Source organism: Callionymus lyra, chromosome 16 (assembly GCF_982586985.1).
Source record: "Callionymus lyra chromosome 16, fCalLyr1.hap1.1, whole genome shotgun sequence".
NCBI classification, from domain to species: domain Eukaryota; kingdom Metazoa; phylum Chordata; class Actinopteri; order Syngnathiformes; family Callionymidae; genus Callionymus; species Callionymus lyra.
In genome coordinates, this window is record NC_141833.1 from 1,924,208 (window position 1) to 2,042,363 (window position 118,156).

The window sequence follows — 118,156 nt, forward strand, 5'->3', positions numbered from 1 at the left end:
GTCAATTAAGAATCAAGCAAAGAGAAAACCAGCAGGGGGCAGCACAGCTCACACAACACCAAAGATCAGAAATTGAGAGAAGAAGAGAAAACAGGAACTAGATATCAACAAACGTAGACACGTGCAAGCAGTCAATGACACACTTGTTTTAGATGAGCAGTATTAGCAACACAAAACAACAAAAGTTACACTCAATGTGACCAATTGTGAGTTGATCAATTGACAATGTGAAATAGGAAGAGAGGATGGTCAAGATAATGGGGTCAAAAGGTCATTAATACATGCAGAAACAAAGGATGTCAACAATCAATGTTAATTGTGTTATTGTTATTGAACACAGCAGAAGAAGGAGAAATGTGAGTTGGTTTGTTTTTCTTCTTAAACCAATTATACCACTAATTAACTGTATATATTCATATATACCTCAATTAAGATACAGGATTAATAGTAAAAGTCAACAAAGAATGTTACTTAATAAAGAGAAAAGATAATTATATCAAACCCAATAGTGAATAGAATTCAAGATGACGTAAGAATGTGTGTGCGTCTAGAGAACACATGAATACAATGGGAGGGTCGGTGAGGAAAAGAAAGAAGTCTCAAAAGTTCAACCTCCAAGCGAAACCACTCCCACCAACAAGGAAACTGTCTTTCGGAGCTCATTCGAACTTGCAACAGCTGAAGAGACAAGTCTGCCAAGAAGCAGTGTTCTTATCAGCAAGATATAGTGTCCAAAGACACGAACCTGGACTCTCAGCTGAGTCACAAAAAAGTCAGAGATCTCACACAAATTAATGCTAATTTTTAGTACCGCAGCGAGAAAAAATATTCAAAAGATAAAAATATACAGACACAGACAATTTAAACAAACAATATGTCATGACAATACGACGACAACAGTATTTTACCGAAACAGGTCAGAGAGACACATTATGCTACGTGGAACGAGACTCTTACCAGCCTGTCGGGTCTAAAGTGTTGAAGTCATAATGGCAGGAGCCCCTCGACCGCTCAATTAGCTTCCAAACACCCTGGATAGGAGACCCTCAACTCATCCATCTATTTCAACCCCCGTCGAACTAACTAAACTAATCACCAATGAGACTTTGTCCATCACCGTGATTGTTCGGAAAAATTAACTAGCCCTAACTATACTGCCAAATTTTTGTGGAGCCCCTCAACACCGAACACAATGAGATCTAACTGGCCTACACACCCACAGCTGGCAGAGTCTTCAGACCAGGATATTGGGAGAGACCCCACCAAATCACCACATATCCCCAAATTACTGATAGCTACTTGGCTTACTGAAAAAGTACGTCTACCATAATCACCCATTGGGCAAGCATCCTAACTAGTTTAAGAATCTGGAAAAACATCAGATGCCCTGTAGAGGGAGCCAGCTACACTCCACCCCTACTCTGAATTCCCAAGGGTTACCAGGTCGTGTAACCGTCTCCTCTGCCTATCAATTCAACTTGAATTCTAATCAACGTTTTTTTCCTTTTTTCAACGATGCTTCTTCTTCCCGGGACACGATAATGTCGTTTACACTAAAAACAACAACAAACAACAACTGACCATGCAATACCCCAAAAAACCAGCATCATCTTGAGAAAGCAATATTGAAAATTATAATCTAAATTTGTGACAGAACCAGAGACTTACGTTTATTCTTCCAGGCAACCAAAACTAATATCAAATATATATGTAATCTTTCCTAACCAAAAATATAAATTTAATTTTAGATTATAGATTATAAAATCTATGTAGAAAATAAGATCTTTCTCACCTGATTCTTGAAGTAAGGTATAGTTGCCGCGCGGCCTTGTTGCCTGGAGAACAATCAGCTCAGAGTTCGTCTCGGAATCGAAAAGGCCTTCAAACCACTAGTCCACGCCAAGGATCACGGCCACCAAGTTGTTGGGGATTTGTTTGTTCCGTTGAACCGACCCCTCCCCAGCCTTGTACGTGTTGGTGGAATGAAGGACAGACACATGGATGAGTTTAAGAAAAATGCTCGTTTAGTGAATTATGCAAAAGTCAGAGACAAACTTACGTGAACACGGGCGCTAGCAAGCAGAGAGATCTATCGCAGACGTCTTCGAATGCCAGAAAGCAAAGATCACGCAAAATGGTGGATCTTTATAGTAGAATATTCAGGTTAACACATCTAGTCAAATGTGAATGTAGTATTGGTCAGTAACTCTAAACACTTGATTCTAAGATGGCCATCGCACGTGATCGTAGTGGAAACTTACCGAAGGTTTGTTGTTGTCTCGAGAGAGAGTTTGTTCCCAGCAACTTACTGGACTGTTGTGTCTTTCAGTGTGAGTTCTCAAACAGGTTCACACTGAATTCCTGGAATCTGGGATTGTTTAATCTTTCTGTGTGTGTGAGGCTTTCTGACCTCGGCCTTGTGTTGCAGTCAGTGAATGCAATGCAAGAAAAGGATTATTTAATATGAATTAAATATGAAAGATTATCAGTTAATCAAGTGACTATTTGAAATGTGTGTTGAATCTAGATGATTGATTACAGTAAAGTTGTCATTTACTTACAAAACAATAAGAATGAGCAGCTGCACATGGACTAATTATGTTCTTCACTTGCTAAATAAACTCTTATCTTGCTGTGACGCTGCCATGCGAGACAACTCTTTCAGGGAATCACAACGACTTGACAGAGACTTCCAGAGGTGGTTCATCTCTTTCTCAAGAATCTTTCACTTCCTGCCGTCTCCTTACTGCCATAACAACGTCGAATCCTCTTTGTACGAAAGTCAACAGAACCTGGAAAACATTGTATTAATGAAGTCGTATGATTCCGATCATTTGAAGTGTAAAATCTATTGAAAGAGACTCTTCAGTCTGGTACCTACCACCTTGATCGGCACGACCAAGTGTTTCCAACAACAGAAGCCAGAAAACCTTGGACATAAGCGTCAGCATGTCAGTGCGTCCTGCCACAGAAATGTATTCATCATAATTACCAAACATGACTATTTTAATGACCAAAGTGTGTATGATGTAACCATCTCACCTGCTTTTGACATGTGTTGACCCCTTCCACCTCCGATGGTTAGTCCAGCACCTGATATGCAGCACTCCAGCTCACCTAGAAAATAACATGGAATTGCATTTTAGATTATTTCCATGATGGGATGTGCTGTAGTTTTACAAGTTTGTTTTCACTATGTTACAAATATTACTCACTTACTTCACATTTGAAATCATTTGGCAGGAACCACAGAGAGAAAGGTTTCATGTCAAACAGGTCTGGAGTTCTGGGCAGTTCTTGCAGGTCACTTCCATGCAAAAACAAAACAAAAACATACAAGTGCTCCCTTTTAAATATAATAAATCAATAAATACAAGCAAGTATACTTGATCATGCATTCAGAGATAAGCTCTCCATGTTTCCTTCATCCATTGTTTGGATATTAATAAAATAAATCGCCTACCATTACCTACCAATATAGCGAACTTTTTATTGGAATATAAATTTATTTTCGTCCTTTCAAAATTACAAACAAAATAAGTGTGTGAGTTGCATTATAATTTAAAAAGCTAAGTTTTAGCCAACTAGCTCTCGTGTTAACGCACCACAGAAAGTTACATTACACGCAATGAAACATTATTTCTGAGTCGACTTAAAGCAATAATTACATCTTACCTCAATAGACGAGTGACGCGCACCTGGTTCCGTCAAGTTACTGCACAAATGTGAGGACAAAATGCTATAGATCTTTGTCAACAAGTGTGACGTCAACATCCGGAGAATTGGAGGAAGTTGCGTGTGCGCAAGTTTGAAAACTTTTTACCAGACGCTGAAACTACAGAACTTAACTCGGTCTTTATACTGACTCCTTTAAGAAACATCTTAAGACGTTTCTATTTGTTCAGGCTTTTACTTGATTTTCTGGAACTCCTGTGTTGTTCTCAGTATTATCTTGATCTTTAAAGTTTATAATTTTTTGAGTATTGTTTTGATTGTTTAAGCGCTTTGTGACCCTGGTCTAGAAAAGCGCTATATAAATAAATATTACTTGCTTACTTACTCATACAATCACACATCTACAATTGTATTCAATGGCGCTTTTAAACAAATAAGCACAATATCTAATATTATTCCTGTGGTGTGACGGGTCTACATTCCGTGCACGATCAGATTCTACGTCTGAATTGTGTAAAAAAATAAGGTCAAATACAGATTAAATGCGCATTTTTCAAGTTAAATAAACAAGGAACATTTATTAGCAACTGGATCATTACTTTGTCAATGTGTGTTTTTCTAAACTCCCGTTTATTAGTCTGTGTGACGTCACCTCTGCAGGATCGCGATTACTGTTGACAAACGTCACACAGATCGCTCATAATCGCAGCTAAATAAAAAGAAAACATATGTCCATTAACGCAATCTCAATGAAAGATTCTATTTTTATAGAAAAGCGCACCGGATTATAAAGAGGATCAAGCAAAATAGCACATCCTGACATTATTTTACTCATTCACAGGACTTACTCTTTTACAGGACCTTTTAAGCATGTATTAATCCGCGAGAGCCTCTTGACTTCCGAAATGCGTGAACAATCCAAGCTTCAAGAAATACAAATGAAGCATTTTTTACCGATTTATGGTCACCGTGTACAACCTCAAAGTGGTTCGAGGTCGTTAAGCACAATCGGGGGTAGAATCGCACTGTTGACATTAAACATTTCAAGTGCGCTTCATAGTTTTAGAATTACGGTAGCCAAATGACAACAGCGACACGTCACGTCACGTTACCATGGCAACTAAGAGTTGAGTGACGCGTCAAATGTTACCCGGGTCGTTTGAATCCGACGTCGGGGAGTGCTCTGTATATTACTGGGTGACCCGGGTAGGCTAAAACCGACGTTTTCGTCCCCCCTATAACGTCACCCTAGTGATGCCTGGGGAAATTGCACGGCGTCGGATGGTATGACGCCACGGTTGTGAGGACGTGTTGTGTATCCATACATTAGAAAAAGTGAAACAAAGCTGACGAGGTTCAACGACCGACAAACGAGCAAGCTTCTTGATCGACAACCACACTTTCTGGTCGGAGGGTACAGGGACTCTGTCAGTCTTTGTGTGTGTATGTTTTAAAGCGCCTTTCTAGACCAGGGTCATGAAGCGCTTTAATATTAAAAAACAATACACAGTTAAAGTACTTACTTTGAAAGGCCAAGACACATAAAGAGGGGTCCAAGAAAATCAGGGAAAAGCCTGCACGACTAAAAAGGTCTTAAGATGCTTCTTGAAGAAGTCAGTTGACTTTATCAAACGTAGACGATCGTTCCAAAGCTTAGGAGCAACAGCCTGGAAGGATTTTTTTCCTCTGGTCCGGAAGCTTGTGCACGAAACCATCAGCAGATTATGATTCACAGACTTAAGAACCCAAGCTGGGGTGTAAGATCAGATCACTGATGTAAGGTGGAGCCTGACCGTGAATATCTCTGAAAGTAAGAACTATGAGTTGTGGGCATACTCAACCCAAACCAGTTCTCGGGACCAGGTCCTTGGGTTCTGTGAGGCCATGATGTGAAGAGCGGTCTCCAACTCCTGATTTAGGCGTTCCAATTGGGTGTTGGTCTGGGGGTGCAAGCCAGATGAGAGGCGTATGGTGGCACCAAGCAGGATGCAGAATTCCTTCCGGAAGTGCGAGATGAATTGTGGATCTCGGTTTGAGACAATGTCACTGGGGAAGCTGTGAATCTTGAAAATGTCCTTAATCAACTGTTTCCTTGGCTGAGGGGAGTTTTGCCAGGGGTATGAAGTTGACCATCTTTAAAAATATGTCAGCAAGAGTTAACACAACAGTGTTACCATCAGTTGGGGGAAGTCCTGTGATGAAGTCCATAGAGATGTGGGACCAGTACAGGCATTGACAAAAACAGTAATATCTTTAATCATCTGTGGACACAAAAAACGTTATTGTAAAACAAACATGGTTTTCTTAATACCTGGATGTCAAACAGTCTTGTTTGTGTGAGCCCAATGTATCACTTCCCTCCGGATTTCCTGAACCACAAACAGAGAAGCCCCCTTAAGCCAAAACTCGAGGGCCACCTATACAGCCAGCAGTTCGCAATCACCAACATCATACTCCTGTTCGGGGGATGAGAGTTTCTTGGAAAGGAAGGCTCAAGGGTGTAGTTTACCACCCCTGGGGCAGATTTGTAAAAGGAACCGATCCGACCCCAATATCTGAAGCGTTTACCTTGACAACGAACTGCTGGCTGGGATCCGGGGGAATGATGACGGGTCATAGGTGAAGCTTCTCTTGAGGCACCTGAATGCGTTCTCACACTCAGGGCTCCAGGCAAAGGGTCTCTGGGGAGACAGTTTATGTAATGGAGAGGAAATAGTACTATAATTCCTGATAAATATAAATTGGCAACCCAAGGAACCTCTGCACCTACTTGCGGGTGGTGGGGGTGGCCCAATCAGCCACTGCAGAGACCTTTTACCCCTACTTTGTTTTATGCATACATTTCGAATAGAATATATATTTTATTAAGCATTTATATCTTTAATGTCATTCTTGCTAGTTTCGAATTTGAATGTTCTTATTCTGGTATCAAACTTTTTTGTAACACAAAATATTTGAATTAATTTTGATAACTATCAACATTAGAGATGCTTTAAGATAAAGATGTGTAGATTTTTTGTTTGTGCAGTTTATTTTAATTTTATTTTGCATACATGGTGTCAGTGGTTAACTTGGTTTATGACAAAACAACTCTCATGAGAAAACAATTCAATTTATTAACAAAACAAGCACACTTTATTTACAAATGCCAAATTGCAAAATTTGAACAGAGAGACAACTCACCTACTCACGAGCATCTAAAATACATTCAGCACTCACTCTCAGGTCCACCTGATCACAACACTCTCTCATAAACATTTGGATATCCTCCATGTTGTCAAAGACAAACATGAAATGATCCCTGGCCACCAAGTTGTCATCTTCAACGTTCTTGTTGGGCAGAACTGTCACAGCATCTTCCTGATCCCATTCCTCCATGCCATCGAAGGTGGGAAACCTCACCTTTCCTTGGAAAGCACCTGGGTGATCATCAATCCACTGTACAGCCCGGAAGATATCCTGTGCAGTTTTGGAGTGATCCTACAGCACAGTAAACACATACAAATTATTATCACCCCAATAGACCCTTCAATGGAGAACCTGTCCATTAGCTGCACACACCACCACTTGCGAATATACATCATCTCACTCTGAAACACATATTAAATTTTAATTTTCTAAGAAGGTAAAGTTTTGCTTTCCAAAACATGACTTTGTTAACTAAACTTACTTTGAAAACGTGAAATGGATGGCCGGTGCAAATGCAGAGAGCGTACTGTTGAATTAAATTGATGTTTAGAGAATGGATGAGAAAAAATATGTCAACATTTACAGTTGCTTAAAATTACTCTGTCAACCATGCCAATTATTTGCCTATGTTAAAGTCACTGCCAGTTGTCTCCCTTCATGGTCCAACATTAAGCCACGAGGCAATTTTTCTCGGGAAAAAACACAAACATAAAAATGTTAGATTTCTATACACCACCACCTACGATGCAGTTCCCTGGTGGAGGGTACCTTCATTGGTAGTAGAGGGGCCTATGTTTCGTGTCATGTGCGGACCCTGGGAACCCCACAAAGACATCTATAAACTTTGCTGTGTAGTCACACACAGCTTGGAATTGTATAGAATAGAAAAGCTTCCTGTTCAGGTTTATCAGTCTGCGTCCTTTGTTGGTTGCGTCACCCGGACATTGCAGCTATCAATGCTACAAACAACGTTAATGAAGGCAGCTGTCCCAGCCAAACGGGCAAAACCAGCACCCACCAGTGGCAGATCCATTTTCTGATGGGAGACAGATAACATGGGAGAGGAGGGAGAGAACTTTTCCAATTATTTTGTGGCTCGGGGGTGCTGATAGCTCTGGCCACCACGCGGTAAGAGGTCCCGGTGGCTAGCTAAACCAAAACATGAAGGCCCTTAATGACAGGTCCCCAGCCATGGTCACTCGTCTTGCCGAGGGGCATTAAAAGATGCCCAGGAGATGCAGAATTCTGGATGCAGGTTACTGTCGTCGTTCAAGTATAGTGCCAGTAGTGGCACTGTGGCATTTATTTTGCACTACTGCCTTGGGTTTAGAGGCTGTTGGTGGAAAAAAGTAAATCTTTTTATAAAATTATCTTAAATTAATTATCTTAATGTGTTTTATTTTGCATTGAACTTTAAATGACTGAAGCAAGCTATAAAATGCAGTTGTTCATTAATAAATAAGTCATGATCGGTATCTACTTTGAGATTATTCTGTCAATTTATTTTAATTCTTGTACTGTCATAATGATGATCAGTCAAAATATAGAAAATGTTGTCTTATAATTATGCTTTACTTGTAGGGGAGTAGTTATACGTTACTGTATGGTTAGTTTTTAACATTGATACCTTCACTGCTGTAGACCTAGAAGTTGTTTTCTCCTGATACCTGTTATGATCATTTTTTCATGTTTAGCATAACCAAAGTCTATAAAGACTATTTACAATACATTAACTTGTTGTCTTTCTGGGGTCCAATTGACCCAATCCGTTTCCTTCCTCCATTCTTCTATCCATGACCATTTTTTTCCTTCACTTTGTCCTTACTCCTTCCTTCTTCGTTTAGGCAATTGACCTGTTCCCTTCCCTTTCCCTTCCTACCTTAACAGGAGGGTTAAGAATGACTTGTATAACTGAAGCACATACAGTTTATCGGCAAAGAACACAGTTTATCAGGTTGAAAAAAAACATATAAATAAGCAAATACACACAGGTACGTTTTCAGCCAGGAGGATGAGGATGACACGTAAATTTTCCCGCGAATATATTTCTTTTTTCATAGTTCCACAAAACTAGCTCCCTCTTAAGGTCTAATAAATGTTTATAAGGTCCAACATGATGGTTGTACTGTCCCCGGTCTCTAACATACAATGCATTGCCTTCATGAGTCCTTATTAACAGCAAAAATGAACACACTGTATCGACGAAGATTAGCTCTTAAATGCTACGTTAAGTTAACATTTCTAAACAGAACAACAAGTCAAACGTTTCCTGAACTGTATGACGGTTAAAGTAATGCCTGCTAAGTGAAACCTACCGACAATGCCTTTAAGACCAACTTTTGGAAAGAATAGAACACATGAAGCCGCTCCGTTCATAAGATCCGTTTCAGACGCCCCCTGATGACGTCATCAAAACAGACACGGCACATCTTTGAGAAGTTCTCAACGATCACCAGCAGGTGGTTGTAAAACGCCAATGTCATTTAAGCATTGAGGACAGAACACTCCCCGTCTGAAACCTGGGGGTTTCACTACTTGAAATGATGACTAAACATGCAATTTCTTAGTTATCCGGAGAAATCAGCAAAACTATCTGATTGACAGGTCTGATGTACATGTTTGGTCCATTCTTTTTGATAACTTTCACTTGCACTTTTCGTACTCTTCCATCCTTGCCGGGGTACACATCTGTGATAATGCCAATGGGCCAGTCGCTCCTCTTGCATTGATCATCTCTGAGAAGCACTACACTGTCTTTCCTTAGATTTGGCTGGTCAGATATCCATTTTCTGCGAATCTGCAATGTTGAGAGATACTGCTGACGCCATCTTCGCCAGAATGTGTCGGACAAACTTTGAACTCCATTGCTGTTTGAATAAGTCTCTGTTCCCAAAGTCCCCAATTGGAGCAGGGCAAGGGCCAGCTTTCTGGGTCAGCAGCGATGCGGGCGTGAGAATGAAGGGATCTGCTGGATCTGTAGAGACTGGTACCAGAGGACGGTTGTTCACAATGGCGGTAACCTCTGCCAGAAAGGTTGTTAGCACCTCATGTGTCAGCTTGGAAGACACCATTTGAAGCAGCATAGAATCTAGAATACGCCGTGTGATGCCAATCATTCTTTCCCATACTCCTCCCATGTGAGATGAGTGTGGCGTGTTGAAAGTCCACATACATCCTTGTTCCGAAAGGAAATGTTGGACAGGCTTTTCATCAACGTTTGAGGGAATTTTCAAGTCTTTGGAGGCTCCGATGAAATGAGTTCCCCTGTCGGAACGTATCTGCTTCACGGGTCCTCGGATGGCCAGAAATCTTCTGAATGCATTTATGAAGCTTGAAGAGTCGAGGGATTCAATGACTTCAATATGAATAGCTCTGATGCATAAACAGGTGAAGATAACTGCCCATCGTTTACTCTCAGCGTGTCCTCCTCTTGTGCGTCGTGCTGACACTGACCAAGGCCCAAACACATCCATGCCAACATTTGTAAATGGTGGTTCCATGCTGAGATTTTCTTGGGGAAGGTTTGACATTTGTTGAATTTCGCACTTCCCTCTAAGTTTTCGACAAGTGACACACTGAAATATCAACTTGCTCACACATCTCTTTCCTCCAACGATCCAAAATCCTGCTGATCGGATTGCCCCTTCTGTGAAGTGTCGTCCTTGATGATGTGTTTGCTCATGAAAGTGACGAACTAGGAGAAGAGCTACATGGTTACGACTTGGTAAGATTAGTGGTCTCTTTTCATCGGGTCCCAAGTCTGCTTCGGAAAGGCGACCTCCTATTCTCAACAACCCATCTGTGTCGATGAATGGATCTAGAGACCAAAGTGAACTGGTCTTGGGAATTTTAGTTCTGGATGCTAGGCATTTAATTTCCTCGTCATACGCTTCCTGTTGCACAGTCTTGATGATGACTGACTTACTTTGCCTGAGAGCCTCGACCATTGGTGGGAAATGACAATGGTGCCATCCTTTGCACAAACTGCTAGCCTTGTCCTTCTTGTCTTTAAAACACTGTGCAATATGAATCAGGGCTCCAACTGCTCTCATGAGGGAACGCCACTGCGAGAAGCGAGTGAAACGCAGAGACCCAAGGTGTTCGAGTACTTTGGTTGAGAATGTTGCCACAAGGGGTCGGATTTCAGGATCTTGACCAGGCTCCATAATTTCAAATGTTTCTAGAGCTTGGACGATTTTTTTCTGGGTGTGACAAGAACTTTGGTCCTGTGAACCATATTGTGTCTTTCAGATGGTCAGCTGCAATTGCACGTGTTGCAATGTCTGCTGGATTGTGTTTAGTATGCACATAGCGCCATTGACTTGGTGATGTGCTCCGTCGGATTCTCTGAACGCGGTTACTGACATAGACGTAGAATCTTCTTTTCTCATTGTTAATATAGCCAAGCACAACCTTGCTGTCAGTGTAATAGGTGACTGCATTGAATAGAATGTCAATTTCAGAGATAATTACCTAGGAGAGGTTCACTGCCATAACTGCTGCGCATAGCTCCAACCTTGGGATGGTGTGCTCTGGACGTGGCGCGAGCCTGGCTTTGCCTGAGACCAAACCAACATGGATCTTTCCTTCCTCATTAATGGGTTTCAAATAAGCAACTGCAGCTATTGCTTTCTCCGAAGCATCTGAGAAGACGCAGAGCTCTGTGTGTTTTGCTGCAGATAACGATGCAGATGTGTAGGGTCTGGGGATGCTTAAGTTCTGTAGCTCATGCAAAGAATATCCCATGGCTTCTCCTTCTCCGCAGGCAAGGGGGCATCCCATTCTGATGTGTCTGTGGTCAGCTCTCGAAGAAGGGCTTTCCCTTGAATTGTCACAGGGGACACAAAACCAAGAGGATCATACAGAGAGTTCACTGTTGAAAGAACTCCTCTACGTGTAAATGGTTTCCTCTCATTTTGGACATGATAGGTGAAACTGTCGGAGTTTAAGTCCCAATGTAAGCCTAGGCTTCGTTGCATGGGCAGAGTTTCTGAGGCAAGGTCGAGATCTTTTAAGTCAGTGGCATGGTCTTCACACGGAAAGGCATCCATCACATCTTTACTGTTTGATGCAAGCTTGTGTAGCCGAAGGTTAGAACCAGCCAACATGTCCTGTGTCCTCTTAAGTAAGCTAATGGCAGCCTCTGGTGTTGGAAGAGATTTCAGTCCATCATCCACATAGAAATCACGGACCACAAATTGCCTCGTATCCTCTCCATATTCATCCTTGCCTTTCTCTGCTGCACGCCTGAGACAGTAGATAGCTACTGCAGGGGAGGGGCTATTACCAAAGACATGGACATTCATGCGGAACTCTACAATTTCTTTGTTGGGGTCATTGTCTTCAAACCATAGGAACCTGAGAAAGTTTCTATCTTCAGGCCGTACAAGGAAGCAGTGGAACATTTGCTGTATGTCCACAGTAAATGCTATTGGCTCTTTCCTGAATCGAAGTAGAACCCCTATCAGTGTGTTGTTAAGGTCTGGACCCGTCAACAATACTTGGTTCAGAGAGAGGCCTTTGTGCTGCGCACTAGAGTCAAAGACGACTCTTATCTGAGAGGGCTTCTTAGGGTGATAGACACCAAAACAGGGCAAGTACCAATGCTCTTCATCAGGTTGTAGTGGAGGACCCTTGTGAACTCTGATGATGTCTCTCCCTAATAAGAGCATAATAGTGGCTTGGGGATCGAGCAAAGGGATATGTTTTGTGATGTGTTTCAGGTGGGAGTGGTTTAATGCTACATCAGGTGTTGGTATTTCTGAACGGTTATCTGGTACCTCATTGCATTCAATCAGTGTTGGCAAAGAGAGTGCAACACTGCCATCTATGGACTCGACAATGAATCCATGAGCTCGTCTGCCTGCCGTTTTCACTGTTCCTGCACACGTTTTCAGAGAATATGGAGTGGGGCAGTCTGAGATGTTAAATAGATCAAAAAACTCTGAGCGTGCAATAGATCTGTTGCTTTGATCATCCAGTATGGTGTACATTCTGACTGCAGCCTCAGGATGACCAGCTGGGTATACCTTGGTGCATGTAGTAGAAACTGCAGGATCCTCTTGATCACAGTCTCTCTCCCCGCCGTTCTCTGAAAGAGGGGTTTGTGGTTGTTGCAACCATGGTGCAGGGTCGTAGTGTAGTAGAGAAACGTGTGTCACGCTGCTACACTCTGTGCAATTAATTTGTTCTTTACAGTTCTTTGCCAAGTGTACAGCACTGCAGCACCTATAGCAAATACCCTTTTTCTTTAAGAACTCTTTCCTTTCTTCGATTGGTTTCGCTCTGTGTTCACGGCATTTCTGTAGAGGGTGGGGCTTATTGTGCAGAGGGCAATGTTTTGCTAGATCCTCTGTAGTAGTGAATATGTGTGATCCAGTTGGGTTTGGTGGCGATTCGGCTGAAACTCTTGTTTTAAGCACAGCAACAGATCTTTGGCCATCAATCCTGTTCATATTTCTTTGGTAGTAAGGGGTTTCATTACTTATCACTGGTGTGAAGCCAGGGTCGTTTCGCATTTTAGCCTGTTGACACACAAAGTCTACGAGGAAACCAAATGGTGGATAAGGGATCCTATACTCCTCTTTGTATTTGAATCCTAATGTTAACCATTTCTCTTGTAAGTAAAATGGCAGTTTTTGTATTACAGGACTAACACCGCGAGATGTGTCAAGGTAACTTAAGCCGACTAAGTCTCCATATTCTTTAGCAGCTTGAATTTCCATAAGTAAGTCTCCCAGTTCTCTCAGTTTACGGACCTCTTTATTCTGGATTTTGGAGAAACTTCCCAAACTTTTAAACAAGGAGCTTTCTACAACCTCTGGTGCACCATAATACTCGTTCAGCCGGTTCCACACTACTTTGAGACCACGTTCAGGGTGATTCACATGAACAGTTCTTATTTGTTTGGCATGCTCAGGTGACTCTTTTCCCAACCACTTGACAAGAAGGTCAAGCTCTTCACAAGCCGAGAGGTCAAGTCCTTTGGTGACATTTATGAACGATGCTCTCCAGGCTCTATAGTTTTCGGGGTGGTCGTTAAAGTGTGTGAGTCCTGTAGATACAAGTTCTCGACGAGCAATGAATCTCACAAGGTCAGAAACATCTCTATTTTCATCTATCTGGGGAGATGATGGCTCATTGTTGTTGTGGGGGACACCTAGTGGTGTGTGATAGAACATATTGCTTGGAACAGCATCACCATAATTGTGTCTTGGCTTTTGCTCTGTGTAAAAAGGGTTTTCAATTCTGTATATGGAGTCTCTGTTGGTCATTACTTGAGGCAGGAGAGGTTCTTTGATGTCCTTATTATTGGTTGAGTTTTCCGTTTGAATGTAATCTTGATGAAGATGTAAGTTATCTTTTGCAGTAGCGATTACATGAGAGGCAGTGGGAGGTGATGTGTTTACGTATTGGGCTGTTACATATTCACTTGTGCGTGTTCTTGGATCACAAGTTTCAACTGGAACATGGCTGTGAGTATCACTGTCACCATCTTGAAATATTGCTGCTTCCCACACCTCTGCTTTTGCTGTTGCAACGGCAGCCTTTTTCTCAATACGCAGCCTGTCCAAAGACGCTTCTAAGCGGGCTTCTAATTCTGCGTTTTGTAGTTTCAAGTCACTTTCTTTTAATGCAAATGATGCTTCAGCTTTGGCTGCTTCAGCTTCTGCCCGAGCTTGTGCAGCAGCTACTCTGCTGGCTGATGAACATTTAGAATGCCGAGATGGGCAGGAAGTATTTGATCGAGTCCTTAGTGAACCATGTGATGATTTTTCAGACATTATTTCGTACAGTGAAATACTTCCTTACTTATTGAACTGTGTTTGGTTTCGTCGTTCAGTCCTCCAAAGGTTGCAGGTCCAGTGTAGGGATGTCGTTTTACTGTACTGTCCACGGTCTCTAACGCCTTGCTAGAGTCGACAGTCAGATTAAACTCCGCACCAAGGACGACGTGACAAGAGGGTTGAAGATGTACTCACTTTACTGAGGTCAATGGATTTGGGTAAAACTGAAACATACAATGCATTGCCTTCATGAGTCCTTATTAACAGCAAAAATGAACACACTGTATCGACGAAGATTAGCTCTTAAATGCTACGTTAAGTTAACATTTCTAAACAGAACAACAAGTCAAACGTTTCCTGAACTGTATGACGGTTAAAGTAATGCCTGCCAAGGGAAACCTACAATGCCTTTAAGACCAACTTTTGGAAAGAATAGAACACATGAAGCCGCTCCGTTCATAAGATCCGTTTCAGACGCCCCCTGATGACGTCATCAAAACAGACACGGCACATCTTTGAGCAGTTCTCAACGATCACCAGCAGGTGGTGGTAAAACGCCAATGTCATTTAAGCATTGAGGACAGAACAATGGTCACCTACTTCGGTATGAGGGTTTCTTTCTTTGTCCAAAGAATAAATCAAGTGTTTTGGAGAGTGTTTGATGAAAGAATCAAAGACGTGACCATGTTGATGCTTCAAGTGTTTAATGATCAGAAGAAGTCAGAGCAGCTAACAGAGACATTTCAGCAGCTAAACACAGGACATAATATCACGTGTCACATCTGGAATGGAATGCTTTATAGAAACCATCAACCGTCACCAAAAGATTTTAGAAGGAATCTAGTCCAAGAATTTCTGCTCATGAAAAACAGAAGAATTTGGAGCTACATATAAACCATTTTCTATTGAGGTGCTGTTTTTTTGGGGAACATGGCAGTCAATTCCGCCATCAAACTGTAAAAAAAAACACACAATGATAAAATCAAACATAGAAGTTTCATTTTTAACCAGATTTAATCAGTGATAATCTTGGACCTGTCTGTGAACTCCTTACCTCTTAACTTTTCCTACGGCATCCTTTATCTTAACAATCTCCTTCTTTGCGTCTTCAACATTGAAGTTTGACAGCTGTAGAAACAAAGCAGCAAAGTAAGTGGAATGTTAATGAAGAGACTTCAGCTTTTTCACTTAAGAGATGAGGAACTCACTTTCTTCTTCAGAGCAGCTAATTCCTCAGGAGTGGGTCTAAAGCACGGAAGATATAATAAGGTTCAACAGGACATTACATTCTTACGTATTAAATAAAATACTTTATCTGAAGTCTGAGTGTAACTCACTCCTTGGAATTGGCTGCAATTGCCTTGTCTACAAATTCATCAATTTTCTTCTTCAGGGGTTCCCTGTTATCCTCCAACATTTTCCTAGTGTCTGCCTTCTGTTTCTGGAGATGTTTCTGGATGTCCTCTACACTCATTGCTTCCAACTACAGGGACATAACACTGAAGGTGAGAGCAGCAATACACAAATGTCTCTGCAGCTTAATTATCTGGTGCTTACCTTCGTGTCCAGCTCAGCCAATTCTGCATCTGTCATTCTAGAACATAAGATAAGAGGGACTGGATCAATACCAGACCACAACAGCCACTTACACCTGGTTCTAAGTGAACAGGACTTTTAACTCACACTTTAGGTGTCATTTTGAACTGAGGTCGGGCACCTAGACACACAAGCAGAGGATGATGTCAGCACCAGGTATCAGTCGTTCTCACCAGGATTGTGAGAAAAACATTTTTATGCATTGAAACATGAAGAAATTTCTTACCCGTTCCATGGAGGAGCAGGAATCCAACTGCCAGAGCTGAGAAACATATTTTATTTCAACGGATTACAATTTGCAAGTAAAATTTGATTTTGAAAATAAAAAGACATCGATCTGAGTGTCTAGTGTCGGCTCTCTTGCAAAATATGCCATGCCATGTAAGAAGACCTGTCTTTTTCCATTCCTCAAGTCAAAGACTACATTTTAAAAATAAAAGAAACATTTGAAAAGTACATAACTTCAAATGCTTCTACAGCTGGTTATTGAGGAAAGAAAAGAAGCATGGTGGACTGACCTGTGATCAGGATGGACTTAGGAGTCATGGTCACTGTTGTGGAGTGTTGCACCTGAATACTGAACCACAGAGCTGCTCACTTTTATTCTCACTCTCTGCCTCAGAGCTGTTTGCTTCTCATTAGTGAATCTATGTTTGTTGACTCCCCTGAGGAGAACTTTAACTTTGAGTCTTTCCTTTGTCTGCAGTGCAGATTCCTTATTTTCTCTTGCCAAATGTTCTAGAGTATCTTTAAAAATATAAATATGCCACACAGTGCTTCCATAGTCAACAGTTATTTGACTTTTGGCAAAATCTGGACGGTAACACTAATAAAGCAATATCTGAAGGGTTCATTGGGGGTTTTGTTTGCACAGAAGCCTCACCTAGCTTATACATATTCTGATTTAAAATAATCAGTTTAAGCTTGAAGCTGTTTTGACTCACAACTGACTTGTATGTTTATGGTAATCAATCTGTAATCTGTCTTGAAAAGCAGATGGAGGAAGTTCATGTTCAGAAATAATTTTGAATAAAATTGTTTTGACGGGAAAATGGGGACGGGAAGGGGATTTTGAATTTAATCGTAGCCCCAATGGTGACATTGGAAACTAAATAAGTAAGTAAGTAATGGTTATTTGTAAATACTCAGTTAAAGTGCATGTTTTAAAAGGCCAAGACACATAAAGAGGGGTCCCAGAAAAACAGGGAAAAGCCTGCACAACTAAAAAGGTCTTACGATGCCATTTTGGAGCCTTTGCTTAAAAAGCCAGGCTTAGACCCGACTGACCTCAGTTATTTCAGGCCTACTTCTAAGCTCCCATTCTTTTGTAAACATCACTCTACGGAGACAGCCTTGATGTCGGCTGGTTCCTGTCAATACACTATTCTGGTTCTCTTGGATCTGTCCTCAGCCTTTGACACAGTTGATCACCAGATCATGCTGAGAAGACTGAGAGAAGTGGGACTGTCTGGGTCTGTGTTGTAGAGGTTCTCGTCATACCTTTCTGGGCGCACTTACAGTGTATCTGCCAATCAAATGAGGTCTGAATTGGCGGATCTGTTGTGTGGAGTCCCTCAAGGTTCTGTTCTGGGTCCTATTGTTTTTGCTGTACTTGATTCCCCTGGGTAAAATCATTCAGAGATTTCCTGTTGTTTCTTACCACATTTTTGCTGATGACATCCAGCTCTACTGCTCATTTGATCTAACTGAGCCCCAGAGGCTGAACAGCTTAGTCAATTGTTTGCTAGAAATCAAACAATGGCTGAGTGAAAACACTTTGCAGTAAAACGACCAAAACAGCGACACGTCCGCCGCTCCAACACGACGTCACTTCCATCCCGGGTCTTATACTTCGCGTCGTGGAGAAAGATGAACAATCCAGAGTGTGTAACAGGTCATTTATTCGCAGCTTTAAGTCAAAGAAAATACAAGCTTTCATTTACGATCGACCAGACCCACGATCTCCCGGCAACTGTACAGATCAATAGCCCTGGGCAGACTAGTCCCGAGCTGTAGGAACATCGCTATATTTAAGGCAAATTTCCCGTCCGGTAGGTCATCTCTCTCCGGCCAAATAGTTCTTTCAAGTTCCCTATGTCACGATCAACCGCAGAGAGACATCCTAATTTGTTTTCTTGTAATCTAATCATTCAAATGATCTCGGGCGGGGGTTATCTTCTCTTCTTTTAGCCCCCCTTTCCCGGTTGTGTCTTGCTTCATTCTTTGATCTAAAATTTAAGGTGTGATTCGCAGATGAATAGATGTTTTTAAACTACCGTTGTCGTATCTCTAATTCTGATCCAAGCTTGCCTCGAACCAGTGTGAATCAGTCTGAGTGGAATGTTGATTGTGAATGTGTAGTCAAACGTTCCCGCTCTTAGATCAAGCGAGTAATTTATACTTTATATATATTTATATATATATATATTTTGATTATCTTTTAGCATTAATTTAATTATGGCGTATACGCATATAATAATTTTAATCTAACAGCAGCTAAATGTGGACAAAACTGAAACTCTGGTTATTGCTCCTGATGGTAAGGTGCCCGGGTTAAGTCAATACTTGGGTGACTTAGGTCAGTCTGTCAAACTGAGCCTGAGAAACCTGGGTTGTTGTATTTGATAAAGACATGTCTCTAGTTCAACACTGTAGAAAACTGACCAGAAACTGTTTCCTTCAACTGAGAAAAATCTCTAAACTTGGGGAAATGTTGTCACAACATGATATGGAGCTTGTAATCCATACGTTTGTGTCTTCTCGTGTGGACTATTGCAACAGTTTGTTTTCATGTCTTAACAAGAAGGAGCTGTCTCATCTAGAAGAATTCACATTTCTCCGATCCTTAAATCATCATTGTTTCTAATTAATTATCTTGTTCATTAAATTATTTAGATTAGTACCCAGTTTATAGGTTTTATTTAAATGGAAAATTTAAGATTATGATGAATAAATACTTTCCATGGGTAAAAATCATGGACTGACATTGATCTCTTCTTGAAGATGTGGACTATTCCACAAAATATCATTTAATTTGAATGTAGAATTTAGAAAAATTGATAATTAAATCATATATCATAATATTATGCTTCCTAGCTACAATATTAATCGTCAAAGATGACATGGTTATTATATAAATCAATTATATTATCCCAAGTTAATATTGAATGGATGGGATACTGGCCTGATGACAGTACGTCTGATGTTGCTCAGAGTGGTACAAGGGACCGCTCAGGGAGATGCTGTGTTTGCTCAGACGCGAAAAGAATTAGAGGGAACATTGGTTCAGAGCTTTTCATGGTCAAGCTCCTCCCTACATCACTGATCTGATCCATCCTTACACCCCAGCTCGGACTCTGAGGTCTGTGGATCAGAATCTACTTATGGTTCCTCGCACACGATTCAGGACCAGAGGAGAGAAATCCTTCCAGGCTGTTTCTCCTAAGCTTTGTAATGATCTTCCTCTCTCTTTGCGCTTGATGGAGTCTACTGACTCCTTCGAGAAACATCTTAAAACATTTTTATTTGTGCAGGCTTTTCCTTGATTTTATGGAACTCCTGTGTTGTTCTCGGTCTTATCTTGACCTTTTAAGTATATATTTTGTAGAGTTTTGTTTTGATTGTTTAAGCGCTTTGTGACCCTGGTCTGGAAAAGCGCTCTATAAATATAATTTACTTACTTACTTACTTATCATCTCACTCTCAAACACACCTTAAAATTTGATTTTCTAAGAAGTTTTGCTTTCCAAAACATGACTTAAACCTAGTGAAATCGACGGGCGGTGCAAATGCAGAGAGTCAAATAAAGACAGATGTTAAGAGAATGGATGAGAAAAAATATGTGAGGTCAGGTTTGAGGATGTCTGTTAAGGAAAGCCCTGAATAACACAATACGATATGTCAACATAAACAGTTGCTGACAACTACTCAGTCGACCATGCCAATAATTTGCTTACGTTAAAGTCACTGCCAGTTTTCTCCCTCCATCAAGCCACGAGGCAATTTTCTAGGAAAAAAACACAAACAGAACCAAGTTACATTTCTACACAACGACCAACATAACAGATATTTTTAACTTTCTTACCCATAGCCATCGAACAAGGCTAAGATATGAACTGTTGGTCACAAGAAAAGGCAAAAACACAAAACAAGAATCCATAGAACAAGGCTTCAATACAACCACAAGCCAAAGAAAAAGGCTTTCTTTTAATTCAACGTTTTTGAATGTTAGTATTACAGTAGAACATTATTATTATAAAAAGATTACCAAATATAAACACATATGTTATACAATAAATGCTACAGAATGTAAGCGGTAACTAGATAAACAGTTATTTACAGTTACCCCCCCTGCTGGTATTGTGAGCTTAATGAGGACCACAGATTTTCCCTTGGTCGACCACACCACTATGTCGAGGCGAGGGATGTCCCAGCCGAGGTTTAACCCTCATGTTCCACTCCTGCTCAGGGGAAATGGTCTAGGTGTTTCTCTTGGCCTGCTTTTTCGTTTACTATCTTCCGTTTTCCTCTGTTGATACTCCTTTGCTTCCCTGTCGACGTCCCTCTAGTATCTCGGCTAGCTTTCTCAGGACCTGGTCATGGCACCATCTGTTGTGTCCCTGGGAGAGCCCAATCTTGCGTTAGGGTTATAGATATATGTTCATAATAGTGAATTTATTCAATCATAAATGTTCTTCCGCTGGACAATTTAGAGTTTTCTGTAAATCCGTATGTTTTAGGACTGTGGGGAAAAATGTGTCTGGAGTAAACCCATGCAAACAAAAAGATAACAATATATGATGATAATAGACTAAAATCCCCCAATAAATAAATATATGTCTCCTCAATAAAGCAATAATACTTCTCAGCAGGTGATATTTTGGACTGTGGGTTCACTCCTACTGTGGCTAATAAGCGTTTATCTTGTGTTTCATTTCTTAACCTCCAGTTTCATGTCAAACCATTTACGTAAGAAACACCCCTGGGTGGGATTCCAACAGGCTTTGGAAGAGTAGCAGAGCTCTGCAATGATCCCAAAAAATACAAGGTATGAACAACACAGAATGCATGATTTGTAGCAGAACTGTCATGCTAATTATCTCATACCAAACATAGATGCTATGTTAAAGCCAGAGATTTGCATTTTGAAGCAGGTTGTTACGTTCATGATCATTGAGAACTATGATCATCAAAGTGGTTTATGTGAATGGCCATTTGAGCAAATAGTGCAGAAATAGAAAAGGAGTCAAATCTAAGCAAAATGGAACATGAAAATAACAAGAAATGGAAAGGTTATGGTAACCAGGGGACTTAATGGTCAGGAATATGGGACGTTTGTAAAAAATCTTCTCTGTAGGACCAAAAAATGTGGCATGAGGCTGTAACTGTTTCTTTTATCTGCCAACAGATACTTCAAGTTTCTAGGTAACTTCATTTGTAACCAAAGGTAAATTTGTTTGCAGAAGAAAGGTTATGCAGCATTCTGAGAAAATTAAGCACACATTGACATAAAAATAAACGTGTTCAAGGTGCACACAAATCTCAGAGAGTATATGAGGTAGGTCTTGACCCTACGCCTCCCTTATTTAAAAATACAAATGTCTTCCTGCTTGTTTCGGGTTATGGGTTATTCAAAAAACATTGGATTGGCTCACCCTAATATAGATACACGGTGCTTATAAACAACAAAGCCACTACAAAAAAAAGATATACTGTACGCGAACATGAAAATTGTGGATATTTAAAAAAAACAATTTTTCCGCTCTACTTTAATCTTGAGATTTAGGATCGATGAGATTTATGGTTTGACATGAGGCCACATTATATCAAGAGGGAATTCTCACACATCATCGCAGCTGTTGTTTAAATTCTCCTCAGCTCATTAAGATTTACTATGCTGAAGGCAGGCTTCAAACTTAGCACCCAAATGCCCTTCTCCTTATCACTGGAGAGTTCAACCATGCTGCCCCCTCATCTACTCTACAAACATTAAGGCAGTATGTGACCTGCACAACCATGGACAAGAAAAACCTTCTGATAACATTCTACAGAAAGAGGCTGGACACTACTTTTCAGCTCCTGGGCTTCTCTGGACTCTGGACATATTTAACTTAGTCTTGCAAACATCATTTTTCTTCATGATTAAAATTTAAAAAAACATGTGTATAATTTTAATTTTAAAGATCACATGCATTCATTACACATAGCAGACGGAGTTATTTACACAATGATAAGGGGCGATAAATATCTGAGGATAGCGTTGAACAGGAGGCAATCTTAAATAAGCAACTTTAAACAGATAATATTGATTGACGAAAATTGTACTCATACAATACACTACTTTGAAAGTAGTACTTTTTTATTGCAACTATATAAAAGAGAGGTTTTTAATGGTGTCAATTGTGTTTGGGCTACTATTTTAAAATTGAAAACCTGAATCAATAATCACAATTGAAACAAATGAGGGAATTTAACCACCTATAAAAGTCAGATAAAGTTATATATAATATTATACTGTATCTGTCAAGGTTATCTCTCAAAGTGGCAGTTAGTATGTTGGTTGTTCAACAGGATACCTTTCCCCTTCGACTTGTACACCAATGATTTTGAGTACATCTGATATTTGCCATTATAATTTAAGGACTGTGTATTTGTCAGGGTGGTGACACAAAATAAAAACATCCTTGTATTCCAAGCCCAGGGCTATTATATAACTGTAATATTCGTGCCCAGTCAAGTTAGTCAATATTTACTGTCAAAATAACCACATTCAGGGATTTATAAAAATATATTTGACTATATTTATAATATGGATAAGTAAAAAGAATATTGTGTAGAACAATCCAGCTGAAATGGAAAGTTACAGAAGAATATCTCTTCCAGAGAGAATTTGTGCAACTCGGCTAATCCACCTGACTTACTCAGATCTCGTCCTTGAGCAGAGAATTGCTAGAATCTTTTAAATATTTGTTGGTTTTCAAAAGTGTGTGACCTGACCTGAAGTACAGCTGGGCAATTGTTTGAATATTATGATGGCTAAAACTTAGTGGTTAGTTGGAATTAATGTTGGAATTGGAATGTTATTTCCTTACACAGTCATGGTAATGATCTTCCATTGATTGCTTAAAAACGTCATGCTAGTAAAAGAAGGTCCAGGGAACTCTCTTGTGGTCAGAAGGTCTGTGGAATAAGCTCCCCTATTAAATGTTGAGTCTCTTAATCCTTCCTCAGGGTGGGTGCGTAGGTAGGTACTTTATTGATTCAAAAAGCTTCCAGCTTGAATAATTATTTTTATTCAATATTATCTATAAACTTGAGGAGGCTTCTATATGAACTAACTCTCTAGTGAAACCGTCAGTTCAGATGCCGCTCATATTATTATTCTGGTCCAACGTATGCTTTTGCCAAAAGTCTAAAAGCTAGCTAACTTGTAGACTATAAGCACTGTTTGGTCATAAGGCATGAGGATCTAGTACATGTGGCCAAAGAAAAGAAGGTACAGTGATCTTCAGAGAGAGTCAACACAAACAGACTTATTAATGAGAAGCAAACAGCTGTGAGGCAGAAATTGAGAATAAAAGTGAGCAGCTCTGTGGTTCAGTATTCAGGTGCACCACTCTACTATAGAAACCATGACTCCCAAGTCCCTCCTGATCACAGGTGAGTCCACTCTTCTTCTCATCCTCAATTTTCTTTTCCTTCTGGAGTGTATACAGTGACTAGCTAGCTACCCAGGTGCAAAACAATAGACTCAGGGACTCATTCATCCCTCGGGCTATTAAATTGTACAATTCTGAGTTTGGGGGCAGGAGTGGAGTGACAGTATCTGGATGTTCTGTTCCATGTTAGTCTTTGTATCCTTTGTCTTTGTTGTTTTTCTTTGACCTATGTTATTTGTCTTTATCTTTAGACTTAGATTGTGTCATCTTGTTCTTCCTCTTATGTTATTTTCTTATTTTATTTTTTATGTATTATTTTTTATTGTTTATGAAAAATTGCTGGCTACTGGAAAAAACAATTTCCCGAAGGAGACCTCCTGAGGGATCAATAAAGTTTTACCTTACCTTACCTTACCTTAGCTTTAGAATTATTAGAAGTGAAATTCTTCAAAAATACTATTTCTTATTTTAAAATGATAATCTTTGACTTGCAAATGAAGGGGACATGTCTGCTTACATGGCAGTGTTCTACAAGAGAGGAAACATCTGACTTAGATCAATGTCCTCTATTTCCAAATCAAATGTTGCTGACAAATTCTAATCGGTTGATATAAAATGTGTTTCTCAGCTCTGGCAGTTGGATTCCTGCTCCTCCATGGAACGGGTAAGAAAATTCCTCAACACATGAAAAGTTTCTTCCCACAGTCTTGGTGAAAACCACTGATACCTGCTGCTGACATCAGCCTCTGCTTTTGTGTTCAGGGGCTGTACCTGGGATGACTGGGATCAGATCAAAAGGGTGAGATACAAGATGTAATTGGCTGTTGTCGTCTGGTATTGATCCACTTCCTTTTCTCATATGTTCTAGAATCTCTGATGCAAAATTGGCTGAGCTGGACAAGAAGGTAAGCACCAGATCATTAAGCTGCAGAGATCTTGTGTATTGCTTCTCTCGCCTTTATGGTTTTGTCCCTGCAGTTAGAAGCAATGACCGTAGAGGACATCCAGAAACATCTCCAGAAAACTCAGTCCAAAAACATTGACTGGTTGGAGGACAACAGGGACAACTTGAAGCTGAAAGTTGATGAATTTATTGACAAGGCACTTGTGGAGCTGGCCAAGGAGTGAGTGACACTCAGACTTCAGCTAGAGTCTTTCATTTAAAACCTTAAGTTGTCATATTCTGCTGAATCTTATTGTCAATTCTTGTTATAGACCCACTCCTGAGGAATTAGCTAAAATGGAGAAGAAAGTGAGTTTCTCACCTCTTAAGTGTAAAAGCACAAGTCTCTGTGTTAACATTCCACTCACTGCTTTTGTTTCTACAGCTGTCAGACTTCAGTGTTGAAGGGGTGAAGGCCAGTAAATCCAAGGCACAGGTGGCCATGGAAAAGATTAAGAGGTAAGGAGGTCACAGGCAGACTCAAGAGTCTCACTGGTGTCTCTATAAAGACCACAAACAAAATTAGACTACAATTTGCTGTGGTTGAAAAATAAACTTCTATGTTTGACTTTATCACTGTGCTTTTGTTCTCAGTTTGATGGCGGAATTGACCAAAATGTTCCCTGTTCCATCCAAGAAGCCATAGACAACAGAAATGGTCCACATTTTTGGGTTGTTGTGAGCAATCTTGGACAAGATTTCTTTTTAAATCTTTTGGTGACAGTTTTCTATGAAGCTTTCCATTCCAGATGTGACACACTATGTTATTTCCTGTGTTTAGCTGCTGAAATGTCTGCTGTTCTGACTTCTTCTTCTGATCATTAAACACTTGAAGCATCAACATGATCACGTCTTTTGCTCTTTTATCAAACACTCTCGAAAAAGATGAAAAGAAATTCTCATGTAGAAGTAGGTGGCCAGCAAAGTTGCAGATTCCTTTATCATGTGAACCAAAGAAAGATCATTAATTTTTAAATAAATATTTGATTGCCAACCTCGCGTTTCTACAATAAACAATGTCTCTATAGACTTTTGTTAACAAACAAGATGTTAGTCCACATTGACTGCATACTATTTCTCAATCCATCAACTTTAGAAAGAGAAATATAAAAACAGAACTTGAGATCAAAATAAAAATGTTTGATGTATTGAGGGGAATGTCAAAAAATACAATACCTCAACAGTTCGCCGACTCACCTAAGACTGATATAAAAAACATGTAAATACCAATGATAATGGTCATCCTTTACAGTCGCATGACATATGTGTGTTATCTTATTTCATGATTCTGTAAGGACACCACAGACATATCCTATGTTGTGTTTACAACACTGACAATTAAAGTTTGTGATTCTGATAAAGGAAACTGGCGCAGCAACAACACAGTAAACCTCATATTACCACTGTTGTACAACATGGCAGGCTTGAGTTTAAGACAAATGTAATTAATAAAGCTGGATGTTTGTTTCAAGGTTTACAGAAGGTCTAGTTTTCACGTCCATCACCAGCATAAACAAAACAGAAAGATATATATCGTCTTTTTATTTATGTGCAATATTTCACTGATCCTTCACCTTGTAATGCAACATTATGTAGCTTCGCCAGAGCAATTTCTCTAAATTCTACATTCAAATGATATAATATTTTGTGGAATAGTCCACATCTTCAAGAAGAGATCAATATCAGTCAATGATTGTTACCCATGGAAAGTATTTATTTATCATAATCTTAAATTTTCCATTTAAATGATCTAAAACAGGGGTGCCCAGACTTATTCGGTTTGCGAGCTACTTTTATAATGATCAAGTCCACAAGATCTACCTTCATCAAATTTGCTCAACATAAGTAAGTACATACTTTACTCAGATGACTTGCACTGAATGAAGTGAATGGACTGATAATCAGTCATGATGGAATGATGTGTGGATTTAATCATCTTCATATAAATACTGACTTACATAAATAGCTAGATTCAAATAGTGCAGTCCGTGAGGAGCATATTTCCTCATAAGAAGATACTTTTGTGTGTCAATGTCCATGAGACCTGGTCTTAAGCTGAGTGTCAGCCTGTGTTAAATCTCATCCTCCACTGCAGACAAGTTCAGACTCATATGTACTATGTTCATTCGAACCCAAATGGTGCACAAAAAACACCAATTCGAGCCTTTTTCCAAGTCAAAATCAACAAAGAATTCAGACGGGTTCATCCCTTTCCATGCCTCCATTTCAATATGTCCATCATGTTTAAATGAAGCACAAGACTTAAATTTCTCCATTTCTGTGATCATTAAAAAAACAAAAACTAATGAAAACATGAATTTAAACTAACAGTTTACAATTGCTCATTTTAAACATGTCTGCCATGAATCACACTATTGTAAATGAGTTCAGATGTTCTTAGGTGTAAATGTTTATATTTTACATATATATTAACAAGAATACTGGATTTACTGAGGCGAGCAGTGGATTATTTACATTTTAATAAAACGCGCATTATTTTGTTCGATATATTATTAAAAAAAACAAGCTTATAATTCTATAGTTTTTCTAAACTGCGTAAAATGACTGTTGGTAATTCTGCACGTTTTGCTCTTTTTATTCTCGATTCATATTAACTTTGCTGTGCGTGCACTGGAAGAGGCGGGAGCTCAGATTGGCTGCTGTGCATGTCAATCAAATTGACAACCAATCGGCGCACTGTTGTTAGCAAGCTAACCTGCTGGTGCCACAGCGTGTATGTATGGGCACATACACAAGCGCTGTGTGCTATGATTGGCTGCGTATTTTCGAGCGGAGCGCGATTGCGCAGGTACGCAGCTTAGAGGGAACATTGCTTAAAACCTCATTTATCATGTTTACTTGCTCCCAGCCATACCCATGAATAATCAACTATATATACCTTGTTGATATAAGGCGAGGGATATAATCGAAGAAATAAATTAAGTCCAAAGTGCTGCTGGCATTAGCAGTTGCCAACTTACCTTCATCATGGCGACACTTAGAGCCTTGTCCTTCTGAGATGTTGGACTGTGAGTGTGTTTGGAATTAGTTATATTGATTTTGTGTTTTGTTTTGTGCATTAGTATTCAGTGATTGTGTGTTTTGTTTTCTAAAATTGATTTTTTTTTTTGCTTTGCACCTCTCGGCCACGGAAAAAAACATTTTTTTTAGTATTGTCACGTTTTAGCTTTGCGATTAATGTACTTCTTAAAATAGGATACTATTATCTCAAGTCTTTCTATATTAACTAAGACACTCATCTGTCATTTTACATTCTGATTAATCAAACAAACTGTCATGTCTTGTCTCATGATTTTATTTTGATACCTGTTTTGCATATCCTTTGTTTCCTGAGTTCCACGCTGAAGCTCATCACCTAATCACCGACTCGGCAGCAGAGCATAAAGCCACCTCTTCTGCAACAACAGGTGTCAGATTGTAATAGACACTCCCTGTGCCCTTGAGTTTTTGATCTCCAATCAGCTTGTGGTGCGCTTTGAGTTCTTTGGACAGTGATATGGACACTTGGCCATTGTTTTTGTTTTCTTATGAATCATTGTGATTAAACCCTTTTTTGATTCATTAAGTTTTTGTCTGTTGTTTGGTTGTTTACACCAGCACTTGGTTCCAGTTCTAGTCTAAACTTCACAGTACAATCTGACCACATCATGGATCCGGGGATGTAAACAAGTGTAACCGGATGGTTATTTTTAGTTTGTTATTGAGATGATTGTTTACATTCTCTTGGTTAAAGCACGCCCTCTCATTAACTAATTAACCTGCTTATGGAGTGGAGACTATAAAGGGATGCGTTACTCAGTCTTCCCCTCTCCTGTGTCGTGATGGTCGGCGTTCTGGGATGTGCGCGGTCCTGTTCCCTGCTATTTGGTATGTAATTCCATTGACTCAAAGTCAGGCATAGTGACCTAAATTAGTTATTGTTTTCTCGTTTCTTCACAATCTGGTTCTTTCTTTTGTTTTAGGGATGTGCAGAAACTATGCCCTGCCTTGCCTATTTGTGTTTAGTTTGGTTTACTGATTCTGTTCGCCATAAAGTTATTTAGGTAGTTTTGGTTTGGTTCAACTTTGAGACTTGTATATTGTGTTAATATTGTGTTTATTTCCTGTGGTTCATTTGTTTAGGTTCAGCACTTTGTTTTAGTTTTTCACAGCAGCGATTTTGTTTTCAACTGAAGTAGTGTCTAATTGTTATTTCTGTCAAGTCTGTGTGGTTTTGTTGAGTAATGCGTTTTTGTTTTCCCTTTATTTCTGTTATAATTACTAACTGTTTTGTCGATTTCAATTATGATTATTTATAGACTACGTCAGTTGTAAGTGATTCGCTGCATTGTCTGGCTAATCAATAAATTATATTTTCTGGTACTTGTGTTTGTGCCTGTATTAATTTGCTGGAGTTTTCTACGCACAGGGTCGTGGGTTTACATCTTTAGGTGCAAGGCCTAAAGTGGCGTTGTTGGGTACTGATTAACACCAGTCCACCGTTACTCCCCGGGCCAGTGTTTCGAATCGGTTACATACTTTCTGGCGTTGTTGGTAGGATTCGAACCTACGCGGGGGGGCCCCCTGTAGGCATACAAGGCACTAGGCAGGGGTAGGGAACCTGGTCCAGAAAGAGCCGCAGTGGGTGCAGGTTTTTGTTCCAACCGATCAAGCATGTACAGTTTAACCAATGAGGTTTCAGCTGAACAAGCAACACCAGACTGACAATCAACTGATTACACTCCTAAGACACCTGATTGGATAAAATGTGTCCTTGAATGGTTGGAACGAAAACCTGCACCCACTGTGGCTCTTTCTGGACCAGGTTCCCTACCCCTGCACTAGGGTAACTTCTCTTGAGAGAGATTTGTAAGATGCTGGACACTCTTCACACACTCACAGCAGGGGAGCCCCTCCCCCCACGGAAGACTGCTCTGAGTGTCTCATCTACTTCAGCATGTGTCTCGCATCAGCCTTGTGAACCTCTTATACCTACCCATGAGTTTTATTCTGGAGAACTTGATTCCTGCTCGAGGTTTTTGTTACAATGTAGTTTAGTTTTTAAATGAACAACCTGGCTCTTACTCCTCATCATGCTAAAATAGCATTTGTTGTTAATCTTCAAATGGGTAAGGCTTGTGAATGGGCTGCTTCTTTGTGGGAGTCGTATTTCTCTATTCTGGACTCATTACAGTGTCTTTCCACAAAGATGCGCAGAGTTTATGATCATCCTTACAGAGACTCTTCCTCGTCCTCTGTTTTTACTTAACAAGAAACCTATTCAATAGCTGAATATGTTTTTGAATGCCAAATTAGAGCAGCAGAGTGGTTGGAATGAGCCTGCGCTGAAATCTGTTTTTATTCAAGGTCTTTCAGATGAAATAAGAGATCAGCTGGTAACTAGAGACAAGCCCGACCCTTTAGATGATTTATTTTTACTTGCTACTCAGATTGACCACCAAATGACGACGTAGGGTAAGTATATCAGTCGAACAATCATCCAGTAATATTTTAGATTCCCAGTTGTCTGAAATTGGTTTAACATCCACTAAGCACTGTAAGGAAATGACAACTTTACTGAAATCAATCATCTAGATTTAACACACACTTCAAATAGTCACTTGATTAACTGATAATCTTTCATATTTAATTCATATTAAATAATCCTTTTCTTGCCTTGCATTCACTGACTGCAGCAACTCATAGGCCGAGGTCACAAAGCCTTGCACACACACAGAAAGATTAAACAATTCCAGATTCCCAGCAGGTCTCTGGACACCTGTTTGAGAACTCACACTGAAAGACACAACAGGCCAGCAAGCCGCTGGGAACAAACTGTCTAGAAGACAACAACTTTTGGTAAGTTTCCACTACGATCACGGGCGACGGCCATCTTAGAATCAAGTGTTTACAGTTACTGACCAACCTACATGTACAAATGACTAGAGGCGTTAACCTGAATATTCTACTATAAAAGATCCGCCATTTTGTGAGACCTTTGCGTTCTGGCATTCGAAGACGTCTGCGATAGATCTCTCTGCTTGCTAGCGCCCGTGTTCACGTAAGTTTGTCTCTGACTTTTGCATAATTCACTAAATGAGCATTTTTCTTAAACTCATCCATGTGTCTGTCCTTCATTCCACCACCACATATGAGGCTTTGGAGGTGTTGGTTCATCGGAACACAAAATCCCCACAGCACCGTCCATCTCTTGAGCTTTGTCTATATTGTGAGCCTGACCACCTCAGTCTTTGTCCTCTTCGGCAGAGGGGTTCCCATTCTCCTCCCAAGAATCCAACTCAGGTGAGCTACTTTTCCTCTCACACTTCCATTAGCTTTGCGTTACGTTCTTTTCACTCCTGTGAACTTGCTTATTGATTCAGGCACAGACTACAATTCCATTGACTGAGTTTGCTAAATCTTTGACAGAAGTGCCCTCCCTCAGACTGAATCACTGACTCTCACCTTTTTGGTTAATCACTCTGAGGTTATAACTTTTTTAGTATTTTCTGATTTCTCTTCATTCTTGGACTTCGGTGGCTGATGGTTCACAATCCAAGGATTGATTAGATCAACAGAAAGATTTCAGAGTGGAGTTCCTACTGTCATTCTAACTGTCTCAAATCTGCTCTTTTCCATCTCTTAGCTATCGACCTCATCTCTGGCTCTCCAGTACTAGCTAGTCACTTGTACAACGTGTCGAACCCTGAAAGGAATGCACAAGAAAACTATATTAACTACTCCTAAGCTGCTGGTCTTATCAGGCCATCCTTCTCTTCACTAGCTTTTACTTTTAATCTACCCATCTTTTTTGAAGCCATTAATCAAGCAGTCATTTTCTGGACCAATTTAAAAATTAAAATCCACAATACAAGCACACCCTCATCATCAGTACTATATTAAAATTAAATAGTTTAAAATTAGTTAAATATGTACATGAGATTATGTAAAGTAATGTTAGATTAAAATTTTTATATACGTATACGCCATACTTAAATGAATGCTAAAAGATAATCGAAATATAAAGTGCAATTTACTCGTTTGATCTAAGAGCGGGAACGTTTGACTACACACATTCACAATCAGCATTCCACTCACAACTGACTCTCACTGGTTCAAGGCAAGCTTGGATCAGAATTAGAGTGACGACACCGGTAAATTCAAAACATTTGTTTATCTGCCAATCACACCTTAAATTGAATATCAAAGAACAAATCAAGAAAGACGACAGAGAGGGGGAGCAAAAGATGGAAGAGGATTGTATTGGATTGTTCATCTTTCTCCACAAAGCAAAGTATAAGACTCTGTACGGAAGTGACGTCGTGTTTGAGTGACTGAAGCATCTCCTTGTTTTAATCCTTTTAGTAATTAAGCATTATTAAGCCAGACACGTACACAAAACAAATTATATTTCCACCATACAACCCAAACCATCCGATGATGATCCCATGAAGGATGGGTCATGTATAACAAATACATAACAAAGTTTATGATGCTTCTCATCACTTGCTGAAGTAGCTATACATATTTATAAATATACTTAATATAAATAATGGCGTCGAAATGAGTTACACACGCACACAACCGCACTAAAGATGCTGAATTACCATTTACATTTCATTTGTACAAGTTTATATGCCATTTCCCAAATAAGACCCCTGACAATTCAATTTTTGCATAGGCAGGTTGAAAAACAGGAAACATCCAGTCGGTTAGTGGCTAGAAAAAATGTTATCCAAGGTATTAAAGCAGCACTGGGTAGTTTTTGGTATCTTAATATTTTTGTTTGTACCTCATAACCGCCTATCGTATACTGAGGGCTAAGCATTGAAGCAAGCGAGAGACCCGACATTGCGCTGCTATGGATGAACCTGGGCCAAAGAAAATAATAATTTTGTCTGAAAGGACAAAGAAAAGAAAATGAGATTCTAATCGGAATAAAGGACGGTCAAGGCATGTCATCGGCTTTTGCTCGCTGGCGTGACATCAGACCAGGAAGGATTCATGACTGATGCTGCTTTGGCTCAGTTCTTGCTGGACAAGTAATTAGTTTCAAAATATTCAATTTATCGATCAATAACATGCGTGGTAGCGATAAATGTTCACCAAGTAATAGTTCACAGTTCCACACTTGCATGACCAGACATGGATTCAGGACTGACTAGTTAGCATTACTAACTTTTTTTCTAGTCAGGCCTGATGTATATAGTTCACTTCAGTAGCTCCTAACTTTTAAGTTGGCCAGTAAAATGACATCTTCAAGACATGGTTTTTACTGTAAGGTGTGTCTAGTGTAATAAACTATATTAAATGGAAACCGTCTTTGAGAGCTAATCCCCCCCAGGATCTGTGTCAACATTCCTCCACGTTAAAGACAACACCAGACCAGGTGGGATTAGCATTCCACAACTTTGCCTGAGTAATCACAGCAGGAAGGGTAAGAAATTTGGGAAATGGTCAAGCTGAACCTTCAGTGACCAGGTCAACAACACTTGATGCAAGACACTTCCCAACAAGATTAGATGGGAGGAACTTTATGGCTTCCTCCAGATGCAGAGTCTGTGAAAATGCTATTCACCACTGAAACCATTAACAGATGTCTTCACAGGCAAAATGTGTGTGTCTTGGATAATAATCATTGAAATGTTTATTACCTGCTTAAAGAAATATACTTGTAAGTGAATGGAGCTACGTGCAAGGTGTTTGAAGTTATCAAAATGAAGAAAGAAATCATATATGAAATATAACGATTGAATTAATCATTATCAAAACCTTCATTTTGTTAATACTTATCCTAAATTTGTCATGTTTGGTGTTATTTTAATGTCCGCGCTCCGTGGGAAAAGAATCTAGAAAGAACAAATCGATTTAAAGCATTTTTAATGTACGTTTGATTTTTCTTGCGTGACGGGAAGAAAAGACAACAAGAAGGTGAGGAGGAGGGGGGTATGTCAGTTTGGAGCAGGATCCTTTTCCCACCGAAGAAACGTCAACCAATCATAAGGGTTTGCCCCTTTTTACGATCGCCGAGTTTCAACATAAGAACTGTGTTCAATTTAGAGAAAAAGGTGTTTCCTCCACCTTCTGCATGATAAACTGGGTCATCACAAATTTTGCCTTCAAGACGAAACTTCAGCTCCTGCAAGCCCAAACTGGGGACCACGCTGAAGGCTTCCAGCATCCTTCCAGACTCCGCAAAGTTTTCGTGAGTATTTTTCAATCTTGACCAGACCGGTCCAATTGTTCCAATATTCACAGCACGTCTCCCCGACTGCAAATCTCCATCGAGAAGCAAGCAACCCATGAACCATCCTTGCCTCCCGTAAGAAGCATGTGTTCCTGACCTAAAATACTTTCCCTCAGCGAAGTGAGCATTCCAGGCGTTCAGTGCTGTTCACTTGAGGTGTCTACAACCAGGAAGCCGACAATGTGATTCATCAGAACGTTCGGTGGACCGAACACAATCGCTTGGCCCCCTCGTCGAAAGAACTTTGATCCCCTCATTCCTGACTGTCATCGTCATCGTCATCTCCTTCACCCATCCTCACCTCCAACTCCGTTGGTATCCACTCGCTTGCCACCTTCATCTGGTCTCCAGCTGCTGCCTAAACCTCCATTCAACATCTACCATCAATTAAGAAGCTGATCACATTTTATCTTGAACAAATTGATTTGTGTCTGGGTTGTTTAATATGCGGGTAGTCCAGTAAGATTTCGTACACGATTCTTTTCCCTTTTCAGTTTTTATTATCGGTTCCGAAACTTACCATAACCTACTAATTTGTCATTCATTATTTAAATAAATTTATAAAATGTCACGTCGTTGTTCGCGTCTCTATTTCAGTGTAATTAACGTTCAATTTAAGAGCCTCTTACTCAGTAAAGAACAGATGATCACGAAAAAAGTAGTAACTTCAGTTAAATGAGATTGACTAAAACTAGTGTTTCATAGTTAATTAATTAGGCCAATTAATTCATTATTATCCACGTAAATTTAATAATTCCCTTGCACTATAAAACAAGGGTGGTGTCCCTTTTCTTCAGGTAAATCTTACCTAGAGGAAATTTTAAAGTTAAATCTACCAGAACTTCGATGATCTGAAAATAAACCTTTTTATAAGGAATATAAAACTACTACACCAGTGTTCTGTGTTTTATATACATAGTTTTTGTTATTGTCTTTTTTATATTGTATGTTTTATTGGTAATAATTGTTATTTTTATATCAAAATTATCTGATAAAACATAGAAGATGCATTTTTCCCATTGTGATACTTTGTCTATTGGTTTTATTACTAGTGTGAATACATTTGTGTTTCTCAGGCATTGCTCATGATTAATTTATTTTATTTCTCTACAGCGATCAAAAGAAGTCACTTCTACCCCATTCTATCCATCATGTTCAGAACAAGCACACATGGGCCACTGGATCTTGTGAGCATGAACCACTTGGTGAAAGTAACCTGGAGAAACCATGGATAAAACAGTAATTTACATCTATTTTTGGTTGTGGTTATTTTTGCTTTGCATGTATCCATCTCACAAGAACAGGTTCAGCTGCTCACAAGGCTCTTGTTGCCATTGTCCTAGACAAAAGATGGTTGAAGAATCTAAGGAAGTTCATCAACTTTAGGTATGCACTCGATTTATCAAAACTGATGTCTGTGTGTTTGACTTTAAACATCAAATGCAATATCGTATTCTGATTTCTATATACTGATTTGTATGTTTAATCTCATACTCGACAGGAAAACATCGGATCTGGAATATTTCTAGAACCACATCTTGAGGTTCTCCTACACTCCCCTAGTGTATCGCACCCGGACTCTGCTTGTGACTATTGACTATAATAGTCACAATGGACTGATGCTCTGCACGAAACAAAGATGGCCACAAGATGTAAGTGTGTATATATACCAGAATGTAATCTGAATGGAAAAATGGTAATCTTATATTAGTTTTTTCTTTCAGTTACAGACGATACTTCAATAAGAAGTCAAAATCATGGAGCATGTACACAGTGAAGGGAAAAAAGGATTACGCCTACATACCACAACTGCAGAGATATTCTCAGAAAGAGGCTGCAAAGTCGATGTGGCCTTCCTCACAAACAAAGCCTTAGGCCAGATGACCCCGGAATTTAGGGCTTCTAGGTTCACCGCCACCTACAGGGGAGCTAGTGAGGACACATGTCAGATTGGAGGGATGTTTGATGCGTTTAATTAAAAAAAATACAATAATCAAGTTTTCTTGTTTTACACAAATATTGAAATATATTTAAAACGCATAATATACTGTAAACTCTTATACTAGTCTGCAGACCTGGAAACGTGTGCCTTATCTTCCAGATGCAACAACTAGAAATAACGGCCCTGTTTCCTACACCCAGACGTCCATGTTGCCACACGACAAACTGTCTATAGGCTGCATACCCGTTTTGTCTTTGCTCCACTCCCGGCTTGTTCATCATCCACAGCGAATATATCATTCCAGGGAGCGTTTGCCAGTCGAAGAACCTCTTCGTTGAGAATGAACTGCTGCATGTGGGCCATATTGCAGACACAAATCCTGTTTAAAAAAGACACAAATATAAAAGAGATATTTTTAATGATCTGAATCATATTGAACGCTATAGGCAAGAACTTAATTTAAGAAGTATCTTATTATTATTAATAATACATTTTATTTATATTGCAATTTTCATCAAACAATGTATCAAAGTGCTCTTACTTTTTAGTTATTAAGAAATTACTGACAACAGACTTAGTAAATATAGTTAATCCAAATGTATCACATAGACTCAAAATAATACAATATGAACAGAAAATGATTCAAATTGATATTCATACAATACATCACATTAATGTCGTGATTTGTTCACTGTGAAACTAACTATCTTATAGGTGAATCAATCAAAGCTTTGGACACATCTACAGATCAAAAACACCTGAATGCCTCTCGCAGAAGTGCTGAAGGGGACTCTCTCCTTATACAGTATACTGTTTTCAAGTTCAGGTTAGATACAGGTGTTCTCAGATCCCCAAAAGGAAACAATCAATCAAGATGTCGCTAATGAAGGTTCACAGGATGCACGTTATCTGGAAGTGGGAGACATTGAACCATTACTGCCTCTAATTCGGGTTTTTTTTAGCTGATAAATATGATGACAGAACCTCAGAATGTAATAGTTCAAAAGAGTCTGTGTCTAAGATGGATTGTGGAAATCCTATCAGACACAAGAAGAGATTTTTTTTTATCATTGGACCCAAACTACAAGCAATTAAGATTAAGATGTGGGGAGCACTTTGTGGTTCTATGGAATAAGTCTCGTAGTTTAGGATGCAAAGAAGGAGAAGCAGCCACCCCCTCATAACCCACAATCAGATGATCAATGAAGATATCATCCAAGATAGAGGGATCAGCGTGAGATGCTTCCTTCAAGAAAGTCCATTTCATGTCAAAAGTTTCATCATGACCTTCAAAAGCATAGTTCACAGTTAAATGCAGAGGATCAACTATAGGGGTGTATGCTTTACGGTTCTTAATCCATGGCAACCATGCAGAGACAAAAGCATCTAGTGGAGTCGGATCAATGTCCGAAACTCATCCCCACCAGACGCGAGCCACATCATGAGGCTCCCTGGGAAGTTCTTAGCAACAACACATATCCTGTGGGGAGTGTTAGTATTGCACTACCTGGCAACAATGCAATGTAACAAATTGTGAGGGCAGTCAGTTGAGTTCTAAATCACACAATCAAGTGGAGTTGAGATTGCTTTAAAAAAAACCTGTAACTTGCACATGAGAGATCACTGGAACTTCATTGGGGGAGAGCTTTAGAACCGAATACCTGGCCCCAGTGTCTGTGAGGAATTCAGTCGGGTGCCCTTCCACCTGAATTGTAACTAAAGGTGGGGCGTCCTGTGCAAGCAGGAGTTCCAGGGCATCCTATTGTGGTGTGGGAGGGAGGGAGAAAGTGATGTCCAGGTTGCTTAGGCTGTTGTTGTTAATACTGTGGTTGAGAAGACGGCCGTGCCATTCTCTGGTATTTTGATAATGGTTGCCCATCATAATCAAGTACATCAGTAATGTCAGCTCTGCAGTCACGTGCCCAGTGACCGAAACCACCACATCTGAAACACTTATTTTGGTCTGAGGTGCGGAAATCGCTTTAAGTTTTAAACCTTTAGCGTCCCAAATCGCTTTTACTTTTAAACCTTTAGCGTCTGAAATCGCGTTTTGCGTTTCAAAATCGCTGTTTAACCTTTAACCTGTGACAGAGATTCAAAGTGTTCTATTATGTAAGAATAACCATTACCTCAGACAAGCCAGACAAAAATGTTTTAAAGTTTCAAATATGAAAAATTCGTTATATATGAATAAAACTCGTCTTTTGTCTCGTCTGTCCTTGGTCCTGGTAGGATGTGGAGCCGGGGACTTGTCGTCCCTCTCTCAGACTGTTCGTGACGCCAATTGTAAAAATAGGTTCTTTCTCTGAATGTAGGAATTTCTCTTGGACGAAGGAAAAAAGAGACTTGAGTCTTGAATCAGCAATATTAGTGTATTGATGAAAAAGCAGATTATCTTTCAGAATATCTGGTACATCAATCAAGAGTTGGACACATCTACGAATCAAAGACACCTGAATCTCTCTCTTTCAGCTCCTTACATACTGTTTTCAAGGTTAGATTCAGGTTTTCTCAGATCCCCAAAATGAAACAATAAATCAAGACTTGGTTAACGAAGGTTCACAGGATGTACGTTATCTGAAAGTGGGAGACTCTGGAAGTGGGAGACATTCAAACAGAATTGGTCTGTTCCTCACATCTTTCCTGGGAAAACTAGAATATTTTTTAATTGGAAGTTTCCCTAAGGGATGTGACTCATGAGTACATGCCTTCCTGTGAACCTCCATGCATGCACAGAATATAATTAGAAGAGTAACATGTTTGGATAAATATTAATATGTCAAAATAAATAAATTACATCTGATTTAATCTTTGTCAAAGAATGGAGCTGTTTTACGTATAAATACACAAATTTTATGCATTTTGACATTTTGTCATTTTCGTTGTCCGTATGCAAATTAAGTGGGCGGGTCGAACATTGAGGACACATTGAGCCACATGAGCTGGTGCTATAATTTTTGTGATTCACGTACTTCATACATCAGGGTCGTTGTTGTTAAAAGAAAATCAGTCTCATGCACATGAACAACACGGACAACTTATCAAGTTTGTTGGCTAAGATTTACCGAAAAGATTCTTCCACTCTTTGTGCAGCGTCGATGCTTTAGACCAGTTGCTGCAGGAGCATTAGTTTTGAGATCGACATCGATTGCCTTAGTTTGTTTCGCCTGTTTTACCAATCACTGCTGTAGATTGATGTTCGACCCGCCTACTTGATTTGCATACGGACAACAAAATGTCAAAATGTGTATTTATACGTAAAATAGCTCCATTCTTTGACAAAAATTAAATCAGAAGTCATTTATTTCTTTTGACATTTTTATACTTATCCAAACATTTATTTGTACATTTTAACATTTATTTATACATTTTGACGTTTATTGATACATAAGTCATTTATCGTCCTTCATAAGCTTTTGTTGGTTAATCACACCAAAAGGGATACACGTACAACAACGTAACGTTTTACAGATTTATTAACAAATTGGGATGATAAAATGACGGATGTTTAAGGAAAGGAAAATAAGTATTTTATGGCACGTTTAGTAAACGAGAAAGAAAGGGAAAGAATCACACATAAAATCCTACTAAATGTCTACCAGCATATTAAAAACCCCAGACACAATCAATCTGTGCAAAAATGAAGTGATCAGGGGCCTGATGTACTAACAGGTTTTACGCACAAAAAAAGTGCTTAGCAACCTTTCCACCTCAAAGTCCATTTGTATCAGCACTGAAAAGAGCGGTATAACGTTCATATTTCCCGCACGGTCTGTATGTTCACATCAGAGTTACATTAACGATCAATATTTATCATAAATTAACACACTGTAGTTAACTTATTATTACAAATTAATGATCTGTATTTATTAAGAAAACACCGATCATTTTATAATGAATATTTTAATTCGCTATTATATGCTATTCAGAAAAGTAATTATGAGCTTGCGCCTTGTAAAAATACACTGTCACGTTATTTATTAATTTGTCATTTGTACACAATAAATGTAATAAGAACTCGCGTGTGTGTTTCACTTGCGTCACACATTTATATAAAACTCAGACGATCAGATCATCTTCATCATCAATACTCAGCGCTTAAAGTTACTGAGTTTCACTTTTATTCTTGTTTAACTTATTTTGAGACATTTCAAATAAGCCCCTGATCATCTGTAAATAAAGTATTCGCGTTAACTGTGTATATAAAATATAAACATTTACACCGGAGCTCGTCTGCACTATTTAAATGTAAGTATGTGATCCATGTCAGAAATGTATAAAATGACGAATATAACGGTCAGACCAGTTTACATTCATGTTTTAATTGTTTTTTTCTGATCGCGGAGAGAAAAATCAGGACTCTGCTTCATTTAAATATTATTTAAATATGTAAATGAGGGGCGTGGAAAGAAACGAACAGGTCTGCGAGGAACAGGATTCTTGCTACACTGCCATCATCAGCCTGGGCGTTCATTGTACAACAATGTGTTGTTTTTTTTGTATTAAATTGTGTTTTGTCACCTCACCCGTTGTAATTGTACTCTCTTCTGCATCTGGGTCACCTTGTTAAGCAATTCCTGACAGTCTAAATAGAAGGTTTGCTTCTTCTTGGAATAACACTGACAGGAGTGGAATCAATTCGACGTATTTCCAGGCCAACCCTGTACAAACTTATGCGGGAGTAAAATATAAAGCGCACAGGATGGATGCCATTACTCGAGCAGTAAAAGCTAAGCATCCTCAAGTCGGTAAAATCGTGCTCAATGGGCATTTACGTGCAAGAAATGTCATTGTGCAGAGGCGACGTCTTCGGGACTCGATTCGTGGAGTCGATGGGGTCGGTGTTGAGTCCAGGAAAACAACTGCAGTACAACGGAGGGTTGACGGACAGTACCATGTCCAAACTACATGTTCATCAGTGCCTCCTTCATTAATAGAAATTGTGATGTACAGCAGACTGTGGTTCTGTGTGAAATTGAGACGACAGAACTGGCGGAGGGTTGTTTTCCAGACATTTGTTCTGCTAATAAAGATAGGTCTTCGGCCTGGCGTGACAACTCTGTCACTATGGGCTTTCAGCAAGCCTGTAATCTCCTAGTTGCTTAATATCTGCTCAACCCTTCAAAAATAAAGAAATGTACATTCAACATCATGAAGAACCGATCCAAAGAAAGGGCACCCTTTTAAATGTGTGGTTAGGGTTTAATTAGATTACTGTACAGTGTATAGTCCCGAATCCTCAAGGCTCTGTCTAAATGCCTCTTCTGTGGCTTTATCTTCATCAAGTGGACTAGGGGAAGATGAAAAGCCTAACTGTCCATTAACCTGCATTTGTTAAAATTCTTAATATTTATACTCACACAAGATCTAGATATTCAGTGGTAGATGCAGTAGTTGGTTCTTCCACCACAACCTCTTCAATTTGGTTTTCCTCCTTGGCCTTCTCCTCTGTTAAAAATATGTTTTTCTTTCATTGTTGAGCATCAACCTAGGTAATAGTTTGATTATTATGTGTGTGTTAATTATAAGTGATTGTGGTAGTAATCTTGTCCTCCATAAAAATAATAGCTTTAAAATGAGGCCCTCACCTGATTGAAAAATATTGTATCCCAATGTATGTATAGAGGTATGTGTATATTTATTATATACATAGGAAAGATGCCAAGGTTGATTGTTTAGAGTTTAGACAATGACATTATTATTGATTACACAACAATTGTCCTTATCTTAAGAGATCTGTTCACCACACATAAATAATCTATCCTGTTTCCTTGTTTTCAGTATATTCATTTTTCGAATGGATATATTTGTTTCACGTCACAAGTTGGGAACAGTTGTGTTTTAAGTGGTGTCTTAGTGTAAACAACAGACTAAAAGCTGGATAATGGAATAGGAACAAAGTTGAATGAAAACATGAAATTGTTTTGAGTTAATTCTTTTTTGTTTACCCCCAATTAGCTCTAATGTGGGTGTTTTTAGTAGAAAGACCTAATCACAATATAGACTAAATTAATATTATTATAGATAGTGGTTTCACATTTGGCTTGATAGTCTTCATATGGTTACATTATTCTCAACATCTAGTAAAATCCTAAAAGCATTATGATATAAATGCTGAAGTATTACATATATTAGTCTTTACTCAACTCTTCTCTGTTGTCTCAATGGACTTTCAAAGTCACTGTCATCAGACTTTTCCACATGCAGAGGATATATTAAAAAAAGGACGATACTCAATACCAGTAACATTTGTCTCTTCATGTTTATGGATAGTTTTACCTGTACTGGGAGCTCCATTCCAGCCATGATCTGCAGTAAAGTAGATCAGCTCAGCATATCGAGGCCACATCTTTGCCTCCCCAGGTAAATTTGGATGTGGCCTCATCAATCTTTTGCATCCTCTAAAAGTGCTTAAATAAGAAAAAGGGAACGGTTGCCCCTCCAACAAATTGAACGCTGGTCTGAATAAGCCTGTTATCTCCTTCTGCAATTGGTCCACAGACTACAGTGGGGTAAATTACATTTGTCCAATGAGGCCAATCTTAGCCAAGTTGGTCCTAGGGTGGAATGGTAAGGACAGCCTTAGAGGAAAATGGTAAATATACAACGTCCTTTATGTATGTTTTCACATTCCTATGTCCTGACCTAAAGCGTCGTTGAAAGGATGAAGTAATAACCAGAAATTGAAGAAAGTCACCAAAGTAAATGTATAACACTTAATTCAAATATAGAAATAGATTTAAGATTTAGTTATATATTTAACATTTAGGTATGTATTTAACATTTAGATTTAGATTTAACATTTAGATTTTATATTTCATAAATGTGAGAAATATTGGCTAAATCTGGGAAAACATAGCTAAATAGTGCTGCTAAATCAGCTAAATAAAACATGTCTTTGATTTTACATTCAGTGCCCCATAGTCCAGAATACACATGAGTGCACAATAACTGCTCCAAGATAGCCATGCTAGGATGAATAAGCATTGCAACTCAACTGGATAAAGGACACAGGATTGCTGTAAAAAGGCACAATGCAGAGGTGGAGAGGAATCGTCATATTTTGTCAAAAATGGTGGATACCATTACATTTTGTGGTGCCTTTTGAACTGGCTTTGTGTGGTCATGAAGAAAGTGGGACATCAGACAACCCTTCTGGTCTGGACAGTCAAGTTGTTTTGTCGCAGAAAGAACGAGGCCGGGTCAATCGTTAAAGCTAGTTTTTCTTTTGCTTGGAAGTGGTAAATAAATGACCCAAACATACTCTGGATTGTTCCTTTCCTCCACAATGTGAAGGATAAGACCCAGGTCTGAGTACAGACGTAGTGTTTAACTCATTTCACTTTGAGACATCACAGCAACACTCAGCAGCCCCTGCACTCCCTCCCTCTCCTCCCCCCAGTTCCAGTTCCCGTACCTCCACACTCACTGTCAGCGAGCACAAGGTAAGACTGGAGCTCCGGGCAGTGAACACCCAGAAGGCTGCTTTGTATTGTATTTTTTATGGTATCGCTTGTTTTGGACTGAAGGGGGGTTCTCATTTTGATATACAGTGTATAATGACAAATAAAGGCATTCTATTTTATTCTATAGTATATGTAACCTACAGTTCATTAACTTACACTGTGGATGGATGGACGCACGCACCGTTTTTTAAGTGTCAAACTTCATCAGACACTTGCAATTTGCAATTCAAGAACACAAACATATACATTTTAAATCAAGTGATACATAGAAAACAATTTGTTTAACAATCATGAAATATCTTAAATAACATAGTAACGATATAAGAAAACTCTTCCTATTGCAAAGCAAGAACAAAAACATAAAACCAGTATGGTGCACAATCCAACAGTTCAAGCTATCCGACGCTTCCGCGATCACAGCCAAGCCAATTAACGGTAATCTTTAAAGTATATACTTATTGAATATTGTTTTGATTGTTTAAGTGCTTTGTGACCCTGGTCTGGAAAAGCGCTATACAAATAAAAATGACTTACTTACTTACTTACTAAATTGAACTCCTGGATCACCTTTGAAGAAACGTCGGAGAGATCAAACCTCGAACGATTGAAATAATTTTCTCATGTTAAAAAATAACGACTAAATGTAGAATATAGGGAAATCATTTGTTAAAAATCTAAATAACATTTTTATAATAACTATATATTATTAGAGATGAATGTTTTATCCATCATATGAATACATTTGGAAACATTTTACTGTAGTTCTTATTTTAATTTTATCATGTTTTGAATGTTGTAGTCATGCTGAAAGGGGGTAATATGAGTTCACGTCATAATTGAACATAAAACTAAAATCTATGTTATCAAGGTGTTTATTTTGACAAATAAACATTGAAAAATAATCATTTGAATGAAAATGTCATTTCGATTTTTAACAAATAATTCCCCTATATTCTACATTTAGTAAGTATTGAATAAACACGAGAAAACAATGTTTAAATTCGCATAAACCTGATTGAAGTATTAGTTATTGATCTATTTTACTCGTTCGAGTTCTGATCTCTCGAAGTTACTTTCAAGCACATTCAGTACTACCGTAATACTCATTACGCGCACTCAAAATTTAGCGTCGGATGGTTTGGCTGTGATCGCGGAAGCGTCGGATAGCTTTACTCCAGTCTGTGTGCATATTGCTGTGAACATCGTCCATTGTGTTTTTATCACGGGTGGGAAGGTTCATGTGTTGCTATCTATTCCGTAGATGGCGCCGATTGAAGTTTTCCCGAGTGCTGCCGCGGAGCATATGAATTTGTAAAAGTGGGCCAAATCATTTATAAGGCGTTGGTGGTATAATGGTCAGCATAGCTGCCTTCCAAGCAGTTGATCCGGGTTCGATTCCCGGCCAACGCAAAGATATTTTTTCAATACCACATGAGTGTTTTCCCTTTTTTTTGCAGTTTCCTTGAATGAAGAAAATAAAACTGCAATGAAAACCCCAACAAACCCCTTTCTAGTTTAAACGCAACACAACAGCAGATGTCGCCCATAACCGGCCCAGAGAAATACAAACCTTCAGGCTCAACGCACACGTTCTTGTATCAGAACCTCGCGAGAGTTGTCGGATCATCGGATGGTGTTTTTGACGTTGAAATACGTCATTTCAAAGGAAGAAAATGGTCGGTATTATTTAATTACGTTTTAAAATGTGTGGTGGTAAATTAACTGTCTTTGAATACATCAGAACGCGAGTATTAATAACTATGTGGTTAACCTTTTGTATGACAACCTTGAACATAGTGTGGGCCACGTGTTGTCGGTGATAAAATGCATCCACGCAGTTAACTATATATTGTTATTTATGTGGGTAGTGCATGTATCGGCGTTGGTGGTATAATGGTCAGCATAGCTGCCTTCCAAGCAGTTGATCCGGGTTCGATTCCCGGCCAACGCAAGGATATTTTTTTTTCGTTACGTCGTGATTTTTGTTACTTTCTTGTAATTTTGTCTTGTGTTAAACAAAATAAACACCCCTGAAATCATCCTTAAATCCTGCAAATGTAAACGGAAAAATCTATTTTTATAGCTATTTAATTATTGTACATATAGAAGACTACATAATAACATATATATATACATATACAGTATATACTGTATATATATATTTTATAAACATCAACATATTTGTGTTGTTTTTACTGAACATTTCCATTCAGCGCTTGACAAGAAAGGAAGTTCAACCTTTGTCTTTGTAAAGAGACTAAATTAACCGTCCGATAACAACTTTAAAGCCACTTCAAAGTCATACAGGGATATAATAGGATATAATAAAAGGTCTCAAGAGGAACGCAGAAATGTTTGATCCATTGTCTTCTTCGTGGTGAGTTTGAGGATCAGCCATGTTGATGGATTTACACTGAAAAGATGTACCAGTCAAATATATAAATGTCATATTTCTAATAATGGATATTTTGTCATGGACCTTGTCACGAAATCTCCAATTTGATTAAAATTATAGATATTTTAAAACACTCGAGAATTTAATAAAATGTAATATTAGCCAGCAGAGGGCACTCGATGCACCATCATATTTTCGTTTAATAAATCACTTTTTCCCCTTTTTTTTATTGTTAAACCTTTACATAAGAGCTAATTCAGCGCGGAAACTTTGTTTTTTTGTGCTTTTTCTTCTTTATTTTTAAAGATCCATCTCGTCAGTCAAGTGGGATCACGTGACACTTCAGGCGCAGTGCGGTTGTCAAGGAAACGTGTTCTTCCCCCGTTCGGTGATCTGCGAAAATAACTGCGCCTCGTCCTTGAGCACTCGTAAGAGGTGAGTCACCCGGATGTAAACATGTTTAGTGGTAAAGAAGTGCCTTCAAATCCAGCATCTTGAGAACAATATGGTGTTTGTAGCAACCATAACTACTGCGAGTCTCCCGTCTAACCGCATCTGTGTTATTGCCTACAATAAAAATAATATTCTAAGAAATAACTTGCATTTATTAAACCTTGTGATCAGGAAGCTGTGATATTAGAATAGGAGAGTTGGATAGGTATTGCAATAGGTGAGGTAGGCAGTACATGAAATGCACGAGAAGGCCACAAGGAACATTGAGTGTAGGATTACAAAGCTACTGGTTGTAAAACCATTGGAAGGACAGAAGAAGCAGAGAAGGAGAGGGGACTAGTAAAATAGGACTGGATGGTCACCCTGCTCCTTGAATTTCTGATTTGGACCTCTCATATGTATTGTTTATATGATATGAATACAACTTTCATTCAAGGAAAACAACTTTTCTTGCTAATATTTCAACAACGTAACTTCTGACCTATTCCCAACAGGCAATGATGTACAACCAAAGTAACGTCAGAGCTTTCAGCAAAGACAGAGTGATTCTGGAGTTCCCAAAGGTAAAATGTGTTACTGTTGATTTTATAATTCTGGCCTATAGTATTTTGGTATGTGTAAATTACAAACATTCTAGGTAAGACGTTAAGCTAATTGGACATGTGTGATCTTAAATAGCTCAACCATCATTAAGAGATGTTCCTACCAAACTAGACTGTATACTTCATTTGCAACAAGAAAGCCATGAAGGAATGGATTGTATGGTAAAATATGAATCGATTGCTGAAAACCTGTAAAAGTTCTTTGGAGATCGGCTGCTATTGATAAAATGTTTCTTTTCAACTGTGTTACTTTTGGTGTCTGTTGTCAAAGCACCCAAGTTGTTGTTGTTGTTGTTGTTGTTGTTGTTGTGGTTGTTGTTGTTGAATAAAGATGTGTTGTCTTCAGTGTTACACTAGTGAGGCGTGTCTACATCACAGGACGGACTGGGACAAGCAAGCTGCATCATCATGTAAAGACAGATCAGCCACACAGCAACTGTGAGTGCCCCCCCTCCAACCCCCCACCCCACCCCATACTTTAACTTACTAAACATTTGATTTGACTTTTTTCCCTGTTAAAGGTGGGATCGTCAGAAAATGTCCAAAGTAGTTGTTGTAGGAGACCTCAACGTGGGAAAGACTTGTCTTATAAATAGGTAAAAATGTTGTGAAGAGTAGATACAGTAACTCAACTGTTTATTGTTCATTTCCGTCTCATCCTGTCCTAAGCAACTGTCAAATCGTAATTATTTTTTACAATTATATACATTGAATCATACACCATTTTTGTTTTATATACATCTTGTACCTAGAATATTTAATTGATATAAAACTAACTGCAATGTAAAACTTTGTTTTAAGTCTAAAGCAATTTACACCCTTTTAAGTCATGCTTGATGTATGATTGTTGCTCTTTCTGTAGGTTTTGTAAAGACGTTTTTGACAAGGACTACAAGGCCACAATTGGCGTGGACTTTGAGATTCAGAGGTTTGAGATCACCGGAGTACCTTTCTCTCTTCAGATGTGAGTATTCAAAACAGTAACGACAGCTGTCAGAATGTTCTGCTATGAATGTGGTTCCACTCTGTACATGTCAGCTGGGACACAGCAGGGCAGGAGAAGTTCAAATGTATCGCCTCTGCCTATTACAGAGGAGCTCAGGGTACGAAATTATACTAGCACAGATCTGACAGCCCTGGTGAGGGAATAAGGAATAACATTTCTTTTGTTTGATCTACAGTTATTGTCACAGTCTTTGACATGGCTGACATCAGGTCTCTGGAGCATACCCGGTATGTTATTGCATCAAACCCAAATAGAAACTGCTACTTTACAGTGACGCATGAATCAGCCAAAAGACTTCTTGTGATTATGTCATAAAATCAGAAATTGTCTTTGTTTGCCAAGTATATATTGGCAATATGTACAACATCTTTTTTCGGCTTTTAATGACTCCCTTTGCATTTGCATTTTATACTCACATAATACAACAACATAGAAAAAAATAGAACAATATACAAAACGTATACTACTGACTCCTTTAAGAAACATCTTAAGACGCTTCTATTTGTTCAGGCTTTTCCTTGATTTTCTGGAACTCCTGTGTTGTTCTCAGTATTATCTTGATCTTTAAAGTATATACTTTTTTGAGTATTGTTTTGATTGTTAAAGCGCTTTGTGACCCTGGTCTGGAAAAGCGCTATATAAATAAATATTACTTACTTACTTACTTATAAGTGTTCTCCATTGATCAAGTTTCCTCCAACTGTTGAATGTAAAGTTACTTCCTCTTTCAGTCTGGAAAACGTCAAATTATCATTGGATACATGGCATGGATGATAATATTGCTGTATAAAATATCAATATGAATCAAAACGATTAATGATCTGTAACCCCCTTTTGTGGCTCATGTGGAAGTCCTTGATAAGCCTAAAGAATATTTTTAAGTTATAGTTTTATGATTGTCCAGTTGTTAACAGCGCTTAACAGTTACTCTTTCTTTAGTCAGTGGCTGGTGGAGGCCCAGAGAGAGAATGAACCTGGCTCCTGTTTTATTTTCTTGGTTGGAACCAAGAGCGACCTTCTGGTGAGTTCCTGAATAATATTTCATTCAATATTCAAAGTATTTATTCATTAAACCTGTTGATGCTTCTAGTAGTAAGTAATTCCAACTATGAGCTGCTTCTTCCATCTTGTCTAGTTGGTTGTGAATTAACGGCCAACCTCACAAACAATAGGTTATTTTCTCAGGAACCTATAGATTTCAACCCCATTTGTTTACTTACTTTCTCAAAATTTCTAACTCTAATTTGACCCTTTCATTTTGTTTATATGTTACTGTGTTTAAATGTTTATCTTTATTGTCCCAGGTTGTACTTTATTTTTTTAAAAGGATCTGAATTTTTTCCAACTGTTGGCATAAGTTTCTTCCTTTCATGAATGTTTTGAAGCCTTCAGTGGAGAGAGAGAGAACAGAGAGAGATGCCTTGAGAATAGCAGAAGAGATTAACGCAGAGTTTTGGATCGTGTCTGCCAAAACAGGTAATGATTCAGTCAATTTCATGACGAGACTCTCCGTTCAATGTTAAACTTCATGTTCTGTCATTGTAGGCGAGAATATCAATGGATTTTTCTTTAGAGTAGCGGCCCTAGCCTTTGAGAACTGCATCCAGAAAGAGCTGGAGAAAGGAGACACATTTAGTATTGGACATCGAAATAGTATTAGTAAGTTGCAGCGCATTCACTGAACAAAATGGGTTTTAATTACAAATGTGTTTGCATTGCAGAATCAGACCGTGCCATCCTTGGAGAACCTGAAAATAAAGACATGAAGAAAAACTGCTGTTGAAGAAAAATCAGTTGGGGATTCCTCATTAACTCTAAAATTACCATGAACCGAGAATATGCAAAAGTTTTAAAAGAAATGACTAGAGATCTGTAATCTACTCTGGTGTTTGAAACCAAGTCGTGTTGGTGATAAATAACAGACATCATAATATAACAGATCACTTCCTTACAGTTACAATTGATACATTACCACTAAATTATGTCTTTATAATTACATTTTTATGTTTGGGAAACACTGACTAAATTAAAAACAACCTAATTATGACACTGCAAGTCAGTTGTTGAATGACATTGGGTTAACTTGATTTTTTTTTTTAGCACATTTGTTCTATAACAGACAAGGTCTGATTATTGAAGCATTATTTGTTAATGTATTTGAAGAACAGCAATGTAAAAAGTGTTTCACAAAGGGCCACAGTGGGTGCAGATTTCAAAAGTACACCTTTTCACCAATCTTTGTCTTTGGAGGGAATTCAGGGGGATACATTTTCTTTCTGTATATTCTATTTAGAATTTATATGCATTTTTGAAAATAAAAATAAACCACCATCTTGTTTATTTCATGTTTAAACTACATAAGTATATTTTATATATAATATTTTACTAACGTAATAAGTCCTTTTTTATTTCATCATTTCTCAAGACAGATCAAGAACCTTTGGGGTTTTGTTTTTTTGCTCTCAGTTTACATATTAAGGAATACTTATTTTTAAAGGGCCTTTCATCAAAAGCAATACACCAGCACGATTTGCGGGGCAATAGCTAGGATTTTTTTTTTTTTTTAATTCACATAAACTGAGACGCCTAGATGATACATGATGGATTGATAAACTATTTTCTGTACCAGATGATTCTTTTAGCAAAAACACAACAACGAAGTCAGAGGTTTAATCTATTTTAAAAGAAAATGTTAATTTATCAACAAAAACAAGACAGTTGGCTTAAAATGAGCCATTACAATGTATCAAACTGAACATAAGAATAAGACAATCCTACTATTGGTCATACATGGATGTTTAATCTAACAAATACAAAATGACCCAACAAATAAAAAATAATATTATATTATAAAAAGGACGGAGGCTCTCCACAGACTTGTAGATGCGTGTGTGAAAAGTTTAAGAACTGTAAGTAACTTTAACTTTACAGATTAAATATATTATGATGAAGTTATCCAACGCTTTCAGATTATACGAGGTCCTTGGGAAGTTTGTTGTGTGCTACAGTGAAATGAGACCGGGTGAAACTGAACTGAGCGGAACCGGATAGTTATTTTATTAAACAATGGTTTGCGATGACACTGTTAATCTGTAGGGGACCAACAGTTCACATACATTACCTACAATATCATCCTGAAGCGCCAACATAACCTTTGTATCATAAACGATGAAATTTCGGCAACGTTTTTTAATACAGAGAATCAGGCAGTGAATCATCTTGCTTACTCTTTGGGTTATTGACGTCACGTGTTTCCTATAGCTGGAGGAAGTGAAGTCAGGAACAAGCTAAGCGGCTAACGACCAGTTTATTTATTAAACTAACTTAAAAACAAAAACCAGAATGAACAGAGTTGAGCAGGTTGCATTGTGCATCGTATTGCCCCAATAATCTGTGAGTCTCAACAACTCGAAATTCTAATTCTTCGATGCAATGAACGTCCAAATGTCTGTTGACTAACTCCCATGTTACCTTTTCTGCTAATGTATGTCTAATGTCATCGGTTTAAAAGTTAGAGGCATGACAACACGTTCTAACAAAACTATAAATATTACTTTCATTCCTCCGAAGGTTTGTAGAAATTTGTCATCCCTGACACACGATGAAGAACAACAAATGCTACAAACTTGTCCTGCACAAGAAAGGCTTTGGTGGCAGCGGTAAGACACTGTTTGTTCTGATTTTAGATTATAACTGCATTATATGCCTGTGTTATTCCAGAAGATCAAATCGGTCTGAATTTAATTTTGAACATTTGAGGGACATAATGAAGATATCTCTTATTATTAGTTACTAATGAATAGAGCCTATGCATGGTAATGGTTCTAACCAGATATGACAACATGGTACCTCTACAGAGCCTTTTCAGTTTATTTTTATAGTCGTGGTGTCTATTCCAAAAAACGTTTTTTAAATAATTATAAAATTTCCTCTTTGCATAGATGATGAGTTGGTTGTCAACCCGAAGGTTTTCCCCCAAGTCACTTTGGGTGATGTCATAGAAATTGCACATCCCACTGATGAATACAGGTGAATGTTATTGTACAGAAAAACAGGTCTCATCTTAAAAAAAAAATATCCCAAATTGACTTCACAACTGTCATCAACAGCCCACTGCTGCTGCAGGTGAAAAGCCTCAAAGAAGATCTACAGAAAGGTAACCTGGCACCTTACTGTTTGCCCTTCACTGCTGTTAAATGGCTACGATTGCTATTGTCTGCATTCAAATCTGTTTCCGTGTAATGTTAAGAATATTTTATTACCGTGTCTTATGCGTCGTTGTCACAGAGACCATCAGTGTGGACCAGACTGTTGCACAGGCGTTCAAACTTCGGGCATACCAAGATGTGATAGTTAACATTGTTGATCCAAAGGTATGTTAGTCCACTCTCCTAAATCTGGCTTTTAGGGTTTTTAACTAAGCAGTTTACTTACCATTTGTCTTTGCCTTGTAAGGATGTTACTCTTGACTTGGTAGAGCTGACTTTTAAGGACCAATACATTGGCAGAGGGGACATGTGGAGGCTCAAGAAGAGTCTGGTAGGGCAAAGAACACTCACAAGACTATTAACTTTTCTTTTTTTTATTTATTCATTTTGTATAAAATGGATACATTTAAACAATTGAAATGTATTCATTTTATAAGTTATTATTTTATTTGTTGTCAGAAGATATCTTCTTTAAACCTGGATCTAAATGTCAACCATCTTGTTATTTGTGTAAAAAGTTCTATATCGAGATTGTTTTGTTTCAGGTCAGCACTTGTGCCTATGTGACGCAGAAGGTAGAATTTGCAGGAATTCGGTAGGTTTTAAGACAAAAAAAACGTGTTGCCCAATCGGGTCTTTCTTTTCTATGCTGAGTTCTGTAATGTGTTTGAATTTATTTATTTAAGTTCCTCCATTTTAAACATGTTACTAAAAAACTTAAATATTATTAATTAATTTCAGTTAATAAAAACTATTAATCAAGTTTGTCATTTTGTCTGTATTTTAATTTGTCAATTTATGTTTTTTAACTGACATTTTGTAGCAATGCATGATTAGGATATAAAATACCAGTCAGCATGTTTTGAAGTTCTCATGACACAAGTTTTTAAGAGACCATGTCGAGTAAATTTTCCTTAATCTGCAGAGCTCAGGCCAGTGAACTGTGGGTGAAGGGTGAGAAGGTGACCTGCGGCTACATCAGTGAAGACACCAGGGTATGTTTCCTTGTCTTCTGATCAGTTTATAATCTTAGTAGAATACAATAAATCCCTCAAATTTAATCTATAACTTTAGCAATTACATTAAAAATAGGTTTAGGTGGTTTGCACTTCAAAGTGACCTTGACCCTAGTACACATATGCATAATCTGTTATTGGTCAACATTTCTCATTAACAATCTGTCAAAGGTTAATAGTAGTCACATTACCCAAGTAACCCTGACATCTGATTTAATTATATATTCAGCCCAGATTACTGATATTCATTACCATTTTTTTTCAGGTTGTATTTAGGTCAACTTCAGCAAACGTATACATCTTCATTCAAATGAGCTGCGAGATGTGGGACTTTGATATCTATGGTAAGTGAATTATTTTGTCTTATCATATCTTTCAGCTGATAACAAGCTTAATATCTGTCTGACGAACAGGCGATCTCTACTTTGAGAAGGCAGTCAATGGTTTCCTGTCAGACCTCTTTGCCAAGTGGAAGGTCAGTATAATTCTTCTCATTTGTTACAGCTGACAATTTAGGTCTTGTGATTTCGGGTTCGGCTTTCTTGTTGATTTAGGAGAGAAAGTAGAATTTTTTTTGACACCCATAGTATGTAATAGAGAAGATAAATTAAGCACAATAAAAATAAAATTGCTATTCTACTTTGGGATTATTTTTTATAATTTGTGAAAGCAGCTTTAAAACAACATACTACTATTAATCCAAATTAACTAGCCTGGCCCTTCTCTCCGTTTTAACAGAACGTTATGATTTCACATCAGTTTTAGTCATTTAAAAGTCATCCCAAGGACAATGTGCAGCCCCACGAACATGGTCACAATGGTGGCCCCCTCCCAGACTGTACTATAGTTCTTGCCCAGTATCTATGCACTTCACAGTTCAGTTTGAATGCATGTGTATCCCAATTGATTTATTAATTGTTTTAACAGGATAAGAACTGCAGTCATGAGGTGACAGTGGTTCTTTTCTCACGGACCTTTTACAACGCTAAAACTATAGGTGAGTATTTCAGATGTTTAATGTGTCACAGATGATCTAATTGTTTTCACCATCTTCAGATGAGTTCCCAGAGAATCTACGAGCGTCCATAAGACCTGATCACGAAGGACGCTTTTACGAAGACTTCTACAGGTATGTACTCAGTAAATCTAGTATTCAGCAGCACAGGATGATAAAAGATTGTGACCAGGGTGGTGGCTCAGAATGAGAGACGAGATGAATGGACATCCTTACTAATCACAATAAAGAAGCTTTTCATTCAGTATCCAGTGCTGGTGCGACTTAAAGAAGCTGGTGAGGGCATGTCCATTGTGTGAAACAGATTGTGTTGCTTGAATTAATCCAGAAACCTTGTGTCAGATGGTGTTCTCGGTGGCTTTAACTCGACTGCTGCCCAAGGAAACTACCTTGAAGCAATAAACCTCTCTTTCAATGGTCAGTAAGTACGTTCAAGCGATGGAATAAGACTTTCCTTCATGCTTTAGGTATTGCAGCTTCTAATGTTTTTGTTTTTATTTTTTTATTTTTTAATGAGCTCAACAATCGGATCAAAATTTAGAAATATCTTGACTTAGAAAATTGTATGTTGTAAGAAGGAAGAAGAAAAAAAAGACGTTTCAATAATGTTAATGACTTTCATCACGTACAGTGTTTGACAAGCACTACATCAACCGGAACTTTGACCGCACTGGTCAGATGTCGGTGGTCATCACACCTGGAGTAGGAGTGTTTGAGGTGGACCGCCTTCTCATGATTCTTACCAAACAGCGCATGATTGACAATGGTGAGTATGATCAAGAGTCAAGTTCTGCCTAGGTCAGAGAAGGTTACTACTAGCTAACTTGAATGTAGTGGGGTTTGTTATTTTTATGCACAGGCTCTGAAGATATACACAGAGTGATTGTGGCTAATCTATAGAAATGTACAGGTTGACAGAGACTAGCAGTGAGACGGAAGAGATTATTCCCAGAGAAATACAATAGTTTGTTTCTTTCTTTAAACAGTCAAATTGGGTATCATGCACACACCCTCATGATGAAAATTACTTAGAGGAATGCATACGGTGGAGCTTTGAAGTTAAAGGTGATGGATCTGAATGGAAAGGAAATCGAGATGCTGCAACTAAGCTTAGTGTTGATTTACCAATGGTAAGAATGAGGAAAAATATATTTTTGCCTCTGTAAACATAATGTAAACATTTTAAGATTATTTATGGTGTAAATATAGATACGGTAAAAAAATAAGTAAGGTGTGTTAAGTAAGGTGGGTGAAGATATACATCAACATTCTAGTTCTAGTTTCGACCTCAAAACAATAATCTTCATCCACTTATTTGCCCGCTGAAACTTTGACAAATTTGGTTTGGCAATAAAAAAAATTGTTTAATACACAACAACATCTGGATGTGACACCTCGAGACTGATGCTCTGTACTCTCTTTTTAGGTATTGGTGTGGATCTGGTCTGTATGGGAGAGCAGCCACTGCATGCAGTACCTTTATTTAAGGTATGTTTGATGATTTCTTTAGACACAAGTGTATTATTGATCAACTGTTCTACTTTAGCTACACAATAAAACATCACCAGGTGACTCTCGTGTGGGTGACGACTACAACCTTCCTCACTGGATCAACCACAGGCATGAACTTATATTGAAGATTATAACACAAAAAGTTTAAAAGTCTTAACCATTTTCTTGCATGTTTTTAGTTTCTACACCTCCAAAAGCCAAAACGCCTGTAGTTCCTTTACCCCGCGAATTAAAGTGGCAAGCCGTAAGGTAAAAAAAAAAGTCCTTTATTTACAGTTTAATTCTATTTGCCTCCTGAGCCACTGTTTAACTTCAGTATCATTTTCTAGCTCCATGCCGAGAAATCAAAAAGTAACAAAGAGAACAGTAAGTCTATCCTTGAATCTACTCATTAATTGTATTCTAAATGGACTTGTTCCTTCCTTAGGTCTGTGTGCACCAAAGGATTCAGAGAACAGTCTGCCTATACAGGTGGACTATGATGCCCATGACGCTCAGGTGTTCAGACTACCTGGGCCCTCTCGCATTCAGAGAAGCACCAACTACAGGTATGTGCTAGAAGTGATGGACTGCTGTGTTATCTGTTGGACAGTTTCCTGATAGACTAAAGTAATCCTGTGTTTCAGGATGGGTCGTGAAAAAGAGGCAAGTGGGAGGAAGAGTTGGGGGTCTGTGGATGTGGGAGTGGGGATCGGTACTTCCCCTCCAGTTCGCGCAGGAGGTCCTGATGAACAACGGAGTTTAGCATCTGACGATAGCCTAGGCCCGGTGTCCAACATGCTCCTCATTCCGAGGATGCCTCCTGCCCAATATGAAGTCAGCAGTTCTCTCGGTTACACAAGTACAAGAGGTGAGCGGTTTGCTGATGTTTATTGGCTGTTTTCTATCCCATGTCACTCTCAAACGGTGTGTGTCTTCATTAGATTTGCTGGAGAAGATTATGGATCCTCAGCGTGATTCAAGTGCTCCTGGCCGGTTCACTGTGGGAAGTGCAGAGTCCACCTTGCACATCAGGCCAGGGGGTTACACCCCACAAAGGGCCCTAATTAACCCTTTCACACCATCAAGGATGCCCATGAAACTCACCTCAAACCGACGTCGATGGATGCACACGTTCCCAGTTGGTAAATAAACAAGATTCTTCATTGTAATAAGAATGTTTAAAATTCAACTTTACTGACTCACTTGCATTTTTCAAATGTTTAAGTCTTCCTCTCCAAGATGCAATAAGTTCTTCATCATGTTGATGCTATGTTTTCAAGTTGTTACTTTATGAAGTTCATCCACGGCTTAAATCCTGGCGAACAAGAGGTTACGAGAGCGGATCCAATTATGATGTAATAATGGACTCTTCCAGCCAGCTGTAATCACTCCATGCTTAGGTCCAAGATCAATTTCAAAGAGACACTGTAATCAAAAAATGTATTTCCCTTTACAATCATGATTATACATTTCTGTTTCTTCTTCTATGAAGCTTTACTCGTGCTCTTTTGTGGCTTGTGACATGACAAGACATCATCCCTATCTGAAAGCTCTTAGTAACTTTCAAACATTTTTTTTATGAAAGTGACATTTAAGAACTTCTATGAGACACGTGAAATCTTTTAAGTTTCTGCATTTGTAAAATGAAATGTATTGTTCCTGCTATTCATTTTTAGTTCCGCCCCCCCCGGTTTTGTGGTTTCAATATAATTTCTAGATGTTTTTTAAATACAATTTACTCAATAGTCTTAAATAATAGTGACTTGATCTCTCATTTTGTGTATTGTTAGATCATGTGTATCCCTTTAGAGACTTAATTGAGTGGGGTTTATTTTTAACTCATTTATGACCTAAGGTGTAAACTTAACTCAGACTCTCCAAAGAAAAAAAATCACTCTTGTTGTTTTAGGACCCTCTGGTGAAGCTATTCAGATCCACCACCAGACCAGACAGAACATGGCAGAGCTGCAGGGCAGCCAGCAGAGAGATCCAGCCCACACCTCTGCAGAACTACTGGAGCTGGCCTATCATGAGGCAACCGGAAGGTTTTGAACAGCCAGCGTCACTCTCACATCCACACCTGACGCCTCCACTCACTTTTCTTTGTCTCTTTGCTCCCAGGAGAACAATGTTCAGGCAGGGAGGAGAGAATGGTCTATACATCGGTGGAGCAGTGGAAGAGTTCACAGGAAGTCAGAGCAACAATAATGGTATTTACAGTTTTGAGATAAATGTTTTTTTATTGTTATGCACTAACATGTTAGTTTTAATCTTTTTGTGATTGAAAGTTTGAAGAAGTGGTTGATTCATTCATTGGCCTCATACATTATTGTGTCTGTTGATTATTACCTTGTACTACTGGAACATGTCTCCGCACTGTTTCCAGAATTTGTTCATCTACTCACTGCTTCTCCTTCATTATCTGTCCTTCACAGCATCTCTTACAGACAGAGGTTCTTTGATCGATGACTCTCTGAATAATGCCAACCCAAGTGAGTCCTGAGAGCCAACAATTGAAAATGAAGTGTTGCATGATTGCCATTTTGCAAATGTCAGGATGAAAAGGAAATCATATTAACGGTAAAGTTGATTGCAGTGTAAAATCCAGGAGCAGGTTTCTTTTAGCTTTGGAGGCTTGTTCAGCATGTGCAGGGAGCAGGAGACGTCTGTCTCAAGGGGTCTCTGCTCTATACTACTTATTCAGGTCATGAGGTTTGAGGTTATTTGCTCTTTCTGCTCTCAATGTTCCCCTTAAAATACTGTCCTACCACTATCTTGTCCTTTTTATCAGGCCTTTGTTTAATCACTGTAACCTTCAAATGTCGATATATCAGGTCTTTTAAATCCTCCAGTTCGATTTCCTCTTAATTTTCTTCCACTATCACTGGATTGCAATCACACTGCTGGTTGAATATTAGCGATGCATGTGTCACGTTTATTTTTTCTCTCACAAGTTCCAATTTCTGTTTTGCACACGTTGTTTTAATGATCATTTTTAAATCATGTCTATGTTTGCATGATGCCAATTTTTGTCGAGTCACCAATAATCGCTGGGCCAGAGCACAATTTCTTCTGAGTGAAATCTGAGGGCTGAACATCACGATCTGCATGTCTGATCACTGCTGCACCTTGCCACGTGGTCGTGCAATCACCACCAGAGCCAATCAGACCAGTCAAGTAACACTCTCCTGTTTTTTCTTCCCCTCTTTTCTTTCCAACCTCTATTGCTTCTATCACCATTTTGCTCTCATTCTCATCAATCCTCTGCTTTTTCCCACTCTCTTCTTCTGTTATATGTCCAATCCTTCCCGCCCCCCCTTCCCTCCCTTCCTTCCATCCACACTCATGTACCCCTCCAATGTTGGTACATGCATTTGTCTTTGCGCTGGGGTTTTGTCTGTCTGTCTGTCTGGTCTGGGTCCTCCTGAAGCCCTGCTGCTGTCTACACCTCCGACAGTGCCCAGCTTCTGCTGCACAGTCGGCGTGGACTGGAAGTCCCTCACCACTCCGGCCTGTCTGCCCCTGACCACGGACTACTTCCCCGACCGCCAGACGCTTCAGAACGACTACACTGAAGGCTGCTATGATCTGCTGCCGCACAGTGACCTGGAGAGGTAACCTCTTGTTCTTCCTTCAACTCATCTGAAAACTCAACTTTCTTTACTGACTCACATGTTTCAAATGTTGAAGTCTTACTCTTCAAGCCCCTCATAATGAATAAAATCTCGGCTTACGAGAGTAGTGTCCATTATTTCGCGATAATGGCCTTCACTCCTCCTACTGCGAGCTGTAATCACGGCCCGCCTTGTTTACAACAAGTCAAGGTAGAGACTTCAGGAAAGGATGACTTGAGGTGACAAACCTTGATGCTTGACAATCACAGTAGAGTGGGGTGTGTTTATGGTAAACAAGAGTCCGTCTTAGAAAAAAATACAATTTAAGAGGGCGGGGCTTAATAATAGTTTAGTATTGAAAACGGTTGTTTTAGTGCAAACAGACACATACTGATGAGCATTGATGCTAGATCAATTTAAGATGCACTTAAATCAAAATACTGTATTAGTTGCCATATAAAGCAACAATATGTACACTGCAAAAGTAAAAAAAAAAAAGATTCAATTATTTTGTATCAAAAAATCTCGTCACACAGATAATTTCTTATTTTCTTCAACTATTGTTTTACAATGTTTTAATTGGATGTTTTCATTTGAAAGAAAGGTATGTTTATTTTCCTTTTTTTTCTGCTAGTAGAAAAACACCACATTTGGGCATTTTTAATCATTCATAATCTATGGGTTTTCAAAGATTTAATACAAACCAACTCCACAATTTTGTGCATTTTTGTTATGTTAGTTCTATTGCTGTCATTATCATTCCACAACAAAAGGATTGTATTGTACCTGATTTTTCATCTGGGTGACAAAGAGAATGTTCAGTAATACAGTTTAAAATTCTATTTAACTATCTGGCTATATGAAACGTAGAAAATAATCAAGGAAATCTAGTTCAAATTCTGAGTTATCCGTGGAAAATGGATGAAAATTATTATCGTCCTCATTGTTCTTTTGTTTTTTTCCATTTCCCAGGAGGGATGATGAAGGTCCAGTGATGAATGCCACACAGGTGTTTGAGGAATTCATCTGCCAGCGATTGATGCAGGGTTATCAACTCATCGTCCAGACAAACAACAGGAAGTCCCAGCCCACGGTGGCCACACCCCTCGGAAGCAGCCCCCTTTATTCCAGAGGTTGTTTAAAGTATGGTTCATTAAAGAAAGACTCGATATTTATAAATGTCTGAATCCATTGCTTCCTCCAGGTCTGGTGTCTCTGCGAAGGGCAGAACAGGAAGAGACTATTTATTGGCTGAGCATGGCTCGCGCTTTCCATAAAGTCTGCCTCAAAGACAAGATCATCACTGTCACGCGTTACTTACCAAAGTAAGTGAAGCCAAAGTAATTATTCAGGTCACGTCATCATTTTATAACTTCTGACATCTGTGTGTTGAGGTACCCTTGTGAGTCGGCTCAAATCCAGTACAGCTACACTCTGTGTCCCCCACATTATGATGCTCAGTTTGTCCCTTGCTGGGTGGAGTTTGGCCATGAAAGACTGGAAGAATACAAGTGGAACTATCTGGATCAGTACATCTGCTCAGCTGGTTCTGAAGATTTTAGGTATGTGTAATCAAACATTGAATAATTGGATAAAAATTCTACAGAGGTTTGACATTTCTTCATTACGATAACGGCACAGAATCATATCGGTGTAGTTAATTATTTTTAAATCATTGTGGTATGATTTATTCCAATAATACATGTTCAACTTAATACGATTAAAAAAAAAATAAAAAAAAGTTTTTTTCATTTTGTTAAAAAAAAAATTGCTACATGGATCAACATAAAAATAGCCACCCTACTAATGTGATTTCCAAGTTTCATTTTTAAACTTTTTGAGTAGCATTTAAATTCTAGTTGTGAATTATTTATTTTCACTGTGTTGGTACTATTTACTTCTAATTTTCCATTTAAATATTTGTCTTCTTTTATCACAGAATTCATCAAATTTAAATGTTGAAATGATTCATGTTGATTTAACCCATAAATACATAAAATTATTAAATCTTATCAACATTTTGCTCATAATTATATATATTTAATTATATGGATATTGATATTGTTATTATGGACATTCTTCCATTATGTCCTTCCAAGTTTTTTGAAAATATTTTACTTTGTCTTTTAGTTTGATGGCACTTCATAACAATCTAAATGTTCAAGAGCTTTAATTTCCTGGGCCAGCTATTGAGTAAACAAAGGTTCAATGGACCGAACTATTGAACTTTAAAGGAATTGTCAATAGCTATCACACTACAATATTCTGACAAATTGACAAAAAATGTTCGGTTTAATTTTGAACAGTCATGATTTGTGTAGTTGAACTCTCAGCTGTTTTTTTTAATGTTGAGCTTCACTAGTTGACACCAGCTTTGCTTGTGGATCATGGTGAACGACCTCCGCCACTGCATATCTATTTCTTGAAGCAAGAGAGGTCGTTCACTTTGACCCAGAGGCAACACAAGGGATACCACAAACATGTTTGATTTCAGGCCTCTGGGCCACCTTGACCCCGAGGTCGCACAAGGGTAAACATTGTGTGTCACAAGACAACCAAACTTCTTTATATCGGTGGTCAGTGAAACATTTTGAAATGATCAGAATATACAATGAGAAACTGGCAAAACAAGAGTCTTCATCTCAATGTGTAAATAATTGTAGATACAGATGGGCAATAATAAAACATTGGAGTTACATTGTTCAAGATATATACTTCTTTCAAAAGGAAAATGTTAACCTTCCAAAGTTTTATGTGTTTTATGTTGTTTGTGCCTGCCTTTCTTTCCTAGTTTAATAGATTCTCTGAAGTTCTGGAGGACTCGCTTCCTCCTTCTACCAGCCGGAGCGGCTCGGCGAGTGGCAGATGGAGAGGGACACTGGGACGTATACGGGGAAGGAGCCAATAATGGCTCCGGTGGCTGTGGCGACTGGATTCTCCTGGATGGGTTTATCCGCTTCCTTGAGGGTCTCAACCGCATCAGACGGCGCCACCGCTCTGATAGAATCATCAGAGTAAGAATAACACATTGAATAAAAAAAGGCTGTGTTTTTACCAATCAACCATGTTCGTGTTTTACTAAGCAGAAGGGAACTCCAATGAAAGTGAGCAGCCCACTCCCATCATATCCTACTGAGCCTGTTGGACCTCCACAAGGCAAAAAAGGCACCTCTGCTTTATCAGCTCTGCTGGAGATGGAGCAGAACCAGAAGTTAGTGACATAGATTGGATTTACTGGAGGTCCCTTTTAGGTCTAATCCCTTAATGTTAATGCTTTGCTGCCAGGACCCTGGAGGAGCAGCAGCAGGTGAAGCCACCAGCAGCGGTGGTCAGTGAGCTGTCCACTGTGGTCACAACCTCCACTTACGTAGACAGTCCACGCAAGGTGAGCACCGAACTCCCTCTGGGTTTGTGTGGGCTAGAGAAGGCTTTAATTGTAGGGTTGTTTTGTGAGTGTGCTCGGCTCTGGTTTCCATCTTTCTCTCTGTTCCTTCCTCCTCTGTTGGGGCTTTGTTGATCCTGGGTTTTGCTCTGTACTGTGCGCTCGCAGGACGCTGCCTTTATTTTGGATTTTATTCGTAGTCCTCGCTCCTCCTACATCTATCACTCTCAGGTCAGTAATGGAGCATCATAGATGTGTCAGTATTTGTAGGTGTGTGTCCGTACTTCCCTCCTACTAACACAGCATCACAGCATGAGCATGTATTTTAGAACTATATCAATTGTTCTAACAGAATGCTTCTAATACTATGTCAACATCCTCGTCTAATGACCTTTAAAATTAAGTGTTCGTATATATTAGTCTAAAAGAAAAATAATGGATGTTAATAGATAGATTGACTTTATACATTTCAGCATATTTGATTTTTTTTTTTTCATTTATATTGCTGATTTCACCTTCATTAAAGTACTTTAAGTGGACGCAAGTTCTGCCTTGGTTTAGTTTTAGTATTCAGTGTTCATAATGTTGTCCACAACCATTGAGACAAGCAGGTGTTTGAACAGTAGATCAGTGAGACACTAACTTAGTTTTGCTTTGCAGCTACCTGTGGAAACCACTGAGGCTGCTGACAAGGGAATCCAGTCAGGAGTGAGCACCGGGGCCACAGCAGCTCCTGCAGGAGACGCAGCCAACAATGACTCCAGGTTGTCCGTCGTATGTCGTCTGTAAAGTGTCTGACAGCGCAGTGTGACTAAATGTATGAGCTGCTCTGTCGACAGTGGACACTCGGCCACAGGTGCCTCCGTTCTGTCATCCTCGTCAACTCTCTTGGAGATCGTTGAAGCCATCAAACATCCAACGTAAGTTTATGGCGGCTTTTGTGGAATAAGGGCCAAATGACTAAAACTGTACAATGACATGAATTTAATGTTAAAGTCCATCAAATCATTTGTAATTCTGCCATTTATTAATCCTGTATGTTCATGTATCTGCTGACACTTTTTTAGTAATAATAATAATAACTTAATTATATGAAAATGATGATTGATTTTCAGGTCATCATCAATGAACCAGATTGTAATAGAAGTAACAGGTTAAAAAATAATTATTTCTGACACCGCATGTCAGAAAAGTGTATTGCAATGTTGTTGAATCTTAGTTTGCTTTCACATTTGTTTTTTACAAAACAAGGTTTTTGTTGTGTCAGTTTCTCGTCTTGTCTTCTTGTTTGTTTACTTATAAACACCGACCCACTGCTGTTAAGTGATCGTCGTGATTGATAGCAGGGTTAGCGAAACAGGCTAGTAAGACGGTTGTGTTTGTGGTTCCAGAACTGGAGTTCAGCTGCTTCCTGAGCAGAAGGGTCTGCCACCGAACTGCTTCATCAGCGCTGAGGTGGTTCACTGGCTGGTTAATAACGTGGAGGGTGTGGCCACTCCTGGCATAGCTGTGGACATCATGCAGGTGACTGCTCTCAACTAACAAACATATTCTCAAGAAGTTGAAGAAGAAAATAGTTCAGAATAACTAGCCAAACATGATGAAGACAAGTTACTTGAAAAACAATGCTCATGCTCAGTTTTGCAAGACCAATTATTGTGTTTTCCAAACAAAAACACTTCCTGGCATTGAAGTATTTTGAGACTACAAGCATTAAACTATGTTTCTTTTATTTAATGCTGAATGTGCAGACTAAGACTGATTAAGTACTGTATGTTTCTGTGTGAGCAGAAGATGTTGGATGAAGGTTTGGTGGCTCACGCTTCAGGAGATGCCATGCGCACGTTTGTCTACGGATTCTACTTCTACAGAATGGTGGCAGACAAGGATGGTGAGTGAGGGGAGTTTGTTCTCATTTCTGTCCAGCGAGTTCAAGGAATGTTCCCGGCAGGTCCAAGTACCCAGCTGCCTCCCACCATGGCCGGGGGCTGGTCCACTGCTGCCCTGGAAGACTTTGCTCTGTTCCAAAGGAAGTGGTTTGAAGTGGCCTTCGTGTTGGAGGAGCAACGACCCTGTGACCTCCCGGCCTTCCTCCTCCCCTGGCTGCCCAGCAGGCCAGCCTCCTACGCAAGTAGGCACAGCTCCTTCAGCCGAAGCTTTGGAGGACGCAGCCAGGCCGCCGCACTGCTAGGTACACCCCGCCCAGTTCTCCCAACCAGGAGCTCCGGCTCATGATGCCCAAGTCCGGTTTAGCTGCCGCCTGAGTCCAGTGTCACATAGAGTGGAGGGTGGGTTTGTTTTGGTCTCTGCCCACACCAAAAAAATGGTTCAAAAAAAAAATATTATTCTAATTATTTCTTCTGATCAAACCAGCAGAGCTGCTTCAACTCCACCCTCGATCTCTTTATCCATCTGTCATGTTTGTTACAGGCTCATTGTTTACTTTAATTCCTTGAGAGGAGGAACATGACGAGTTAAATCTTGAATTGAGAACATCAAAGTGCTCAAATTAGTTATCGATTTTCCTATAGATCAACAGCAATGAGCCCTGAACCTGCATCACATGTAAACTTCCATCTCCAGCAGTGTGACCCTGAGAACCAGGCGGCAGTGGGCTGCAACTTTGCATCTTTGCTGCCGTATTACCTTCCGTGTGTAGAGCATGACCGACGGTAGCGGTCCGATGGTGTCACATGATCGATGTGATCCACATCTGCAAGTCCTGAGCGTGAGCAGCAGTTGGTGTGAGGAACTGTGGTGCAGTGGTGTGCGCTGTCCTCCTCTGTCGCTCTGCCGCTTCAGTGCAGCATGCTCACATCAAGCTTCTGCTTTTTTGCTCGACAATAACGTGTTGCTGCACTTCTGTTTTCCAAAAGCATCTCATTCCCAACTTACCGTCAGTTAATATGGCTGGTACATAATTAACAAGACATTTAACTAACAAATGGTCATTTAAAGTGACCAGACAAACCACAAACTAGATCAATTAAAGCAGCAAGGTGTTTTTTCTGCACCACCTAGTGTCAGAACCGTGAAATTTCCATGTATTTGCTCCTCCAAAGCAAAATCAAGATAAACCGTACAGTATTACTCTGTTAGGCTCTTTCTCTTTCTGGAAACTTCAAAAAGTTTTCTGTACTGTGCCAAGTCATACAATCATCAGAAAATAGGGAAAAACTATGTCATAATAGACTTAATCTTCCGTTTTAAAGATTACAATTTAAATAACTACCTCACTGTTGAAAATGGCTTTTTTTAACAAGTAAAAGCAAACAATCCTTCTTGTGAAAGTGTTACAGAAAAAAAAAATCCTAAAAGTGTTCTTCATCACTCATTCATACTCTGCTTGGACTCATCCATCCATCCTGCATCCATCTCCCTCCTCTGCTGCCTCTCTCTCTCTCTCTCTCTCTCTTTTCTGGGTCCATGTGTCTCCACCTCCCTCTGCCCTGCAGCCGCAACCGTCCCCGAGCAGAAGATGGCGACGCTGGATGTGAACAACCGCAGCGACCGTGTCGAGTGGTGCAGCTGTTACTACCACGGCAACTTTTCCCTCAACGCTGCCTTCGAGGTCAAGCTGCACTGGATGGCCGTCACCGCCGCCGTGCTCTTCGAGCTGGTGAGGACTTGGGCTGAAGTCACCCGGGAAACGACTAAACATGTCTTCTCAGGTCCAAGGGTGGCACAGAAAGGCAGCGTCTTGTGGCTTCCTGCTGGTCCCCGCTCTGGAGGTTCCCTTTGCTATGACATCCTATCTTTACGGGGACCCCCTGAGGGCCCAACTCTTCATCCCACTCAACATCCCCTGCCTGCTAAAAAACAGCAGTGACAACCTCTTTGAAGGTATTTTGTTTTTGAGTTGAAATCTGCTTCTGTCACTTAACTGCAGAGAACCAGATGGTGATTATGAAGATGCTCAAAATATCATCTGACAATTCGATGTCTTCCTAGTGATCTTGTGGCCCAAATAATTCTGTTGTTTTCAACTTCACAACTGATCAGTATGTTTCATATTAGGATTCGAACCAGAGACCTACTGGGAGAGGATGCAACTCTTCCAAGAGGCCATACTCTACAGGTTCGGCTTTGTGCACGACAAGTTCTCAGCTTCAGCCTTCAACTTCCCGGGAGAGAACAAGCCTCAGTACATCCACGTCACAGGTCAGACCCTCAACGCCAAGTCACACCGTTGTGAGCCAGAGTCTCACTCTTCTGTCTCTCTGCCAGGAACTGTCTTCCTGCAGCTGCCTTATGCCAAAAGGAAGTACTCCAGCGGGCAGCAGCGGCGCCGCAGGAACTCCACCACTTCCAACAACCAGGGAGCGTTCGGCGGCGAGGAGCGGGCCGGCTACTACTGGGCCTACAACACCATGCTGACCAAAGCCTGGAGGACGGGCGTGCTGGGCGACGAGAGGCTCGCCGACCGTCTGCTCAGAGACTTCAGCGACTTCTGCGCCAACAAAGACAACAGACTCCTCAACTTTTGGGACAGCTGTCAGGAGAAAATGAATTCTAGCGCTCCTTAGTGGCCAAAGGGAGTTACTGTATTATACTATGATTTTATTTATGAAGGACTGGGTGTTCTGCTTTGACGGAAAAATTATAATTATTTTAATAACTCTTTGTGTTGATATCCTTTATTTTCCATTTCTCCAGCTGTAGTGTTTCCAGTTAAACACCTAGATAATTATTTAAATAGTTCTGAGGTGAAAAGTCTGAAACTGAAAAATATTTGTAACATCAGAAAAACTGCTTTGATGTGTGCGTGCGTTAGTGCGTGCTAGCAATGTTGACGTTTCATAAAACATCTTTAGAAAGCGTCTCATGCTAAAAGCATGTCCAGAGAGTGATGAGGTTGCACATGTCAGCAACTCACTCACTTATTCTAGTTATATTCTTCATGTCTCTTTAGCCTGACTTTGAAATTCATTCTGTTAATATAATTAATAAGTAATAATTCAAGTGAAAGGCTGTCACTTTAAAAAACAACATTTTGGTTCATGGCAATAATCATCGGATACGTTGATATCAAAACATACGAAACAAATATTTTTATTCATAAACAAATTTAATACATAGTTATATTTGAGACAAAAAAAAGAATGAAAATACAAAAGTTTTTCCTTAGCGAAAAGTCCACTGGTTTGATTCCCTTTTGTTAAATTCACAAGATGAACATAAGTCCCTTTTTAGCATTTGGAATACAATGAAGTCATTTGGTTTTGATTCAAGAAGTAAAAAAAAAAAAGCAATTTCCAAAATAAAATTCCTATCCCTAAACCAAAGATGGTTCCAATATTGACAAATCAGAGAAGTATCCTGAGGTGCATGATCGTAAACAAGTACAAATGTATATTTACACTGTTAAGTTGAAGAGAGAAAATATTTTGTTCACTGGGTAGCAAGCCAACTTAGTGTTTTTATAAAATATATAAAGTGGTTCTCGCCATCTCCCAAGTAGTTCACACCAGTTGGTCTTCAAACATTTCATACCTCTGTGATTGTTAAAGTGTCATGGCAAAAATAATAGTAGAATCAAAGGACATGCTTTGGCACAATCGCGTGAGAGAGAACAATAATCTGACGTCCTACAAAGTGCTCTGTTCAGTTGTGAATGGATACAAATAAGCCAAAGTGGCTGTAAACACAAATCACAGGAAATTCCCAAAGTAGTTATAGATTTAAATCTGATTCAACAAATCATGTTTTAGTAGTAAAAAGGTCATGGAGAAGTGTTTAGTGATTGACAGCCACTGATGTAACAATGTTAGAACATAAACATGTTTTTCAATGAGTTTTTTTCTCCTCAGAAGTCATTCATTAGGATTCTCCCTTTTTGTCTTTTCCTCCTGCATTATAAGTGGAGAGACCTCACAACAGAGAGCCTTCACTGGTTTAACGTGACGCATCAACGGCTTCTGATCCTCCTCTGTGACCTCACCTTGGTGAGAACATCGATGTCAGTTGATCTGGGTATCTTCTCCACAGACCTCTGCCACAACCCCTGAGCAAACAAGCACACCAACGACAGTCAAACCAAACATTACAAATCCTCCCAGTACTGAATGAACGTGAATGAATCTCACGTAGTCTGAGCCTGATTGGCCAGATGAGGAGGGTGCATAGCACCAACACGGCGACCACGGCGACTCCACCGGTCACAGCGATCATGACGTGGTGATAGTACCAAACGCAGGCGGGACAACACACCTCCGTCCTGTGAGACACACACATACACACACAAACATACATATAACATCAGAGAAACTGCTGTGATGTGTGTGTGTATTGGTGCTAACAATGATGACGTTTCATGAAACAACATATTTAATTTCACTCTGTTCTAAACTAGTCATTCAATGATGCTTGACATTGTTTGAGCGCCTCCTACTCAGCTCGGGAAATGTTGGATCCGTTTCATGAAAACTCAACACATCAGTAGTCGGTGCCAACATGTGCCTGCTCACCGGCAAGGGTGCATCGCCTGGATGAACATGACAGCGGCTCCGTTAGCAAACTTGTCGGTGAAGCTCATGGCTCCGTAAACAAACGCTCCACTTTGCTGCAGAGAGAAGAAAAAAGTTTTTTTGTCCCCGACTCTCCTGATTCCTGATAATGAGCAGCATTTGGAGTGTTTAAAAAGAGAGAAAACACAACATGAGAAAAAACCGTTTACCAGATGTTCAGGAGAAAAACATAAGATCAGAGGATATTTTTCCACCCGTACACCTTTGAACAGGTCAAACATTCTTGTTAAATTCACAGGATTCAATAAAAAAAGATAAGACAAACTGATAAAAGGTAGCTTTAGATTTAGGCTCGTCTCACTTATAGAACAGAAATACTGACAGCGCTGTTCGCAGTCAAGTTAAATGACAAATCATTTTTAAAACACTGAGCTTGTAGTGCTTCTGTCCTAGACTCAGATGATAAAATCTCTGCTAAGATATTAGTTTGCCCTTATATGAAGTTATTCTCCCTTTATGATTTATTTTATCAATATAATTACCAATCAAAATAACAGTGAGCCGGGTACACAGCAGGACGCAAAAGCGTTGATGTAAATGTTTTAATCTTTCTTAATATCAATGAACACTAAAATAAATGCTCTTATCGGGACATCCTAAAATGTTCGTTAGAATCTTCCTCCAAGGTATTTTGCCATTTCTCATCGATGCATTTGGAGAATGTGAGGTTATATTTTAATACTCCACCGAGCAGGCTCCCACAAACAAAGTCTACAAACTAGTTTTGGTTCTTTTGGACCTGCTGGTTCTCCTCTCCTCCTTCTGTTAACCAATCCTCCTTTACAAAACTGGTCTGAGCCGCCGTTCCTCAGGATTTATCATATGTAAAAGTTCAGGACCTCACAAGACGGTTACCGTGGTTACTATTGTCTGACTTCCTCCACCAAACTACTTCTCAGCCCACTGGTCACCATGGCAACCGGCAGGAGACACTGACCGTCTGGTCCCCGATAAGCTCGGCCGTCATGGAAAGGGAAATGACCAGGATGGTGGCGGAGCCGGCCCCCAGCAGGACGGCGGCACCATAGACCCTCTGGCCCATGCAGGAATCCAGCAGAACCCAGCTGGTGAAGGCCAGGATCAGCAGCAGGCCCAGGAAGTAGGTCACCTGTGGAGGAAACACTTTAAGAAAGTGCCAGAAGAATTCAACCCGAAACAAAAAGCCAATAATCTAGAGTTCGTTCATCACAGCGACCTATTATGTCATCAGAACAAAGAGCAAATAATCAGTTATCAGGTTAATAAATATGTCAATCGAGTAGATAAGGCTCCTTTGGACGTCTTGATCCGTCCCCGGGACCATTAGTCACGAGTCATACGTTGCATAAGAGTCAAAGTTCAATCTGCCGACTCACTGGAGTTTCAGTTGGTGAAGGTTACATACGTTTTTCCCGATGAGTTTGTTGAGCGGCTTCATGATGAAGGAGGACAGGAACCCGCTCAGGTACATGACCAGAGGAATGGTGGCGATGAAATTCTGCAGGGAAGATCAGGAGGGGTTAGAGATGAGGACGAGAGCACGTCAGCCACGGGCACTCTTTACTTTGGGCAGCAGCAGCGAGTAGGTGAGGTACATGGAGATGTAGGTCTGCGACAGGTTGACGATGAGCCTGGTGCACATGTAAAGAGCGGCCACCTGCGACACACACACCGACGCTTAATGTCATCGCCACGGGAAGCGTTTTACGTTCGGCTCTGACCTGGTAGAACGACGGCTGCCTCAGCCAGCACCTCCACTGCAGAAGGAGAGGCAATCTTTTCTGACGACGAGGAAGCAGAGGCGTTTTCTCCCCCTCAGAAACCTCATCCTCCGACTCCCCTCTCCTCCTCGTCTCAGATGTTCCCAGGTGGAAGAGGAGGGAGAAGACGATACCGATGCCCAGCACGATCAGAGCCAGGTTCTGTCATCACAAGTCAGTTCAACTGGTGTCGGCTCAATCGTGCACACCAATTATATTAAAAACGATAAGAATCAAAAATTATAATTACAGTGAACTGTAACAAATCAAATAAAACTAATGAAATGTTTATTTAGTGCAAGTAACCAGAGTAAAGTCTGACAAACATTTACATTGTTCATTCGGTCGTGTTGGCTCCTGTGTTTTTGCAAGGTACAGTACATTAACACACATTTATATAAAGAATTCTCAAAAAAATGTATGAATAAATGTTTGTTTTTCATTTTGTAGGAGTTGGCAGGCAAGCTACCTAAAGAGCGACTAATGTGTTGATTTAAATGTGTCTTAAATTGATCTTGAACCTCGATTGTATCATCAGTATGTGTCCGTTTGTACAAAACTCTCTTTTCATTCAAATATTTACATTAGAAAATGTGCTTAAGCCCCGCCCACTGAAAACACTGTTTTACTGGAGATTAAATCTTGTTTACTACAACCACTCCCACTCCGCTGTGATTGGTCAAGTATCGAGGTTTGTCAGCACGCATCATCAATCCCAGAGGTCTCCACCTCCAAGGGACTTGTTGTGTAAACAAAGCAGGCTTAATTACAGCTGGCTGGAAGAGGAGTGAAGCAAGTATTACGTCATTATGGACTTCACTCTCGTAACCTCTTGTTCGACAAAATTTCAGAAGGGGCAAAACTTTACAAGGTCATAAATTCTAAACATCGTCATGTAGAGGGACTGTGTCTTGGACCACAGAATTAGATCATTTAAAGGTGATTCATCACAACATTTCACAATATTTGCAATTGTGTGTATGATCCAGTTCTCACTGATGACATGTGGTGCTTTTGCAGGACATATTTGTGTGAGGATGAAGGACTTTTTAATGTTCTTCAATCGACTCACATATCCTTCTCTAACCATCTACATAACGGGCACAATGTTCAGAGACTGAACAAAGATTTCAGGGACAATCTGGAACATTATTGTAACTGCTAAAGTAAGACAGTTAATATTTTATACATGACTTTTATATTTTGTAATTTTTCTGACCTTATTTCTTACCTCAACGCTTAGGTTGAAAGATGCAACAGTATATAAAGTTCCATAATGCAATCATATGAAACGTATTCATATTATTTTTCATTTTTTCTCTAATGATTGGTTTAAAGGAAAGTTAAACTATATCTATGTCTAAATCGATATTTCTAGGTATGTATAGAGAGAAACTTTGTTAAACCTTTCTGTTTGTTGTTGGGGTGTTTTTGTTCAAGTACTGTATCTTTAAGCATCTAAATATTAAATAAATGTCAGGAAGAGTTTGACTTGTGCAGTAATAATAAATAGAATCTAAATTAAACATTTCCTTAACCTTCACGTAATACATTCCATTGCCTTGCTTTGATCTTCCAACAAATTAAAATAAAAAATGTCGACATCAAAAACTGGTTCATCAACTCTTGTTAGTCAAGCCTGGGTGTCTACACCGTCTACACTTTGCTTTGAACTTGAACAAGAATACATTTCTACAAACTGCAAAAGAAAATATCATGACTTAAGATAACAAATGACTCCAAGATAAACTCCAACCAAGGATCCAAGATCAGGTTTGGCTGCATTATTAGATTTTTTTAACTGTCATGCAAGTTTTATGAGGTGCTGTAGAATGGCTGCTTTGGCGCTTTATTCTGTTTTCTATTGCTTATTTTGTGTGTTAACTATTCACACACACATTGACACACTGATGGCAGTAGGCTGTGACGCAGCAACAGGAGAAATCAGGCTAAAGTGAATGAAAAGGTGAGGTATAATTATTATTCTTTGTGGGACTTTTTAATCAACAATGACAACGAAAAACATTGCACTTAATTTAAGAAGCTGGATATTTTGAAGTAGTTTTTTTTCATAGAGGCGCCCCACTAGTAATTATTAACAATTTCACATTTTGTTTCCACGCTCTATTATTCCCGAATGTAAATGTGTTGCTCACCCTAAAGATGGACATGTCTCCTGGTCCTAGAACACTGTCGGGTAGACTGGAGTCATCCTTTCCTTGCATGTGGAACAAGAGATAAGCCAGAGCATACACTGTGATGTTGGCCACAACTGTGAAGGCATATCTACAGAGGGAGAGTGTGAAGGGAGACGACATGTTAGTAAACCACATCATAATTCTTCCCCATTAGTTGCCATGACTTGCATGTGTGTGTGTGTGTGTGTGTGTGTGTGTGTGTGTGTGGTCACCTGTAGGCAGTGAGTTCGACTTTAGCGTCCTCACAAGTGACGAGCTCAGGTATGAGTGACAGGTGGGAGATCTGAGTGGCGGCCCATCCGAACTGAAAGATGATGATGAAGGGGATGAAGTAGGTCAGACTGACCCACTGTGGGGTGTGACCGTCACAGCCCACACACTGGTTAAAGATGAAGGTGAAGGACAGGATCACACTCAGCGTTCCTGAAACAGACACATGAACACAACGGCTAGTTCAGACATCTGTTGAACCTAAAGTGAGTCTGGGAGTTTACAATTACAGCAACCACCAACAAAAACAAGATGAATTTGGTCATATATATATATATATATATATATATATATATATATTTTAATTTTGAATTATCTCAGACTGATGTCAACATTTACCTTCTAACTCACAGTTACAAACATGTTTACTCTGAAACATCTTGCATGTCTGTTTGTTTTGAACCAAAGTTCACACAGAATAAACTAAACTCTAACAACGTTCCAAAAAACAGCCTTTTGGGAGTAAAATCACACACAGTATTCTAATCTCTCAATATATGGATAGGATTTTAAATCTGTCTGAAAGATCACACATATACTAGTGTAAACAATAAAGGTGCCACATAACGGTGACGTGAAAAGGAACTAAGGTAGCAGGGAATCATTTGAAGTGAAAACAACAGATTAATAGCTTCTTGTTTTCTCACACTCACCAACTAAATGCCAAGTCTTCCTTTTGCCGTAGTTTCCACAGCCGGCCGTCTGGTCCGACTCATAGCCCACCAGTGGTGTGGAGATGCCGTCCGCAAATTGTCCTACCAGCAGCAGGACCCCTGTGAATGGAAGACAGTCGGGTCGGATTTGAACCTTAGGATGACGCCACCTTAATCCAGAATGACAAGTTATGTCCTCTGGACCAGGAGTTGAGAAAACTAGATCCGGTTCAGAATCGATCCAATAGAAGTGGAGTTACATTTTTCAGTTGAACTTTTTCATTTGGCCCTGTATGTTATTGAGCTTGACATACCTGGTACAGGGGCTTTAACCTTTTTATTATAGCTGGGTCAAAGTGACCCTGAGGCCCAGAGGCCCGAAAACAAATGTGTTTGAGGTATCCCTTGTGTTATCTCTGGGTCAAGATGAACGACGCCCCTGGCTTCCAGAACTACACACGCAGAGGCGGAGGTTGTTCATCTTGACCCAGAGACAACACAACGAAGGGATACAACAAATGCATTTGTTTTCAGGCCAACTTGAACCTGACATAAAAATATGCTTAAAGCCATTTTAATTATCATTTTTGGTTAATGACATAATATTGACACATGACCTTAAAAGCAATTAAATATTTTAAATCATTTTTGGATATTTTTCACTACCTCCTGTCTGCAGATTTAGTTAATGTTAATGATGCGCCAGAGAGGTTGGTAAAACAGAAGTATGTTAATAGAGAAAGCTGTCATTATAATCGGGTAAGGAAGCAGCTGGTTGATATAGTTCCATCAGTGAATGACCTGTGGTAAGTGGACATCTAAAAGTATGAAATCCATTCAAGTTAAACAATTGTTTGACCATCATCAGCCATTGTTCAACACCTTCTTCTTTGTTTTAATGCAGACCTATTTATGCGGCCCTCGTAATGTCAAAGTATGATCATGTATAAATGGTTCTAATGCATTAACAAATGTATTTTTTATTTATTATTATTTTACATTTTCACATAACACTTATTTACTTTTTCACTCCTTTTTGTGTGTAATTTTTCGAGTATATATTAATCCCTCAAAACATTTTTTTAAGTTAGTTGAAGAAATGTTTAGAAAAAAACTCATATATACAAAAATAAAATTGAAGCTTGTTTAGCTCAATAAATGTCACGGCCTAATTTCCTTTTATTTTAGTGATTTTTTCATCTTTCTTTTGGCTTGACGGCCCCCAACAACATTCACAGATTTACTGTGGCTCTTGAAGAATTATAATTGCCCACCTCTGTTCTAATGTGTGGTTGGGATTTAGTTCCACTATCACAAATCTATTTCATGTACTATTACTATCTTAAATATTTGGTTGGGGAAATGATTCATAGGTTGTTTTTGCTTGCATTGACTTTTCACTTCCTAATTTTAAACAGACAGCAGACAAGTCACATGTTTTAATGAGGTAAAAAGACGTTAAAAATAGTTGGTTTTACGAGACGAACAGCAGCATGAAAGTGTGTATGACTGCGTTGAGGGTGGGCCATCATAAAATGTAAACCCAGCTGCAATCCCAAGACATAAGTAACCCCATCACTGGACACCTATCCCTTGGAGTCTTTATGAAAGACGCTCTAGAAATAACCATTACTTACTTATATTTGAAAACATGTCACTTTAGCATTGTTTCAAGGACTCAACGCTTTTGCTATATTGTGTTATTTGTTTTATTTATTATCTGCCTCATCTGGAATGTACACTTTGAAGTGGCAACTGATGTTACACAAATGGGATGCGTTTCAGTTGACCAAGTGTGTAAAGATAATTGAGAATATACAATACTGGTGGACCTGAGAGAAAGAGGCAGAAACAACCACAGAGATCAAGTTGTTCAGTCGAACGTTACCTGCATACGTGGTCTCGAAGCCCAGCACGGAGTGGTAGAAGATCAGCAGGTAAGTGAACCACATGGAGGCACACAGGTCGTTGAGAAAGTGTCCCACCGAATAGCTGAGCTTCTTCAAGAAGGGCAGCGACCTGCCTGGTTCCGACATGGTGTGGATCTACTCGCACACCGACGCGCTGACTTGACACAAACTGACTCTTACTTATTAGCGTTTGGTGGATTGAATGAAAATCAAAAACGTATTTTTAAAGGCTTTCATTGGACGATTGTTCCAGTGCTGCTCCAGGATGCAGGAAGAGAAGTAACTGACAGTCTTTGGAGCTGCCAGTGTCTTCGAGCGATCAGGTGACACATGCCGCTGAGGAGGGACTGGATCCTCACACAGTTACCAAACGCTGACACTTTCCGCCTTTGTATTCATGGTAACCGACATTAGAAAGGCAATGAGTTGATCAGCGACGCTTTCTGCGCTGCTGTTTGTTCACAAAAAGCAGAATAAAACTTGGAAATTCAAATTATTTTGACGACGGAAATCTGTGACATAAACGCTTCCAGATGTAAACAACAACGCAGACCGGCAAAGATGACGCAATAAGCTCATCAGCCAATGAGCGGACAGGATTTGGGTTGGAGCGAGAGGACAATCGGTCGACATGGGGAAAAAGGTCGTTTTGAAGCTATACACTATCTAGAAAAAGACAATCTTAAACGTACAGAAACAACAAAACACGAGCGTTATAAGTTGTTGTAGGACGTGACAGATATTAAATAAATTACAAATGATGAAAACATTTCGAAATGAATCGTTAAGACAGAGAATCACTGTCTCTATCTAGCCATCTTTGCAGCACGTTAACATCCTCACTAGACTGGCTCAGGTGCCAAAGATCGATCCATTTCCGGTGGCTCAGGTAGATGGTTCTCCAGCTCTTTAGTTCATACAAAGCATTATTATGACTTCACAGAAAAGCTTTTGGTTTGAATTGACGTTTCCTAAATACTATAAAAACGCTAGTAACCCTCAGACCTTTCACAAAGACAATCAATCCATCTTAAAATTATTTTTTAAATTATTCATCTATTATGTTTGCTTACGTTTTGTACCGTTGTTAATATCCTTGCTTTGCAGTCATTACTGGCCCCAAAAAAATACAGACAGATCAGGGTACATTCTTTACCAGGGCCGTCACTTCAAGAGCTTTTACTCGCAGCTTGGGGGTTGAAACAGTAAAGTGTATTTGAATCTTTTAACTGCATTTTCCCATACAAACTTGGACAAGTTCTCAACCGTAATAGCAGTTTTTAAAGCATGTATGTTTGAATAACCAGACGTTATCAAGTGATGAGACATCCGAGGTCTAAACCAATATTTTACTGAATTCAGAACAGGGCCGGGTCTAGACAGGCATGTATGAGGGGGCAGCCACAAATCTTGAGGGGGCATTGTGCTGTTACTTACATGTAAGTTTGAGGGGGCACAACATTTATTTGAGGGGGCCAGGCCCCCTCTTGCCCCTGCCCTGATTCAGAAGCAACTTGCTCAAGTCCACGGTGATGCACTTTATTGCTCTACTCACTTTCCCTGCTAAAATGTCTCACCACAACTGCCTCCACAGATCTCAGGAGGAGAAATGTTGCTGCCGATGACTTGTGTGACTATGTTGCATTACTGGAGGTTAACAAATCTTGAAAACAAACAACTTTTTGTCCATCACTTGTTTAATGGAGTTATCCAACTGTCATCCTCCGACCCAGAGAGAAAATTAAAATACAAGTTTTAAAAAAACAAAAACAATTTCAGGAACACACTAGAAACTACAATCCTTCAGAACAAATGAAAAAGACGAAATAAAACAACAACGGAGGACTCAAATGGTTTTGTTATACTTTTCAACAAAAACAAAATAGTTTTTTTTTTTTTTTTTTACAGAAATCACTGAAAGTTTTCATTCTTGTAGTAGAGGTTTTCACCTGAGGATCAAGCACACAGAGCTGAAGCTCCGTGGACTCCCTCCGACCTCAGGGAGAAAGTATCCGTGTGAGATTTTGTGAGAGCTGCATCCCTCTGTCCATTTAGTCTTTTATGAGATCAGCTTCACTGAGAGTGCAGTGTCTCTGCACATGTGCGGGTGTGTATGCTTGCATGTGTGTCTCTGTGTGTTTAGTTTCCCTCAGAAACAAGCTTGTGAAGCAGTGCGTCTGGCTTTCGCCTATCGTCAGACTCCTCCGCGGTTCAGTCCTGCTCAAATCTCAGTTCCATGATTCTCCATAAATAGAGTCGACCATTGTTGTCACGTTTCCATATTAGCGAAGAATCTGTGGCCTTGTAGTTGATCCAGTACATGAGCTGAGTGAACATTCTGCTGCCAGGTGATTCAGTGAGTCCAGGTAGACTCCAGGGTTGGGGACAAACTGAACCAGGGTCAAGTGTGAGGAAGGCTGCGAAGGAGGAGGAAAAAAAGACGTACTCTTGCTCTCATTTGTGTCGCTGCAGAACTTTCCTCTTCCTCCTCTTGAAGAAACAGCAGCACCTGTGACACAGACACCGACACTTCAGACACACGTGGTTCCGACCAAACGAGGAAGTCAATCGACGAGCCTCACCAGCAGAGATTTAGGCGTTGCCAGGTGTACGTTTTTAAACAGTTGAATATTTTTAATATGATTTTTAACATGTTCTTTTTTTGGTTTTAACACAAGTGATCTTGTTTTAGGACATTAAGACATGCCTTCAGAAGTCCAATCTAAATGCGGTAACATGCTGCCCACGTCCTCATGTTCTGACTTTCTAACTCTTTACGCTGTCAGCACTGATTTACAAATGTACTGAATGTTTGTTTTAAGATTATTTTTCAGTTGAAGTCCACCAATCATCAAATAACCAGAGACATTTATGGTGACTTGCAGAACCGCACCTAAAGATTATTTTAGAAATTGTCGGACCTGCTCTTGACTTAACAGTAAAAGAGGTGGAAAAAACATTCCATTCCAAAAACATGTATTCTCTCAACAAAAACTTGGAATAATTGCACACACAAATTGAAAAGTGCAGTAAATTGGGTTTTTCTGAGTTAAACAAAATCACAGATAAACTACTAAACAGGTGAACTACTACAACAAGCACACATCCATAGTGTTGAAGAGTTGAAACTCAGACATGCTCCAACTATTACCCACTTCCTCCATGTGCATATATGTATCTAAAAGCATTAGTGTCACTTGTTGGATATAATTACCTATTCCTACTTGTTTGGCATTCCTTTGTTACAATTGATATTCCATCAAATATTTTTTAAGCATGCTTTATCCTTTTTCTGTTGTTTTCAACACGTATATGAAAGCATCAAAAAAATGTTTTAAAGTTACTTTAATACATCAACCTTCACAGTTTATCATGACAAATTGTATTACTGAAAACACATCTGTGGGGTTAGGGGACCCTCATCTAACATTAAGTCTGTGGTGATGAAAATCATCAAAATCTGTCAAGACATACAAATACAAGCAAGGCAGTGATGTCATTGAGACATGAAGAGGACCAATGACAGAGAGTACAAGTCAGTTCAAGTTGAGATTGATGCTGCAGGAGTTTATATGTCAACGATGGTGTAATAAAACCTGACACTGAGTCCTGGCTGTAAGATTCAAAGTACCTGCTCTCACCTGTTCACTGGAGTTTGGTGTGAAGCTTGTCAAGTAAGCATACAAGACAATATTTAGGTTTGTCCACCTTTCCTGTACTCCAGTTATCTTTGTCATGCTTCAACGTTTGGGTGGAATTCTCACTGCATTTAGTCAGTATCACTGATGCTGCATTTTTCAGCTCTTAAACAGGTGATCTGCAGGTTTAAGGAAGCCAAATTTAAACTTTAAGACTCTGTATTAAGACCAATTTGATCAAATTAAAGACCCTAAAACCATGACCCCATTTGAGCTTTCTTTGGTCAGTTAGGCATCTAGCATCGTACAGTTTGGTGAGATAAAGAGTAAGCACAGGAAAACTGGATTGAGAACAACATCAAGCTATAATGCTTGCCATCAATAAAGCTAGTGATATTCTCTGCATCATTAGTTTTCCACGTGCGCCATGTGGGGACAACATGTGTGCTTACTTCCCTTTATGTTTTCAAATTAATGTTAATTAAAGCTTAAAAAGAGGAAGTGCAGCTTCCAAATAGGCCTGAACGTTTATTGAAAAAAATATATAATTGTGATCATTTTTTCAACGTCCTCTTTTTTATGCTTTTTTTTTTAAATGTAATAGAATAAATGATTAACTTTACATTACAATGTATTTCTCTTTGATTCTCAAGATAAAGTTATTAAGAAGCTTTTATGATAAAGGAAAATTAAGCATACCTTAAAATAAAGGTTTATTTAGTTACTCTAATTACGCTTGTAAAAAAACAAAACATATAAACTAAAAATACTAAAAACTACTGTAAAAACGTGCTTAAAGTGTGATGTAAACATTTATATTTATGAGTCAATAATAAATCATACAAACTTCAGTGAATAGTAAAGAAAAGTGAAAACGTCAGTCATTCCTCTTTTTCTTACTGCATATTTTTGCAGTTTCTCGTGTGTTTAAGTGCATTTCCTGTCATACACAATAATATATTATCATTACACAATTTGAATTGTGTGATTGCATAAGGTTACTTTGAAGAGCACACACAAACACACCGGTGGTGCACACACACATGCACAAGAGCAGACACACGTCTCAATTCAAATGTACGAATCGATGTCAGGATGTAAAGTTGTTGAAAACACTGTAGTTAATAGTTAATAAAATTTTTAAAAATGAACATTAAATAAAATCGCAACCTCTGCAATATAATAATCGCATTTTTGAATATCGTGATTATATCGCAAATCCGATTTATCGTTCAGCCCTACTTCCTACTTCCATCAGTATGTGTGAATGGCTGTCAAAAGCACTACCGAATTTCCCCTCGCGGGACAAATAAGGGATTCTAAATCAACATGAACTGTTTCCCTCTCCAGTTTCACATGTTAACCCATTGGTCTGCAAAACAGTAGGATATCTGTGTTCTGTGTTGAAATGTCACCTGAGGTTGTCTTAAAACGGACTAATAAAGTGGTTGTGAGATGGACCTTGAAAAGAAACACATGACAAGACTGGTTCAGAGTGTGCTTCTTACTTGGTGTCGTCAGCCACCTCCACCTCTGCGTTGGCGGTGATTGGTGCATTAGAGTGACCTGCCGTAGGGTCGTCCGTGTTCAGCTCTCCGTTGGTAGAACTCATCACCTGCGGTGAAAACAGAGAGAAGTGCACATTTTCAGACACGTGTCTGTGCTTGTCGATGATGCCGACCATCATCTCCCTAATACTAACATTAGCTATGAGGTTACATTTATGAGTTTCAGCAGCAATTTGATATTGTAAGACCAGTCATTTCTTGAAGTTATGTGATCTTATTACAAACTTTACATCAATTTCTGAGAGATGGGGAATGTGATTTCGGTTCAAGACTTTGATCTGAAATGTTCAGACCTTTCCTATTTAATAAGTCTCTTGATAATGTATACAAATGAACAATGTCAAGTAATAATTAACATGAAATTACAAAATTACTATTGATAAAAGTTGTGAATAGTAGAAAGTGAATTGTCATTAATCCATTCAATGTTATTAAAAAAAGATATTTGCGAAAAGAAAAAGGTAGTCAATGTTAATCGATGTTATGAAACCATGAGTCTTCAAAAGGTAAATGTCCATGAAAGGGCTCATAATCCAGGATGGGTTTCTGCAGTCAGCAGCAGGTCCTAGCATGTGGTGGAGGTACCAGATGAGACTGGAGAATGTTGATTTGATGACGTGGCAAATTTCAATGAAACCACTACAAAGAATTTTAGGTTCACTGAGTTTAAACTATGACAGAATGCCATGTTTCCCCTGCTTTTTACATTACACTGGTAATTGTTTAACCAGTGTGTTAAATATATAGCAACTGTATTACATACAAAGTAAAACATGCATGATGTTGACATGATCATGTAGCATTCAACAAGATAAACCTTTGTTGCACAAATTAACAATATCATTTATAATCTGCTGGGAAAAAAAATATTCCAACTTAACTGTAACAATACAGGTAAGTGAGCGGATGAAGTGACATAAAAATGCATAATTGAGGGCCAAACCAACAACAGCAAGTATACTAGTGATACAACCCGATAAACAAATACTAAACACAGAAGGACTTAACCATATGACCCATTTGTGATGTGGAGAGAACTAGAGGTCAGGCCTGCACCAGAAATAGAGGCTTGTGGGCAGGCGACATGTAGTTAAACAGACAGGAAGCAGGCAGAGCTAATCCTCAACATCAAGTACCTGGACGGAGCCGCCCAGCCTATCAGCAATGAGATGGGAGCTGAGCAGCTCTCTATTGGTCACTGGAGTGGGATGGGACTCACTGCCTCTCCCCTGAGGTGACTAGAGATCAGACCACGAGGAGAAATAAAAGAGGTGATGAGGTGCAAGAAGGTGGTTAGACAAGACGGAGAGTAAGAAAAAGAAAAAGTAAACATGAAACAGAACAGCAAGGAGAATTAGACCGGCACATTTAGAAGATAGAGGACTGATGAGAGGGCTTAAACATGCAGAAGTGGGTTGAAACAGAGAGTTTACAGACAGTGGACCAGCATCAAAAGAGTGACATTTCTTACTCTCCTTACTTTCCTTACTTTCCTTTAACAGCCCAGAAAGCAAAATTAATTTATTAAATAAACCGATTTCAATTAACAGCACCTTAAGTGCCAGACTTATCCACCCACGCTGTGAAAAAAGGAGTGCTTCCATCGTCTGCTTTTAGGCTACCAATAGGCTTTTTTCCCCTGTGAACTTCTGTGACAAAACAAATTCCCCCACTGTGGGACGAACAAAGGGTCGACTTATTATGTTAACGTTCATTCTGCAGACAGAGGTAGTGGTGAAATATAACTTTTGTTAGTTAAGATGTGAGCATAAAAGCCACTGGTGTATTCTCGCATGTGTGTGCAGCATAACCATTGCACAAGGATGCAAGGTCAACCTACCTGTACAGCAACATTGATCATGTTAGAATGTAGAAGTGCAAGGTAACAATTCCATACCTGATTTTTGGTCTGTGGCGTCTTCTCTCTGTTGTTTGACTGGAGTGGAGTCTCACTAGCCACTGGACCAATAGGTGTTGGCTGTAAACATACATTCATATACAAGTGTGGATATATTGTCTTGTATTTTTATAATAAAACTTTTCATTCACAATTTGAGAGTCAGTATCCTGAATAAACTACAGAAGGATATTCTTTTACACTTGTTTGCCAGGCTCCGAATAACCATATTACCAGCCATAATCTATAATTATATTGTTAAATGCAACCAAGGAAAAAAAGGTATGCCACATTGATGTCTTTTCATTCAGACATTTGATCGAAATACATGCTCTGCATACTAACCAGGGGCTTCCCAGTCCAGTCATACTGGTAGTCAAAGATGTATCCATTCCGGTCAAAGAGATCTGTAAAGAGCTTCCTAAGATAGTCGTAGTCTGGCTTCTCGAAGAAGTCCAGCCGTCGCACGTACCGCAGGTAAGTTGCCATCTCTTCTGTTACATAAAACAAGAATCAAAGTTCACACATTACAAAAAAAAAAAAAATCAACCATGAGTAAAAGGAATTATACCAATGAAGTAATAAGTATAGTTGGAAAAGGGTCTATAGAAGGGTGGAAATCTTAAATAGCATCCATGTGTACAAACCTGGAAAGCCCTCACAGAGGACTTCTATGGGTGTGTCTCTCTTTGTATCGCCTATCTTCTGATAGCGTTCTTTCAGAGTGTCAGCCTAATTGCCAAAAGGAAACAGGATTTAACACTTTGTCAAGTCTACCAGTGGTCAAAGTTTGTTATCAACTCACCTTCAACCCCTGCCATGGAAGGCTTCCTCGCAGGAAGTACATGAACATGTGACCAAGAGCTTCCAAGTCATCCCGCCTGCTTTGCTCTGAGAAAGGAATTATTTTGTATTACGATCAAGTACGTTTCTCTTTTTCTTCACATCAAATCATATATGATATACATTCTCTAAAATCACAGCATAATTTGAAAACTTATAGGGTTAGATCACCCAAAATTCAAACTTCACTCAACCTTATGTCAACTAAGTGTTGGGATTAATCTGTTCTTTTTTAAATTATAGACAAAAATGTATGTTCATTTCAAAGTGACACACTTAAGAACATCCAAATACCTCCATGGTGTCTTCACGCCCATCTTGTACTGAAGCCTCAGGATGATATATTCTTCCAAAAGAAATACAAGTCTATATTTCAAGCTTGTTTTAGTTTTAGCTTGTAGTTAGCGAAAGCTGCTAGGCATCAAACCAAATTAAAACATGGACTTTTTCAAGATTTTTCTGAACAATTATTCATGTTGAGGCTTCAATACAAGATTATCATGGCAGACAAGAACCGTGAAAGCGTTTAAAAGTTTGTACCGCCTTGTTTTGGCAAAAATAAAATGACGACAACCAAGCTCCAGTCCTACATTGAAATGAACATACTTTTTTGCATACAACTCTAAAAAGGAATGGTTTTTATCTAAAAATAATCCAAACCCTTAGTTGACCTGAGGGTGAATAAAAAAATAATGAAATTTGAACTTTCCTACTCATATATAAACTTTCACATAACCCTTTTTTAAAAATAGAAATTCAAACCATTTCCTAAATTTCAATGGAAAAGGAACATCAAGATTAATGAAAAAATGTGGTAAAATGCGTGTATGTGAATATGGATTATGAGCCCTTTCATGAACATTTACCTTCTAAGACTCATGGTTTCATGACATTGTTTAATAATGACTACTTTGTTCTTTTCGCAAATATTACTTTTTAATACCATTGAATGGATTAATGACCATTCAGTTTTAGACACAATTACCACAAAGACCAGATTTGTGTGTGAAAACTATGAAGACAACACAATTTAACACGGTCTAAGAAATATTATGTATCCTGTAAGCAAATGAAGTTTTTTGGTGCATGTTCCTAGAAAAGATTGGCGTACCTTTCCCCAAATGTGTATTGATACTCATGTATCTAGCAGTTCCAGTCAGACTCTTGTGTTCCCTGTATGGGATGTGTTTTTTGGTCTCGGGGTCGATGTATTCTTTTGCCAGGCCAAAGTCTATTATGTGGATGGTGTGTTGCCGCTTGGATCCGGGTCGACCCACAAGGAAGTTCTCTGGTTTTACATCTCGGTAGATTAGGCTTCTGGTGTGAACAAACTCCATACGGGTTATCTAAAAAAAAATTTTAAAAAATACAATAAATTGGTTAAAGAGCATGAGCAAGTTAAAGTGTGTTTTGAACTTACCAGCTGGATAGCTATCATGAGTACAGTCTTTAAAGTAAATGTCCGCTCACAAAGATCAAACAGATCTTCTAAGCTGGGTCCCAAAAGCTCCAGAACCATAGCATTGTATTTACCACAAGGTCCGAAGTAAAACACCTGAGGAACACCCTCTGCAAGGCAAAAATCAGAAGCTTGTATAAAACAGAAAAATCTAAAGAATATTATGAAAATCAGTTAATTCAAATAAAGAATGGCTCTGACCTGAAGTTCCCAATTGTTTGTAGAATCGATACTCTAGGTGGAGTTGTGGTGCACGGGACTTGATTGGCTCCTGAATAAGGAAAAGAGGGTGAGAAATCCATTGAACTTTACAATAAAAAAATGAATGTGGCGAAATTGTTTACCAGTTTAATAGCCACATATTCATTGGTGTACAGATTCTTCCCAAGTCGCAGCTCTCCAAAGTTTCCACAGCCAATCTTCTTTCCAACCCGGAAATTCGGGCCAACCATGAGGACCCCAGAGTTGGAGCCACTTCCCCGGCTGCCATGCCCTGAGCGGCTACTTGTCTTTCCAGGAATCCTCTTTCCATCTTCTCCATCCCCTTTGCCCCCACCGCCCCCACCGCCACCGCCGCCACCGCCGCCTGCACCACCTCCACCACCTCCACCTACTCCTCGCTTGTCGAAGTCCATCAGTTTGTGGTATCCTGGCTTCTCCACGATTACGCCGGTTCCATGCAACCAAAACAACCACCAAAACAAGCGCCTAGCGGCTTGACAGTCAGCTTGACTGAGAGGTGCACTGACCCTAGGGTCCTTGAAAAATGTTAATGGCTAATACAACTATTTGGGAAAGGTTAGGGTTATTTCAAGATTAAAATCGTTTGAGGTCAACAAGGTATTGCTTCAACATTAGTTGTTGAAGAACTCTATAGTGAGAGAGACTCACAGTATAACTGGTCAAGGGCATCAGTTCCAACTCAATTGACACCCCCTTGTAGGGGCCAGAGATGGAGTAGGGGGAGATAATTGTTAAAACTTTGTATCAACCAAAAACTACCCTTCTCTGTTAAAACTAAAAACCAAGCCTGGTTGAAAGCCCACCATGAAAGCAGATCCCAGTACTTGACTTTTTACTACCAAGATTAACTTAATTAACGTTTAAGTTGTTTGGTTTATTCTACAGCTGGTCTCATGGCGAATCAGCATGTGCACGAAGATCATGAGTGACGACTTGAGCCTTGGATACTGAAGTCCAAACCTGGAAGAAACCAGAACAAAAATAGAATATTCAGGACAGCATCCGTTTTATCAGTACTTGGTCAAGTACCGGTATGTGTTATACATTTAAAAAATATAATTTCAGATATGAAGAGAATGTCGGAAAAATAACTTGTTAACATGTTAAAGAACATGTTAAACTACATTGGCTGGTTGTTATGCGTTTCTTGCATCAGAGATGGACAAAAATACAGCTAAATCTTAACTCTGGACACAGTCCCACAGTGAGGTTACGGACTTTTGAAGACTTTGTTATAGATCTCTAACTTATTTGCATAAACTCCATTTACCCCATAGTAAAAGGAAAAAAAAACATTTTGTGTGAGTAAGTGTATGTGCTAGCAGAGGCTATCAACGTGTATAATATTATTGTATATTATTACAGTAGAGCCAATTGGAATAGTCAATTTCTGCCATTTCAAAATGTCTTACTCTTGTAACAATTGGCGATTATTATAGATTATTTTGGACTATTTGCCTTCTGAAAATAAAAGAAAAGTGGTGATTTATTCTATTCCAAATTTTTGTAATTAATTTCAAAGTAATACATAATCTCCCCAAATGTAACTGCAATAGAAATTAAGAACATGTATATTTATTTATCTTAAATTTAAGTTCAGAGGTATAAAAGTATATCTTACACAACCATTGGTGAAACCCTGATTAACAGAATACAACAGGATGTTAGTTTCAATAGGATCCTAGTGAAAAAAAGGTTATTTATTTGAATCCAGTAACCAGATGCAGTAATTTGACTTTCTCCACATACTTTGTTACAAGATAGTGACTTTCATAGATGCCAGCGCCACCTACTTTAACGGAGGAGACATTAGTCAATATTTCATTTTACTGTGCTAAAGGTATATTGGGGCAATGGTATGACACAGACTATGGGATGGTGTCGAAGTATTGCATTGGTCAGACTATTCCGAGCATGTTTATGAGGTCACAGCTCATTCAATCACGGTGGACTGCTTGGTCCCAATTATAAAGTGCTCCAGGTCATTTCTGGCACTCCCATATGACCCAAGAAAGGTCCTACACACATTTTTTCATTGTTTTTTTGCAAATTTAGCAATGAACAAGTGCCTGACCTCAGCATGACCATGTGAACAGAACATGTTGGGGCATGAACCTGCTTCAGTTATTTCGAGCAGAAGCTAAAGACACTTTGAGGAATGAAAAAGTTAATGTTGATTTTAATGTAACGTGTCATTCTTGTAAATTAATAATTATATTAATCTGCGTGAGTTGAGCCTGTCCAATTCAAGATACAAGACTGCAATAAAGCAAGGCCTACACATTAGTGTTGTTAAACTGTTCTAACAACACGAGGCAGACGTTAGACAAATATACAGGTTTTTAAATAACGACATAAACACAAACTGCGTGTGTAGCATTTATCGGAACATATCCGTTTTTTACCAAGAAGATAATACGGTTATTATTTGACAGGTTGGCTTGATCTAAACACATTTGATGGGCCTTAACTAAAATAATAAATTAATAATAAATGTACCAACTTCATAGTTGGACTACAGTATTCATCAGACGTGTATTGCTTCTTTATAATGTTTTAACGAAGCAACGAGCAGCCAAGAGAACCAAGACCACAGCTGTAAGCAATAGCAAAATTAAAATTAAAATAAGCAAAGGTTGACCAGGAACAAATCACGGTTTCATTTCGATCCAGAGGCAAACATTACATGTGTGTTATGGAAAATATGATATGGATTTACGATAAGCCAGCAGCAGGGCAGTCCAACGCAGGAAGTTGAGTTTAGGCCACAGTAGTTTGTTGAGCCTTATAATGCATTTTTCATCAAAGTTTCATTCTGTATTTGAAAAACGATTCAAATAGCCACGTTACATGTTTTTCAACGATGCCCTGGAAGAAAAATGGCGATGCTGTGTATTAAAGATGCTACGTGAAGAAGTGAGAGGCTAACGTATACTAGCATTGTAGCAATGGAAGCTAACATTTGAGCCAGCCATATACATTCAGCAAGAATGCAAGATAAAATAGCGAAATCATAGCCAACATCAAATGTTACAAACCTGAATATATTCCTCTTCTTGTTTTTTCACTTGCGTCGGCTCACTGTCTTCGCCTCATTTTCCTGGCCATCGTTTTTTTCTGTGCATGTTTGGCTAACCAGCTGAAGAGCCTCGCCAGTGTCCACTACGCAATTTGCGTAGCTGCTCATATGTTCTGCTTACAAAGCGGGCGAAAAGGAGCGTAACAGCGACGGTGACTTCCCAACGATCTACGCTGATGGTGTACCTGCGGTAAACGTCATGTCACGTAAGTTTTGGGAAAAATCTTTTTCTTGGAACTAGATGTGTAAAAATATTAATGGTTTTCATGGATTACACAAAACAATATAGTTTAAAAAATACACAAGACATACAACTAATGTAAAAATAATGCTATCTTAATGCGCCAATCTGATAAGAACAGGACGTAAAAGGGAAATGACCTACCTGTCAATAATGTGAAATACATTCTAGATTCTCGTCAGTCCGTATTTCAGTAAATACTTGAAACTAAACTGGCTTCACAACTCAAAGTCAGACAGTGATGTGTGATAATCTGTGGAATATCTGTATTACTTCAGTTACGAAATAAAACATAGTCCAGCCAACCTCTGTGTCCGGAACCTCTCTGAATTTATGTGAGTCGTTTGCCTTTTAATATGCGCTTACTCCTGTTTTGATCTTGTATTTTTTAAACTTTGAAAGTAAAGAAGAAAGTTGTATATAAAGGAAGAAAGTCATCAATTAAACTTAAACGTTTAAACTCGGGTACAACTTGAGCTAAGTAAGTATAATGCCCCGTGCGTATCAAAGTAAACAATGAAGTCACCTGTTAAGTATAAAGTCCAAATGTTGAGAAGAAAGCCAAAATGTTTTGAATAAAATGAGCCATTGTGAATGCAAGTATGCTGTTGTTCAGTTGATCAGACTATTTACAATGTTTAAGGTGCACTCACAGGTGCATATTTGGACCATGTATTGCTATACACTTAAAAAATACATAGGGATCACCAAAACAACACACTGTATATCCAACTCAGTCACATCTATATTGTCTTATATTCATACTCGTTTTTACCTTTAAATGCTTTCCTTTTTATAAATGCAGTTGTTGAAATTCCAATATGGTTCTTGGTGCTGCTGGGGAAAGTTTCTCCTCATTATTACACACCAGTTGTCTTTTAGAAAAGACACGGAACAATTACCGTGTTTGCATGTTTGGATTACATGTAGAAACGTGATAAAAGTTGTTTAAAGATAACTTGTTTCATGAATTTAGGTGTGCTACCCTAAACGAAGCGTGTTCTTTGCTTTTTTTAAGTGAGTAAAACCTTCGATTGACGAAGAACTTGATGGCAAATATGTAATTGTCGATGTAAAACCACTCAATTAGTGTTTATTAATATCAAATCAATATTTAAAAACTGAATATTCTCTCAACAGGTTGTTTATAAACATTATAAAAGTTAGGGTCACCCTTAACCTGTATTACCTCGCTGTAAAACTTGTTTTCTTGTTTTAACACTTTTGTTTTTTTATATTTTAAACCTTTAAATGTACGTTTGGAAAAAATACTGATCTCTAAACAAAATACCCAAGATGTCAACCATATAAAAGTTTATAAGGGGATCATGTTTACTATTCCGACCTCACTAAATATGTTGGTTTGTTTACGCTTTATGATGAAATAATTTGTAGATGTTGCTATGTTTATTTTTATGAGTAGGCTCAGTTTAGCGTTTAAAACATATACATATATACGCTTGTTCTCCCTCTCCTTGTCTTTCCTTTTCAAATTCTAATCCATTAAAAACCGCCTAGTGGCGGTAGTGCGCCCCTAAACGGATCGTTCACGACAACAACAGAAGAAGAACCAACATGGCGTCCCCCTGTGGCGGTGTTAACAGTGTCAGTCACAGGAGATGATTCAGGTCAGACAGATGTAAATTGCGAGGATACTTGTTATTGTGGGACGTTGAAATGTCGTGTTTAAGGGTATTTAGAGCCAGCTCTTCGTCCCCGGTCTTTTTAAAAGATGCGGGTTTGATGTCGGCACATGGACGTGGGGTCCTCGAGGCCCACAGACTTCTGTCCACAAGCTGTTGTCTTGCAAAACAAAAAGATCTTCCGCGTAAACCCAGGGAGAGAATAGAAATCCCGGGCTTGGAGAAGATTACCTACGCGGAGAGGATGCACTATGTACCAGGACTGGCTAAGCCTGTGTTTCCGAAGTGGAAGGCGGAGGTGGAGGACAGCTTCAACTACAAGTGCCCCCCGCCTGAGAAGATGCCACTGCACAGGGAGAAACCCTGCTACGTGTTCCACCAAAGGACCAGCATGCTTGAAGGTACCTCTAAGGCAGTGGGCTTATACACAAACTATGTAGAAATGTATTGACATGATTGTGTTGTTGTCTTCCGACCAAACCAGGTCTGCGCCAGGCGCTGTGGTTGACCAAGACCAAGCTGACCACAGGACTGCCTGCGCACTTCCTCTCACAGGCAGAAAATAATGCCAGTCTAATACCAGACCAGGATGAACGGGTGGAGAACGCTATCAAACAAGCTCGGTTCTGGGACACCACAGAGCGTAAAACGACTAAACCCATTTACAGGTAAGAGTTCTTCTTCTTGATTCTGATTTTAACTGTTGAAGTCCCCCAATCCAGGTCTGCATGATAGAAGTGGTATGACATTGTTTGTCTCTTCTTCGTTCAGCAAAACCCTGCTTCTCAACCTGCTGCATCTCTGTGGGAACCTTCAGTGTACACACCCCAGCCTCAAGAGGAGAATGTTCTCTGAGAATTACTCGCTATCCACCACATGGACTAGGGGTAATCCACCTTCCAGTTGGTCTAATATCAACTCCATTGTATGTCCTCTTCATGTGTGGCTTGATCTTTGTGCTCTAGGTGATAACCTCTTCCAGATTCGGGGTGTGAACGGTCTACTCCACTCCAGCATGGACCCTTTGCCACTGGTGTCTGAAGAACAACACGTGTCAGAGACGGCCAATGAAGCACTTGAGAACTTATACCCTGTCTCCCCAACAATAGACCTGCAGGAGATCTATGTCTACAAAAAAGTCAATTGCACAGGTGAAGCATCACCATGAAGGGTGTCTGAGTGTTGTGTTATGGTTGTTTCATTAACTCTTGTCCCATTAGGTTTTAGCGACAACTGTCCATACCAAAACGCCCACACACTCTACTTCCTGCAGGATTCAGATCTTCCTAGCAGACTCAAACCGGATCAGTTCCAAGCCAAGATGATGTTGTTTGCTTTTGGAAATGCTCTGGCTAGAGCACACAAGCTATATGGGGTGAGGACAGACAACAATTCACAATAAACGGATGACTAATTGTAAACATAAAAAGATTGCAATCCCATAGATATATAAACAAAACGGAGACAAAACACACTTTATTATCTACATAAGGACAGCAAAATGACAAGCATGAAAGTAAAGCCTAAGGAACATGAACAAACTAGTCCACACAAGTGGGGCCTGGTATCATAACCAGTTTCTTTAATAGATTAGATTAATTTTTTTTTCCTCAATTCATAATCTGGTCTTGAATATAGACTCATTCGCACACCACAATTGTGATGCATCTGCACAAAAAGGCGACAGAAACGTGATTCTTTCACATTAATATTACCAATATGATGAAAACAAATACTGCATGAACACAAACTCCTACTGGAGCTCTTCATATGAAAACAGATCTTCCAAACACAAACTGACAAATGTTTCAAAGAAAAATTGAGCTAGCCTATCGAGATTCCAACCATCAAATAAATATTCTTTATTAATTTGAGTTTTTGTTTTTTATCAGGTAAAGCAGACTGTTCTGGATAAGCCCATTACAGTTCAGGCCATCGGTTCCAACGGCCGATACTTTCATTTCCTGATCTTCCAGCTAAATACCACAGATCTATCTGGAGACGATGGCATCAAGAACCAGGTGAAATTCATTACCTTCCGTTGGACTTGAGCCACATGAACATACTTTCATCAACTTGGTTGTACTGTGCTTATGACTGCAGGCTTGGCTTGACGGAGACGTTGAGCTTTACGACTTCGCTAAAATCAAACCATTAATCAGGAAGAAGGAAGTGAAGGTGAGCCACATTGATGCTCATTTGAAAAAAAAAAAAGGCATGCTGTGTGACTTGAGGGAGGAGCTGATGGAGTTAATCATTTTCTTTCTCTTTAGGTTCCTGCTGGTTTACAAGGTTACAAGCCCGAAACTTTCCAAAAGTTCCTGACTTTTTACCTTAACGGAGCGGTTTAGGAGCCCCAGCTCTCTTGTGGAACAATTTGTGTGTATGAATGAGTTCTGTCCGAAATGAAACTGGGTCAAGCTAGACAGACCATGTGTTCATAATATCTTCTGAAACGGTGAAATAAAATTTCAATGCGAGTGTGTCGTGATAGTTGCCAGGACCACCTTAAAAATCTTTAAACACCATTTAAAGTCATGACAATTGACAAGAGAGCATGATTTTGATATTGTTTTCATCATTTGTTCTACACTAAACACATTAGATACTTATTGACATCCATAATCTCTGTCCCTTATATTAAACCGAAGCATGCTTGTAGGTCACCGTACAGACATGATCATTAATCTGTTTATTTTAAGTCGCTAGGCAATGAGTTTGACACGGCAGGTATCAATGCAGAACATTTTTTACAATGTGAAAAAATGTGTCCGACACCAATTCCTGCAAGAGGGAGGTCCTAAATGTTCATATGTCCCTTCAACAATGATGTTGATGTACACATGCTGACGTCACCTTTTATTTTTAATCCAATACTCATTTTCGGAACCATTATTCAAATGGTTTTAAAATCATACAATGGGATTTCAGTTTTTCCTTTCACAGTTGTGTGGTGTACCTACTTTCTTGACACATGTTGATGGAATAATGCGGTACTGCAGTGTACCCAGCTACTATGGGCACACCTTAAGGACCATTTAGATCCATCTCTGTTGAGCTGAAGGAGAGAACAAGACCATGTAGAAAAAAAAACATGGAGAAGGTACAACGGCTGCATAAGAAAGTTCTGCTTTTGGTCTGAATACAAGCATGTTATGACTAGACGACCAGTCTTTGTGCCCGATATGGTTCTACATTTATTCGATTTGTGTAATTAGACAACGTCTAAGGCATTGAAACATAATTGATAGCAGTATGTACTAGGGCACTCCAGAAATCGCTCTCACAGCACAGAGTAGAAGTGAAGAAGAAAGCACTGCAGCTCTTATTACATAGGAATCATTCCATCAGTTTGCTAGTATTGGTAGTCATTTGGAACATCACCAAAAAACAATCACCTGTTCCTACTACAACATTTCCTGACATTTTTTTCTCGTTATTTTTGCCAAGATATAGATGAGAGCAGTCACATAATCTCCTTGGCAGCCGTAATAATAGCCACATCAGCAGAAGCGTTTTTAGAGTATCATTTATTTACACTCAGCTTTGACACTGAAGATGATAAAAAGTAACATTTATTTACTGTCTCTGGAGTGACAACGTGATGCTTTGGATCGGTCAAAATGTAACAACTTCCATTCAAACATATAAAAATATGACCCACCAAAGTCCAAACCTGGAATGATGGTGTGTAAGATTGCGCCTGATGCTGGTTCACACCAGCTGGTGTGTATGTGTGTAACAAAACATTGAAGCAGCTGACAAGCTGCAGCATCATGATGCTCTGCGGTCCAGAGGGAAGCAGATCAGGATTGTTCACATACGCACAGAGAAGTGTGAGCATACATTCAGCAAAATGGCTTCTTATTGGAGGAAACTTGACAAAGGAATATTAAGATGGAAAAATTCTTCTCATGGCTGAACAGTCATTCCAGCTGCTGTTCTTCGTCGCGTTACTTCCTTCTTTGGTCCTTCTTGTATTTACATTATTACAAAGGGTTGCTATTCACTTCAGCGTATGTTTTCCCAGTGTGTCACAAACATTTTTTGCACAACAAATAGCAATAAAACACATTAAATAACTGTGTTTGCATTAACACATAAACCTTCCATTAGTCTCTACAAAGTGCGCACGTGTGTATGTGTTTTGCCAAAGCATGGAAGGTAAAAGTAGGCAGCTCCGTGGTGATTTCTCTAAATGGCCAGACAGCGTTCTGGCTTCACTATGTCTTCATGAAAAAAAAAGTTTAATTGAGGAGATTTAAGGATCTGCTTTTGCCAGAGACGAGTTACAGGATGCACCGAGGTTCTTTGAGGTCAGAACGTGCGTCCGATAATCAAGGCGTCTCAGTAAGCAAGACTTTTGGTCCTGAACACGTTGGCGAGAGACTCCCCTTGTCAGGGGGAGACGGGTGGCACCAGAGGGGAGACACGTCCTGCCTCCCTTGTTCAAGCCAGGCTAAAGGCTTTGGGGAGTCCAAGACCTGGCCTCTGGGCAAGATCAGTGGTCACTGACCGAAAAAGTGCCACCCTGTGGTCATTGAGGGTAAGAGCAGGTTCTCTCAAGGTTTTTGTGTGAGCACACAAAGACACTGGTTTGTTTAACAGTTTTAGAAGCAGGAGAGTTTCAACTCTTCCTTATTTTCAGTTCAACGCCGCGCTCGCCGGGTAATGCCTTAGTTTAGGAGGTAGAGTTTCCTCCTTTAAATAGATTCTGGACCCAGGCGAGGGGCGTGGCCTGATGTCAGGAGTCGTCATCCGTGTCCTCGATCAAGACTTTGGTGTCACGGGTCTTGGACCTGGAGGTTTAGTAAAATCATAGTTAAAATTGTGCAACTTAATTTAAAAGCATTTCAGTCAAATATGGCATCTCAGCATAGACTAGTTTGCCTTGAAGGAATCACATCCTCTACGTTTTCACACACTTTATCTATTAATCATCTTGCTTTCTTTATTCTGAGGATAGAATAAAGATTCCTGTATTTGAAAAACGTGCAAGGAGGAGACTCACTGAGAGGCCAGCCTTGGTCGGCGTAAACTCATGCTGTAGCTCCTCTTCCAGTTCTTCTTGCCCTGTCGGTTCCTGACTCCATCCTCCTGGTCCATCATTTGCTCCAGTAAGGTCTGGTCATCCGCATTCAGCGGGGCAACGCTGATGTCTCTGACGGCCCTGAACTCACCACAGTTGTTCAGGTGCTCGTTCTCCAGTCGGAAAAAGTTCCACACAAATCGCCTGGAAAGGAGTAAAGAGCAGTTGTTATGAACTGTACAGGCAAGACATCTTAGCCGTGTTAGCTGGCTTTGATTTGATCTATTGGTCATTAAAAACATGCCCATGATTCTCTACATTTCTGAAACAAGAGTTATAAAGGCACCTGAAAACCTCCATGGGAGCCAAGACAGTGGATAGTATGTCAGAGATGCCATTTAATCCAGAGATGGTGCTGAGGGAAACTGTCAGAGTCCATGAGAATCTCAGCAGCACATCCTGCACGATGGCGCTGTAGTAGTACGCCTGCAGAAACAGAAGATGATACAGTAAAGTGAGTAATTTGTATTTATATAGCGCTTTTCCAGACCAGGGTCACAAAACGCCTAAACAATCAAAACAATACTCAATAAAATATATATTTTAAAGGTCAAGATAACACCAAGAACAACACAGGAGTTCCAGAAAATCAAGGAATAGCCTGAACAAGAAAAATGTCTTGATATGTTTCTTGAAGGAGTCAGTAGATCCATCAAGCACAGAGGGAGAGGAAGATCGTTCCAAAGCTTAGGAGCAACAGCCTGGAAGGATTTCTCTCCTCTGGTCCTGAACCGTGTGCGAGGAACCATCAGTAGATTCTGATCCACAGACCTCAGAGCCCGAGCTGGGGTGTAAGGCTGGATCAGATCAGTGATGTAAGAAGGAGTCTGACCATGAATAGCTCTGAAAGTAAGAACCAAAATTTTAAAGTTGATCCTGAAAGAAACTGGAAGCCATTGAAGAGTTTTAAGGATTGGAGAAATGTGAGTTCTTCTACTAGAGCGGGTCAGAATTCTAGCTGCAGAGTTCTGAGTCAACTGTAGGCGAGACAGCTCCTTCTTGTTAAGACACGAATATAAACTGTTGCAATAGTCCAGGTGAGAAGACAAAAACGCATGGATTACAAGCTTCAGATCATGTTGTGACAACATTTTCCTAAGTTTAGAGATTTTTCTCAGTTGAAGGAAAGTGTTGAACTAGAGACATGTCTTTGTCCAATACAACACCCAGGTTTCTCAGGCTCAGTTTGACAGACTGATCTAAGTCACCCAAGTACTGACTCAACCCTGGAACCTTATCATCAGGAGCAATAACCGGAGTTTCAGTTTTGTGTGTGTTTTTACTCAGCCATTGTTTGATTTCTAAAATAAAAGTAAAGGCTTTAACTCCCTGTAACAACAGTCCATCTAAGTCAATAAGGGCATGCAAGATTCGTTATTCTTCAAAGACTAATAACAATAAAACAGAAAATATTCTGACTCACTGTGCAGAGATTGTAGATTAATTGTTTAGAAAAAAGCTGATAAATGCTATTGCTATTTTTTCTACAGCCATTTATCCATCTCCAACCATATCTATACCCCTATAAGCTGACCTACATTAAAATAGAAGAAACAACGAGTCATGTCATTAAAAGCATAAAACACAATTGATTAGGAATCTTTCTCATCAAGCTCAAGTAGGAGCTCAGTTGTATTGATGATTGTTTTGTTTAGTTAGATGCCACATGGGCATCTGTCATTCTGTAGGAGCCAGGGACCTCACATACTCAGAAGTGCGTCGATTTCCCATTAAAACGGTTGTACACTCAAACACATGAAATGGTGCACAAAAGTATTCAGATGAACTGAATTAATCTGTGCTGCACAAATCCAAGCATTTTCCTTTGTACATCCCAAACTTTTAAAGGAACCAGAACCAGTAATCCTCCTCTCCACGATCAGAAAAAACAAATGAAAACATGAATTTAAACTGGATTAACAGTTTATATTCGTTAAATTAAGAAATTTCTGACATGGATCACACACTGTAAAATATTGCAGACTGCTTTGGCGATTAAAAAACAAAATTACATACAGGGTTTATAGACACAAATACTATATTTACAGATACGGTCATGGGCTTGTTTGAAACATCTTAGGGTGAAGGTTAAGGAGAATAAAACTTACGTACGATTGCATGTAAATCACAGATATCAGTAAACTGGCTTCAACTAACAAGATGAGGTGGAACTAAAATAAACAAATTTCTCTACCTTGTGTGGATAGACGATCTCCTCTCTTAGGAAAGTGTTCTCTCCAGCGTTTCGGTCAAATAGGCCCCAGTCCATTTTGAGATCCCAGATCAGTGTGTAGCAGGAGCTGATGACCAAACAGCAGATGTACAGGTAGAGGAAGATCTTGGCCTCGTATGGGGATTGAGCTGAGGATGAAAATAAACATAAAAAGAGTGTAAGCCAAGGTAAATGACAAAAGCTACATAGGATCTCTGCTGAGATTAGTGCAAAACTATAAAAAAAAAATGTAAAGTAAGTTTTTCGGGACCAAAGGTTGTTGACTTTAAGAAAAAATAAATAAGTGTTATAAATTAATAATTTAATAAAAATTTAAATAAATGTTAGTTTCTGGTCAACCCATAGTGAGATAAGTATAACTGTAATGATGTAAAATCTGTGATGCACCCTTGCTAGATACAGCATGTGAAATACAAAAGAAAATAAAGGCTCTTATTGTGTCAGTTTCTTACGCCATCTTCTGGTATGTTGTAAATTTTTTTAAGTACTTTATATGAAATCACCATCTCTTAACCCTCTGCTGTAAAACAGTTTAGTGGTCACACAACATTCACAGACTCTCTTGGCTGGTCGTCCAGACAATGTTACATAGAGAAGCAGAGAGCGTAGCTGAAAAAACATTACTTAATAAGAGTTCAATGAAATAAATCATTGTAGAAAAATATGAAAGAACATGTTGTGTATCTTGTTATATAGTCCGGCTTTTAAAAAAGCTAATCCAAGAGGCTGAATAAAGTTACACATGTAAGCTTCAGTTATTTCACGTTTTAAGCAAATCTATCTTTATCACTTTGAGAAGCAGGCTTCATCTACCTTTGTGAGTGCTGTACAGGGCAGCAAATGTAACCACAAAGAAGGACGTGGAGTATTTCCCAGCATTCACCAGGTGGGGAAAGGCTCTTTTGGTGTCCCGGTAACGTCGCAGACACTGAATGAAGCGGAACCAAGCAGGAAGGCATTGGATGACCGCTCGGACACCATAAGAGTAGGTGTTGCACACGTCCGGACCTGAGAGCGTATAAGATAGGAATGATGAATGCATCCGAGCTTGATTCGTTTGTCGCAGCCTCCTGAAGTCTCACCTTTGCTGCTGATGAGTCCATCGTGTTTCTTCCAGTCCAGTATAAAACTGTAGAAACAGATCATGTACTCCAGATCCATCAGACACACCCCGAGGGAATTCAACTGGTCGGCCAGCCAAAAGTCTGCAAAGCCTACACGGTGGAATGGAGCCGTCACCACCCGAAACTACAAGAAGGATGAGAAGAGGTGACATTTTCTTGCTTTTCATTTGATTATAGTCTATACTGTTTCTGACATATTCATATCAATGATTAGATTAAAACTTCTGGAAAAACCTAAGTCTATATTGAGCACTGCTCTGTCTACTACAGAAATATACATGATGTGTTACCAGAAGCTTGAGCAGCCAGAAGCGGGACTTGTAGTAGCAGGTCTTGAAAGGGTTGATGAGGAAAAGGAGGAAGAAGCCGTACAAGGCCAGAGGGTTGGCCTGCATCGGTACGGGAATGTTTTGACTGAAGAGGCAGCAGAGTAGACTGACACACCAGAACACTCCCAACAGTCCTGCAATCTGCACGCAAACAACATCATTTGAACACAATTGAAACAACTCAAAGATAACCAGGATTTAACCATTTATTCCCTTGTAAAATGTATTTACCTCAAACAGATGCTGGTGGGAAAGATTATTTCGGGGGTTAAGCTCAAAAATGAGCACATGGTTGACTCCTGCCTGCCTCCAACCATATGTGTTGATACCTGTTGGACAAGATAATTCAGTGATTCTGATACTGGACCAGGACAAATTCTTACAAATATTTAAAGTGAAAGTAAGATTCATAAGTTGATTTATTAAGTTTCCATGAAAAAAAGACTAATGCATTAATTTAGAGATATTACAATTTGGTTGCACAAAAATATTTCCGGTTATCGTTTTCTGTTATTCATTAAAAAAAAAGAAGAATTTATTTAAATGTTTTTTTACTTTACTTGCTCTTTATTTTCTGACACAACAGTGTGTGTAGAATTATTATATGTTATTGCCTTTTACACTGATGTGATCACAAAGTTAAACTTGTTGGGAAGTAAAAAATGTTTGTGGATATGATTTAACAGGGATGTAAGACCTCATTGAAGGACAACTACCAGGTGTAATAACTATAAGTTGTCAACATTGTCTGTGCAGAAATATTATGCACTGAAGACTGAAAACTAGAAATGGGTCAGAAAAAAAGGACTGAAAAGTATAATATAGTAAAACTGCTGGCTGCAGTACTGAGTATAAGATAGATTGCTAAAGATTTTAACAGAAACTGAGGGTCTTTACTGCGTCTTGTTAACAGTTCACAAGAGGGGCGGAGTGGAGAGGAAAAGAGTCAGAAGGAACTACGCAGAATTAGGAGCGAACAAACTAGTTTTACCATTTTCTCCCATTGTGGCTCGCCAGGTGTGCCTCGTCTACAGGGTGCAGTGAACTGCAGTATGTTGAGGAGGCATCGGAGGTATGTTACGGGCAGAAATAGTAAACAGTGAGAGGTAACAGTGTAGATAAAATGTAGTGTAGTGAAGGGGTAAAAATCAACTCAAAGAATTTATTTGACAGCCTGGGTCCTGGTTCCAGCCCTGTCTGGACCATCCAATGTTGCCCTTAACCTCGTCTGTCCACCATTCTTCATGTTCATGTACTTTTGGGACCATTGCAAAAAGTAATTTTTGTTTTCCTTTCTTAGAGGGAAGCAGGTTAGTGAGTTTCCACTTTATGAACTTTGCATCCTGCATTAGTTACTATGAGCAAACCTGGTAAGCCACAAGTTTAAGTAAAACGCAAAAATATAGGGGTTCATTATAATTCTGCACATATTGTAGAAGTTTCACATGTATTGTGTAGAAGAAGCAGTTTAAGTCAGTGAAGGACATGGAGCATTGTCCTCAGTTTCACAGTCCACTAGATGGCCCTCTTTGACCCTATATCTTTGTCTTTGAGCAACAATTAAAAATTAGAACCAATATTACTTTTAATTAAATGGTGACATATATTTAAGATCAGATAGTAATGTCAAGGTTCATGAAACTTTATCAGCCCATCACTAAATATAGTTTCAATCTAGTTACACTGAATGAAGTTACAAACACAAACACAACAAGCATCAGTAGTCACACAGTACATTAAAAGAGATCCGTTTCACACAACCTTTTGCAAATTCTTCAGTTTGAACAAATTTGACAACACGTGCCCCTCCCTTGGTAAAATTGTAATAAAATGTTAAAATGCTGGTCCCATTCATTAAAAAAAAAAAACCAATAATCTGGAGCCCTGCAATGTACTGTACAAAAGTTCTACTCAAAACCCTTAACGGTTTTGCAAATTATTTGAATAGCTTTTAAAAAAGAAAAAGGCACAAAAAGTAATTAATGTAAAATACTCCAAAATAATGGATTTGTTTTTGCCAGAACGTGGCGAAATATATTTTTCTCATCAATGAATTGGATTAATTTACTTTATCCAGGGTCTCTGTTGATATGGATACCAACGGTCAACTGTTGGGTTACTGTGGATGTAACGCTGATGATACTGAATTAAAAAAAACAATTACATCCTGGATATAAAAGAATACAAGCGTAGACAAGTAATTGAGACAAAGGGGATTTAGGAACAATCGCAAGACATTACCTAACAGGAAGAGGAATTCTATCAGCAGGAATCCTCCCCGATAGATCCGGACCATCGGCCAAACATCAGAGCCGGGAAACATTACAGCTCCTGGTGTGGCCAGAAAGAGCATTTTGTAATTTCAACCATTTGTACATGTGATGAAATTCTGTATTTAAATACAATGGAGTTGAGGTGAACATCAATTTATCAATGATAATGGAAACAAAACATAAACTCTTGCAGATGTGCAACTTGAAGGAGTGAATACCTGTGATGACCACTGTGACCATTAAGACCAGAAAAACTCCGCAGTAAAGTCCAACTCTGAAGGTGGTCCAGGCAGGAGCCGGCTTTACAAACACAAATCATCCATAAATGTTACATCATAGGCTATATTCAAACAATTACATTCATAAACATAATGTCTTGTTTCATTCTACTTCTACATTTGGTGTGACAAGCACTTTACGCATTACAAAACCTACATTTAGACAACACAAGGTGTGATATGCAATAAATCTTATTAACACAAAAAGTTTGCATCAGCACTTTGGAAGGGAAACTATTTACAACTAATATCCCTGACGTCAGCACTTTCTTTGGAAAGACCGTTGCTTGAAAATCCGATTAGATACAGAAAAAGTGACTTTGTTTTGTGACCAAATTTGCGAAGCGAGCAATACCGCTTCTAGATTTAGTAGTTGAATCATCCATTTTTATTTGACATGTTTGAACATATCTTTGCCCACTTTGCAGACACCTCCATAAAAAACATGCATGTCTCAGTTTTTTGTTTCGTCATTAAGACAAATCGACACTCATATTTCTTGCTAAAAAAAGTATATTGAATAACAATTTAAATTCACTTAAAAGCCACATTACTTGTCACACACATGGATGATTTTTTACATTCCCCATTTGTGGTTGGCCTTTGACCCTTTGGCCAAAATTGAACAGAAATGATGCTCCTTACTACTTTTTTATTTCAATACATTTTGCTTGCTAAGTACCTATCCATATCGGATATATGCATTTATTATTTTAAGAGAAATTAAAGATTTAAACCAAACAATTTTCCATATCCACTTGTGTTACTCTACACTTGACAGATTTTTTTAGTTTATTTTACAGCAGGTGTGCATCTAACCTGTGCAGCTCCCAAGGGAGGGACCCTGAGCCTCTTCATGGCCTTCTGTCTATCTCCACCTTCCAGCTCTGTGGTGACCAGTGCCTGTGGTGAGGGAGACAAGGGGTTTCTGATTTCTACTTTTCCCCCCCAAACCTTCCTGTCAGCTAATATCTGAACAATTCCAAACCTCAGTCTCCGAAATGAGCTGGGTGATTTTCTTGCAGGTGTAAAATGGAGCCACTTCCACATGAGCCACCCTCCAGTGGGCTCCACGCGATGTCTCCAAAATCTTATCATGCTTCTTCAGGATTTTCCTGAAGCCAGTGAAGTTCAGGTTCTACTCAGAAACAGTGGGGTTGGGGATTGAAAGAAAAGAAACAAAAAATATTGTTATCTTAAGTCCAATATATATATGAAAATAGTAATGTAGTAAAGTAGCTTTATTTGTATAGGTTTCATCAAGATAATACATATGCAAATGTCCCAAACCAACTGACATTGAAGCTGATGTTGAATAACACAAAAACTGTACACAACTGTTGAAATATTCAAAACATGGTAATGGCGAGGAACTTTCTGCATCTCGGAGAGGAAGACCTCAACATTTGAAACATGCAAGTAATGTTTACTTTTTTTTTGACAAGTGAAGAAAAAAGACTAAGTGCAAACATTAGGAAAAATAAAGTAGCTACCTGATAGTTTTGCAAAAGAATCAGACTGAGGTAGAACTCAGAGAAAGCCAACTGCAGGTCCTTGATGTTCCTGTGCTTGCACCTTTCCTGCTGTGACAGCGCAAACACTGTTTTCCTTCTCCTAAGACCCAGCCCGTGAGCCGTGTTCTCCCTCTGAGCATCCAACGACGACTGCAGCTCATTTTGGAGTGTGGCAAACCTTCGTTGAGCCTCAGCAAGCTTTTCTGCAGAACAATTTCAACAGAATCAAGCTGATTAATACAACATCTCAAAATCATTTAAGATATTAGTAGGTGCAAACGTATTACCAGAGTAGAAGGTGTTGATTTTAGCCAGTTCTTTTTCACACGTCTGGAAGAACTTTTCCTCAAACTTGGCATAGTACCTCTTAACCGTGTCCTCATCGGTGACTGCAAAAGAGAAAACAGATTCAAATAGGTGGTTGACAATAAGTATGGATATAGAATTGTAAATATATATTTTTAATATATATCTATCCATCCATCCATAAGCAATTTACAAAGAATTTTAGCTTGCTGGCTCAAAAATAATGTGAATTTCTATTGGTTTTATGGGTATCATTTGATCATCGTATGAATCATTTCTTTACCATAACATTTTGGTCACACATGCTACTGTTCGTAAAAATATTTTCAATTTAAAACCATAATGATCCTAATTTATCTTAAACAACCTAATCATTTTAAACAACGACATTTTATAGAGAAAAAATATCCAAGTGCCTATGCATCAACTTTAAATCATAACGTAAAAATGTAAATTCTGTATTTTCGTGTGAACATCATTTTATCTCACACATTTACATCTTTACATCCATTTAAAACTGCAATAATCCTAATCATATTGTCCAAAACAAATTAAAACAACAACATTTTACTAAGAAAAAAAAAACAAGTGCCAATTCATCAACTTCGAAAAATATCGCTCCAAGGCCAAGCTCAGCACTTTTTCATCCCTGACCTCTCATTATGTAATTTCAACATCTGAGTCCTGTAATTTCTCTCTTTTGTCATGAACTTCGGGAGATCTCACGTAAGTTCGGACTGTGGTTGCCCTTAATTGAATAATGAATAAAAAGAAATGGACAGTAACAAACAGCTTGCAAACAGGACATGCAAGCGTATGATTCACCAAGTTTCAGAATAGCTGCTTTTTCGTCAAGACACGGAATTAACTAAATTGGGCATGTAACATCCCCAGCCCTTTGCACTCAGACAACCATAATCTTTTGATCCCTTTTTGGCCTTATTCTGCCCTTTTCTCTGTCTACACTTATGTCAGTGTGATTATTATCATCATTACCGCTATGACATGTCTGTCTCTCAGTAATGATGGCTATGCTTTCCATCGGAAAATTGATGTTTTTAACCTCCTTTCACAGTGTGCACTGATGCATTCTCACAAAGTGCCAGTGTTAGCAGACTTCCTTCTCTTCAACTCCGGCCACACAATCGGGTCAAGGGAACAAAAAGAATACCAACTATAGTGTACCAGCGTTAGTTCATCTTTCACAATGCATACAAAATTATAATTGTACGTGCTAACCAAACTCGGATTAGGAAAAAATCAAACACAGTTAAATTCAGGGTGGACATCTTGATCCAATTCCACCGCTACATTCCACCTGGTAAATTGGCACAGGGTGTGGGAATTGAATTAAATGTGGAAAGTGTATATGTTCCTTCTGATGCTAATGACTCAAAATTGATATCATGCACTTAAAATGTATTTGATTTGATTTCACCACTTTAGGCAAGAGGAGAAGAGTCGTACTACTTTGCCTTATTTTGAGAGATCCATATGCACATTTTGTTTCATTTTGGAAAGAGATACATCATTTCAAGGTAAATAAGGTTATCTAAATATTAAGCATGTTTTCTACCCACCAACAATATTTTATCACATTGTACATATAGTAAATAAATGCATAAAATAACTAAAGTAGAAAGTATATTTTAAATATCTTTGCACAGTGAGAGATTCTAGTTTTCTTAACAAATACTTAGAAGCTAAAGTAGGAAATTCTTCCATTTGTCTCACGATTACCTGCGATAATTGTATAAAAGCCATGGAATATAATATTTTAATTCAAATATACAATATCATTATAAACCCCAGAATGTCAGGTAAATTCTTACCACCATTTATAAACATCTTCTACAAGCGGTCATTAGAATTGTCTAGAATTACGTCTAAAAAATGTTTTTCTAGAACCATTTTGTCAATAGACAGTCTAAAACATACATCTCTTATGTAAAGTAAGCAATCTGTAACAAAGACAAAGTCTGTAACTGTATACTGTTATGTTACACTCAAATACATATTTATTACATTTTTCAATTTAAAATAATCTTGCAAGTCAAAAGAGCTTTACGACCCTTCCCTCATTTATTTAATCAAAGTAAACTTTAACTTTTGCAGACAAATGTATAACACAGCTCAATATACATTTGTTGCTTCACAAGACAAATTTAATATTGTAATTCTAAGATGAGGAAGAAATTTGACCATCATCACAAAGACACTATGTTTCGGTAAATAATACAATTTCACAGCCAGAAAGATCAGAACCAAAATCAAGTAGGCATAGCAATAAAACTACTACAAACGTTTATTTATTTTTTTTATTTTTTTATTTTCCAACCCCATCAATGTAGCATCACATTATTCTCTTAAATAGTTAATCAAGTATTAAGTATTCAATGCATGGTATTGTGTTTCAGTTGATAAAAAAACATTCTTCTAGGATTGTGTTACTTTTATCTATGTCACTTGACAAACACCAATTGCTGTGTTTATAAAGACATTCGTGAACATTTGTAGATTGTGAACACTTATTTAACTGTACTTTGCAGTTTAACTTCTTCCTAATGACACATTATTTTTATGGTTTAATAACTAAAGCTCCAAATAGATCAACATTTGCAAGTTTGAGTACCCTAGTAGTTTTGTTTATCCATCACTCACATATTAACAAGAGCTTTTTGTCACCACCTTTTTGCGTGTGCGTTACCTTGAAGAAACTTCCATTCGTTTTTTTAAAGTAAATCACACGGTCACTCCTAAAATAAGTGTAAAGAGGAAGACTGTCTAGACATGGAATATCTTTTTATAAGGAACCATCTTCTTATTCACTAGACAGTTGGTCATTCAATGACAAACAGAAGAAATAGATGTGATACGAACATACTGTATATCTGGGCGAATAATGCAAAATGAGAACAAGTTGGTCCTTAACAATCCAGAGGATGATATGAAGACGCACCAGTACAAAGAAAACCAAGGCATTAACAAAAGATAACTTTGAGTCAATAATAGAGTTTAATAAGGTGCTAGTTATGCACGCTTTAAAAAATGAGCTTTACAAAAAATGACAGAAATTATGATTTCAACAGTCAGCAGGGATGCACATCGAGGTATCAAAAACTTGCTCAACCCGTCTGCTGTCTGAATCATGAACACTTATATACATTTAATTTATATTCATTTCTGTTTTATTTTTACATGTCCACTTTTTTGTTCAGTTCTCTTATTTCATTTTCTTTTAATTTCCATTAAAGTTTTTTTCCTTATATTTTACTCTGTCAAACCACAAAAATATTCCTTTGCTTTGTTTACAATACACGCATCCAATTCTGATTCTGATAAAAAGCAGCATGAGTTGAAAGAAAAACAACAGCATCAATTAAAGAACAGAACATTTGAGAGAACAGCATGAGCCAGGACTGCAAAAATGTTTATACATGAAACAGAGATGTGTGACTGTTTTCTATCGTCCACCGACACAGACCCATTTATACTCGTCTTTCTTACATGACGGTGACAGGGGATATCCAAAAGAAGGAGAAGCTCTGGGTGTAGCAAAAGTGACCGTTAAAATCTTTATCTGGAAAGTCTAGATAAATGCGTTGTTTGGAATGGTTTGTACCGTGTGTGTTGTGACATGCCAATAAAGGACAGAACAGATCAATACAGAAAACACTCTTACATAAGCTGAACCCGTTTAGTTCTGAGGCTGCTTGTAAATATCTGTTTGTCACAAAAACGTCTTTTTTATTCATTTATTTTTTTAATTTAGAACTTGTAGAACCACAACAATCAGTTACTGGTGGTTTTCCTAACCAGGAATAGATGACACGAAAAAAAAACAGCAAAACAAAATGTTCTGATGTGGTACAACAAACTATCATTACAAGTTAAAATAGAAAAGTGTTTTCTGGACATGAGCATGCAGAGGTATAGGATTAGACCCTTGACTAAGATGTCAAGGACAGATTTAAGTCAAACCATTAAAACCTGGTTCAGATGGAAACTGAAAGTGTAAAGTTGAACAGTAAGTATAAGATTAATTGACATGTCATTCACTGAAACGTTTTGTTACATTTCAATAACTTTAATAAACAGGTAAAATAATCAACAGTATTCATCACGGCTGCATGTGATGTAGTACACATTAAGGCATAGTTGATGCATTTGGTTTTAATTAAGGTATCTCCTTTTTCCATTTAGATGAAAAAGTATCAAATAGTGGGAGGTTTTGGGTTTAATAAATTTGCCTCAATGGTGTTTAATAATGAAAAGTGTAGTGTTGGTAGCTTACTGCATATCCCAGAATAGTTGTTATTTAACAACCAATCAATTATTTACAATTAAGGCTGCACTTAAAGTCTACATAAAAAAAGAAGTTAGTAGAATTTGGACTATAAATTAAAGCAAGATATAATTATCAATTTTATAATTACTTAAAAATAAAAACAACCCTACTATGCTGGTTAGATTCTCTTTTGGGGGGGATTGGTTTCAATCCATTTAAACAGAAATGTTTTTTTCCCCCGGACTGTATATGATTCATTTTTTTTGGAGACCTACTTTTAATTAAAAAACAAGTTCTCTAAGGAAAGTTTCCAGAACATGTTTGAATTAAGGCCATAAAGATTTCAGGCTCTGCCAGGGGTGAAGGTCCTTAATGATAAAATGGCCAAAGAATTCATTTTCTTAGGTACTGCAGCTGATATTGTAAAGTATGTTTCCAGCCTTTGTCAGGACAAAACTAATGTGAATTGCTCTTCACTTCTTCAGACCCACAACCTTGGTACACACACTTTGATTGAACCTGTGTTTTTGACTCCAAATTAAATTTATGAATCAAATTAAGCCCAATAAAAATGTTTTCAATTAGAATTAAATTTGTTATACTATAAGTTATACTATTTTGTTTTATGTTTCAGAGTTTTCTAAAACATGTGTTTACATTTTACAGTGTAAAAGACCTTCTGAGGTAAATACTAAACAGGAGCATACAATAGCCATAGTGTGGTATTTATACATCAATATATTTTAATTCATAAGGTCTTGTTTCTGATGTCAAGAGTCTACAAGGAATTGGACATTAAATGTGACCCTTGACCAAAAATAAATGGGTTGTGAGGACGTTACGAGTTTAATTTATGAATGAAACAGTAAGACAGGGGTTACCTTCAATAGACGGGGCCTGGTCCTGAGCAGCATAGAGCATCTCTTTGAAGGCCTATGGAAGAAAAAACATGTCAACAATCTTATGAGCCAATTCTACAACACAGATACACGAGTCATGTCGGTCTACCACCAGATGTGGTTTCAAGCACCATGATTACAGAGGTTTCTTGCAAGCATCTATGAACCTTAATTTTGTCCCAAAAAAAAGCCAACAGCCCACAGACATGTTTTAAAGAATAAAAACTGAACATGAAGACATGTAAAAGCATTTAAGGGTGGAGTGGTGAACACAGCAAAAACTCAAACTTGTATAACCTGCTAACTAGCTTCATATTTTGAATGAAAGAGTTCTGTTTGCCTCCCTTATCTTGTGTTCACATCAGCCCCTTAAGTAAAGATAACGCCTTGATCTTGCGCTTCCACTCATTTGTAGTAGAGGAAAAAAGAAAGGTCATTCAAACAAATATTTACTAGTTCAATCTGTGGGGATTCATGCAAACAGCTATACAGGAAAAAATACATCACATGTTACTAATGTGTAAAATGACGTTCCATAAGCATACTATAGGCTAGAAGGCTGTGTATTGGCAAGTTTCTGGCGATATGATAGGTATGGTGATACATAAAAAATGTACTTATATTAACAATGCACAATGAAGTGCACCAACAGTCTCAAACAAGACAGCGCAACATGCGATATCCAGTATCTGTCAGTGTTTCATTTTTTAACTTTGAGCTTAGTTTAAAAGCCAAAACGTCAGCATTTAAAGCTGCTGGAGCCTGATGTGTCCTTTCTTTCTCACTCATTGTTGCCATTTGCTGGGTTTGTCGTTACTTTAGCACCAACGAAATGACGAATGCTGCCAACTAGTGACCAGAGGTTTAATTACAAGGTACAGTTGAGTGTTAATTGTAAAATAAAACATCGAATAAAACGAATTTCCCCTCGCGGGACAATAAAGGGATTCTGATTCTGATTTTATACCCCCACTATTGAAATATAAACCATAAAATAACTGAATTAAAATAAAACTTTGTTTTGGAATTAAACCCTTTTTTTTAACCTTTGAAATAGTGCTATTGATCATTGATTCAGTATCAGGAATAAAAATATCACGATATATCGTTACCGATAACTTCTTAAATATCTAGTTACTACCAGTTACAATCCTGACGTCATACAATCCAAATTGAGCTGAAATCTGTCTCAATGGGTCAAAACTGTAATTCGTCACTGCAAAGTAAGCAGTTGTTGTGCTTTTTGAGTACCGCAGGTCAACTCTGCAAATGAAAACAACAGACAGAATGCATTGTCTAGTTGCATTGTTGACTGTCAGGCTTCAGTTGGTCAGTCTATGGACCACAGTACTACAATGGTCTTATTGTGGTCCAAGCAGAGGAGAACAGAAACACACTGAAATTGAAAGGCAAGTGATGTAAATTAGCACAACTTGAAGTAAGTGGAACAAATTTAAAATGACCTTTCAAAAGTCCTAACTGAAGACGAGAAAAACATCTTGTAGTTCAAAAAAGGAGACGGGGAACCTAAATCTGAGATTAAATCTTGTTTACCATAACCACACACACTCTGCTGTGATTGGTTAAGCAACAAGGTTTGTCACCACACATCATAAATCCCAGAAGTGTCCACCTCCAAGGGACTTGTTGTATAAACAAAGCAAGGCCGTGGGTAAAAGCCGGCTGGAGGAGGAGCAAAGCCCATTCGTACGTCATAATGGACTCTGCTCTCATGACCTGTTGTTTGCCAAGATTTTAGATGGGATGAACTTCATAAAGTAATAACTTAAAAACATTGTGATGATGAGGGACTTACTGCATCCAAGTCAACATTTGAAACATGTGAGTGAGTCAAGACAATTGGGTTTTCACATTAGTTGCTGTTTAAATAGCAAAAGGTTCATCTGAACGCTTTCTACGGCAATAACAAGCAATGACGAGACAAAAGCACAGCACATGTTAAGACCTCATTTTGATGCTGTCAGAAGGCCTCTGGATAAAAAGCAGTTCCAAAAGCTCTGCAGGAGTTTTCAAAGATAGTAATTTGCTACACAGCGATGACCTCAGTGAAAAATGTTCATAAACAAGTGCTGCCTAGCTGTATTTATGCATTTCCTTTGACCTAATGTCTCAACGAAACCGGCAGATGGAACTGGACTCGTCTCTTATGACGACTATTTGAAGTGACAAGATTGCTTGTTGTGCATGTAAAGTCATCAACAGCAAGCACTCACATCTTTTGCTCCAAAACAACCTGCTTTCCCACACTTTCCCTCCAATCGTGGATTGATGCGTGTGGAAGGTGACTGGGCTAGCTCAGCAAGTGCACAGGTTCAAGTTTCCAAAACAAAACGTTTAGCTCAACAGGAAGGAAAGCAGCTCTGCTTATCCTCCCAGATTACCCTAGTTCTGTCCCCTCTCCCCTGGAAGGCACGTCACACTCTCTTTGCTGACGTTTTCACAATGAAACCAACCTAAAAACACTCACAGACATCAAAATAAAATCACTTCTCTGATGTTTTTCCATCACTGGTGCATACCAATTTCTAACGCTCGCTTCCCCCTCAAATTCCCAAGCCCTCAAAGATTATTATTCAAACCCTTTTACCAAAATATTATGTAGTAATTGATCCCCGGGAAACCAAGTGAAGGGAATTTGAGGTCAAACTGAGGTAAAGGCTGATTTTTTACATTTAATCAGCACTGCTAACATCTATTCCAGAAGAACAGATCTTCAGCTTGATTTCGCATAACCGACCTACTTATTCTGTCAGGATGGATACTCTGGCTGGTTTAACTTCCTACACCTGAATTGACCAGACAAACATTTAGCTGCATATCCTAGGTTATTTTCTATCTAGCCTAGATGCAGTGCAGTGTTTGCATCTGACAGAAAGTGTTCAAAAAGATCAGATTAGTGCAAATTCCTAAGTAGTAAGAGAGCTTTCTTCCACCTGTCCTGGCGTAGAAAAAACCTGAACTTTGAAAAATGAACCTGGGTTTAGACAAGTGGCTCTTTGACCCGACCTTCCAAATAGTTTGAGAATACAAACTGAAAATGGCTTTAGAATGGTGTTCTGCTGAAGTCACACAACCATTCTTTCTGGGCTCGGTCTCATAGGAATACAGGGGGTGGGCATGTGACCGGAGCAGTATGTAACCTTTACGGAACAGTAAGCCCTTAAAAGTGTGTGATCCTACTAATATGAGCCTGGGGCTCAACTTGAATATTACCCAAACCTATTATTAATATCTTTAATGTGGAAAGATTTCAGAGAATAATCACGACAAATTGACCATCTATGTTTTTTTCTTTGATGAAAACAACTTCCTTCCGTCACTCGTGACTATTTTTAAGTTTCAAAAATGGGGAAATTTTGAGATATTGAGCAGGAAGCCCAGAATTTATCATTGTTTTAGGGTTCAATATGTAACAGTTTGTTACATACCACTCACACGTATTACAGTGGATTACAATAAAGACAAAGTTCAGAGGTTTGCATAAACATTCTATACATTTATTGAATATTTAATATCATATTAATCTTAAATACTTTTAAGGTATCTTAAAATTGGAGAACTGTTGAAAATGAAGGCATATAAAAGATGTGGCTAAAAAGAAGAGAAAGGACCTTTCCGTTGGTATGGATTTGTACTCATTCTTAACTAAAAAGCAAGCCTGTCAAATTGCCACGCAATACTTCTGTCTACACATTGTAATCACTGCAGCGTTTACTATTGGTAGAGCACAACAAACCACAGTCGGGCGATGCAAAAGAGTAATATCATCGTCGTTCCTTGTCACAATCCCTTAGCCTGACTCTAAATACCAACAGACTCGACCTTTGGAGGAGGACAAAGAAATTTTGTGGATGCATGCACCCATATTTTTGTTTGTCTGCTTGTACGGCTCGTCAGTCCTTTAGAAACCAGCTTACGTCAGCGGAGTCACTTCCCATAAAGAGTGCTTCTGTTTGAGTTTCGAATGGATGCATCTTGTTTGAAATTATTTAGCACCTGAATATAGTGAGGACATAAAATCAACAAATACAGCAATGGGAAACAGCTTCAAATAAAGTTTGATGGCCTGCAAAATAAGGTCAAATTAAATCCTTCTGCCGCTCAGTCAAAATGAACATATTCTTACTTTTAGCTGTACAAGCATTCCTTCGGAATCTCGCTTAAGAAATGCATTTTACTATAAGAATTTATGATAAATGTAATGCCTGGTCTTGCAGCAACCCGCAAATTTTACTATTAAACAACAATAAGTTGACCAAGTGTTGTGGTATAAACTTAACTTAATGTTTGAATTGTTTGACGACTACCATACTCGGATGTTGTTGTTTTTTATGAAACAAGATTTTATATGGAGTTTATTCACTTATTTCCGGGCTGATGAAAACCATGCCCTTTGCTTATTGAATATTACATTTAAATAGCAGGAATTTCCGACCTGCCCTCTAGCAGGAAAACAAAAGACAGCATGGTTTTGGTTCACACACAACCACTGCTGACCTGGCAAGCCAAGTGTGAGAGCCAAACACAGCTGCCATAAGAAAACATGACATGTCTGAAAGAGACGGGTCAAAGTTGGGCCTGCAATCCTCACTTCACAGGAGTTCAACTAGCCGGGCCTGGAGCCAGACCAATAGCTGGTGCAGTTACATTTGGGAAAACATACTCAACATGCATCCACTAGAGAGAAGCACAACAAGCAATAGGGGGTTGCTTTAATCCACAGGGGAGTAATAATATCTGTCAATCAAAAAAAACAAATTATAATGTTTTGGTTATGGAGTAAGAAAATATGCAACTATCATGTTATGTAATTTAAAGATAACAATACACACTCACATTTTTGATCTTACTCTAAGCAAAAATATAACAGCAAGAACTCCGAGAAGAGAATAATGTCTGTGAAAGGTGCTTTAACAATAAAACTTACTTACTTGAAGATTGGTTATAGACTCTTTAAGGGCAAAGGGCAAGGCTGGATAATATATATTATGTCCCAATACTCTGCTTCACTTACAGGCATGAGTAAATGAAAATAATGAAAAAAGAGAATTTAAGTTTCTTGTAATCCATATTTGATGCTTGTATATAAAAAATGGGCTTGTAAGTACAAGAAACCAGGATCGCCTACAGCAGGGCCCATGGCTTCAGTGTAATAAGATTTTTTATGACATGGCGTTATCTTTTCAAAGAGCCTTTCATAGTTTAATGTGCTAAAAAAGAGAAAATAATTACTTGTTATTTCGACAGCAGAAAATGATCTTCTGAACAAATGTAACCGTGAAACTGTTTACTCTTTAAATGGTTCAATATTTAATAATATATAAATGAGATCTGATCTATATTTTGTCACCTTTTTGAAGCCTCAAGTAGCAACCGAAGAGCAGTGGTGAAAGAATAATGTAACAAATTTATTGTATGTGCTCCATGTTCACACATGTTTAGAGGTAAAAAAAAATGGTCCGTTGAGTTTTGGACTGAAACAAAAATGCATGTGAGCAGAGCTGAGCAACTGTGGTCCTTTAGTCTCATAAACCGCTGAAAATTCTAGACTAAAACAAAACGTAAAAATTAAAGCCCTTATCGGAACCTATAACATTATGCTATTTCGAGTAGGAAAGGTTCAAATACACATGATTCATAAAAATAATCACAAGTATATCATCACATGCTTATTTTCCTGGCTTACAAATGTTCAGTAATCTTGTGAGGTCACTTTGAGCTGGAACGTGTGACTCTGCAGCAAGGCTGAGCATTAGTTGAATACAGCAATGACTGTTACCAAGCAATGCAGTCTGAATGCTGCACGCAGGTTCTGAAGGAAAGGGACCTTGAGACTAGGACAGGGCAGAAGGCATGTTTGTTATTTAGAAAAAAAGGGTTTCAAAATGCACAGAATGCAGATGCTGCCAAGGTGTGAACATTCATCGTAGTGTTGCAGTGACCGGGAAGCTGCTTCAACCAAATGTCTGACAAATGCACACACAATCATTACATGGCATTATGGTTATATATAATTAGGTATCAATCTGCAATATAGAATTGTATTGGTGTTTTAGTTTACTGCAGGAGAAAACGCTCTCTAAATCAGAAACTATCTGGAGTTCTAGATTTATTTCGATTTTTTAAGACATAGGTCACATGAAGTAAAGGTAAAAAAAAAAAAAAAAAGAAGGGTCATAGATTCCTGTAGGCTGTCTGAAGTGATTAAAATGTAGTACATTGTGTAAAAGTGCAACAGTAACATAATCTGACCAAATTAAATCTGTATCTTCCTCCATCCCTGGCGTTATTTAAGATGTAAATTCTCACTTCTTCGTCGTTTTTGTTTTTAGTGGCAGCTATTTGACAGCATTGAAAGCTTCGTGAAATAGCCCTTAACTGACTGCTGTAAAATGCTTATAATATAAAACTTTAAGAGGTTTCTATGCTCTATCCTCCACTAGACAAGACCACTCGAACACCATTCATTGACAGTGAAACTGGCACCAAATCAAAACTGCTCTAGTTGTTGCATCCGTGTAGTTTTCCCACTTCCACTCAATCTTGCATTGCATGGCGATTTCAAAATTGAATTCTTCACGGCATTCATGTGTGAAATGTGGAGAAAGTGATGGGTCAGCATTACTGAAGATTAACGAGCTCAATAAATGATGAGTCAGCGAAAAAGCCTTTTGTCTGTCTTCAACACCCAAACATTCTTAAACCATCTCGGTGTGTGAAGAGAAACCTGCAGAGCCACCAGAGAGCAGAAACCCCGCTGAACCCTCCTCACAGGGACAAAAATGGAAGGGGAACTGACTTAAACTAAAGTAAAACACAGAGGATGAGGTCGTGACACGGAATTAAGACGAGTTACGAGATGTTATTGTAGAGGCTGAGGAGCAGGTATTTAGCTTTAGCAGCTGTGCTCTAAGCTAGCTAGCAGCTACCCGAGCTCACTCACCTCATATTGGATGTACTGTTTCCTCCACTCCGGGGTGATGTGAGCCGAAAGATGCTCTGTGAACTTCATCTTGACGGATCGGACAGATACTGTGTCCTGCTTGAAGGCGGGAGGGAACCAGGAGCAGCAGGATGGTTTGTCAGAGACACAGGAACTGTCATTCGAAATCGGTTCCTCGGTCAAACACGGATGCCCTTTTCGTCTTCACGTGAAGAAGTTGATCACCGACACATATTCGTGTGGTTTGCTTAATAGTCGATGTAGTGTTGGGCCATGTTGGCTAAAAACGCGTCAATGTGACAATATCTGGGGAGATACGAGCATTTTAGTTGGTGGTAAACAGGTCCTGCTAGCTGCTGCTGCTGCTGCTGCTGCTTCCTCGCTCTACCTACCGAGCAGTCTGGTGATGCGTTCACGGCCAGCTTGGATATATGACATCACATCATCACGGGGCGTCCTTGTTGGCGTCACAGGTTCCAGGACGAAAATAAAAAGCTCAGGATATGGAACTTAATTCAAGTTCTCTTGTGATTTTTCTACCACCATCGCATTATTTAAGCGAAATACCTATTTTTGGTCAAAACATCAAACGAGGGTCTATTGCTGTATTCAAATCAACTCGGAATTTTATCAACTATATCAAACGCTTTGAAAAGTTATAAAATCCCTATTATTTCAAGAATAATTTGATTTGGTTTTGTATTTACACATAACTGGTTGCTTTATGTACTTTTACTGAGCCTATAATACGTCTTTGTGTATTTCTTAACAGTTAAAAATTAAAGCTCTTATCGGAACCTATCACATTATGCTATTTCGAGTAGGAAAATGTTAAAATACACATGGTTCATAAAAATATACGTTTTCATTTTTCCTAAAGTAAAGCTGTAATTATTTTATTCATGGTTTTAATGAAAGGGCGCCATCTGCTGGTCAAGAAATGTAGCGCGTTTGTTTTTCTTATCTCATAAAGGGATCTTAGACTTTGTTAAGGCCATTTTGTTATTTCCATTTGGTATTTTTGCTTTATATGATTACAATAACAATTACAAAGATGTGTTAGTAAATAGATATATTAAATGAGACGCTGTTTGTATAATAAATGAATGTTTGAGTATAATAAATGAATGTTTGAGCCTTTCATTGTTGTCTATATTTATCTTTCTATTTTTTACTGCTCTTACAGTTAAATTCCGTATTATATTTATTAATCAACAATCATCTCAATGCATTCTTTCAAAAGAGTATGCACGCCCCGTAAATCACACAAATATCAATTGGGGGTATTGAATCAATAAGGTCCATAGGAGGGTATTCTTTTTTAATATAGCAAGGATATCATATTTGTTTTTTTTATTAGTAGTAGTGATGACATCCAGAACGATACCTTTAGCATGAGATTCCTTGAGTGATTGAATAATATCATTATGAAAGCTGATGGCAATTTAAGGTTTTGTTTAGGGTGCAATATAGTTCCCAGTTTCAGAAAGCTGCATTAGAGTTTATGGATGTTTCAGCAGGACTTTTCTCAGTGATCATTGTTGACAAAGAGGTTTTTGTTCAATGTAAAATAATTTGAAGTTAGACTTTCCTTCTCTAATATTTTGTGTTTTCCTAACAGGAGTGTAGCATTTGAAAATTGAAATCCTAAATATTTGGATTGTATATGTTAGTCAAATTTTAGCATGTGATGAAACTTGAATATTTACACTTAAGGAGGCGGAAGATTTGCTTTGCTGATTTTATCAATGGATATTATGCCTAAAATGATACATATAAATGTTTAATGACAAATGCTAAATACATTTTTTTTTTATTGTTGTGTTATTAAGGTAACTTCTTAAATCAACCACTTATATAAATATTTGTATTATTATCTAATATGATTTGGGATTTTTCTTATTGACTTAATGAGACAACATGAGGAAAGAAATGGGTCGAAGTCAAATTTTTTATTCAAGACATTTTATTAACTTATCATTGAAGCCAGTCTTTTTAATATATGTTGGCTCCAGTTAAAACCCACACAATAACATTCTAAATAAAAATAAAAAATCCAATGTATCGTAAGAACAGCAACAAGAGGTTAGACAAAATGTTACTAGGACATTGCTTTCCCTTCAACAGTAGTGTGTCGACATCTCTCTTGGCATTCACCGCGTGCCTTAATTGACGGATTTGAAATCAAGGTCCACTGTGAACACGGAGAGAGGTTGCCAATACATTCGGAATACCAACAAACTTGACCGAATTAAAATATTTA

At 38.8% G+C, this 118,156-nt stretch overlaps 8 protein-coding genes and 2 non-coding genes across 13 annotated transcripts; 6 read left to right on the plus strand and 4 right to left on the minus strand.

Moving 5' to 3' along the window:
• Window positions 1–15,338: 15,338 nt before the first annotated feature.
• Window positions 15,339–16,816, minus strand: LOC148063178 (uncharacterized). The gene is made up of 8 exons (XM_087811360.1): window positions 16,766–16,816; window positions 16,474–16,509; window positions 16,335–16,368; window positions 16,209–16,245; window positions 15,989–16,134; window positions 15,860–15,896; window positions 15,706–15,779; window positions 15,339–15,605 (listed from the first exon to the last, which is right to left on the minus strand). The coding sequence occupies exons 1-8, from the start codon at window positions 16,791–16,793 to the stop codon at window positions 15,554–15,556; spliced, it is 444 nt and encodes a 147-aa protein (XP_087667486.1). The 5' UTR covers window positions 16,794–16,816; the 3' UTR covers window positions 15,339–15,553.
• A 7,061-nt stretch (window positions 16,817–23,877) lies between these two features.
• Window positions 23,878–25,591, plus strand: LOC148063179 (uncharacterized). The gene is made up of 8 exons (XM_087811856.1): window positions 23,878–23,906; window positions 24,534–24,569; window positions 24,668–24,704; window positions 24,774–24,810; window positions 24,884–25,029; window positions 25,121–25,157; window positions 25,234–25,307; window positions 25,443–25,591. The coding sequence occupies exons 1-8, from the start codon at window positions 23,879–23,881 to the stop codon at window positions 25,492–25,494; spliced, it is 447 nt and encodes a 148-aa protein (XP_087667982.1). The 5' UTR covers window position 23,878; the 3' UTR covers window positions 25,495–25,591.
• Window positions 25,592–44,841: 19,250 nt separating this feature from the next.
• trnag-ucc (transfer RNA glycine (anticodon UCC)) lies at window positions 44,842–44,913 on the plus strand. The gene has a single exon. It is a non-coding gene; the product is annotated as a tRNA-Gly (tRNA).
• Window positions 44,914–45,382: 469 nt separating this feature from the next.
• trnag-ucc (transfer RNA glycine (anticodon UCC)) lies at window positions 45,383–45,454 on the plus strand. Its single transcript has one exon. It is a non-coding gene; the product is annotated as a tRNA-Gly (tRNA).
• A 397-nt stretch (window positions 45,455–45,851) lies between these two features.
• rab36 (RAB36, member RAS oncogene family) lies at window positions 45,852–50,290 on the plus strand. The gene is made up of 12 exons (XM_087811031.1): window positions 45,852–45,880; window positions 46,205–46,333; window positions 46,846–46,914; window positions 47,300–47,391; window positions 47,475–47,549; window positions 47,816–47,917; window positions 47,992–48,056; window positions 48,135–48,186; window positions 48,899–48,980; window positions 49,345–49,435; window positions 49,505–49,618; window positions 49,681–50,290. Exons 3-12 carry the CDS (start codon window positions 46,849–46,851, stop codon window positions 49,740–49,742), a joined length of 801 nt encoding a protein of 266 aa, XP_087667157.1. The 5' UTR covers window positions 45,852–45,880; window positions 46,205–46,333; window positions 46,846–46,848; the 3' UTR covers window positions 49,743–50,290.
• An 842-nt stretch (window positions 50,291–51,132) lies between these two features.
• Window positions 51,133–67,306, plus strand: depdc5 (DEP domain containing 5, GATOR1 subcomplex subunit). 2 transcript variants are annotated; one of them, XM_087811945.1, is made up of 42 exons: window positions 51,133–51,352; window positions 51,530–51,618; window positions 51,901–51,988; window positions 52,069–52,115; window positions 52,247–52,332; window positions 52,415–52,498; window positions 52,713–52,762; window positions 53,093–53,162; window positions 53,449–53,527; window positions 53,597–53,658; window positions 54,111–54,180; window positions 54,240–54,312; window positions 54,371–54,474; window positions 54,541–54,615; window positions 54,830–54,964; window positions 55,625–55,686; window positions 55,745–55,818; window positions 55,890–55,959; window positions 56,040–56,076; window positions 56,138–56,258; window positions 56,337–56,560; window positions 56,634–56,834; window positions 57,602–57,737; window positions 57,814–57,902; window positions 58,128–58,184; window positions 59,123–59,306; window positions 60,279–60,439; window positions 60,511–60,631; window positions 60,701–60,868; window positions 62,098–62,320; window positions 62,390–62,517; window positions 62,592–62,691; window positions 62,857–62,919; window positions 63,349–63,452; window positions 63,528–63,608; window positions 64,080–64,212; window positions 64,480–64,579; window positions 64,640–64,819; window positions 66,144–66,307; window positions 66,360–66,531; window positions 66,706–66,849; window positions 66,916–67,306. In XM_087811945.1, the coding sequence occupies exons 2-42, from the start codon at window positions 51,561–51,563 to the stop codon at window positions 67,212–67,214; spliced, it is 4,677 nt and encodes a 1,558-aa protein (XP_087668071.1). In that variant the 5' UTR covers window positions 51,133–51,352; window positions 51,530–51,560; the 3' UTR covers window positions 67,215–67,306. The 2 variants fall into 2 exon arrangements, with proteins under 2 accessions (XP_087668071.1, XP_087668070.1); XM_087811944.1 differs by having other exon boundaries at window positions 51,135–51,352; window positions 64,640–64,879.
• Window positions 67,307–67,442: 136 nt separating this feature from the next.
• LOC148063184 (major facilitator superfamily domain-containing protein 12-like) lies at window positions 67,443–76,519 on the minus strand. The gene is made up of 11 exons (XM_087811946.1): window positions 75,964–76,519; window positions 74,076–74,195; window positions 73,365–73,575; window positions 73,111–73,240; window positions 70,916–71,116; window positions 70,759–70,851; window positions 70,600–70,692; window positions 70,153–70,323; window positions 69,156–69,250; window positions 68,775–68,905; window positions 67,443–68,692 (listed from the first exon to the last, which is right to left on the minus strand). The coding sequence occupies exons 1-11, from the start codon at window positions 76,109–76,111 to the stop codon at window positions 68,649–68,651; spliced, it is 1,437 nt and encodes a 478-aa protein (XP_087668072.1). The 5' UTR covers window positions 76,112–76,519; the 3' UTR covers window positions 67,443–68,648.
• Window positions 76,520–77,664: 1,145 nt separating this feature from the next.
• LOC148063185 (casein kinase I) lies at window positions 77,665–89,253 on the minus strand. 3 transcript variants are annotated; one of them, XM_087811811.1, is made up of 13 exons: window positions 89,098–89,253; window positions 88,672–88,897; window positions 85,735–86,593; window positions 85,592–85,661; window positions 85,352–85,500; window positions 85,043–85,277; window positions 83,894–83,979; window positions 83,736–83,820; window positions 83,434–83,582; window positions 83,089–83,169; window positions 82,328–82,429; window positions 81,132–81,238; window positions 77,665–78,494 (listed from the first exon to the last, which is right to left on the minus strand). In XM_087811811.1, the coding sequence occupies exons 3-13, from the start codon at window positions 86,023–86,025 to the stop codon at window positions 78,440–78,442; spliced, it is 1,410 nt and encodes a 469-aa protein (XP_087667937.1). In that variant the 5' UTR covers window positions 86,026–86,593; window positions 88,672–88,897; window positions 89,098–89,253; the 3' UTR covers window positions 77,665–78,439. The 3 variants fall into 3 exon arrangements, with proteins under 3 accessions (XP_087667937.1, XP_087667936.1, XP_087667935.1); XM_087811810.1 differs by lacking the exon at window positions 82,328–82,429 and having other exon boundaries at window positions 83,434–83,579; window positions 89,098–89,251; XM_087811809.1 differs by lacking the exon at window positions 82,328–82,429 and having other exon boundaries at window positions 89,098–89,250.
• mrpl37 (mitochondrial ribosomal protein L37) lies at window positions 88,902–93,076 on the plus strand. The gene is made up of 9 exons (XM_087811813.1): window positions 88,902–88,918; window positions 90,792–90,997; window positions 91,081–91,264; window positions 91,368–91,483; window positions 91,562–91,747; window positions 91,817–91,971; window positions 92,489–92,617; window positions 92,700–92,774; window positions 92,870–93,076. The coding sequence occupies exons 2-9, from the start codon at window positions 90,841–90,843 to the stop codon at window positions 92,945–92,947; spliced, it is 1,080 nt and encodes a 359-aa protein (XP_087667939.1). The 5' UTR covers window positions 88,902–88,918; window positions 90,792–90,840; the 3' UTR covers window positions 92,948–93,076.
• A 1,033-nt stretch (window positions 93,077–94,109) lies between these two features.
• LOC148063187 (solute carrier family 53 member 1-like) lies at window positions 94,110–116,281 on the minus strand. Its single transcript, XM_087811808.1, has 16 exons — window positions 115,894–116,281; window positions 108,912–108,963; window positions 103,724–103,825; window positions 103,416–103,639; window positions 102,911–103,060; window positions 102,742–102,825; window positions 101,863–101,944; window positions 101,613–101,702; window positions 99,603–99,700; window positions 99,333–99,512; window positions 99,001–99,166; window positions 98,732–98,926; window positions 97,880–98,046; window positions 95,972–96,111; window positions 95,608–95,829; window positions 94,110–95,395 (listed from the first exon to the last, which is right to left on the minus strand). Exons 1-16 carry the CDS (start codon window positions 115,960–115,962, stop codon window positions 95,341–95,343), a joined length of 2,076 nt encoding a protein of 691 aa, XP_087667934.1. The 5' UTR covers window positions 115,963–116,281; the 3' UTR covers window positions 94,110–95,340.
• Window positions 116,282–118,156: the final 1,875 nt, after the last annotated feature.

What these genes read in the sequence shown, in the direction of transcription:
- LOC148063178 (XM_087811360.1), bottom strand. Translation starts at nt 16,793, where the DNA reads ATGACTCCTAAGTCCATCCTGATCACAG. An exon ending in CCTGCTCCTCCATGGAACGG is followed by an intron (nt 16,369 to 16,473) that starts GTAAGAAATTTC and finishes TTGTGTGTCTAG; the next exon opens with GTGCCCGACCTCAGTTCAAA. An exon ending in TTCAAAATGACACCTAAAGT is followed by an intron (nt 16,246 to 16,334) that starts GTGAGTTAAAAG and finishes CTTATGTTCTAG; the next exon opens with AATGACAGATGCAGAATTGG.
- LOC148063179 (XM_087811856.1), top strand. Translation starts at nt 23,879, where the DNA reads ATGACTCCCAAGTCCCTCCTGATCACAG. An exon ending in TGGCTGAGCTGGACAAGAAG is followed by an intron (nt 24,811 to 24,883) that starts GTAAGCACCAGA and finishes TTGTCCCTGCAG; the next exon opens with TTAGAAGCAATGACCGTAGA. An exon ending in CTTGTGGAGCTGGCCAAGGA is followed by an intron (nt 25,030 to 25,120) that starts GTGAGTGACACT and finishes TTCTTGTTATAG; the next exon opens with ACCCACTCCTGAGGAATTAG.
- rab36 (XM_087811031.1), top strand. Translation starts at nt 46,849, where the DNA reads ATGATGTACAACCAAAGTAACGTCAGAGCTTTCAGCAAAGACAGAGTG. An exon ending in AAGACTTGTCTTATAAATAG is followed by an intron (nt 47,550 to 47,815) that starts GTAAAAATGTTG and finishes CTCTTTCTGTAG; the next exon opens with GTTTTGTAAAGACGTTTTTG. An exon ending in GATCGTGTCTGCCAAAACAG is followed by an intron (nt 49,436 to 49,504) that starts GTAATGATTCAG and finishes CTGTCATTGTAG; the next exon opens with GCGAGAATATCAATGGATTT.
- depdc5 (XM_087811944.1), top strand. Translation starts at nt 51,561, where the DNA reads ATGAAGAACAACAAATGCTACAAACTTGTCCTGCACAAGAAAGGCTTT. An exon ending in TTAACATTGTTGATCCAAAG is followed by an intron (nt 52,333 to 52,414) that starts GTATGTTAGTCC and finishes TTGCCTTGTAAG; the next exon opens with GATGTTACTCTTGACTTGGT. An exon ending in TCAGTACATCCACGTCACAG is followed by an intron (nt 66,850 to 66,915) that starts GTCAGACCCTCA and finishes TCTCTCTGCCAG; the next exon opens with GAACTGTCTTCCTGCAGCTG.
- LOC148063184 (XM_087811946.1), bottom strand. Translation starts at nt 76,111, where the DNA reads ATGTCGGAACCAGGCAGGTCGCTGCCCTTCTTGAAGAAGCTCAGCTAT. An exon ending in GTCGAACTCACTGCCTACAG is followed by an intron (nt 73,241 to 73,364) that starts GTGACCACACAC and finishes CTCCCTCTGTAG; the next exon opens with ATATGCCTTCACAGTTGTGG. An exon ending in GGCAGCCGTCGTTCTACCAG is followed by an intron (nt 70,852 to 70,915) that starts GTCAGAGCCGAA and finishes TGTGTGTCGCAG; the next exon opens with GTGGCCGCTCTTTACATGTG.
- LOC148063185 (XM_087811811.1), bottom strand. Translation starts at nt 86,025, where the DNA reads ATGGACTTCGACAAGCGAGGAGTAGGTGGAGGTGGTGGAGGTGGTGCA. An exon ending in CAAACAATTGGGAACTTCAG is followed by an intron (nt 85,501 to 85,591) that starts GTCAGAGCCATT and finishes TTTGCCTTGCAG; the next exon opens with AGGGTGTTCCTCAGGTGTTT. An exon ending in CAATACACATTTGGGGAAAG is followed by an intron (nt 83,980 to 85,042) that starts GTACGCCAATCT and finishes TTCCTTTCTCAG; the next exon opens with AGCAAAGCAGGCGGGATGAC.
- mrpl37 (XM_087811813.1), top strand. Translation starts at nt 90,841, where the DNA reads ATGCACTATGTACCAGGACTGGCTAAGCCTGTGTTTCCGAAGTGGAAG. An exon ending in CAAAAAAGTCAATTGCACAG is followed by an intron (nt 91,748 to 91,816) that starts GTGAAGCATCAC and finishes TTGTCCCATTAG; the next exon opens with GTTTTAGCGACAACTGTCCA. An exon ending in GAGCACACAAGCTATATGGG is followed by an intron (nt 91,972 to 92,488) that starts GTGAGGACAGAC and finishes GTTTTTTATCAG; the next exon opens with GTAAAGCAGACTGTTCTGGA.
- LOC148063187 (XM_087811808.1), bottom strand. Translation starts at nt 115,962, where the DNA reads ATGAAGTTCACAGAGCATCTTTCGGCTCACATCACCCCGGAGTGGAGG. An exon ending in CTCCCTTGGGAGCTGCACAG is followed by an intron (nt 101,945 to 102,741) that starts GTTAGATGCACA and finishes GTGTTTGTAAAG; the next exon opens with CCGGCTCCTGCCTGGACCAC. An exon ending in TCTGGCTGCTCAAGCTTCTG is followed by an intron (nt 99,167 to 99,332) that starts GTAACACATCAT and finishes TCCTTCTTGTAG; the next exon opens with TTTCGGGTGGTGACGGCTCC.